The sequence below is a fragment of the Netta rufina genome (genome assembly GCF_964035555.1).
Source record: "Netta rufina genome assembly, chromosome: 5".
Classification (NCBI taxonomy): Eukaryota; Metazoa; Chordata; class Aves; order Anseriformes; family Anatidae; genus Netta; species Netta rufina.
Window position 1 is genome coordinate 45,752,982 of NC_140128.1, and position 130,489 is coordinate 45,883,470.

Below are 130,489 nucleotides of genomic sequence, written 5' to 3' on the forward strand. Positions count from 1 at the left end.
CAGGACTGACAGGATTCTCATCTTGGAGCTTCATGGATGGATCAACTTAAAAATATTTAAAAAGGCTTGTCAGCACCCAGCATTATTTGCTAGCTCCCCGCGGAGCCTGGGAGCCTCTCCTGGACCCCGCTGGGTCTTCACACCACCCGTATGCAGTAATCACAGATCAGTGCCAGCCTCTCTCATTGGGAGTTCAGGGAAAAGATGAACTTTTACTAAGTATTGAAATTTCTTGTATGTTTACAGAGCTGCTAAGCTTTATGGAAGGTATTTATTAAGCAAACAGGGAGGCTTTCTCTAGGCAAGAAGCATGTTCATTCTGTCCTTCCTGTGCCATTCCCTCTGGCGACTGAGGGGGAGAGAGGGTGCACAAGTATGACTGCGAGTCCCCTGCTTTTGAAGTGGAGTAGGGTGTTGGGAGAACCCCTAGGATCAGAGTCTGGGGGAAGCTGTGCGTCCCTTGTCCACCTCCCTGTTGCACAACGTGTTACGAAGCTGGACCAAGTCATTAGCAAAACTGCCTGAGCACTGCTGTGCAGAGCCTCGGTGCACAGAGGAGCCTGCTAGAGCTATCTAAGCAGTGAATTTCTGATGGTGGAAGCGTGAAAGAAACTACCTATCTAGAAAGTTAAACATACTGTGACCTGGTGAAATCCTTTAACTGACAAAACACCTTCATATCAAAGCTCAGCGGAGTTACCAGTCAGTCTCACTGGAGCTCTGTCCTCCCTCAGTGGAAGAGAAAATCCTCTCTTAACATCCCTATAATGCTAGGGGTGTTACTTCCCCCTATTCAGCTGTGGTGTTTCCATTGTGGGAGGATGCTGTGCTTCCCAGGAGCTTGGTTCATGACAACTCCCTGGGCTCCCGGTATCCCTCAGCCTCTGGCTGCGTTTGCTGAGTGGCCTCTGGAAGCCCCAGTGGTGGATCAGGGCTTTGCTGGCCTGGGTGCCACACAAACCAGGCACAAATGGTATCAAATACCATCACATCAGAACAGGAGCCCTTTAGAGCCAGTGTGCATTGATGTAAATGACTTCAGGTGCACAGAAACGAACTGGACTTTGTCCAAGTGCTGATCTCCCACTCCATTTAATGTGGGATACTGTATCCCCTGCTCCTTAGAAATTACAGGGCCTCTAGAACTGCAGGGACTTTGTTAAACGGGCAGTAAAATATCGTCCCTGTGCTTTGGGTTCCAAAGGGGACCTCTTCTATACAGTCTTGAATTGGAGGGAAGAAGTCCCTCTGAATTCAATGTAATTTGTAAAAGAAAAAAACATTTCATTCTGAGCAGCAAGAAGTTACTTTTTGTTTTGTAGGTCCTTCAGAACAGAGCAGTGTTTCCCTTGCTGAGAGGTTGTATAGTTCAAGAGCTCACACAGAGCAGCTGTGTAAGTGCCATCAGGTCATCCACTATTGCAGACAACAGGGTAAGGCTGAACTGCTGCAGGTAGCCTTAAAGCATTAAAAAGGTGGTGTCCAGGAATACGTACAATGAACTGGGTAGTTTTGAGGGGAAAGGGAGCTAAAGCATGGGGAGACTGAGGCTAGCAGGCTAGCTCAGCTCCCAGTGCAGACTGCTGACATGCACGTACAGCGCGGAAACGGATTCAATCTTCTGCCTTTAATTTTTGGCAGAAGGTGGGGAGTAATAACACTTAGCACTTCGGCAGAGCATTATATCTGCAAAGCACTTTACAAACATTGATGAAAGAATCATCTCTGTCCCTGGCAGTGAGGTATTAGGAGAAGTCTCTCTGAGACTAGGTGGAACTACTGGTGCCCTACCCGAGGATGGTGGGGAGATGACTCAAGGTGAGGAAGGTGGATAACCTCCCTCTTAAGAAAAAGTTGTTTCAATAGCGACCCATTGCGATGGGTCGCAATATTGCACTAGAAAGTCACTTCTGACCTGGGTACCTCCCTTATGTCCTGGAAAACACAATCATTGTGTGAATGTTTCCTTCTCTGTGCCATTGGAACTGCATCCTGGGGGAATGGGGTGACCTTGTCCCGACCAGCTGTAGTAGGAAACAGCTTGGCATGCTGGATTTTTCTGTTTTGTGCTCTCTGATTATTAGGCTTCTTTTGAAAAGCCTGGAAATGCCTAATGCTTGTGACCTGGCCTTGCCATATACCAAGGCAGTAAAGGTACAAGAGAGACATCAAAGTTAAAGTTCTAGTTGCTTTGCATTGGGGGTGATTCCTGTTTTCCATTACTCTATTGACAAACAGATCTGTTTCCAGTCCTCACAAAAAAAAACCTTGCTAGGTAGTTCCATGTTCTTTGCATTATTTCTGCTTTAAATGACTGAGTGTCTTCATTCTTATCCCTCCGATGCTGTAGGATTGTTTGGACAGGCTCCTATTCCATCCTGACAAAGTATATCTGGAAAGGTACAAATGCCTGCTAAACCTGTAGCTACCTCCTTCATTCTTACTGCATACTTCTGCTTGCTTTCTCTGCCCTCCCTCCACTCTGATGTGTAGCTCTCTTTGGAAACAAGAAGCTTCTTCAGATTTCTTGATCTCTCAGCTTCTGGTTCCTGCTCTTAAGCTTTGTGCCTTTTAATGTTTGTATGCTTCCCTGATATTTCGGTGGGATGTTCCACCCCGTGAGGAGGCAGTGCTGGAAGAGCAGCTTGTAGTGCCTGACATGCTGAACCTCAGTAAAACAGACAATAGTTCACCCATTTCGATAGCACATCCTTAAATCCCCTGAGGTTTATTGGCAGAGGAGTGGAGCTAAGACCACCAGGTTCCTGGAAAGCAGAGAGTGGGTTTTGTGCACCTTAAAATCAAAGCATAGTAAGTGAAACAATATATACCAATGCAGCTTTGCCAAAGAGCCTCGCACAATCTTTCTGCCATCCCCTGGTGCAGCAGATTTCAGCTGTCTGCATAAGAATAGGACTTGGCATGTTTGCTCCTGATCTTCTCAGCAGACAGTAGTGGAATGTGATCTCAAGGCCTTGAAACACTCTGGGGCAACAGGGAGGGCTGTTAGCTAGGTGTCTGTCTGAACTCTGTCCAACAACTTAGAGAACAGCCTCTGACCCTGCCCCGAATTTGCTCACAGGTTATGAAGGGTTTGGTACTGCTGTCTGGTTTTCATGTCTACAGGCTGCCCTCCAACCCTTTTGGGTGTGTCCAATGTGGAAGAAAATTTCTGATAATATTCTAGGAAGCTTTGATAACCAAGCCCTTAGCATGTAATGCTGGCTGGCTGCATTTTTTGGAGGCTCTTCTGCATCAACAATAATTGCTTTTATTATTGTTTTAATTGCAGTGGTGCCAACATAGGCAGGATTCTGCTGTGTTAATATGCACAAGCGCTAAACAAAAGGACAGCCCTTCCCCGAAACCTAGCATTATCCCCTCTCCTTCTCTGTGGAGCTTCCCTCTCCATTTGGTACGAGCATTTTCTCCTGAAGCTGTCTCTCTAACCTTTCCTCTTCTCCGTTCCTGTTACCGAACCAGGAGCTACCTTACCTGTCGTTGTGGTTACACCATCTCGGGATGATGGTGTCAGTGGTGTCTTAGTCCACATCCTTGGCAGCACTACTTAAAAAGCTATCCCCAATGATCTCGTGATGACCCAAAACACGGGGGAATGGGATTCCAGATGCTGTGTGTCTTCCCAGGATTCCTGATGCACTTGAGAAAGCTGCTGCCTTCTGTGGCAGATGAGGCTATGTAGGAAGCTCAAAGCATTCTCAACACCAAGAGGGTTGTTAGATGCAGATGTGGTATCTCCAGCTTTGCTTACCTTGTTTCCGGTCACTCTTTTCAGTGTTTGTTCATAATTTCTGCAATTTTAAGAACTTTATTCAAATTAAACTGCAGTTGTATGACACGCATTGCTCTCTGCCGTGGACTGAGCTGCCAAAGCTAGTTGTGAGCACAGGTATTCAAACCCAAAGGTTCCCATTTATGTGCTTTTATGGTCTTGTTAGGTAAATTGCAATAGCAGCAGCAGATCCCAAGCAGCAGTAGGATTTAAGTGGGAAGTAGTTGCTGCTGCCAGTGAACAAGGGCACATGAGAAAGGAGAAGCACCAAGTGTGTTTGGTGCACATGCTCCTTGGAGCTTTTCCTGCTGCAGGAGTCCTTTGTTACTCTGTACGTGGTCTCCATCAGAGGAAAGAGAACAGGGCTGATGTGTATGAAGCCCGGCAAAATGAATGAACATAACATTATTTTTTAGGTATTTTTTTAGGTACTTTTTAAGGTACTCCTTGTTAAGGTTGCCCTCTGCTCAGTTTCGGTGTTTGTAATCTGGGCCTAATTAGGAGGGTTTTTAAAATCTTCCCTTAAATATCTTGGATGATTTTGTTTTGTTTTTCAGGGGTCTTTTTGATTTGTTGCTGCTCTGGATTCAGTCGTCTCAGTCTTAATGTTCTCTGGAGCTTCTCCATGGTTTTGATTAATACTGCTTCCCAGTTTTAAATTCATTTTAATCCTTGCTGCACCCTGTTTTCAGACTGAGTGATCAGATCTCTACATGCTTGAGAGCATCCTGTTGAGTTGTAAAAATGTCCCCTTGTAATATATTCTTCATGCACTTAACTGATACTAATTGTTGCTGAAACGCATGTGTTGCTGTATTTAGAACGTTGCTTTCATAGCTATGTCCTTGCAAGGAAGACAGGGAAGAGGAGCTTCAGTCTCAGCCGGCCCCAAATGCACGTTTTGTCCTTTCATCATATTGGCACCCTGATACTTGCTGCTTTCCTAGGATACTTGTCAGGTCTGGTAGCAAAACTGGATGCGTGTTATCCTGCCTATGCAAACAGTGCCTGGGCTCTTCTACGGATCTTACAGTCTGAAGAAATGGATTTCTAAGTGTAGTGAAATTTGTGGGGGTGTCTTTTATCTACTGAGCTACAAGCTCCTGCTTGTTTCTGCTGGATGCCACTTGCACATGCAAGTACTGCGTATACTTGTCAGTGCTGACCACATCCAGCTCTCACGAGGCCTGGGACACTGGAGGGCATTCTAGCCTACCCTGTTGCATTTCCACACTCAGCAGAAGCACTTCTGTGTTGACTGAGAACCCAGGGACTGGCTAGCCTGGAGCTCTACTTGGTGCCGTGTTCACGCTGTGCTTATGCATACCCACTGCTGGAATATTCTCTTCCCTCAGCAGTAAGAGGACATTGTGGCTGCAGCAGCTGTTCTTGCTTTGCAGCAAGGGTAGCAGTAGTATTTGATCTCCTTTTTTTTTTTTTTTTTTTTTTTTTTGGGGATGACCTTCTGCAGGCAGTAGTTGCAGCCATGTTAAGCCACACAGGCTGGTAATTTGCCAATGAAGTGGTTTACATTGAAATACTTGAAAAGTTTTCAAAGACCTTTAGAAAGTCTCCAAATGTAATGCAAATACTGGCAGACATTTAAAATAGCCTCTGGTCCTCAACAAACCTAGCAGCTTTGCTTTTTGCTTAATAGCTCTTTAGCTTTCCTCCCTTCTGTAGCATTACACTTCTTTCTGCTCGGACAATTGAAGTCTGAGATGCCTTTTGCTGACAATCCTTCTATGCTGTCACTTGTTTGTTATCCCTTCTCCTGTTTAAACTTACCCCACCAAAGCTGGATTTTTGCTGAGCTGTTTTTTAATTATGCTGCTGCCAACAGACTCTCAGAACTCCTCTTCACTTTAGGAAGTCTAAAGACAATCTCTGCAATCCTCTTTCTCATTGGAAAAGCATAGGGTGAGTAAATATTTATTGTCTGAATGCTTCCTTGGTAGTTCTGTAGCAGCAGAAGTAATGAGTTACAGAAATACCAGGAAGTGAAAGGAAAATGGTAGAATAATTAACACACTGAACCTGAAAGCTCAGTGTAAAAACAAAGATTTCACAGGGATATGTTTTTTAGCAGGTAAAACATCAGCTTCTTCCCTGTCTGCAGTGTACAGGTGCCTCCTTACCTGCCTGACGAAAGGGAGGGTTGGAAATTCAGCGGTTGTTTTGCACACACTGCTCTGATGCTCTGAATTGAAGGAGTATGCACCTCTGAAGCACTGGGAAAGCATTATCTGAATCAGGCTTGTTGCACATCTTTCTCAGGGCCCGTTCAGTACTGAACTGCAGAACTGGATTTAGGGAAGAACTGCATCTCTTGTGCCAAAGCTCCCCCTCATGGTGCTCCTGCGTGGAGGAGGCTATGCTGTGTGTCACAGGCAGAGCGCATCCTGCTGGGAGGCAAGCACTGCTCTTTCTCTGCAGGTGCGGGAAGAGGGAGTGAAGGCAACAGTGAGATGTGACAGGTTGGATGGCAGGGGTCAGCCTGAGCTTGGCTTGCTTCAGAGTTTTATGTTCCAGTTCAGAGCAGGGCCTTCACTGCCAGCGTGGGTGGGGATTAGGTGTGTGAGCCCCAAACCAAAACTCTTCTAATTCATAAACTGTTGGTAGAACTGAGAAGTGTTTTAGGAGGGAAATCTTTCATTGTATGACAGTTCCCTGCTGTGTGGAGGGCAGTATGCTCTGTGGAGCAGCAAGGCTGTTGGCTTTCGTGTGTGGCAGGAGCACTGCAGGCTGCCAAACTTCTGCTCTTCTTTCTTCACCATCTCCCAACTGTACCTGCATCCAGCACTTCCCTAAGAGCTGTTATGCTCTGCGCATAGCATGAGAGGATGCTGCCAGCCTAAACTTTGGCTGCTAAAGGCCTTGCATGCTGGAAATACAAAGCAATCGATGAGCAGTTTCTAGTTTTGTCACAGTGACTTGCAGTCCTAAAAAGCACCAGGAAACACACACAGCTGTCCGGAAGCACTTTGCTCTCTCCATTGTTGCTGGTTTCTTTTCTGCTTATTTTCCTGAATTCATGCCTGTTGTGCCTTTGTTTTCCATTGGCTTGAGGTGCAGCCTCCTGCTTGGGATCAGACAGCTACCTTCCTCTCCCACTTTGTGGTGTTTCTTCTCTGGCTGTACGAAAGGAGATGTGGTGTGGCCAGGGACTGGTTCAGAGTCGTCCTTGCTACAGGTCCCCCTCTTTCTGCCTCAGCTAGGACTTGTCGGATTTCCTCACTGTCCCCTGCTCGCTCAGGTCATCTCCAAGTGCCAGCAGCAAAGCCTGACCTGAGGCAGGATGCCTCCTCCTACCCGCACCGCAGTTACCCTGCAGTGGTAGGCAGGGAGGACTTCCCAGCATTTCTTACCTGTGGCGTATGTGACCTCAGCCAGTGTTCAACAGGTCTGTTCGTGAGTAAAACTTCCTCTCAGGTCTAATTCAGGAGTAAAACTCCTCTACTCAAGATCTGACTACTTTTTTTTTTTTGATTTTTTTTTTTTTTCAAGGACTTATGCTGAAAGGGACCTAACATGTTCTGAACTGTCCACTGCAGTTTTGATTTTACTGACGTTTCCAGACTGGTTCTGGAACAGCCATCTTCCACAGGTAATCTCTATTTTGAAGGATTGGGCATTCTTGCAGCTGTCCCTGCTGTGTTTGAGGCCTGACCTCACCACGTCACCCTGCGCTTTGTTTTTCACTTACTGAACCTTCCTATCCACCCTGCGTATCTGTCTGATGAGGGAACCTTCATCTGGCTACTTATTTCTGCAAGAACATTAAACACAGCAGCACAGAAACAAGCATTAACATTTTTTTTTCGTTTTAAATTGGGATTCCACTGCCCTGCTTTCCATCTGGTGCTTTGTGCAGTTCTGATGGCTCAGAGTTGGAGGTACCTGGTGCGTGTTGGCAGTACCAGGCCGAGGGAGCAGCCCAAGGCAGCACGTGCATCACGCAGTGCTCAGACTGCCTGGGCAGCATTTGCCTGTGCCGTCTGTCCTGCCGTGATGCGTAGCTTCAGGCGGCTTGTCTGCGCAAAGCAATCACAATGTGGTGTGCTTGCTAGGCCACTACCAGGCACCTTTTTTAGGGTCTTATCTCCGTTATCAGCATGTCCACAGTGCTCACTGTCTGGTGGCCCAGCGGCATCAGCTGCGGCTGCTGAGGCTACACAGCTTCCCAGCTTTCCCTCCACAAACACTGCAGTTGATGGCAGAGGTGATGTCCAGGGAATAGTCTCAAGCTCCTTCTTTTCTTTGTGATAAACTTAATTACTAATGTCAACAGGGATTATATCTGCATGCTTGGGACAGCAGGAGAGGAGCGCTCTGCCCTTTAAGACCCTTTCCTTTAGCTCAGTTATCTGCTGCCATGTCCTGCTGTGACAGCCACTAGTTTTGCCTCTCCTCCTTTATGGCTGTGAACGAGCAGAGACACCAAGGCCTGAGGAGCTGTGGGAAGCTGTTTTCCCTTCTCTTTTTGTGCTCTTTAGTGCCAGCCGTGCTGGGTGGAGCCCAGCTGCACAGCCTCTGTGTGACAGGAGCTGTCTGCTGGTGGGGCGCTCCACGCAGCAGTGGCACACAGCAACTCCCTTGCCTCCCGCTCCTCTCTCTCAGCAGACACCAATGCCTCTATGGAAAAAGCCCTTCTGCCTGCTGTCACCTATCTCACGTCATGTGCTGGGGCAGCTCAGACTCTAGGGTAGCTGTGAATTTAACTCTTTGACCCCAATTGCCTCTTTATAGGTAAAGCCTTTTGTGTTTATGGGTGAAGCAGCCCTTCTAGGGAGCTCTGACTGCCTCTTGCAGGACCCGGAGCACTTGCATATGCAATCAGGGGGAAAACAGCACAGGATCTTGTGTCCCCATGCTCAACCGACAGGGCACTGCCTGTCCCAGGAATGCTGCCCTTCAGATCCCTGCTCCGAGCTGCCCCAGCATGAAGACTACAAGGAAACTAAAGCACTCTTCATGTGCCATTCTCATGTGACTTTTTGTACCTATGTATGAAAGATCTAAACTAATATTGCTGTAAAGAAAGATACAGATTAATATAGCATATTATATAAAGATATATGTATATAAACTTTTCTGTATATTGTATGGCACTGTGTATAAAATGGATGTAGAAGCATGACTGGTGTATGTGACTGTTCCCAAGCCTGACCTGGAGAATGATAGTTGTGATTTGCCTGGGGTCATGTCCCAAAGGATTGTGCGTGAGTTTGAGAGTTGGAAAAACCCACACTGTGCTCTCTCATTGCAGTGGGTCAAGGCCTAAGGTGTTGGTGCATCACTACAGCTGTCTGGAAGGCTCTAGGGAACAATTCAGGTGCCAAAGGGGGCTGTTTGTCTCCTTGCTGGCTCTGTTTCTTCTGGATCTCAGTCTTTGATGGAATGGGGGAAGCATCTCTGTTCCTTGACACTTATGTTAGAATCACAGAATCGTTAAGGTTGGAAACGACCTCCAAGATCATCGGGTCCAACCATCCACCCACCACCACTATTGCCCAATAAACCACTTTCTGAAGTACCACATTCCGACCTCTCCTTCAACAGCTGCAAGGATTATGACTCCCCAACTTCCCTGGACAACCTGTTCCAAGGTCTAACCACTCTGAGAAGTTTTTCCTAATATCCAACCCGAACCTCCCCTGACACAGCTTGAGGCCATTCCCTTTTGTCCTATAAGCGAAAGCCTTTCGTCCTAGAGAGCCCTGCCTTTCTGTGCTGCAGTCACTAGCTCTGGCATGGCCCTTTGCAGCCAAGGGTGGAAACAGCAGGAGACTCAGCTCTAGCAACTTCTCTTCTGCTTGATGCTTTTAGCTATCAAGTACTGAAATTCAACATGCCATACGCAAAGACATTAGTGTGAACAAAGGCAGTTGAGTAAGGGCGATTGTTTGGAAAGGTATGGGAAAGTGGCAGGGAGAGTGCAAGCAAGAATAGCGTAGGGAAATTGGCAAGGTGCTGGAATTTTTCTGCAAAGAAGGTGAGTTCAAACTGGGGAGCAAGTTTCACAGAAGTGCCCTGCATTAAGTGCCCTGCAGGGCAAGGGACACATCTTTGTGTAGGTTTGTAAGGCCTGGTGCTGTTTCCCGATGAATAATGCCACAGTTCTATATCTTCTAGAAAGGGAAAAGCAAAACTGGGACTATGATGTTAGAGGGAGAAGGAGAAATATGGGAAGTTGGTGGAACAGGTTCAGCAGAGGAACGGGAGCTTTCTGGCCAACCATTAGAAATACAGGCAGGAAAAGGAATGCCTGGAAGAAAATAATCCTATTAATGGCTGCATGGAATAGTTTCAGTGGTTGTTCCTGAAGAGACTAAGTACTATCAGGGAATTAAGAGCTCAAAGGTGGCTGAACTACTGAGTTCCTATAAAAATGCCTGTAAAAAGTGATGGTATGTGTAAGTGCTTGCTGATGCTTCGCTTTTTTTTTTTTTTTTTTTTTTTTTCCTTTTTTTTTTTCCCCTGCCCATAACTGTATCAGGTAGTCTCATAAAAAGATATTACTTCTATAAACACTTCCTCTCATGAGAAAAGAAAGACATTAAACTCTGCATACTACTCGTGTATAAACATGGAATAATCCATGCTTAGGAGCGCCCGCTTTAATACACTTACTGAGGGAAAGTGTGTGAATGTGTACCCAGCAGGCGCTGTGGATGTTGCTCTAAAACCTGTTTTGCTATAAAAAGCCTTGGTTATTGGATATAGCGAGGGATGTAGCTGCTATTTCCCAGATGACTCTCTGGCTTTTTGGTATGTTGGTGGCTGTTGGAGAAATTTACAGCTTATTGAGGAATGTTTTCCAACCAGCAGCCCATAAAGCATCCAGAGTTACACCAGAAAACAATTTTTCTGACAATTTGTAAACCAGACTGATGCATTCCCAAGGAAGAAAAGAAAATGGGTGTCAACTAATGGAAAATATGTAAATTAAAGCTGTAATCTAATTTTTAAATGACTCCTAAATGGCAACCACAGTAACAACACTTCACAAGCTGGTTCATTGTCTTTTTTTCAAGTGCTAGGTTGTCCTTCAGTTAGAAAAGAGGAAAAAGAAAAGGTTAAGAAACAGAGATTTGGAGGTGATTGTGCAGAAGGTATGCTTTAAAAATTCAAGGTGTGAAAGGTTATTTAGTCTGTACTGTTTCAAAAGAGGTAATGGTCTGGTCAGTTGTATTACATAAAGCCTTACTTGACCAAGCGATCTTTCTTGGGAGGAATGTTAAGGGAAATAAAAAGAACCTCTGGAAGGATTTATAGCTAGGTGGTGTGTCTAGCTAACTTAGTTCTTTCAATTAATAGTACAGTAGAGAACACAGGGATGCTGCTTGCCATTGCAGGGTGATTTCTGCTTGTTTTATGAGGCCAGATTAGTACAAAGCGAGCAGGAGTCAGGTCAGCCTGCCCCGCTGTAAGGAGAAGCTTGGAAAATTAGAAATGGAAGAGGAGTGGGTGGTGGTGTGTCATGTCAGGCCACGACAGCAGCGCTGGGCATGCAGAGGGGTGAGACTCACAGAGTGAAGGGCTGCGTTGCCTGCATGTATTGCTCTGAAACCAAGCACCTCCGAATACCCATGCTTTTCTCTAGCAATAGCTACTTGAATTTCCCTGCCTTCTCAGCGATCTCTTGTTATGCTGCTGTTACTTCCAGTAACCAAGCTTCCTTGAAAGGCAAGCCTAGCATCTGAGTTCATTTGTTCCTACAAAAGTCAGCACAGGGGCTCAGCCAAGCTTGGATTTGATTGTCTGGAGATGCAGAAGCTGGCGTACGATGCTTCCCTGCCTGCAGTTGGTGTGCCCGCTCCGTGGTGCCCCGCGTCGCTCAGCTGAGCTGCAGCAGAGGGTGCTGTGCCCGTGCTGACTGCTGCCTGCCTTGGGCACCTGCCCTCTGTAGGGGTTCCTAAAATGCTGCCTTCTGCCTGCTCCCACTGCTTGCTGTGCTGCTGCTGAGTGCAGGCCTGGGGATAACAGACCTCAGCAGTACCGTGAACTGGCACGAACTCCATGGGGAAAGCCCCAGAAAGGAGTGCAGCAGGAGCTCCTTTCCCACCTTCCCAAGGAGTTTTCAAGTTTCTCATGCTCCCCTCTCTGCCCTGGTTGTTCTGAATCCCAGCAGTGCTCGTGCGAGCCCCCGTGCTCCTGGCAGCAGCTGGGGTGCCAGGGTGCAGAGGTCTCCCAGAATGGGTGTCCCTCGCTGGTGACCTTCCTTTATCCTTTTTCTAAATCAATGGTGGTGTTCTCTCCATCTTGGGAACAAACCTCTGGCAGTTAATGAATAACCAGCGAGCGATTTATCAGCGCCGTTCTCTTGCCAAGAGGAGATAACAGAGCGAGCCTGCAGCAGTCAGCTTCCGCCTCCAGCAGTGTGGGAGCTACCTTGGGTGTGTACGGGGCGTTGGGGAAGGGTGAGGTTGCATCCTCTGCTGTCTCACCCCGGCCATTGGCCGATCACGGAGGAGGTTTGCAGCCTCTGCACAAGGACTCAGCAAAAAGAGGCTCCTTTGAGGAAGAATCCACGGGATGGACCTCCTTGGGCTGGCCGAGCTCCACCTGCCTGCGTTGGTCCACTTGGTGGTGGTTGTGTGCCCAGGTGGCCAAGATGCTTGTACGTGGACGAGTGTGTGCTCTTGCACCAGCCCCGCTGATCAGTACTGATCTCTGGGGGCTTCACTGGAGGACATGTTCCTCGGCTTTGATAGTTTGTCACTTCTGCCAAGGCCTCTGAGCCCACCGCTGGGATGTTTCTGTTCCGTGCAGTCCTTTGCCGATGGAGCCAAACCGGTCGCCCTCTGTGGCTGCATGTTGATTTGAGACACCTTGCCCCAGACGTACAGGGAGTACCCCTGCTCATCTTTTCCCTTTCTTTTTTTTAAAGACAAATCAGAGCTCTTGGGAATGGAGGCTCTTCCCTGAGCATTTTTGCATCCTTCGAGCTGAGGCAGCGGCTCCCAGCAAGGCCCGCTGGAGTTCCAGTTTGCCTAGAAACTGGCAGGAGTTGCAAGTGAGAGGCAGCCCGAGCAAGCAGTGTTTTGTTTAGGTGGCCGCACAACTTCCATTATGAAATGCCTTCGTTCTGCACAGCTGGCAGGGGGCTCCCAGAATAACCACGCTCCCTGACAAGGGGAAGAATTGCAGCAGTGTTTGAGGCGAGGAGACGCTATAACACAAAGATGAAAGCTGCTGGGCAGCCTAGAGAGAGAGAAAGAGACAGCCAGACCCACAGAGAAGAAGAGATGCGTTTTGGGGGCTGGGGGAAGAATTCAGTGTACCTTGATTTCATAGGATTGCCTGCTGGCTGCCTCAGAGGAGCCCACAGAAAAGGATGCTTGCTGTGTGAGGCTGGAGGGTAAGGAGAAAGGGTCTTGAAGGTGGCAATATTGCATGCAGCAATTGCAGGGGAAGCAGGCGATCAGGCCCAGTCAGCATGGCTTTATGAAAGGCAGGTCATGCCTGACGAACCTGATCTCCTTCTATGACAGAGTGACACGCTGGGTGGATGAGGGAAAGGCTGTGGATGTGGTCTACCTTGACTTCAGCAAGGCTTTTGACACCGTCTCCCACAGCATTCTCCTCAAGAAACTGGCTGCTCTTGGCTTGGACTGGCGCACGCTTCACTGGGTTAGAAACTGGCTGGATAGCCGGGCCCAAAGAGTCGTGGTGAATGGAGCCAAGTCCAGTTGGAGGCCAGTCACTAGTGGCGTCCCCCAGGGCTCGGTGCTGGGGCCGGTCCTCTTTAATATCTTCATTGATGATCTGGACGAGGGCATCGAGTGCACCCTCAGTAAGTTCGCAGATGACACCAAGTTAGGTGCGTGTGTCGATCTGCTCGAGGGTAGGAAAACTCTGCAGGAGGATCTGGATAGGCTGCACCGATGGGCTGAGGTCAACTGCATGAAGTTCAACAAGGCCAAGTGCCGGGTCCTGCACCTGGGGCGCAATAACCCCAAGCAGAGCTACAGGCTGGGAGAGGAATGGTTGGAGAGCTGCCAGGCAGAGAAGGACCTGGGAGTGATGGTGGATAGTCGGCTGAATATGAGCCAGCAGTGTGCTCAGGTGGCCAAGAAGGCCAACGGCATCCTGGCTTGTATCAGGAACAGTGTGACCAGCAGGGCGAGGGAGGTGATCGTCCCCCTGTACTCAGCTCTGGTGAGGCTGCACCTCGAGTACTGTGTTCAGTTTTGGGCCCCTCGCTACAAGAAGGACATCGAGGTGCTTGAGCGGGTGCAGAGAAGGGCGACGAAGCTGGTGAGGGGCCTGGAGAACAAGTCCTACGAGGAGCGGCTGAGGGAGCTGGGCTTGTTCAGCCTGGAGAAGAGGAGGCTCAGGGGTGACCTTATCGCTCTCTATAGGTACCTCAAGGGAGGCTGTAGCGAGGTGGGGGTTGGCCTGTTCTCCCACGTGCCTGGTGACAGGACGAGGGGGAATGGGCTTAAGTTGAGCCAGGGGAGTTTTAGGTTAGATGTTAGGAAGAACTTCTTCACTGAAAGGGTTGTTAGACACTGGAACAGGCTGCCCAGGGAAGTGGTGGAGTCACCATCCCTGGAAGTCTTCAAAAGACGTTTAGATGTAGAGCTTAGGGATATGGTTTAGTGGAGGGCTGTTAGCGTTAGGTTGGAGGTTGGACTCGATGACCTTGAGGTCTCTTCCAACCTAGAAATTCTGTGTGATTCTGTGTGAATATTTGTGTAAGTGCAAAACCGAGGAAAGAAATCAACTGACTGGACTTGTGGCGCGATCCCTGGTTCTTCAGTTGGCCTATTTAGACTTGCCGAATCCAGTTACGTCAGCAACGTTCAAGGGAGAATGGGTTTGAAATGTCAGGGAGCACGGAGAGCTGGCTGTTCCCACCTTGCCTTCGTTCAGCGTCGCCTTGTGTGCAAGCAGGGTGAGCTCTGCTGAGCTGGGAAGTGCTGGAGGTGTGGCAAGGGGTGTCTGGCAATAGAGGGAGAGCAGAGAGGAGTGGGTTTGCTTCTGCAGGCAGCAGGCTGCTCCCGGCATGCTGGCAGAGCAATTTAGGATGTACCTTACACATCCGTGATAACCGTATCGGCGGCGTTGGAGCTAACAAGGCCAATGACCCTCGAGCGAATGACACTCTCCTTTGTACTGCGCTGGTGTTACCTCTCGCTGCTCTATTTGCATCTCCCTCTGCCTTTCTGTGTCCTCAGGCAAAGCCCAATTACAGGAACAGGAGGAAGGTGTCCGAGTTCAACAAAAGGAAGTTTTGATAGAGCATGGTAGCAGGAAGCAGAGCAGCGTTAAGGCTCTCGTCCTTTCCCCTGTGGCCCCAGCTCAGCAGAAATGTCACACGTGTGCTCCCCGCATTTGTCTCCCTTCTGAGCCATCCAGACCGCAGTGCCTGCTGCCTGAGGCCATCGAGTGAGGTAAGAATGGGAGAGAACAGCAGGCACCTGAAATGCCCTGTAATCCTGCCAGCTAGTTCGCACCCTGTGCTGTGCATCCTCTGCTTGATACCACTGCTCTTACGTATGCCAGCAGCAGCATCTTGCTGGCCACTACCACAGTGTAGGTCAAAACCTGACCCTCCATCCCACCTGCCTTCTGCTGTTGAGACACAAAATAATCCCCTTCTCAGCTGTGCTCATCCAAGAGACTGCACACCAGCCTTTGGCTGCAAGCCTCAAGCTGCTCATCCTGTCTCAGTGAGGTTTCCAAATACTTTTTCCTCTATCCCAACATCCTTCCTCTCTGCATCCCACTACACTAAGTTACCTTAAGGGATTTCAGCCTCAAACGCTGGCTAAGGGTGTTATTATTTTCCTGGTTCCAACTGAAAACTGATGGGGATTGATTCCAACCCCCCATTGATTCCTATCGGCACTTCGTCCTTACGTACGTGTCAGGAGAGAGAGCACTTCAGGAGCACTGGTAAGGTTGGAAGGCATTACATAGGATAGCAGCAGGGATTTGTGAAACAAGAAAGTAGGTGCTTTCTCTGGCGCACTAGGAAGTTGGGACTTCTGGACTCTTCAGAGTTCTAAATTCATTCTTTCTGCCCTGATAAATTAAGAAATGCTGGAAATATTAGATTGTTGTGATTCTAAAGCAAGCTAAAGTTTACAGCTTTAAAATCTGTAATCATCTTTGGCGGTTTCTTTTGTTGGATCAAAAATGGAAGCTGCCGATAGCTGTGCAGTGGTAGTACAGAGGAGCAGCGTGCAGCTGATGTGGCTGACGGCATCCCAGAGGAGCAGCACGCTGTACAGAATGCAGGTCTGGATCCTGCACCCACAGAGTCTTTCCTAAGCACTGTCACTGCCTTGCGGCCCTTGAAATCCAGCTGTGGGCTTTGTAAATTCCTTAATCAGGTCAGTCAATCTGATGAGCTCTTCCCAAGCTCATGTGAGGGTTTCCCAAAGTGCCCCAAACCAGTTAGAGAGCTGGTGAGGTCTGCGAGCTCCCCAGCCCTGCCTGCCAGCACCGTCCTGCAAACTTAAGCATTGTAAAACAACCGAGCACACGGGTGCACAAGGCCAGTGCTACGTGAGAAGGAGCCTCGTCACCAGCTTGCTGGCTCCCCTCATTGCCTGCATTCCCGTGGCGTTACTAATCGAAGCTGTAGTCTTGGCTTGGAGGTTCTGGATCACCGTGTGATCGCACTGACTTCGCTGGCTGGCTCAAAGAAGCATTGTCACAGCAGATAAGAGCACCAGCTCTTCCCCAGGGAAGTCAGGTGGGGTCAAGGAGAGAAGTTTCCCCGTCCCTCGGTGCAGCCAGATAACCATGGGAAAGACAAGTCCTGCACAGCCCCTGGGGCTGAGCTGACTCCAAGCCCCAAGCAGATGTTAACCGGGCAGAGTTCAGGGGAGGCTGCATGGACCATCCCCGCATGAAGCCCTTACGCAGCAGCTCCCTTCTCACCCGAACACTATACAGGTGCTAATACTGGCAATAACATTGCCTGCTTTCTACAGCCCTTCTTCGCAGGCTTCAAGGGTGACAGTAGATTGGCCATATTATTGTTTCTCTGCTTTTTAAGCCCGGTGTGTAGTACCTTATATATATATATTTTTTTTTAACCATGTGCAGTGTGACTGAATCCAAGTCCTGGCTGACATATCCTAAAGGAAGCATCCCAAAACTGTGTAGCTAAGGAGGCCACCTGAACGCAATTCACAGGGTCCATGGGGAAGTGTCAGTATGTCCTATTTAGTGCATGTAAAATGTTTACAGTTTGCCCTAGTCGTGTCTCCAGTAAATGCTGGTGAGGCAGACCAGCACAGGCTGGAGTCAGGGCAGGCACAGCAGCAAGCACAGGGCAGTTTTGTAAGCCCACTTCCCAAGAGGACACAAAGGAACAAGGCGTGAAGACTGCTGGTGTACGACCGCTTCGACACGGGCACGCCCCGCTGCCCCTGATTTTTTTCTGTGGTGAAATTGAGCACCGTCACTTCTTGTAACCCGAGTGGGCCCTAAACCACCTTTGAAACTGATATATCATGAAGGTGCTAAACCCAGGGGTGTGCATGTGCCGAATACGTAACACAGGAACCATTGGTGTGAGACACCGACTATTCCAGCACCTCCAGCATCTCCTTTGGTGTCTGACGGCACAGCTGCGTCAGGGCAACCCCACGTCTGGTGCCCAAGCACCCTGCTCCACTGAACCTCACCTCAGCTGGGCTGCTGGTTCTGGCTCCTGGGGGCATGTGCCTGCTAACCTGGCCCCCAAGACAGGGGCTGAGGGAAGGTAAAAAGAGACCCAAAAGACTTAGGGCTGTGTCTGAGAAGCTTGCTGGGGTGCTGGGGTGCGAGGCAGGGCGGGGGGCACTGCTGAATTATTTTTTTTGTTTTCAATTGGACTTTGAAATTTAGCGCTGGAGGGAGCAACAGCCACACCTTCCATGAGTAATATCCCTCCACCCCCTCCTTGGCTCGCGCTCCCGACCAACCACATGGCATAGAGAGAGCAGTGTTTACAGAGAGCGTGACCCGGAGGAAATGAGGAAGGGAGTGTGTGTGTGTATCCGAGGGGGAGAGACGGGGAAACGGGAGGACACGGGCTGAACGGGAGGGAGAGTGGCAGAGGGGAGGCAGCGGGAAGGAAAGCAAACAGCCCCCTGTGATGGGGGCTGGATTTCTATCCCCTGATGCTGCTTAGTGTGCAACAACAGTAGATCAAATACCTTGAAGTGGTTCTGGGTTCAAAACTCTCCAGTATTTCTTGGGGGTTGCACAAGTACGACCCTGACATGCCAGGGTCGGAGCTCATTGCAGCGAGGGACCAGGTGCACTGTCCCAATTCCAGAAGGGATGAGCCTGAGTGCGTGCCTTGGTGCCACCAGGAGCGCGTGCCCAAACTGTCTTTTCTGTTTAATTTAGTCTAGGAATGAGACAGCAGCACTCCTTGGGACAGAGATCCAAACAGGCAAGAAAAAAATGAAGGTGAGAAGGGCGGACAGCCGATACCTTGAGTGGTCCAGGCACAGCAAAGACGGGTGCACCAGCCCTGGGGGGGAGTTTGGTCCAAGGGACCAGGCACTGGCTTGGGATCAGGAACCGTGGCTTGTGTTTCACGGGCTGCCAGCTGGGACTTCTGCCTTCCCCGTGAGAAGTGGGAGTAACAGTTATTAATCACCGACGCCTCTTACTACTGAGATAATGAAGTGTGTGATACGGCAGTAATGGCACCACACAGGTAAAACCACGTTGAGTCTGGGATACCCCGGCTGTGCGCGGTGCGCAAATACCTGGCGAGCTTCGTGCTGTTGCCCAAAGACACCGAGTTATTTCAGAAATTATTTCTGGGCCATCGGCCTGCTTGTTCTTATGATAACTCCGTGCTGTGGACAAATGAGCCAAGCATTTGTTTATCCTGCTCCCCCCGTAGGTACACGGGGTGTTTGTTGAGAGGCAAACTCGTGGCTGGTAGCTGCTCTGCTGCGTCCCAGTCGCTAGCGGGATGCTCTCAGAGGGCTCTCCCAGCTCGGCAGTGAGCTGGGAGAGAGCACAATGGTGTCTGGCTGCTCTGCCATGCCCCAGCTTGCGGTGTGGCTGCTGAGGGAAAGCAAAGAGGTCACCGAGTTCTGCCTGAAGCCGGTCAACGCACGGGAATTCACTCCTTGGGGTGGGGAATCCCAGACAGGGAACGGCGCAGGTGATCCAGCGGGATACGGATCCGAGGCGGATCGGTCTGAGGGTCATTCGCCTTTCAAGTCTTTGGATCATCTTTGGACTCAACTTTAGGGTCTAATGCCATATCTGGCAGGGACTTGATCTTCTGCCAGCTCAGGCTGTTTACAGGTTCCCTTGCTGGCTTTGGCAGCCACCAGTGAAGCGACCTAGAATAGCCTTGGCCTTCCCCTGTTGTTTTATTGTGCCTGAGCAGCTGAAGCTCCGGCTCCCTCCTGCCACTCCTGTAAATTATTACAGGAGAGAGGTCCGGGTGATGCTCGGGAACTCACGGGGACATGGCAGAGATGCATGCAAGACATGAGGGATCCTAAAGGGCCTCCTTGGCATACCCTTATTTACGGCAAGGAGTATCTTACTCTGCGTGTACCTACTTCTTGTGTGCGTAGGAGACTGGAGGCAATTTCCCAGACATCTGGGCAAGCTCAGGGGCTGGAGAGCAACCCAGTCACTAGTTAGCCCTGGCTGCATTTGGTGGGGTCCTTCATCAGATCCAGGAGCATTTAATTCTGGGGTCTAATACCTGGTAGGGCCCAGCGCCTGACCTGGCCCTGAGCAGCTGTGGGTCTGGCTGGGCTGGCCCTCGGGCTCCATGGCGAGAATAAACTTCGACACAGAAAATGTTTTGCTTCCTTCCCACGCAGCTTGTGCCCGAAGCTGGGGGGATGTGAGTGCGTGTGCCCAGGAACAAGGGCCGTGGGGTAACAGAGAATAACAATTGTCTTAATGGAAAGAGGGAGAGAGAAGAAAAAAGGGCTGTTGAGCTCTTTCTTTCCATCCCTGAAATAATAGACCTATTACTCTCCCCAAACCTCAGCCCCCCTCCCCTCCCCAGAGAAGAATTGGTCACTGCACAGCTGTGGGAGCGAGAAAAATATATTTATATATGTAAGAGAATCTGCCCTTCTGAATTGGGTTGTGGGGACGGACAAAACCTCATTGTGCGCTTTATCTGCCCCGGAGAGAATGGTCCCACAGTCTGCGCCTGGCAGGGGCCCGGCGTTTGGTTAACTGCGCTCGGACAACTGTGACTTCATTTACGCCCCGCGCCCCGACTCCGCTCGCCGGCCGCCCCCCGACCGCTCCGGGGCCGCCCCCCCCCGGCTGCGCTGCCCGTCGGGGCCGCCAGGGGGGCTCCGGGCGGCGGAGGCGGAGCGGGACCGGGGCCGGGACCGGGACCGGGGCCGGAGGAGAGGGGAGGCGGAGCGCGGAGCCGCAGCCCCGAGCCCGAGCCCGAGCCCGGGCCGGCGGCTCCGGGAGCCCTGCGGAGCGCTGCGGAGCGGCCCCGGGGGATGCCCCGCGGCGGACAGTAGCCCGGCCGCCCGGTGCATGGCACAGCTATGGAGGTGGTGGACGAGACGGAGGCTTTGCAGCGCTTCTTTGAAGGTAAGCGGAGCCCCGGGGTGGTGGGTCCCGGCCGGGCTCGCATCCTCCGGGCCCCGCGGAGCCGCCCCCGGGCTGGCAGCGCCGCGCTCTCCGCCCGCCGCCCCGCGGGGACCGAACCCGTGCCTCGGGGCCGGGCTCCTGGCAGCCACTTCGGCGCAGGGGGTCGAGGCTCCTGCTCCCCCCCTCGGCTCGCCTCGGGGCCGAGTTTCTGCCCCCCCGTGTTCCCCGGGACGGGGTCCCCATTGAGAGTTTCAGCGGGGACGTCGCCCGTCTTCGGCGCCCGTCGGGGGGCTGGCAGGGGACCCTGCACCATCCCGCAGCCGGTGTCTGCAGGGCTATGCCGTCCGCCCGCAGCTCGGACCCCATCACAGAGCGCAGCCTCCTTCACCAGAGTGCGAACTGGAGGCAGCTCAGTCCAAAGCCCGGGGTGGAAAAGTGATTGCAAAGAGAATTTGTCAAGCAGGGGTGAGACGCGGTTGCTCGCTGTGCCGCTGGGACCCTCATGCCCTTTCTTGTCCCTCCCTTGGCTCAGCGCAGCTTCTCCCTGGGCCGGTTTTGTTGGCACATTCCTCTCTTCCTGGTTGACCCTCGTTGCTTCTCTTCCCCGCTCGCTATCTTTGTTTCTCTCCCTTCAGTGCTGTGCCCCACACCGTGTGCCCCTTGTTCTCTGGTGGGCCCGTTCCCAGGCGGACGTTTCGGTTGTGTGGGCCGTGGGCCCGTCGAGGGGCAACAACACACCCGTCCCAGCGAGGCTTCGTTGCGTCAACGGGTCCCGGTGCTGGTGGCAGCACGGCCTGGGGCTTGGCCTGTAGCTGGCAGAGAGCTGTCTGTGTGCACGGGTCAGGTCTGGAGTGTGGGAGCCCCCCCAGGGGTCCTTGTGCTGTGCTTTGGCTGCAGGGGCACTGGGCAGCGTGCTGCCCGCTGCACTCGCTCTGCACCATCAGGGTGGGAGCACCACAGCCCCTCCGTTCCTCTGGCTGGCGGGAGGACTGGAACTGTGGAGGGAGAGGAAGGTGTGCCACGAGCAGAGGATGCTCTCCGGAGAGGCTGGGACCGAGCGGAGGCTCGAGCTGCTCAGAGCATCTCCTCAGAGGCCCAAGCATCCCCTCTTTGTTCCAGCCGTGGTTCTGGGTTCCTGGGAGCGACAGGATTAGTGAGGACGGAAGCCTCGCCACACGGGTTCTTATCATGTGCTCCCTGCCTGTTTTCTCCTCAGCCTTCAGGGGGCTTGTTTTGTTTTGGGGTTTCCACTGGGACCGAGCTCCTAACCCTGCCCACCCACCTGCTGTCCTCAGCACACCGTGTGCCTCCCCAGCACCCCACGCTGCCCTCGCTCAGCACCCAACATTATCTACAGGCATTAAGCTTCAGCCGTTTGCCTCTTGTTTTTGCTTGAAAAAGTGGAATCTCTCTCTCACTCTCTCCCAGAGCATCTTTTCTTAGGCTGGAGGGTTTCTTTCTTTTTCTGTCCATCTGACTTTCTTTCCGGGTGCTGTAGGTGACCCTGCTTGAGCAGGAAGGTTGGACGAGATGGCCTCAGGAGGTCCCTGCCAGCCTCAACTATCCTGGGACTCTTCTTCTCTTTATCTTTCCTTCTTTCTCTTTGTTATATTTGTCTTTCTCTCTTTTATTTCCTCCCTCTTTCTGTCGTTCTAGTTCTCTTTCTTTCTCCTTCTTGAACCAAAAACATCTTGTCTATGTAAAAACAGAGCGAGGAAAACCAGGGCTGAAAGAGATGTCTCCATCTTTGCTATTCGCTTACTTGTGTGTCTTCCTTTGAAGAACTTCTCTGAGCTTAGCTTTTTCGCAGAGCCCAGTGTGGCTCTTTGCTTCCTTTCGTCCCTTTGGTGTTGCTGTTTAAGAGTGGCTGTTAGGACACGGTGCTTGAGAGCGAGAAGGGAAACAGGGAGAAGGTCTGAGCATGAAGGGTTGCTGCTTGGTTGATGCAGCGAGGTGAAGGAGCGAGACTCTTCCCTCTTGTGCACGCTTCCAGTAGCAGTGCTCTGAAGGAGTCAGCGGCCAAACCGACCCTGTTATTTGGAAGTGTAGGGCAGCACCTGAAATGGCCAGTCCTGCAGCGCAGAGTTGGATTTGCCCTGGAATCTCAGTGTGTGGAAGGATTAATGGTTCCTAGATGTGTAATATAATGATGAACAAAGGACCTATTAGAGTTTATTAATTTATAGGGCTAAATTCGTTAGTGGAACTGGCTTCCTCAGTACCCTATAACTTCTTCAAAGGTGTGTGCTGTTCCCCTTCCTGCAGGGAACACGTGTTCAAACTGCAGTTTTCTTTTATAGCAAAATCTTTTTTCTTCTCACAGATCATCTTCTCTCAAGTGGAGATTTCAAACTAAAGGCTCATCTTCCTGTACACTGAAAACCCTGAAATAATTAGGGAATTCCCTTTCATTTGTCTGAAGCTGGTTTGCACAATACCTGAGTCGGCTGCAGGCAACCGCACCATATTTAAGAGTAATCCTTTAGTGCTTGAGCAGCGCTCGGTATTTCAAAGTGTCAGACAAGGATTAACTGGTCTCTCGCAGACTTTTGGGGAGTGGGGGCTGTGCTCGCCCGAGGTGTGGCAGAGAGCTGGTGTCTGCTGAGGGCAAATCCTGGTGTGTGGCTGCGGCGACGGTGCCGTGGCTCCTGGCTGCAGAGTGGGGCTTGTCTTGGGGAGCAAACACACCCAAGATCCGGGGTCCTGGCTCTGGTCTTCTCACCATCAAGGGATGGGCCCTGATTTTCATAAAGCAGGCTCTGGGCGTCTGCTGGGGCAGGGTATTGTTATTTCCCTGGGGTGTAGTTGTCTGCTCTTTGACAGCGAGATCTGAGACTGCACAAGGATGGAGAAGCAGAAGAATGATGTGAACCGTCTAGGACTTTGCTCTGATGTTGGGAAAGGACTAGGAGAAAGGTGAGGAGAGCTGCGGGCAGGCGGCTGGGAGAGCTTTAAGGAGAGAGTGTGGGATGCTGGGGGTTCTGGCACGGAGGTAAAGGAGCTCAGTTTGGTCTTTCCATAGTATTGGGAGTGTTTATCCAGAGCGCTTGTATTTTGTATCAAAGGAAAAGTAGGGAGTTGAAAGTGTCTGACCCTTGGCTGGCATCCTGCGAGAAACCTTACCTTCCTCCCTGCCTACCACTCGCGTAAGGGAAACAGTTACGACAGAGCTCAGCTATTCGGGATCCCTCTCTCTCTCGGCTAATTTATGAGATAAGAGGTTGTTAAAGAATGTATATCGGGAAAGATGTGCAGAGCTGGGCTTGGGGGGCAGGGGAGTGGGCGGTTTGGCAGATGGCTGCACGGGGATAGGGCAAGAGATGGAGAAGGAGTAGCGAACGCAAAGAGTTTAGAGGATTTTGAGTTGAACTCCAGTTGGGAAAGACAGTAAAAAGGGCTGGATTTTCAGTGAGAGCCGTGAAATGCAGGAGATTTATCTCAGTCCTCACGATGTTTTGCTGTGCACCAGTGGCTGGAGCAGTCGGAAGCGGGATGGCTGCATGTCTGTGTGCCCCTGTGCACAGGGCGCTGTGCTCGCTGCTGGGGCAGTCGCTGGAGTCTCCCAGCTCAGGGGGAGCAGGCGAGCACCGGGCGGTTTATCAGTGAGGCAGCAAGTGTGTTTGTATTAGTGAATGTTTTCACCCGTAGGAGTGCTTGCATATGTGTGTTAATGGTATTGGTTCCTTTCTTGGTGATTTTTATTGTGTGTTACGGAGCACTTTCCACGTGTGCGTAGGAAATGCTGCCCTGCAGGAGGAGGTCAGGGCCATCGCCCCGTCTTCCCTGGGTGCAGAGAGAGGAAATGAGGGGGCTGAGGCAGAGAGCTGAATCCAGGACTTGTGGGTTCGCACCCTGTCCGCCGTGCTGCGTCATGAGGGCTGTGTCTGCGTGCTGCTTGGGTGTGCTGCACGCCCGCACGGGGATCTGCTGATGGGCAGGAACCAGCAGAGGACTCCACCAGTGAAGCTTTCGCCAATGTGAAACTGCAAAGCAGTGAGCCCGAGGGACAAGGAATCGTTCTTTCTTCTTCAGAGCTGGCCAAAATGCTGGGGAAGGCAGCCCTGAGCTGGAGGGGCTCTTGCTGCCGGCAGTGCTGGTGACCCCCGCTGTGAGTTACAGCTCACCGGGGACTGCTGAGCACATGGCAATCTTGTTTCTGCCGTGGGACAAACCTTGGAGGAGTGCACAAAAGAGTTGTAGAGAAAGAAGGGGCTGCTTTGGAGGCTTCCTGGCTATTTAGGAGTGCAGAGAGGAGACTGGTGGTCTCCTGTGGCTGAGAAGAGTGGTGGCAGAAGGGACAGAAGCCGGCCATGGGCCAGGACAGCTGTCCCCATGTGCATTTGTTGACACCAGGTCTTGACGTAGTGATGTAACTACAGAGGATCAGAGTGGTTCCTTTAAGTTACAGAGTGGAATGGCTTTTTGTGAGCTGGGTTTCATGTTCACTGTTCAGCCTCTGCCTGTCCAGCTGCTGTCTGCCCTTGCGTCCCTGAGCACATCCAGGAGCTCTGGTGCTGCGCTGGAGCGAGGCTGACCCACAGTGCTTGTGCAGAGCTCTTTGGCCTTACAGGAGTGAGGGGAAGCACTGGTGAAAGGCTGTGGAGAATCACAGGCTCCATGTGAAGAGCATGGTGTGATCTTTGCTGTGCATTGCTCCAGGTGCTCCGTTCAGAGACCCGGTCCTCGGGAGGGTTGGCCGGGGAAGTGGTGGCTTTGCAGTGTGACCATCTCCCTGGGGCCGGGCTGGCGCAGCGGGGAAGGTAAGAGGCTTTGTGCGCAGCGCTTTGCTGAGCAGAGTTAGCCCGTGACAGAGTGGTCCTGGGGAACCTGGTACAGCACAAACACATGACCATCCCTCCTGGTAATCCCCTCGCAGGCCCAAATCCCAGAGTGCAGCAGCAGCAGCAGCCTCCCAGCCTCCTCCCTGGCCCTCCCACTCTTCCCTGGGGGAATAGAAAAACCAGCAGGCAGCAGCCCTGGGACCTGGACAAGCTGAGCTAGGCAGCATAATGACAGAGGGGGAGAGCAGGGACACGGCGGGAGCTTGACATCTGCTCTCACCATGCTCAGGATGCGCTGGATCCGGGCAGGTAACTGCACAGATCCCTCCTTACCTTCCACAACTCAGCTTTCTTTCCTCTCTGCCCTCTCCATCTCTTTTTCCAGCGTGATTTATTTGCTGGACCTCCCATCTCTGCCCTCCATCTCCAACTCCCCTGCCTGACCAGCCTGGTGTCTGCATCCGCTCAGCACATATCCTGAACGAGGGCAGGTAACGCGAGGCTGCTGGGGAGCACGGCTCCATCCCAGGCCCTAGGCGCAGGAGAGAGGAAGAGAGGAGAGAAAAGCGTTCTCCTGAGCCCTCTGCAGCTCTGGGAGGCGTTCCTGGGCAGAGGGAGCTGCTACCTCCGTCCTGGCAGGGCCAGCAGCAGGAGGTCCTGAGAGCCTTCAGCCAAAGCACTTGTCCTCGTCTGCTTCTCGGGGCAAGGGTGGTGCCTCCAGAGCAGCCTTGTGAGTGTGCTGGCACTTCCCTGGGGGCATCTCTCTCTCCTCAGCTTCCCCAAAGCTCCTGGGGGAAAAGGATGGGGGATATCCAGATGGAGCGAGGCCAGGGAGCTGCTGGTAGGAGGGCGGGTCCCCGAGGATGTCTGATAAGGGGTGGGTTGTGATTCAGACAGCGACGTGCGCCCACGCCCGCGGAGGCTCAGTGGGGTCGGCGAGAGGTACTTTGCCCGTGCTCTGGTTAATGTGTCCTCCGCAGGCCGGCGTCCTGCGAGCCGTGGCTGGACAGGGACCAGGCAGGGCCTGGGACGAGAGGAGGTGGCAGCGAGAGGGGGGCATCGGGGAAGATGAAGGGAAGTGTGTGGAGGTGTGAGCGGGCTGGTGGAAACGGGCGTGCTGGTGACTCAGAGCTGACCTGGGCTGCTCCCGGGCTGGGATTGCACAAGGGCTGCTGAGGGAAGGAGATGGCCGACAGGAGGGGGAGGACTGGGGGTCTGGTAGGACTGAGGGAAAAGTGCCAGTGCCATGGAGCACAGATGTGATCTGTGCTTTCCTTGGTGCTGCCCTTTCGTAGAGGTGTCTGCAGGGGGACTGTTTCTCTGCTGGGATGTCAGTGAGCTGGGCACAGACTTGAGTGCAAGAAGGCAGCAGTGGAAGAGAGTGGTTCAGGTCTTTTGGAGAGCAGATGTGGATGTGGAAGCTCTCACGTGGCTTTGGGGGGCACAAGGGTTAGGACTACTGATGTGAGTAGGATCTAAGCATTTAACCTCCTGCCCAGGAGTTTAAAGCTAGCTTCCCCCTAAGGTACAAAGCAGGAGCTGGTGCTTGAGAATCATTCACTGAGCTCAACCTGGGATGTGTGCTGGCATCTGTCCTGTGGTATCTCACAGAGAGGCCCAAGGGACTGTAGAGTCTGGAGGAGGAAAGCTTTCATGCACAACCAGCACCACCAACTTCTCCAAAAGCCCACCCATTGCCCATCCATGTTTTTTGGTGTCCGGACCCCATGAGGAGCAGGGGCACCAGCTGCTTTGGCTTCTTCACTGGAATCAAGGCTGCTTGCAAGGTAAGGGAAGAAAAGCAGATGTTGTGACCTGCGAACATTCACTTGGAAGTATAGAGCATCTCAGCAGCTTCCTGATGAACTCTGGGGGCTGAGGAGAGATGGTGAAAGCCTCTGTGGAGCCCTGGAGCCTCCTCTTTGGTGTCCAGTGACCAGTGACCCGCCAGCTGCACAGAGCTGTAGGCAAGGCAGGGTTTCTCTCTGCCCTCTCACTTTTCTGCTAGAGCAAAGCGTTTGCTGGGGCTGGCTGTCTGGGGCCGGACTCATCCCAGTTGCTGTGTTGCTGGCTGCAAGGACCCTGGGATGGAGCATCCACCAGGTTAGTGCTGCAGAGAGCTGGGCACTGCCCAGACGTACATCCCTACCCGAGTGGTTGTGGCTTCTTTTTATTTTCTGCTTCCACGCCACTTTCTACCCTGCTGTCACTCTCTACCCATGGTCATTTGGTGAGAAATAAAACCAGAAGAAGCCTGTTGAAGATGGAAGTGAGATGGGACCGTGCTGCCCTTGTCCTGCTCTGCTCTGCGGCCTTGTGGCTGGGGTGAGACCGAAACACTCCTTGGAGCTGGGAGCTGTGCCAGCATGGTGCAAGGCTGTGTGACCTACGGACCCCTGGCCCACAGCAGTGCTGTTGGAGTCTGCCTGTCCTCGGTGCCACCCTCACAGGGTCCCAGGCCATGGCTTGGTGTCCCCACGGTGCACCTCTGCCTGGGATTTCCCTGCTCGGGGTGGTGTTGCTGTGGCAGAGCTCACTGGGTAACCCCTTTGCCTCTCTCCAGTGGTGTTGCTGGTAGGGGCTTGGACTTTGCACCCTCCGATAAGCTAAATGTGTCTGAGGAATGATTAACTAGCATGTGCGTTGCCAGAGGACAGGGGAGCAGCTGTGACTGGAGACACAAACAGGAAGGGGCTCGTGGCTCTTGGGCCCAAGCTGGTGCTTGCCATTGCCTCTCCTGTGCGCCCGCTCAGGGGGCAGCATCCTGCAGGAGAGAGATCCTGCACCGTGATACCTTGGGCTTTTCCAGAGCTCGGTGTGGACAGAGAGACGAGCCTGTCGGACCAGCAGGGGAGGTGCAGAGCCCAGGGGAGGAGACCCTTGTATGTGGGGAGAAGGGGTGCTCCTAGATGTAGGGGGTGGGTTGCTTTGGACGCTGTGCTTGGCTACCTGTTGGCTCCCACATCGGGTCTCATGGATACAACCTCTTGCTCCTCCTGACTGGCATGCTTTAAACCCTTCCACATCCAGCACGCCTTCCTTCTAGCATGCCCCAGGGCACGTTCAAGGCATGTTTGAATGAAAGGCTTCCTTCCTGAGGGAAAGTGCAACGTGATACTCAGGGTCTGCGCTTATCTCCCTGAACTTTGTTTTGATGCCGGTACGGAAAATGGCGAAAGGGAGGTCTAGGAGCAGGGCTGCGGGGCTGGAGAGAGGGGCAAAGCAGAGAGAGACACCAGACCTGCTGGGGAATGAGAGCAAACACTCGGTGGCTTTGCTGGGGAGGAGGGCTGGTTGGAAGGGCCAAGACCGGAGTTTTAAATAGCCTTGGTGTTGGGATTTGAGGGCAGAGGCTAGGGGGAACCAGGGGGATGAGGTCCTGGCGTGGTGCCGCACAGCTGTGATCATAACCCATGACGTGTCCAGGGCTAGGGCTGGTGTGCAGGGCTGCAGGCGGGGGTGGGAGCCATTCCCTCTGGTGCTGCATCATTGCTTCTCTCTCACACCCCAGTTGCTGTGATGGGCTTAGTGGAAGAAGAGCTGCCATCAGTCTGCGGTGGTTAAGGTTTTCCTAACCTCTCTAGACTGCATAAACTTTTCCTTTTTCCCCCACTCTTCCCTTTCTCCATCTCTCATCCCTTTTGCTCTATCAAATCCTCTTTTTTTCTGCTGCTCTCATTATTCATTTGCAGTGTATTGAAGGAGATGTACTGAATTATGCCCTAAGTAGTCACAAACCGCATCACTGGGAAGAGCAAAACAAGCGGGGCTGTGATTGCAAACCAGTGCATAGTGTGAATAGAGACTGAGCAGGCTAGCTGAAGCAGAGTGGGAAGGGACCAGAAGTGAGTAAGGAGCTGATAGGCACATGCAGTGCCAACAGCCATGGTCTAGCCTTTGATGTCTCTGATTTTTATAAAAGGGTGATGAAAGCAGTTTTTTCTGGGACTGAATTTTTCTTCTGTAGGCTCCTTCTCACCCTAACATTGCAGTGGTGTATTGCCTCGTGAGACTTGGAGTGCCAAACAGATCTGATTTCCTTCTCCAAAGAGAAGATGATAGTACTTGATGCGGAGGAGATGATGCAGAAGGTGTGGGGTGGGCATGGGACAGGATCTGGGGAAGACACAGGCAGTTTCCCAAAGAGTTGGAAGCCTAGGTCCTATAAGCTGTCTGTCTGTCTGTCTGCTTTAATGACAAGGACTGTAGAGCGTGCAGAGCCGCTCTTGCTTGCAGCCTTGAGGAGTGAATGTTGCATAAAGAGAGCATAAAACTTAATTTGGAACATGCAGATTCACTTGGTTTGTATGCCTGACAATACTTATTAATAAACAGCTTTCATTTATAACTTTTACTCCGTTGGGCGGATTACAGCTAACTGCTGGAAATCCAGATAAACAGGAAACCAAACAATTTATCAGTGAGCTTGATCTCGGCTTATCTCTTCTGTTATGACAAGCAATGGTTATGGACATTGATTCAATAAAGCACTAAAAAGCGCGCTTTGACTTTATTGGAAATGAAACACCTGCTTAAAGTAAAGCAAAAGCCTAAGAAGGGCATTATAAGGGCCATCAAGCCATTTCACAGTCGGCTGCCTGCTGACAATATGATCCATGCTCAGCTCAGTGTAAGAGCAGAAACAGTCCTGTCCCAGACGAGATCCCATCCGAATCGAAACCTGAGGTCAGTGGGGAGTTCTGGGTGGGCAGGAGGAGGGCACCCGTCCATCTCCCCTGTTTTAGTTCAACCCTCGTGAGGGGTTGTTGGGATGGACAGCTGGATGGTGAGGAGTTTTCACATGCAGCGTAGTGGAAAACAGAGAGGGGAAAGAGGGGTGATAAACGATGTTTCACAACTAATTTCATTGTTGGCATTGCGGGAGCTGAAGGAACACCAGATAGAGCAATGCGGGACCTGCAGACAGGGCTTCTCGTCCCGGAATGAAATGTTCAGCTGCTGGAGGTTTTGCAGGGGCATGAGAGGGGAAACTGGTCAAAAGTCAATGCAGTCTAACAGGATGCTCTTCTGGAACATCAGGGCAGGGACCTTTTCTGCTCCTCTGCTTTCAGACACAGACACTATGTCCCTGTTACACTCAGGAGGTGTCTGTGGTTGAAACAGATCGTGGATGATCACTGATAGATGTTAGTACTGAAATTTACAGCTTTTTAATGTGACTTTTCAGCACAGTTCTCTTAATTTAGCCAAGGCACAAATAAGTCAGTGATTGTACCACTGGGCTGTCCAGAACCTGCCGTGTTTCACCCAAGCCAAGTCTGGCTTTGAAAGAGATGAGAATGGTACCGGTGACGGTGGGCTGTGGTGGTTTGCAAGCCTGGTACCAGACACCACAAATGCTTGCCCCCCTTGGTGCAGAGCAGTGCCTCACCAGGCACTCACAGTGCTTTTCACTAGCAGAGGTCTGGCCCCTCATACACAGGCTGGCGTGCTTTCAGTTGGCTCTCTGAGGGGGAGTGGTAGTGAGGTTTTATTTAGCTTTTTATGTCAGCCCTCTTCTCTGCAGTTTGGGAAACTAAACCACACAGAGTGAGTGTTGAGAGCTAGATAGGAACGGGATGGAGAAAGTTGGTCAGATGTGTCCCTATTTTGTGTTTTGAGCTGGCAACGACCAGCCAATGAACAATTCACGGTAGCAAATGGGAAGGGGAATGAGCTTCAGGAACATAGGCTGCTCCCAGATGATGATCACTGAAGGAAACGTGTGGAACTCTCTCTTTTGGCAGGGATGAAACCCAACTTCTGTAGAATTTGTGTAGTGGCCAACCTGTTGTTTAAAGGGGTCAGGATGTTGTTTTTTGTCAATGCAGGAGAGCAGCGTTAAATCTCGTTTTGCTGTTCTGCAATGTCATGGGACTGTTAATAAATCCAGCAGCCTCGTGTCAGTGAGCCTCTGGGAAGTTTGAGGTGCTTGCCCTCACCACTGGCTGCACGGCAGCTCTTCAGGCTGGCAGCGAGAGGCAGGCTCTGCCCTCGAGTTGTGATGGTCCAGGTGGAAGATGAGCCTCGCTACCTACAGAGACAGCTGAAGACTGCCTGGGATAGTGACCTCTCGCCTCTGTTCTTAGCGCTACTTGCACCTCTTTCCTTGCGAATTTCATAAGGCCCAGGCAGTGGCAGCATCTTCTGATAGAATTACCTTCTGGTATTTCCTACTTCGGAAATACCCTTTCTTAAAATAATGATGCTTAACTGAGTTTCGGGCCAAAGAGGACTATCAGGTCTTCTAGCCTGACCCATGCAACAGCCTTGAGCAGCACAACCTCCAGATAAAGCAGTGGAGGAACAATGGGATGGTTGTGTTTGCTGCCAGTGAGAATTTACCCACGATATTGATCCGAGCCTTGCTGGGAGAACTGTGGGACTTCTCATCATGTGTGTTTGTGGGGTTGTGTTTTAGCTGTGAAAAAACAAATAAATAAAAACATAGGTGTAGCTGGGGGCTTTTACAGGAAAGCATACATTCAATTGGACTGTGCAAAATAGCCTTTGCCCGTGGCTCAGCCCTGGGAGTCTGCCTGGGCTGAGGACTTCCCTGGGGGACACTGAGTCAAAGAGACTTAGCACAGATCGTCAGAAATTCATTTGCAGTAACCTTTAAAAACCTGCATCAGTTTAGTCCTCTGTGAAGACTTGAGAGACCAGTGATCTTGGGAACTGCCTTCTCCCCTTGTGAGCAGAGATGTCATGGGATCCAATGCTCTATGAGCCAGTACAGTAAAAACAGCCTATGGAGATTGCTGTGCTTGCTCAGTGGGTGCAAACAGTCCAGGGAAAGAGACATCTCAGCTCTCCCCTCTGGTGCGGCAGCGGGTGTGCAGGAGCAGCGGTACCTTGGACAGCAGTTACTGTCCCCGCATGGCTCGTGACCCTCCTGCTGTGGCAAGCAGGATGGGGACAGATGACACAGATGACACAGGGGGCAGACGGATGGTCAGCCCCTCTGGGACGAAGGCATCCCACTTCCAATCTGCAGGTGCAGCGGGGTGGAAGGTCTCCGGGAAGTTCCCTGAGTGGCGTATTGTGCCAAATGTCCCATCTAATTCAGCTCTCGACCTAAGGCAAAAGCACTGACATACATGACTGGCAATGTGGTGTTGCTCTTTCCTAGTGTGTGAAGGGACTGCTAGGGGACACCCAGGGACCTGCAAAAGGGGTGTTTTGTTTAGTGACAGAGCCCAGCGCACAGTGAGCCCTCCAAGGAAGCACAGCGGGTCACTGGTGGGGTAGGGCCTGGCTGTGGGTTACACCCGTGCTGTTCCAAAGGTATATTGGGGTCTGTCACAAAAGAGAGTGGGGTAACAAAGCAAAGCGGCTGTGCTGCCGTGGGGCTGGGTGGGTGGCTGACTCTCATCGCTCATGCTCTTGACTCGGCTTCCCCCCCAGAACTGGTCATAGCCACCATTGCAGCCGTTCCAGCCTCTTCTGTCATCTTTCACTCGTAGCTCCTGCTGCTGTTCACAGTCAGCGAGGAGTTGTCCTGCAGCCCCTGGAGGGAGCTTAGCTCCGTGGTAGATTTTAGCACTTCTCTTGTGAGAAGCCTTTGGGCAAGGGATGAGCCCCACACGCTGTGCTGATGCTGGGCAGGGGGACAAAGTCAGTGCACTCTCTGCTCCCCTTCTGTGGACAGTTCGTGAGTTTGGGAGTTGCAGTAACATGTGCTTTGAATGAATTTAGCCAACAGGATTCCCTTGGCAGGACTGGCGAGCTACAGTGGGGATAAGGAAATAGGAAAATATTTTCCAGATTGTTCCTGTAGAGCGGAAAATCCTAAATCAACTTTTAATCACCTAGTTACCTCTGAAACCTTTACCCAGTGATGTGAGGAACCTGAAGGACAGTCGGTGAGCAGGCAATGGTGGTGGCCTTCTGTGCTGAGCAAGGTTGGTCTTGTCTCCTTGAGCTTCTTGTGTTTTTGCTGAGAGGCTTCCTGCTGCCTCTCTGCGGTGTGGGATTCAGGGCTCTGTCAGCCCTACAAGTAGGAGGGGCCTCCATGATACCTGAGAAGTCTAATTGCTGCTAGAACATCGCTTTGAGGGTGTTTTTTGACAGGTCCCAAGATGGTGACCAGTAATGTTAGGATTTGTCTGTACTGCAGTCGTGCACAAGGGCCTTGGGCCTGTTGCGGCTGCGCTCTGCAGGCATGGAGGAGCAGATGGGCCCCGGCTTGCAGGTTTCACCCCTCGTGGAGAGCTGCTCTTCCCTGCCAGGAACATCTCCTTTCGTGGCTGACACTGTCAAATCTCGCACGCCAGCTGCCATATCCTCTCTGTGAAGCTGCAACTCGCTCCCAGCAGAGTGCTTTCTCCAAATGTGAGCTCCTACATGTGAGGATCGAACCACCACCACTCGGCCTCCCAGCAACAAATAGGCCAGGCGGGGACCTGCTTTTGTAAAGCTTCTTATATGCATCCCTGGCAGCATTACTTCAACTTTTGCCAAAGCCTCTCCAATATTTCCATATCCTCCTCTGCACCGAGCGGGCTGTGGACTCCAGCAGTGGTGTGCAGAAAGCCAGGACCATTTCTCCTATGTCTGCCCGATGATGCTTGTGCGCAGAGAACTCTGCGGTCACCACCATAGATGCCATGTCATGTCAAGGACTCGTATGGCTGTGGTTAGTCCTAAATACTGGAGCCTTTCTATTAGAAATTTTTTATATGTGTTTCCCAGCCTGTACATGCTGCATTCAGGTGGTGATTCTGGACTCTCTGTAAGAATGAATATATATATTTTTTCCTTTTTGTTGCTATCCCACCAGTCAGTGTGTCACCAACAAACTTTGCCAGGCAGAGATCAAGAGTAAGAAATGCTGAATGGCTTTGGTGCTGGTACCAGTCCTGGGGGGCTCTGCCAGTAACTACACTGCTCTTTGATGTCTTGGTATAAGCAGCGGTATTTTAGCTCTGTCAGTGATACGGTGTTTGATCTCTCTTGTGTTCTCCCTGCCAGTTCCATGCAGGGGAAGTTGCTAATTAGGATGTCGTTTGGCATTAAGTGAAATGCACTGCAGAAATTCAAGACTGTAGACCCTCAGGGCAGGGACTTGAATGGACAGCCCTGGTCCCAGCAGCCCCAGAGCATGTTGTTACAGTCACCTCACTAACAGGTGTCTGCAGCAACCTCGAGATGCTGCTGGTACCACAAACACAGAGCGGAAGGACAAAAAGCATGTTTTGCAGGAAGGCTGGGCTTTTTGCACCGTTGCTGATGATGTCAGCCGAAGAGCTGTGGTTCTGCCCAGCTGAAGCTGTGTCCCTCGTTTTTTGGAAAGCAAAGCAAGGTGCACCTGGGGAAAAATAATTCCAGAGATACTGCCAGGGAGAGAGGCAGCCTGCCTTCCTGCTGCTGGTTGTGGCAGATGCTGGGGTGGCAATGGAAGGTGATAGTGAGAGGATTGCTGTGCACAGGCTGAAGACAGTCTCAGGAGACAGATAATGTCAGGTTGATGGCGGTCGGGACCGGAGGAGTTGGCCTGTGAGCAGTTGTGGCTAGAAGATAGTGAATGGCCCAGCTGTGAGATCCTTGTTCTATTTAGGCTCTGGCAGTGAATGGAGATAAGAAAGGGAGCATTCAGGTCAGCCTTCGAGGAGAGAAGCCAGACTTTTGAGTGTGGGCCTGCGGCATTGTCTCCCGAATGGAAGCGATGAAAGTCCAGACGCACGGCGCGGGGCAAGCTGGGAGCGAGTGACCTTGTGCTGGCCTGGACAGAAGGCTCTAAGAGTTTTGTTAATCTGTTGATCTAATGACTCACGCGATTCGTGTGATTTGCCTTCCCTCATAACTTGACTGTGTCACAGCACTGGCAGCAGGCTGCCTGGTTTGCTCAGGACCTGCTTTTCCCAGCAGGTGCTGCAACACGGGAGCTGCGCGTGAACTCTGCTCTCGTGGCAGGAGCTGGGTGAGCGGTGCTGGGCAGCAGCCGCTGTTGCTGCCACTTGACCTCCGTGCTGAGGACAGGAGGGAAGGCTCCCAGAGGTCTGCCCAGGTTGAGGTGCCAGGAGAGGGCTTTCGGCTTGGTTCCCAGGTCCCTGACCTTCCCTGTGCATCTCTTCTGCACTCATTACTTGAATATACACCTCTCACCCGCTGTCATCTGCCCCTTGCAGCCCAGGCCGTGCTGCTATGAGGTTTGTCTCGCAGTTCTGCTGCTTTGGGTACATCTCGCCCGCCTCTCAGTGCCAGAATTTGCCTCTACTTGTCTTTTGTGTGGACACTGCTCATTCTGTGTGTTGGGAGCCATTCTGCCTCCAGGCACACACGCAGCCAGTGCCTCCCAAAGGCTGACCTCCTTGTCCTCTAGTCCTTTTGAATATTCTGTGCTGCCCTCCCCACCCCATGTCCTCCAGCAGCATGCCAGGCACCTTCCTTCTCCTCACTTGTGCTGCTTCGGACAGCGTGCTGCTTTGAAGTGAGACCCAGAACACACAGAGAGCCTGCAGGGTGGATGGGATCCAAGCGGCACGTTCCGTATCTGATTTGTATTGTCTGGTAACTGTTTGCTAAATCCCTGGTGCGGGAGCTATGTTCCAGTGCAGGAGAAAGCTCACAGTTGGTCAGAAAATATAAACAGCAAGTAAAATAAAAATAAAATAAAATAAATAACAAAACAAAACAAAAACACAAAACAACATTCAGTCTGAAGCCTATATGGAAATAGCCGGTATGGCAATAATCTCTAATTTTATTTATTTATTTATTTATTTAAAATAACCATTTTAATTGAGCCTTTTTTATTATTGGCTAGAGAAGTTTAGTTTAGCTCTGGAAAAAGCAAAGTATGAAGGCGACTGAGCTAGTCCATGAATGCCTTGCTGAGAAGTAGCTTTCTTAGAGCAGAAGGTTCTTTAGTAGGTAAAGATATGGAGATAAATCATGCAAACTGAGACAAGGAAAAAAGGGTGCCGGTTTATTAGTGTCTCTCCTTCCTCAGGAGATGAATTGATCTGCTGAAGCTTAATTCAGGACTGCATCTGTCCAAAGGATGCGTCCAGTGCAGCGAGAAGTTCTGGGTTTGGTGGGGGACACTGAGTAAAATTCTGTGGACTTGGGGATATAAGTCTGTTTTGTCTTAAGATGAATGAAGTCAGAGGAATAGTGTTTACAGTGTCCTTCAGTCCATCCCTCCTTCAAGAGCACAAGAAGGGCACATCAGCTCCTGAACAGGTCCTGAACCGGACCCAACTGGCAGAGCAGGAAGATTCATGCTGGGCAACCCCACCACTGCTCTCTAGGGCAGCGTGCACCCGTGGCAGTACCTACAAACACCCCGTTTGTACTCTGTGGCTGCCAAGCAAGACTTGGGGTGCTGAAGCAGGATGCGTTGAATCTTCTTCTTTCCTCCTTGGGGAAAGAAATGACTGCCCTGAACCTGTCTACTTCTTTTGGTCATGCTGCTCTGCTCTTGGGACCTGGGAAGTGGTATTGGGTCTTGGGAGGTTTGTGCCACCGGTGAAGCAGAGGTGAATGAGGACTTCCTTCAGTGATGGTAGGGGAAACCAGCGATAAAAGAAGCTCTTGGTGCCCTTTGTGGTTTTTGCAGGAGTGTTTCTGGAGCAAATGCTATTGCCATATAGTGCCGAGAGCAAATACTGCACAGTTGCATGTCCCAGCAGTGTGAGAAGGAGGATCTCAATGACCCGATGCTCCTGTTTGTGAAAGATTGGTTGCACAAAAGCAGCAATGCCCTCCCCAATCCCTGGCAGAAGTCCCATCTGGATAAAGAGCTCTGCCTTCGTACACTCAGCCTCCTCTGGAGGCTGTCCAGGCCGGACAGGAGGGACCTTGTTGCCTCCCAGCTAGAAGGGAGGAACGAGACGCCTGATCTGGACATGGTGTTCCTGGCGATGCTTGGCTGCCTGTAGGTTTGTATTCTGTTGCTGTTTGATTGTTCAGCTTCACGCCCAAGGATTGTTTTGTGCTGGGGGGCTTCCATGGGAAGCAGCACAGCTCCAAGTCCCGAATCTCCTGTGCAGGTCTTCATAACAGGGCTGAAAGTGGGCCCCAGCGTGGCTTCTGGACCACTGAGTTTCCTCAAAGCCTTTCTAGGAGCCCGGCAGTGCCAGTGGCCCTGTAGCAAGGTCAGTGTCCAGGGCTGTGTCCCTGGGGCACTCTGCCTGGCACTAGTAGGGCAGTGACATTGCACAGGCACCTTCTGCCAGCCTTGTCAAGTCCCTTTGCCTCCCTGACGCTTTATTTCCTTTCCCAGTCACTGCTGACCATGGCCCGGGGCACTGGGTCATAATCTCTGCTTAATGTCAATATGTAACTGGCAATTCCTTTTTTTTTTGTCATGTATCAGCAATATGTTTGGATAATAATTCTCATTGAAGAGAGCTTACACTGACAGGGAAGAGAGCTGAGCCAGGCCTTCACGGACTTCACCCGACAGAAGCTCCTGTCCCCAAAATTTGATATCTATATATAGCCAGTGGCTGAGAAGAGCAGCACAGCTGTGGTTTCTGTGCCAGAGCAGAAGCTTTGGCTTAGAGGTCTCCTTTTTTCTGCCCTGTCCTTCACCTGAGGCTGGGCAAGCGGAGCTGTTGCAGCCCGACTGCGGGAGCCGTCAGTGCGCTCGGATGGAGTGGCCTTCTCTGGTCCTGCTGTCCTCCCTGCCAGCCCTCCAGCACCCTCAGCCTGGGGAGGGAGATAAAGGCGTTATCTTCTGCCTCTGGTTCTCCAAACAAACAGGGCAATGTGCCCCCCTGGACAGGCACCTTGGACCCGCCAAATGGCGACGCTTGTGTGGGTGCTGCTGTTTCTGCCATCTTAGCGCATGAATTGACAAGCAGGGCATTGACGGCAGCGGGGACACACACAAACGCTCCACTGTGTCCCCTCTCACACCTTCCCCTCCTCCTCCTCGGCCCCGATGCCCGGAGGACAATGGCTCTATCCAAGCCAAGGTTCACAGCTGGCAAGGGCGGAGGAGAGGCCAGGACCAGGGTGGGGAGCCGGAAGGAGAAGGGCCTCGGGTCCGGAGGGATAGCGGCTCTGAGAGGGAGCGGACAAGGAGAGATGGGAGCTGGGGAAATTTGGGAGGGCCTGGAAGAGGGAGAAGGTGCTGACAGGCGGAGAGGCCAGAAGGAAGGTGGGAGGAGGAAGAAGAGGGTCCAGGAGGGAGGATGGGGCTCACTCACCTCTTCTGTATGGAGCCACTTGCCTTTTACTGCAAGGCTCCTTGAGGGACATGCCCTTGCCCTGCTGTTGTGTAGAGTGGTTGCTTTCCTTTGACTCCTCTTCTGCCTTGGGATGTCTCGCCACACACCTTGTCTTCCCCAGAACCTGGGAGAGAGGATGTTATCTCTATCTGTATACCAATACAGGCTTCATATACTGGCTCATATCACCTCCCTACTAAGAGGTCAGGAGTAGCAACAGGTATGGGAGGAAGGGTTGCTGTGGGCCTGAGACAGGACACGTCAAACACTTAGGGACACTTCCTGGCTTATCTGAAGGCACTTTTATCAGATCTATTCTGTGCACACAAGCTAAGAAGATGTGGGCCTGTGTGAGAGCAGAGGGGGGATTTCCAGGTGATGTGGGGCTGCTGCTGCCTTGGCATTGGGCTGCAGCCCAGCGATGTTTTGGTTGCACTTTGTAATCTGGGAGGTTTGCTGCTGGCTCAGTGTTCACCCCAGTTGTTGCTCCAGGGTCTTTCTGGCCATTGTAGACCCTACAGCTCTTTCTATAGCACTTGGAATCCTGAGCCTTGGCTAAACCCCACCTCTGTGTCAGTGGGGATGAAGGAGCCGCCCCGTTGCTTCAGGAGGGCAGGTGATGTCCTTGGCAGTGGGCTGACAACATGATGTCCCTGGGAGGAGATGTGGGGTAGTGGCTGTACTTCTGCATCAGCTGAGGCAGTGCTGCCCTTTGTGGTGGGAAGGGGCACCCACTGGGTTTGTGCGTGCTGGAGAAGGGTGTCTTAATGCAGCTAGAGCCACTTGGTGATGGCATGTCAGGGTGAGTAACCAGCTGGTGCAGGTCAGCTCCATTGCTCTTGGATCAAGTGAAGGTCCCCAAAGTCATGGAGCTGCATGGGTTGGCACCACATAAACGTTTCCCCTAAAGGCAGCCTGTGCAGACCCCAGCAGGCTGTCCTGGAGGGGCTGAAGGGGAGCCATGTGTCAGGAGGGGCTCACCCCCGGGGGGAGACGTGCTGCAGGTCAGGGAGGGGACCCGGGGGGCCCTTCTGTGCTGTGGGCAGCAGAGGCTTCACTCCAGGGTGGTCCCGAAAGCGCTTTAGGGGAGACGGGGGAGAGGTCTGGCTTGGCGTCCCACTCGGGTTACAGGAGCCACTTCTGCCGGGAGTGACTGGTTATCGTTACAGTCAGGTAATAAAGAGCATTAATTAAGGAGGAATGCTGGGCCGGTATCTGGGGGGAGGCAGGGGCTGCGGGGTCGTGTTCCCTCCTGCCGAAGGGGATGTGTCCCCCCTCCGCACCCTCTGGGCAGCTCTGGGTTGGGAGCGTGGCAGGAGGGGGAGCTCATCCCGCTGTCCCTTCAGCAAGGCGCGCTCTGTCCCCATGGCTGGCTGTCCCCAGCTGGCTGCTGTGTCACCCAGGCCTCTGGGCAGGGACAGAAGGGACAGAACTCCGTCGTGGCCTCCTGTCCCTCGCTGCATCCCATCCCAGGGCAGCACAGGCACAGGGGGATGCCATTCCCTGAAAGAGCAGGACAGTGCTGGGCAGAGCCGGCTGGAAGGAGCAGATCTGAAGCCAAGTGCTGGCCCCACAGCTCCCCAGGCTTAGGCGGTGTTTGGTTAGCGAGCCGTGGCCCGGATTCCTCGTGCTCGCGGCCCGGCCGGCAGCCAATCCTCCAGGGCCGAAGGATAAACACGGGAGGAAGGCGAAGGGGGTGCAGAGCGGCGTGGGGCCCCGGGAATGTGCCGATGCGGCAGCCCAGCCTGCCGATTGCACAACCTGGGGGGGAACATGGTTGGGCCACGCGCCTCGCTGCGGCACTGACCGTCTGGGCATGGTGTGCCGCTGCTGAGTGATGCTGTGCTGAACCAGGCAATGCCTGGCTGCTGGGAGCAGTGCCCGGCAGCATTTGTCCTGCTCAGCCTGGTGTGCTCCTGAGGCTCGGCGCCTGTTCCAATATGTGCTGGAGACCACGGGTATTTGCCCCCATCCTGGCCATGGGGTCAGGGCTTGGCCTCCACAGCGCCTTGGGAGCTCCTTGTCCTGTCTGGAGTGAGTGCACAGCAGCACTACAGCCCTGACGTCTGCGGCACTTCAGGAGAAGTGTCTGGGGAAACAGGCAGACCATCGGCGCAGGCGTGGCAGAGGCTGTCGCAGGTACCTTTCCTGAGCCTTTCTGTTTTGGGAGCCAAACAGTGCTGAGATGGCGGCAGAGGGGTGGAAGCGTGCAGCAAACACTCACCAGCGTCTGTGGGTTTTCATTTGTCTTCATTGCAGTCCTCTTCTCACTGGCTTTCACAGCACTCAGGGCGGAGCAGAGTGCTTCATTTCTAATTCAAACCAGCACCCCTGCGGTGGGTCCCTGAAACTGAGAACAAAAATTCAGCCTCTGGTGCACGGCTACAGTGCCACGGGGAGGCCCTCGGCTTGGCACAACCTCTTCTCTTCCTCCTCATCGCTGGCATTCCCCCACCCTTCACTGATGTTCCCCAGCCCGTGAAAACAGTTGACCTCGTTGTCATCTCCAGGTTCCCACATCTGGTTCTCGTTAGCAGATCCCAGGATGAAGTTCCTCGGCTCTCTCCCTTCCTCCCACCCGCAGGTGACCCAGGCAGGATTATGGGCGATTAGAAGACAGGCAACAGAGCAAGAATAGGTGGGGGAGGGACTGTTATAAATAGAAATACCATAAACTTATCAGCCTATCACTCGAGGTAAATTCTGGTTTTAATCTCTCAGACCTGTAAATATGATGACTTGCAGGGGCCAGACACCTTTAACTCTTTCAGAGCCCCGAGGCCGCGTGCCCATCTCAGATGGGAAACGGGATGCAGCAGAGCACCTGAAAAGGGGACAGGGAGCACCCTGAGCCAAGAGGATGTCACCAGAAGAGACGAGCTGGCAGACTCACTCCATCCAAGCAGAGCAGTGGGGAGACAGCAGTGCAGGAAGCACCTCCGTTTGGATGTCGATCGTGTTTGGAGGTTTGGGGAAGGCAGAGAAAACCAGTCCAAACATTGGGATTCCTGACATTCTCACACGTACAGGGGCCTCTGCTCGCCCAGTGCTGCTCACAAGGAGGGTGCTGCGGGTTTAATATCTTGTTTTTCGGGCAGAGTTTACCTTTGGGGTCTCCTCCTTCCTTTTGTGAGGAAGGGGTGGAAATGCGGGGGTCAAGAGGAAGGCAGGACAAAGGGATCTGGCAGATTTGGGAGTTTGTTTGCAGCACGGACTGAAGGAGGGCTGAAATGGAAGGTTTTGCTGTAAGAGTTTGATCTGATGAGCCTCTCCGTGTCTGTACAGGGAGGTCAGCATGTTAGCAGGGGGGTTGTACAGCGTGGCTGAATTACTTGGCCCTGGTGCCCTCCTTCCCCACGATGCTCATCATGTGCAGAGCACGCTAATAAGCTGCTCTGCAAGAAGGTGCTCTTTGGGCAGCTCTGCGGGGTACTGCAGCACCTCTCCAGGCTCACTGCTCCAGGTTGGAGGGCAGAATTTGTCCTGTTGAGCTTCAGGGACATCAGCACGTTACAGGTGACAAAAGCTGTAGTGAACATTTTGGAGCAGGTGCTGGTACAGAGGCAGGGCCGTAGGGCAGGAGGTGCTACGTGGGCATTGCTGCTGTTTTCCCATGGCAAGGAGGCGAATGCCGGCAGCACAGAAGCGCTTGGGGCTTCCGTGGGCTCCTCCATCTCTCTCCTGCTGGGAGAAGGGGATGCAGGAGTCCATCTCATGCAGGGCCGTGTGGGTGTTATGCTTCCCAGGGTCCCTGCTTCATGGCTTCCTACTCCCTCCTAATCCCCAGGTTGGAGGGGGAGGGATTGTTGTTAGTGTCATTAGGAGCTCGTGACTCTGTGGAGAAGTATTAGCTTTTAATTAATCACCTAAGCTGGCTTTTGGTTAGAGCCCGGCCTGCATGGAAGCTACGGGTGGTGGGATGTTCCTTGTGCGGGCACGCTGGCGAGACCCGCTGCCCCAGCATTCCTGCTTTGTTGTAGCTGGCGTGACTGCTTCCATCCGCAGGCCAAGGAAAGTCCTTTATTTTTCAGATTTTTTTCCCATCACACATCCGCAGCCAGCCCCCTGCCACGCTGTTATCACAGCGCCACAGCTGACGCACCTCTCGCGTCAGGTTGCTTATCACACCCTTTGCCTGGGTCTCAGCTGAGCGCTCCTGAAGGTGACTTCTAAGAGGAGGTAGCAGAAAAATATCAGAGCCCAGCAGCTCTGCTGTCTCTTGAGGGCTTCCCATCCTTTCTGGACAGGTCCCAGGTTCCTCTTCCACCATGGAGAAGCTGCTGGAGTTTGTAGGTGTGAGGGGATCCTGTTAGGGTGAGACGTCTTGAGATCTTTTTATGGACAGGCTCAGTAGCTTGTGAAAAGGCAGCAAAATCGGTCAAGTGCCTTTTTTGCTTCTTTGAACCTGGGCCCCCACCCTGGGCCTTGAGATGAAGATGGGCCTTCCAATAACTTTTGAGGTGGATGTTTGCCAAATGCATCGTGATTTATAGCTTGGTGTCTGACCAAGGGTGAGGTGGCAAAGAGGGGCAGTGCTCACCCCTGGCAGAAAGTTTTGGCCAGCGATGATGCTCACAGGGGGGAGGCTGAGGGGTGGTTTTTGCACAAGAGGTACCTTAGTGGAGCCATAGGTGGCGAAGAATCAGGAGCAGGGTATAGCGAAGATCCTGGGGCTTGAGTGAGGGACACAAGCACCCGTGGTGCTGGCCCTTAATGAGCCCTTCCAGCCAAGCACAACTGGAAGGAGGACAACTGCATGGTCGCTACCACATCCCTGCCACTTCAGGAGTTGAGAGAGCATGGCTGTCATGAAGGAGCATCTGTGGCTCTACGAGGGAGGTGCTGGTGCAGCTCAGGACCTCACAGGCTCTGCCTGCCTTGTTCTCGTCCCACTGCAGTGCCAGCCCAGCACTAGCATTACATGTCTGTGCTCTGGATGTGTCCCTTTGTAATGAGGATTCACACAGGAGAGTGTCACCTCCTTGTCCCCAGGATCTGCCATGGAGGCGCACGGTGCACAAAGTGTTAGGTGTCCTGCAAGGGAACGGATGCCCGGGATTGTCCCCCCTCGGCAGGGTTACTAAAGGAGAGATCCCCCGTCCGCACACACACCCTGTCCGTTTGGCAGAATTCCTGGCTGGATTTATTTCTGCCGATTTGCTTGTCTTGGTATGAAAGGGATTTGCAGAGGGGAGTGCTGCAATTGGCCGGGTGCGGGCTGAAACCCCCCGTTTTCGGTTTTGCGGTTCAATGGCTGACCTTTCCCCACTACCTCGCCTGCGGGAGGTGGGGGCCGTGAGCAGGTCTCCTCCTGGGCCGGGGACACTGTGTTTGGACATGAAGTGTTTGGGCCTCTCGGGAAGGGCCCGTCTTCGTTATCGGAGCTGGGGGCGGCAGGGGGGGCCGGGCCTTCTCTTCCACTTTCTTGGCAGTGTCTTTGGCACCGAGGGCTGGCACCGACCCCAGAGGGCTGCAGACTCCCACTTCAGAGAGACAGATAAAGAAAGCACTTTCTGTCAACAAAACCCGGCCCAGCTTCCCCAGAGCAGGAGAGGGGAGGAGGAGCCCTCCAGGAGAAAGGAGAGGGAAGTCCACCGCTTGCCCCCGCAGGAGAGAGGAGAGGGAGGAGGGCTCCTGCGGCATCCAGAGCCGCTCCAGAGCCATCATGGCAGTGGTGGAGAAATTCCAGTGCGTTCTGCAGTGCAGAGGCAAGAGTCCAAAGGGAAGGACTCCAGCTTTCCCAAAGCACCACTGAGCCCTGCTTTAGGGCCCTGGCCTCTGCACGGATCGCTCTGTGCTGTGGCCCCTCCATCAGCCATTAACTGCAGCCCCAGCTAGGCTGGTGCCCTTGCAGCTTTGCTGACAAAGCTGCTGTGCGCTGCATCAGGGCCAAGTCAGTGGTGGTTGGGCAAGAACTGGCTCTCGTGCTCCATGGAGCTCAGGCCTGGCTCCATGACCTCTCTTCTCCCACGTGTCCTGAACCCAGCCCCTACAAAGCCCGCTTGACCCACGGCTGGACCATGCCCTGCAGGTTGCTGCAGACGAGCCCCACCTGTGTGTCCAACGTCCCGGGCTGTGTCACCACCCTGACTTGTCCCACACACACTGTTCCTGCCTGGTTTTACAGTGGGGTGCAGATGGGTATGGACAGATGGTCCTTTTCAAAACAAAGGATCTTCTCAGATTGGTTTCTTGACTCAGCAAAGGTTTTTGGTGGTGTTTCTGACCTGCACGGAGAGGGCCTTTGCCTTTCATACCCTTCTCATGGCTCTTGCTTCTGCCTCCTCTCCCCTTGCAGGCCATGACATTAATGGAGCTCTGGAGCCATCTAACATCGACACTAGCATCCTGGAAGAGTACATCAGCAAGGAGGACTCACCAGATATGTAAGTGCTTCCCTTGCTCCACAACAGAAACAGTATTCACTGATGTTTTCTGTGGAGAGGTGTTGAGCAATTTCCAGTCCTGCAATGTGAGAAATAATCTGGAAATCACTGTGTGCCCTAGCTGTATTTCTGTCCCTCCTAGAGTCCTCCTTCATAGCTCTTTATTCCCTTATTTATTTCTAGTTCTTCCTCCTATCTCTTCCCTGCTTCTTGCCTTTGAATTTCTTGTCTCTTAGCCACTGTCTTCTGTCTCTTCTCTTCTCCCTCCTTGAAGGCACTGCAGAAGACTTTTTCTGAATTCGAGCAATGTGAAAGCAAGCAGTAGCAGCTTGGTGTGAAAGATTAAATCCCCAGCACAGCATGAGTGTAGAGAAGGGAAGGGTCTCCCTGTGTGAACTGGCAAATGGGGGGGAAGACAGACCTGGGCAGCAGCCAGTGGGGTCTGGGCCATAGGTCATATGTTGGGAGCAGGGTCTTGGGCTGACGCGACAAAGCAGCTTTCTTGTGCTGGTCCATAAGGTGCAGCACAGATCCTACTGTCTCCCGGTGCCTTCAAAAGCTCTGAGGTTGGTTTCCTTGGCACTTCTGGCCTTTACAGCCCCATGGGTGGATTTTGTGCCATTGGGGTTGCATCAGTCCCATTGACCTGGGTGACCAACCTGTACGCTCTTGCTCGTGCCACCACAATGCTGGCTGTTTCACTCATCTTCTGGGTGTCCCAGATCACCCAAATGGCTCTGTCCCCACTGCTGAAGGGCTGGGTAGCGGGTGGAAGATACCATCTGCCTGTCCTGCTGCTGAGGTTGTCCCCTTCTCTCTCTCAGCTGTTTCCCTGACATCCCTGCTTCAGCTGGCTATGCGCACCCCCAGCCCTCCAGCTCAGCTGCCATCAGCGCACCTCTTCCCAGCTCCGTCGCCAGTGCTGGGCATGTCACCAACCCCGCTCCCAGCGGTTCCCTCCACCTTCCTCCCCCGGGCGGCCAGATCCCGATCCGTCATGGTCCTCTTCTGGCCAACCCTTGCGGACCCAGCTACGGTGCTCACCTCAACTGCAATAACAACAATGGCATGGTGGTGCCCAAGGGCTACCTTGGTGGCCACTGCCTAAACAACGTGGTCCCTCCAATCAAATCGGAGCCCAAGGCCTCCTACGCACCTGGGTAAGTGGGGCTGGGGTGGCAGAACGAGGGCACGTGGTGGGACTGGTGTTCCTCCAGGCTGGTGGTGCTTGGAGGCCTGAGGTAGCTTTTCCCACAGTGCCTGAACTGCTGACCACGTCAGTCTGTTTTAAGCCCTTGCTTCACAGAGAGAGGCTTTTTCACAAGCGTATGTCCTGAAGTTTCCTGAAAGGTTGTTCAGTTTGGGTCTTGTCTGTCTGCATGGATTTAGGGAGGATCAGTGACATCCCACACTTCTGCAGGTAGACGGATGACTAGGTTGTCCATGCTCTACATCTGCAAGCACGTGATGGGAGAATCATAGAATATTTGAGTTGGAAAGTTGGAAGGGATCCACAAAGATCATTGAGTCCGACTTCTGAGTCTCCAAAGGACTACCCCCCCAAAAAAAAATAATAAATCAGAATGTTGTGGTAAATGTTGTGGTATCGTCCAGTTTAAGAAGGAAGAGATGCAGAATACATTTGAACAAAATAAAACTCAGTTTCCAGGATGTGCCCATGACTATCCCAGGGGAAAGTGTTAACTAAGTTGGGCAGAAAGATGCATTTCTCTTGGCCTGATGTTTTAGAGACTCCACTCAAGAGGAGAGAGTGTCTGAGCTGGATTTATATTCCTTCGCAACAAGCTGTGGATGGTGAAGGGGAAGAGGATAACAGTTTTAGTAGTGCTGATGGACTCAACTGGAGAACAAGTCCTTGGAGGAGGAAGGATGCGGTTCCTGTTCCATGTGACGGCCTTGCCGAGAGCATGACGAAGTGGCAGCTGCCATCTGCAGTGATCACCTCGGTGGAGAGCACTTCGGTGTGGTGTGCCAGGAGAGTATGGCAGTGGCATCTGGGCTAGGAGCTGGCATGGTGGGAGGGGGACCTCTCTAAGGCTGCCGTCCTTTCCGTGAAGTTTTGCTACCTGGAGATCCGCACAGAAGACTATGTCTTGTGTCTTCTTCCTCCTCATCCCTCTGGTCCATGCTGCTCCCTCCCAGCCACGGGGGAGTGAAACAAGAAGGTGATCTGAAACTGGGCAGATGGAAATCAAAGTGTGCCGTAACATATCCATCAGCAGGAGGCCTCACCAGTTGGTGGTGGTTGTACCTCAAGGAACAGTGTCGTGGTCCAACCCGTCCCCGTGGCACAGGAGGTGGGTGGCCATGCTGTGCTCTCTGCATAACCAGTCTCTGCCTTCTCCAGTGGAGCCTGTGGATGTAAGGGACGAAGAAGCAAGGATGGGCCCAGGACTGCTCATCTCTACAAGCCCTTGTCTGGCTTTTCTCCCTCTGCTGTGTGCCCTCTAGTGTTGCCAGCCAGTACGGCGTGGTGATTCCTGGGTTCGGAAGCCACCAGCTCACTGAACGAATGATTCAGCTCTAATGTAGCTCCACTGGGATGACTTTGGCCCTTTGCATGAACGTGAAAAGATCTTCCAGAATGTGACAATCTAAACAGATCTGCACGTAGTTTATTCCAGTTGCTGTATACCCAGAAGGCTGCATGTGGCTGAGTGGGAACTATACCCAAAGGTACGACGGGATGCCTTTGTCATATCCCTTTCTTCTGCATACATCTAGCATTCTCCAGGATGTGAGAATACATGAGCAAGATCATAGCACTCCTCCATTCATAAACCAGGCCAGATTACCTGTCTGCTGGCTACGTGTCATCTTGACTTGTACCAGGACAACAAACTCCTCATGGAGACATCAGAAACTGCTGTGGGGGAAAGAAGAACTCTGTAATCATTTAGGGCTGTCGCTGGGGCATTTGCTGGGGACAGATGCAGCTTTGTTTCTGGTGGATCATGTGGCTATGTGAGTGGGCTCCACCGGGACCTGGTGATCATCGCATGTAGTGGAAGTGGGGTTCATAGCAAATCCTTACTATTGGAGATGGTTTGGGTGTAGATGAACTGGTTCAGCGTTGATGGCAGCATTTCTTCAGCATCACAGAATGACTCATTCTGCTGTACTAAGCTTTTCCCAGAGAAGATGTTTCAGTGTTGAGTACCAACAAACTCCATCCATAGGCTGGCTGTGCCTGCACAACCTGCCTGCGTGAGTTTGGTAGTGCCCATTTTTCTGTTCCAACTCCTTTTCCAGTGTCTACTGTTCCCTGAATTGTCCCTCACCCTTTTGTTGTTGTCGAAAACAAGGCTTGCTGAGACACAAATCCTGATAAACTCACAGGAAATATCATAGGACATTGTGGACAGCTTGGACAGGGCCTGAAAATAAGGCTGATGCATGCTCCAGACCAAGCATAGGAGGGGAATGGAAAGGTGCCACTAAATGGAGGTGGAGCATGAGGGAACTGTGTTGAAGGCTCTTTGTCGGGGTTACCCCAGCCCATTCCTCTCCAACAACTGCTGCACACCACCTGGTCACGGAGAACCCATTTACTGGGTCGTGGACTCCTCTGGTGCAGGAAGATGCTGGTGGGTGTTCTGGTTCACAGCTGTTGTGGGTGCCCTCAGGAGCAGCGGGGTCTGGTTTCAGAATGGTGTGTGCATGGTGCACTGTAGTTTTCTCCCCTGCAGCCCTAAGCATCTTCCTTGCTTTTTGGACAGCTTTTGTCCAAGAAGCACTGGTTTGTCTGGGACTATTTTGCTGCCACCAAGCTGATGGTGTAAGATGGGGGAATGGAAAAGGATCTCCACGTAGAATCTGCTTGTGATGAGAAGTGTGGTGTTGGGAGATAGGGAGGAAAGCAGCCATTCCTATCTTAGAAGGAACAGGCTTTGCCAGAGAGCTGGGTTGCTGAAACATGGTGGGGCTTGTCACGGCTGGATGTCACCCAGGATGCAGAGGGTACGAGTGGGCAGACAAGACACCTCCCTGCCAAGACGTTCTCTGCCATGACATCTTTTTGCCACAGGCCTTCACAGAGGCAGAGCATATTGCATGGGCTTTCTCTACAGTGTAGACAACGACTGCTCCAGCCACCAGAGCTGCCATCTCCCTGCTTATCCCTGCTGCAGCTTTGGTTTGTGGTGACCATGGTTCAATCTAGCTGGTATCTCATTTTTTTCCATGCATTTGATTTGCAAAATACTGCCAAAGAAGAACTGGTGTCTGAGACGAACAAATTGATCGCTTGTGTACCAGCATAGTGCAAGATTTACCTTGGCCTGAAGATGTACGAGGCCAAGATGAAGAGATGAAGATTCTTCTGCAGGAGCATGCATGTTGAGGAGGGGCTAGGCAAAGGAGAAGGAAAAAATTGGTTCAAACTAATTTTGAAGGAGCTTTGGAGATGGCTGAAGGGCCCAGCTGCCTGGAGTGTGCTCTGGCTTCAGGTAAAATAAGGGAAGAAACAGAAGCTAAAAAGCTCCCTGCCATACACCTCTGCTGACACTGCACACAGTGGGTCTAGTCATCGGTCCTGCAGTCTCCAAGCCGTGGGTGTGCTGTAGAACGCTCCCACTTTTATTTGGTTGCATTTGGCAGTCAGGGCCAAATCCTGCTCCTGATGCCAGTGGAGTAGAGCCAGGGTGATACAGCCGGCAGCTGTGGTGGCGCTCAGGTGCGTACAGGTCGTATGGCAGAATCCAGCCCACAGGCTTCCCAGCTTTTGCTTTCACGCATCAGGTCCCAGCTCCCCCAGAGCCACCCATTGACCCGTGGTGAAGCACAGGGTCTTTCTCTGGGGAATATTTCCGTTTGACTTCTTTCAACTGGACAGGAGCTGCTGAGCAGAGGGGCAGTCTCGTAGGCACACCAACATAATGTCTGTCCCTGTGGCCAAGGTCCTGGGCAGCACTGCGGAGATCTGGGCAGTGGTGACAGCGATGGCAGTCCCCAGCTTGCCCGCTGGCCATGCTTGGGGTGATGGGGATCCACTCTGGGATTTCCAACCAAAGCCTGGAGGGTGCCGTGATCAAACTGGTCCTATCGGTTGTGCTGGAAGCTGGTTTAAAATGACCTTCCCTTTTCTTTCCCGATCGCTCTGCAGCACTTTACCTGACTCTCCCCCGGACTCTGGATCAGAAGCCTACTCCCCTCAGCAGGTGAATGGTAAGTGCTTCCAAGAGAGAGGCGGGGGGAAAAGTTTAATAATCAAAACCCCAAACCCAACATCCTCCCCCTTCTTGTTCTGTGAAAGTGGTTGGCTCTGAAATCTTTATCAGACGGGAGAAAACAGGCGGCTGCAATACGTGGGGATATTATCAGTTAGTAAATATCCCTAGACTTTCGCCTATTGTTCGCCTGCTAGTCTTTGCAAGGGGGGAGAGCGAGCAAGAGAGGGAACAGGAGAGAAGGCGAGGTGTGAATCCATTTACGTGGGGAGAGATCGGCAGTGTGGCTTGTCCCCAGGAGGGTGGGATGTGGAGCCTGCGAGCCTCCTTGTCCTGCCCTCTGCGTTGGGTGAGCAAAAGGCAAGGAGTGCGAGCGCGTCCCTGAAATGGAGCCTGGCTCGGGGAGACCGAAATGAACCCGCCGTTCAGCAGTAAGTTCCTTCCCAGCCCTTCCCTTCCCTCCAGTGGGGCCAGCTGATCCTGGGGGTCTTCTGCTGCCCCTGCAAAGGGCAAGGGAGAGCTAGTTCCCAGCCGGCCAGGCACAGCCAGGGGCACTGCCAGGCCCTCCCGGCTCCCCTCAGGGAAGCCACCGAGCGTTATTCAGTCCCTGTGGTGACCTTCACGGCTCTATGGTGGCAGAAACTCCTTGGTGAGGAGGGAAGGTTGCTTCTGGTCTCCCTTCCCCCTCATCAGCAGCACCCTCTTCCCCAGGCTCCAGCCCAGTCCCTACCAGGAACAGCGCCTGCTCTTTTTTTTTCTCGATGGAAGAGGTCAAGAGTTCTGTTTATCTTGCTAAAAAAAAAATCCCTGGAATTCCTCCTGGCCCTTCCTTAAATATAACAAAGAGGCCGGGTTGCTCACCACAGGGAGAGCTGCTTTGACGTACTGGCGGAGCGGCAGCACCTCTGCTTGGGGAGGAGAGGAGGCTGCGGAGAGCACCCGAGCTAGGAGCATGTGTCCTGCCTTCAGCAGACACATCAGCCCCAGTCCCCTCCTTGGGTTGGAAGCCTGTGGAAATTGTGATGTGCTGTGGAGATGGCGAAGATGCGGTGTCCAGAGTGTCTGCCATGAGGGCATGTTCTCGCACACGCGTGTGTGGGTTGTCCCTTGAAAGCTGCCAGCTGCCAGTGCCAAGGCTGCCCATGCCACAGGGACAGGACAGTCACTAAGGAAGCCCTGAAGCAGCTGTCTGTCTGCAGGGGCTCGGTCTGCGTGTTGTTGGGAGGCTCCTAGAAGCTTCATCCATCGGCTGAGCGGTGCCAAAGCTGCCTGGTGGCCGTGTCATTGAGCCGTGCTAGTCTTTGCCCCAGGTGACGCTGCTGGAAGCCGAGTGCTGGTCAGGAAGGCAGGAGCAGAGCTGGGTAAGGGGGATGGCATGCACGGTGCCTGCTGTGCCCAGCTGAAAAGCAGAGCGATGCTCTGGGATCTCATTGAGCAGCAGAAAGCCTTTGAGGAGCAGAACAGGCAGCAGCAGCCCTCCTCCCAGCAGCCTTCGGTAGGAGGGTTCTGGGCAAATACACCTTTCCTTCCCAGACCTCGCAGCAGGAGGAGTTTTCTGATCTCTGGTCAAGAGTTTTGGCCGCATTAGTCAGCCACTGGCTGGTGGTTGAGTGACCAAAGTCCACCCAGCTCAGTGTCCGGCTCTAGGCTGGCTGGTGGCACCTGCTTAGGGGAGCAGCCTAGCAAAGACCAAGCAGACGTCTTCCCTGCTATCCCCTCCGTGTGCCAGTGGCCTGTAACAGCCTTGGCTGGTCCCTGCATGTGTTTTCTCCCTCGTGCAATGTGCTGGTGCTTAGTTTACATGTCTGAGTGTCCATAGCAGGGTGTAGAGAAGCTTCGTCTGGTGTTTGGAAGTCACTGTCCCTTCCCACCCCGGGGCCAAGCGCCTCGTTTCCGCAGGGACCTTGGCACCCTGCAGGGACACCTGAACATGCCCGATGTAGAGACATCCCCAGGCTGTGAAAACAGAGCAGCTTTGTCCTGTTGTAGAGGTCAGTGGAAGATAGTTTTGTGGAGCTGGGGAACAGGCCACCCGTTTCCCCAGGCGGGGGCCCAGCAGAGGGCTCCTGTTCTCCGTCAGTGGCTCAACTGCGCATTTTGGGGCTGCTGGGGCCTTTCTGTCCCAGCTTCTTTCAGGTGGAGTGCTTCAGCCAGACATCGGCACCTGGCTTGCTCATAGCTTTCAGCCAAAGCTGTCTCCATGTGCTGTGTTGGTGCGGATTTGGTGGGCTGGGCTCTGGGGAGGTCCCTGGAGGGCAGTCTGAGCTTAGCTGCTCTTTTTGCTGTCACTTCAGGGCCCTGTTGTTGATCTCCTTAGCAAGTGCAGGCTTTTGGAGCAGATCTAAGATCTGTTTCAATGTTAGGATGGAAGGGAAGGACTGTTCTGAAGGCAATGTCATACAAACGCACCTGGGCTCAGAGAACACAGAAGTCATTACCTGCTCTGAGATGAGCTTGTTCAGGTTTGCCAGTGCACCAGCTTTCTTACCAATGTGTTTGGTTTTCTTTAGTACAATTATGAGCACTGTTTCCTTTGGTCAATTTCTAGGCATTCTGTAGACAAGTTGAGTGATACTCAATCATCCATCTTTACTTTACACACTTTAATTTTTGCTCTTAGATCCCAAAAGGGTTTTGGTTTTAGTTAAAGCCCTGTGCTGCACACTGGCATTGCTGGGCATTGACGTTATGGATAAGCAGCTGCAGAGAGATGAATTTGCGTGCCCCTCTGGACACCAAGCAATTATTCTGATGATATAGTCAAATCAACCCTAATCATGGCATCGCTTTAGTGTCCAGCGTCTCATTGAGGAGGAGGAAGATAGGATCACATTTGAATGCCTTTTTTTGTTTATTTAAATTTAGAGATCAAAGTCTCGTTCTGTTTTAAATTAAAAATATAAAAAATAAAAAACAAGCAAGTGCTGCCCCCATAGAAATCCTCATCAGTGATGCTGATGAGCTGGAGGTGTTCAGTTGTCCCTGCTCTTCTCTAGTTGTTCCCTTGTCTGCTTCAGCTCTCGGAGAAGAGCACAGTGAGTGTCCTTAGTAGCGTGTAGTAGCACTCTAACACATCAACAAGGCTTTTTGGCTGCCCCTGGCCCAAGCAGGGTATGGACATCCCTGGGACATCTCTGTGCAGGGACTACGGAGGGGTTGGTCCAGGCACCCCTGGTTTCTGGGCAGCCCAGCTGACTTTGTGCAAGGGCTGTGCCCTCAGGGCAGCCCCGGGCACTGTTGGCCTTTGGCACATGAACATGTTGCTGGGCACGTTCTTTGGGCCGCTCCTAGAATCAGTAAAATTAGGCGAAGTCCAGGTGCTTTCTCTGTAGCTCTGTGTTTCCAGGCACAGGCTTTGGGGCTGAGCCTTTACCTCCCACTGCACTTTCATGGCCCATGCAGTTCCTTGGTGCTGCAGGAATATTGTGCCTGGTGGATGTTCTGCTTGAAGGGATGTACAAAGCTAACACAAAAGCTGCCTGGGAGTTTCTAAAGACATGCTTTCCCTACAGAACAGCCATGCAAGTAACCTAGGTTTAGGAAATATCAGGAATGTTTGTGAAAATCTTCCCTGGTATCCCTCAGCCTGAGAACCTATTTCTCCTTTGAGTTTTGGTTGTTTGAGCTTCAAGATGCTGGGCCTTGCTTCCTTTGTGCTTCCAGTTTCACCTCCTCGCAGAAGATGGACAGTGCAGGACACCGGGTTTGGTGGGGCTGTGTGTGCCCCCTTCAGCTGGCCAGCCACTGCCCTGCTGCATCCTTGCACTGCAGATAGCACTTGGCTACATGCTCGCCTGGGTTGACACACGAGGTTGACACCGAGCCTGTGCTGTGGGCATGAGAAGGGAAGCCATGCTCCAGTTCTCGTGCTGGGTATCCCTGAAGGTGCCTGGGATGCCAGGAGCACTGCGGGGCCTGAGAGGAGAAGTCAGAGCAGGGCAAGGTGGCTGTTGCAAGCAGACGGTGGCTGCGGGGATGCAGCCGTGCTGAGGCTGGGCAGAAGAGCTAGGGAGGTACAGGTTTGTGAAGGTAGCCAAGGTTGGGATGGTTTTGAGGGGAGAGGAGTGTTCAGTAAGAATTTTGGATGGGTGGGTTTGGAGCAGAGGCTGGCCATGGGCTGGAAGCACAGTGGTGGCCCCGCCTGCTGCTCTAACAGGCGTGCCTCTTTCTCTCTCTCTCTCTCTTTCGAGACCCTCACCTCCTTCGGACCATGACCCCCGAGAACATGTGCCACATGACTCCCCCGTCTCGCCTGGAGCACCCCCCTCCACCGCCACCTCCGCCGCCACCGCCCCCCCACCTGCAGGGCCCCCCGCCACCTCCTCCCCACCCGCACCAGCCCCAGCACAACCCTCACTTCCCCGGCCTGCAGCGGGACATGTACATGAAGGCCGAGCCCCTGATGCCGCCCTACGGCATCGGGCAGGGCATGGCACCGGCCGACCTGCACCATGCCCAGCAGTCGCAGATGCTGCACCAGCTACTCCAGCAGCACGGAGCAGAGTAAGGCCTCGGGGCACTGGGCTGTGTGGTCTTGGGGTGATTTGGGGACCTGGCGGGATGGGGGGCAATGGGAGATGGATCTTGTGGGGTGCATGAGTAAGATTGCTGGGTTTAACCACAAGTTAACCAGCGTGTCCTGGTTCTCTGGGAATGGGCTGGGGAGGTGTTGAGGTAGAGATGACCCAGAATGTGGGGCAGGGATTGCAGTGCATAGCTTGGAGCTGGGTGGTGGGGAGAGGCAAGAGAAAAGCCAAGGTGTAACTCAAGGCACAGGGCTTGGCCGTCACTGGGTGGGTGGGCAGAGCCTGGTGGCAGAAGGAGGTGAGGGTGCTGAAAGAGCCCATGGCTCCAGGCACAGAAGTTCTTGTTTTGTTTTTTTTGTGTGAGATGGCAGCTTTTTCCTTTCCTGCTCAGCTTTTGCTCTCCCGTTGGTCTCACAGCCTCCCGGTGCACCCTGCCAAGAAGAGGAAACACTCGGAGTCGCCCCCCAACACCCTCAATGCACAAATGCTCAATGGGCTGATAAAGCAGGAGCCAGGTATGGGGTCCGTGCCGCTCAACCCTGACAGAGTCCAAACACCTCCCTGGCACCAGCCGGGACCGCTCTCACCAGGTATGTGGTTTTCAGCCCCCCAGTCCCTTAATATCCCCAGCACGTCCCTCCAGGCCCAGACCTTGCACTGTGCCCTGGCCATCAGGAGGCTGGCAGCACAGGTGATGCAAATCGCTTCCTTGTGCTCTAACCCGAGTGGATGCTGTGTTGGGGTGACTGAAACACGTATTTCCCCCTTGCTGCAGGCCTGATTCAGGACAATGACAGTTTAAATGGTTCCTACCTGGATCCCAACTACCAGTCTATAAAGTGGCAGCCACATCAGCAAAACAAATGGGCAACTCTCTATGATGCCAACTACAAAGAACTGTGAGTAGTTCACCCAAAGTCAGATTCCCCTTTCATTTATCGGTGTCAAGGGACTGAGGTTGGGAGGATCCACTCACAAAGTTCACCTTGGGCTTCCCCTTGTCTTTTATCACTTTCTGATCTCTGCTTGCCTGCACTGTGGTGGAGATACTCTCTCTGTGGTGCCTTTGCCATTGGGAAAGTCACTTCTCTGCACTTCTGCAGGGATGGTGGAGGATCAAGATATGGGGCTGGTTCTGTAGGAGCCAGCAGAAAGCAGTTCAGCAGACCTTGGGTTTTCATGGGGGGTTGTTTTGGCAAATCAAGCCTTGCCTGAGCATGGTTTGGATCCACAGCACACTTTTCCCCTTCCCAGGCTTACAAAATGTCCTGGATTTTAAAATGTGTGTTAGAATTTACAGGACAATAGATAGCATGAAAGACTGGAGGTAATCCAGAGCCACTTCAGCACAGCTTGAGAGCAGCACAGAAAGGAGCTTGAGGAGGAGTGGGAGTAGTTGGTGGGCAGAGGAGAAGAGGAGAGAAAGAAAGGAAAAGAGAAGGGTTTGAGGGAAGCTTTGAGGGAAGGCAGAGGGCCAGAGAGGCTGGGGAGCGGACGGAGAGGAAAGCCTGGGGTGGCCGAGGCAGATGGGGGAGCAGAGAGAGGCTGGGCGGGAAGTGGGGGTCAGGAGCTGGCAGGAGAGGCTGGGGCAGAGGAGGGTGGGGGCAGCACATGGATGAGCCTTATAGGAAAGAGTGCTCAGGAGGAAACCGCTGTGGATCCTCCCTGCATTCCTCAGAGGTGACAGAGAGCTGGCAAGCAGCAGGCTGGGTTCCAGGAACTGAGCAAACGCCCCCATTTCCCCTCCTCCTCTTTCTGGACAGCCAGGGGCTGGTAGGGTCCTCTCAGGGGACATGGAGGAGGGGGTGCTCTGTTGTTTGTGATACCAAATTACCCAAGACTATGAGCATAGCTTGCCCAGACAGTGCTCAGGGTGGGAACTGAGGATACCTGGCGAGAGCAGTCGTGGAGGCAGGGCAGGGTCTGTGATGTGCAGGGAGGCTGCAGCTGCAAGCCCCAGAGCTCCTGCTCACAGATCTCAGTCTGCCCTCGTCTTCATACTGCCTTTAATTCAGACCTCTGCTGCTAACATGGTGTGCTGGGGGTTGTTGCCCTGCAAAGCAGTGGCCATTAGTTGGTTACTTCTTTGGTGACATCCTGTCATTTGCAAAGTCTCTGGTTGTGGTTGTTTTCGCAAGCACAGCAGGAGACGGGTAACGTGGGGAGGTGATCGCGTCCGTTTTACTAAACTGTTTCCATCAAAGAAACATCTCCCACCTTCAGGTAGAATATCAACACCCCAATTAACCTATTCCTATGGGGGAAGGAGAAAAAGGGAGATGAATAACGTGATAATTTGTAATTTCTACACTGAGATGCAAGGCTGCCTTCTTCACCAACAGCAGAGTGCTCTTTGCTACCCACTAGACTTTGCTCCTCTTCCCTCCCTGGTAATTTTCTCCACTGCTTTCTGCATTGTGACTGTGTTCACTGTGTAGTTTAGGCAAGTTCATGCACTTTCTGCCTGTACAGTAGTTTTAAATCCATGATGGAGCCTGGTATCCTCTTTCCCAATGTATTTGGTGGTTTGCTGAAGTGGGCAACTCCTCTGCAGAGCTTGTCTTCAGCTTTCAGTGTTTCCTTCATGGTGTAAAATCTTGTCTTTAGGGTGCCATGGCCTGGCACCTGCCCAAGTGCTGAACTTTTCCCATCATGTGTTGCACTGATGTGAGGGCTACTTCTAGGAACTCATGAGTAGCTCCAAAGTCCAGTCCTGCAGCCCTGCCCCTGCTCTCCACCTTCACTTTGCTTTTCTGCAGGTTGTGGGACAAGAGAAGCTGGCCACGTCTAGCTGACCATGTACGTGTGTGCTGTAGCCCCCATACGAGGCTCCTGCTTTCTGCACAGGGCAGTGTTTATAGCTGGCCCCCACCACCTCGAACTCTGCCTGGACACATCTTCTCTATCTCATGGTTTTCAGCCAGGGCCTGGCCATCCCTGGGCAGTTACAGTGCTGAGGTTTTCCCACCTGACAAAGCCACCTTTGGCTTCTGCTGCTGTTTTGCTTCTCACAGGCTGTTTTTGTGCCAGTACTGCCTCTAACTGTAAGTCTCAGTGTCTTTACCCCATGTCAAAGGGGTTCTGAGAAGGGAGATCAAGAGAGGTGATCTCCCCTTCTCTGACTTGGGCAATGCTTGGTCACAACCTGTTGGTCCCTGAAGTGGCCTCTCCTCCACTGTCAGTCTCAGCACGGTTTTTGCTGTGTGGCGGAAGCATGAATGCACCTTTTATAGTCAGCAGGGTCCAAAGAGCTCCACGCATTGTGGAGCAGACCTCTCGCATGGCCTCACTTTTCTCTTTGACATAATGAGTCCCCCTTTTCCTTCCATCTCACTGTTTACCTGTGCTGGGTAAACGGTCTCTCATCTGAAACGCGTCACAGCTCTTTCAGCTTGTCACAGACGGTTTGCAGATGTTACGGTTCCTGTTCCAGAGATTTGCCACGCACCCCGGTATTGTACAGACACAATGGCAGATGCAGACTACACAGTATTTACTGCTGGGCACAGAGAAGTCGCTGGATTGCTGCAAACCACAGCTTTTAACTCCCACAACCCCAGCTCTGCACTACTGTGTTCTTTGGATCTCTGCTTGGGGTCACTTGCTAATACCTGCTTTTAGGATTTAGGGTGAAAGCCAGAACAAACCTACTTCTGCAGCATTTAGGTCATCATCCAGTTGTGTAATGGATAAATTCCTTTGAAATGACTTCATGTAGATTTTAGGAACTCACATGCAGTTTGGTGTGGAGCTGGATTTGACCCAAATAAAAAGTTAAGGTCAAGGATTGATCGATTACATTTTTTTGTTGTGCACTACCTCAGTGGGCTCCTGCTCTTTTCTGGTGGCTTAGCAGTCAGGGAGCTCTAGGAGAGGCAGTGCATGGTGAGCTTACATCTGTTTTGAAGTGGACAGTCACTTAGACAGTTCTCTTGGTACAGCACTGCACCAAAATAGATCTGTGAGGAACTGCAAAAGCTCAGCTTTCCCTTCTTTCTTCTATAAGAGTTTTTTTTTGGTCAACCAACTCATGTTTTAGCAGGTAGGAGTCTCCTTCTTCTTTTCTACCTTTTGGGTATACTCAGCAAATGAGCAGGCATCTGTGTCTCTTTGAGATCCATGAATATTTCAATGATTTAATTCCCTCTGAGATCATTAAGCAAAGACCAGCCATTCCTGGTCTGTTTTCTGCTGGAAGCTGTCCTGCAGTTTGTACGTGCTGTTATAGTTTCCTGTCCCTAGAGGGAACATATTCCTCCCCCCGTGATCCAGGTGCCCACAACCTATTCACAGCCCCAGGAATTTGAATCATCTGAATCATCTGATATTCCCTGCTCTTGCTCTTAAGAAAAGAGACCAGAAAGGCACGTTAAGGAGAGAGACTGAGCACAAGCCCATAGGAAGCTGTTCAGGTTCTTAGCCTGGCATGGCTTTCACCAGTCAAGAGCTTGCCAGTGTTTCAGCAGTGACTGTTGCACACAAAGAGCAGCTCTGAGCTCTGGCATGTGCAGGAGATTGACTTCTCAAAAGCAGTCACTGTAATCCACCCTGACATAAGGGAGAAGAACTTGCACCCAGCCTCCATGAGGGCGAATTTCTCTGGTTCATAGTGTTTGATCTTCCTCCTGTTCTGCCTCAGAGAAAGCCAGTCCAGCACTTACTGCTGCCTGGAAGAGAATCTGCTCCTGCATCTAAGCACAACACTTTCTGTTGAGTTAGTGCAGTAATTGCTTTGTCAGTACTCAAGTATGTTTCTGAACCTATACAGAATAGAATGTTTGTGGATTTACGTACAATGTTCCATGCTAAGTGTAATCTTACAGGGCAAATAATACAGCTAAATGATTTTCAATGCTGCTTCTCTTGCGCTCACAAAATTGGGTCCCTTAGCAGGTCCCCCTGCCAACAGCAGGACAGAAGTGTCTCGAAGTCTGTTATGTTTGGAAGTTGATCAGCTGAGAAGGAGATTTTTCCAGATTTGAGATATAGACGAGACTGTCTTTCTGCTGTGAACATCTTGCTGTGAGATGCTGAAACCTGGTGGGATCTGGGAGTTTCTTGGAGATCCAGCAGTCTGTCTGTGTCAACCAATGGTACCACCTTCTCTGTACTGCTTTTCTGGGGAGGAACTCGAGCTGCTGGGCTCTTGCGAGCCTTCTGTCAGGACTTTGCACGTACATTCACCGTGCCCACCAGCTGTCTGATCTGGCAACGTCGCCTGGGAACAGATAAAAGTTACGTGGTCCCAAACTCTTTGGCTAAGGATGAGTAACACGTGCACGTTGCGCACAGTTCACAGCAACCTCCTTGCCATGCAGTGTGCTCTGCATACACAAGGAGCTGCATCCAGCGCTTAGCTGCACAGGCTCACCTGTGAATCTACTGACAGCCACTTGCCTCCCCCTTCCACTTGTTTGTCATTTCATATATGTGGATGCCACTCTGGCCTTTCTTTCCAGTTCCTTGCACAGAGGCTTCCTGAAGAACTGATGGCACTGCTGTTAGTGTTGGCTGGTGATGGGACATGAGGAGACCTTTTCTCCTTACTCATGCTGCTCTTGGTGAAGTCACTAGTAAGCAATGCTGAAAGATTTTTGTTCCTCAGAAGTTTACTGCTATGTTTTGTAATGATCAGTAGCCCCATGAGAGTCTGTTCCAGCTCTTATCAGCACCATTCAGGCTCATTGAACAGCTCTTTTTTCTTATGCAGTGAGTGGACGTTGTCACATCAGATCATATTTGCGTTCTCTTGCTTATAAATATGTTGAAAAATTCATCTCTGTTCAGTTGTTTTCCTGGAGAAAGCTGCAGGGTAGGGGCCTTTCGACTATTTCTCTTTTTTTTTTTTTTTTTTTTTTTTGCTGTTCTGTGCTATACCTTGGGGCCAGGCTCCTTCTCAGCCGTTGTCTGAGCTTGATGACATGGGAACACTACAGGGGGAATTGGAACTAATCCTGCCTTTCCTGGGTAGCATTTCTGCCTTCTGACACCCACGTAGCACAAATGAATATTGTTTTGTTAATGGCAACAGATGCCCATCCCCAGGCAGGGGGTGCAGCAGCCCTCTCTGCTGGGAGAAGAGCAAAGGGGAGCCAGGCTCACCTGGGGGGCACGTGTGTCATTTCAGTATACAGTCCTCCTAGAAGCAGGCTAGGTTAAGGAAGCAAAGGAGAGGACAAAGGGAAGAAAGGAAGGAAGGGTTGCAGCATGGATTTAAGTGGAAGTGTCTGGAAATCTGTGTCTTGGCGTGGTGGGCTGATGTCTCAGGCTTTGGTTATGTGGGCTGAGGAATCTGTGTTGGTTGAAGGAGACGAAGGTTTCTGGATTAGTTTTATTGATAGTATGTTTCTCCTTGGCCTTTTGCACTGGTCTTGTGGTTTCAGACTCGCTGAACCTTCAAAAGGGTTAGCTAGTTTCCAGCAGCGGTGCCGAAGAGGCCTGGAACCAGGCAGTTCACTAATTTACTCCTGGAAGCAGGAGTAATTCATCTCCCTGACAGTGTGCTCTGATAAATGCCAGCAGGCTCCCTCCTCCCTCTCCCCATTTGTTTACAGTTTGAGGTAAGGCAGCTGGGGAAGGGTAGTGCAGCGCTCAACAGAAACCTCTCCACACCGAGGCCACTGCCTCTGTGCTCTGGGAACTGGGCTGGTGCTGTTCCCTTCCCATCAGGCAAACCGGTGCTCTCCATGCCCACAGGCTTTCAGAAGCCTCATTTGGAAGAACTGTGCCTACAAACAGCACTGAGCTTATCCTTGCTGCAGATCCTGCAGGAGACAGAGAGCAATGTGACAGAGTCCCATCCAGCTGGACGTGTTTTAGGTTGAGTGACAAAAGTGTCTTGGGCTAAGTCCAGCCTGGGAAATACCTTGGTAATGGATCACTGAGTCTCACCTCCTCATGGTGTGTCTCAGGGACCATCCATGGGTGCTGAGCCCTGGCCACGCCAGCGTGGCCGTGGCCCTATCAGTCTGATACAGACTGGCTGAGAGGGCACAGTGGTGCTGCTCGACTGTGGGTTCCTGTCCTCCGTCCTGGTGCTTGTGCCTTGGAAGAGAAACAAAGCAGAGACTGTGTGAAATTAGTGAGTGGTTGAATTAGGGGGGACTCCAGACATCATGTCTTAAGTGTGGCTGAGATACTGGGGAACCTGTAAAAGGAGAGAGATGGAGGAGATTTTTTCTTCCAGAAGGGGAATGGCTGATGGACTGAGAACATCCCTCTGACAATCTCGTTCTCTGGCATGGATCTAAATACAGGTCCCGTTCTGTCAGAGACATGATTTTTCTTTGCAATTCCTTTCCCTTAGTGTTGTGTGTTCACATAGTGGATGAGGGCACTCCCTGCTCCTCCAAGTGTGGATGCCAGACATGGTCCATGGGGAGTTTGTAACCTCTCACCCTCAATTGGCACAGGGAGAGAGCTCTGAAACCTCCCCTCCTCTGATCCTGGCCTCCTGAGTCCTGTGGTAATCTGCTTTTGTCAGTGGGGACCTTCTGGCTAAAATAATCCATTTGACCCCAGACCTTTTATTCCTGACGCTTTGCCCTCTGGTCCTTGAGGTCTCTCTGGGAAAAGCCAGCCTTGCTCTGGCTGCCCTCAAGCCGTTGACTGGTGTTGTCCCTAATCCCAGGAATGGCCCCGAGCCGTTAACTGATGTCTTCCCTAATCCCAGGAACAACTCCTGGCCTGGGGCCGTTCCCACTGTGCTCACGGCAGCCACCCACTGAAGAACATCTCTCAGGAGGGACTTGCTGCCAGCTTGGCTCCTGAGGACAGGGTCTGGGGCAAAAGAAAAGCTGCATGGCAGTGGAGACATGGCTTTGCTGCTTCCAGGAGGGATTTGCAATCCGGTAGATACCCCAGCCCGTGCACCATTTGCAGTGAGGTGCACTCTGAAAGCAGGGACCCCACCCTGGAGGTTGGCACCGGTCACGGCCATCGGGACAGCTCAGTCCTTTGGGAGCTCGAGGAAAGGGGGGCTCTGAGAATGGGCCTGTGGAGGGGCCACGTGTTTCTGGAGACAGGGGGAGCCTGTCTTCCTGTTTTCGGCATGTGTTTAGCAGCCATCAGTTTGAGTGACATTAACCAGAGCATGTTTTGGAAGCATCTGTGGTTTAGAAGTTCGGCCAGTCCTTCCCATTCCTCTGCTTTCTGTTACAAGCCACTGAGGCAAGTGGTTAATACCCTCTGCAATGGGCATGCAGGGGTGGCTCAGGGGCAGGGAGCTCTTGGTGGAAGCAGCTGGGAAAAGGGCTCCAGCACCCATGGGCGAGCACAGAGGGTGCCAGGGCCAGCCCAAGCGAGACGAATAGATGAAGAACTCGGGGTTGTGGCCAGGAGGAGGGCGACCGCAAAGGGGAATTCCTTTCATGCTTCTAGGCTAAGGTAGCGCTCTGCTCCCACCGTCTGGTTTGTGTTCAGGGACGGCACGGGCAGCCGCGGTCCCTCGGGTGTGAGCAATGACTGCTTGCTCACAGGCATCCACGACAGCCTGGAAAGTCCCCCCAGATTTCACCTGGCAGTAACTGTGCGAGGGCTCTTGTCCCAGAGGAAAAGAGGTGGCAGCCCGTGGGTGTGTGGGGAGTGAGAGTGGCCCTTGCATGTCTCTGCTTCCTGGAGTCCTCTGCGGTCTGCCCCATCCATCACTGTCAGTCTGTACGCCTCCCCAGTGTCCATCTGTCTGTACTGAGACCTAGAGGTGGAAGTCAGAGGTAGTTTGTTTTCATGGAAGAGTACTCAGTAATTTTTAAGATTTATGTCAGACTAGGCTGAGCTACCTTTCACCTCCTGAATACTTTTGTAGGTACAAAAAAAAAGGCAAAAAGATGGGATTCTGGTGTTCTGCTAGAAATTGTTGATGGGGAAGCAAGCCGAGAGGCATCTCCTCCAGGCGGGCAGCACATCCCGGGGGCCCACCAGCCCAGGTTGGGGCTCTCGGATGGTGAGAGAAAGGGGACTTGCTGCAAAGGCCACATAGTTCCCTCGTTCCCATGGTCACCAGCCTGTTAGGGAGATGCAGATTAAACCTCCCCAGCTGGTGCCTGTTGGCCGGGCAGCCAGGGCCCCCTCTTCCTCCTCTGGATGTGCTGGTGGGAGCTGGAAGCTGCTGGCAGCAGCCGGGGCAGGTGTCAGCGGTGTCGGCAGGAGTCTGGCGTGCAGGCAGCACTTCTCTTATTCTTCTCTTATACTTCTTCTCTTATACTTTTCTCTTTTATTGTGTTAGTACTGTAGTTTAGCATATAGAGGGATGTTCACCCCAGCAACCTCATCAAATCCTAATCACAGGAACCACATTTCTTTCCGGTTGAAGACTCAAGCTTTGTTCAAGCATTGCTTGCAGCTCTAAGGGGATGATAGGGACCTTCTCCAGCCTCTTATCCTGCATGGCAGGACAGATTTCTGTGCAGGGCTTGGGCAAGGTGTTGGGTTCATGTCTGAACCAGGGAATCCTGGAGCAGTGTTGGTGCAGGGCAAGAAGGACTGCCTGCACGACCAGTGCAGCATGTGCTGGTGCTCTGCAGCTACGTGATGCTGTCTCCTTTGCCCCAACTTCTTACACCCTCCTTCTCCTTTGTGCTTGCTGTGCCTCAGGATTATTTTGTGGGTGTACATGTGAGGAGAGGTGGCCTCCTCAGTCTGCTGAGGTGGGACCATTCATGACACGGTCACTGTTTGTCTGTGGTGGCATGTGGAAGTGAGCCCAGGGGCCTTCCCAGACGGGGTGGTTTGCTTGGGACATGTACCTTGCCTTACAGACCCCTTGTTGCCTCTGTTTCTGTGTGCATGGCTCATCCTGCCCCCCACAAATGTAAGCCTCTTGTGGTGTGCTCAGTGCTCTGGTCTAACATCTGCTGCCTTTTCCACAGCCCTATGCTCACGTACCGTGTCGATGCTGACAAGGGGTTCAACTTCTCAGTGGGTGATGACGCCTTTGTGTGCCAGAAGAAGAATCACTTCCAGGTCACGGTCTACATTGGCATGCTTGGAGATCCCAAGTATGTGAAGACCCCTGAGGGGCTGAAACCCTTAGAGTGCTTCTACCTGAAGCTGCACGGAGTGAAGGCAAGCAGGAGCTAAGGGCCAGGAGCAAATCCAGCAGGGAGAAGGGGAGCTTGGCAAACAGCTGGGATCAGACGACATCGTGTCTTTCATGTGCTAAGTCGTAAGGGTGATTGTAGGAGAGTGCTGAAGGCCAGAACAAGGCAGACTTTGAAATATGAGTCCTAAGACAGACTCAATTACACCCAGGGCTGCCTCTCATTCACCTTTGGCTCCAGAGGTTTGCAGGCACTTTGGGAAGGTCCATTCACCCTCAACCTCCTCCCTGCCAAGGGAGGCACCCGTGCTTGGACAAGAATGGCACCCAAGCTCGGTGTTGCACCTTAGTTGTGCTGAGTTGCAGGAGGGGCTGGGCAGACAGCTGGCATGTGCGGAGGCTGGGGAAGAGGCGGTGGGAAGGGGAAGGGCTCTTTGTCACGTACCCAAACATTTCTTTCCAGCTAGAGGCCTTGAACCAGTCAATCAACATAGAGCAGTCGCAGTCTGACCGCAGCAAACGGCCCTTCAACCCTGTCACGTGAGTATTGCCCAGGCTGCATTCATGTCGGGGAACTGCTGCTGGGGAATAAGCATTAGCAGGAGAGGGTGGGGAAGGGAGCTGAGCTAGAGGCCTCAGGGACTGTATTGTGGGTAGCACACCCTCCAGTTTTATCCTCTTTTGCCCACAGCAAAGTTTTCTTTTCTTTACATTCCCCGCTCCACTCTGTGCCCAGTTCATAGACCTACCTTTGTGGAGCAGCCCAGGAGATGGCCATTCCCTAAGGAGCCACCTCTCCAGCAGTATCCTCACTCTCTCCTGTGTTTCCCCTTCCCCAGGGTCAACCTGCCTCCAGAACAGGTCACCAAGGTCACTGTGGGGCGGCTGCACTTTAGTGAGACCACGGCCAACAACATGCGGAAGAAAGGCAAACCCAACCCAGACCAGAGGTGAGGAGCAGAGACACCTTCAAGTTGTTCTGAGTTCTCAAGGCCTCTGGATGTCCCAGTCCCCAGCCTTGGGGGGGTGGCAGGTCCATCACTGGCCCTCCTTGTCTGTGTGGAGGAAAAGAGATGTCTGCTGTGGCCACAGGAATGGTTGTCCCTGTTCTATGAGGGGTTGCGGACAGGGGAGAGGGGATGTGCTGAGCCCACTGTGACAGCCTGGTGACTCAGCCTTGGGGCAGACTCAGCAGTTCCCAGTGCAGGACGTCACCCTGACCTCTCTCCCCTCTTGGCAGGTATTTCATGCTCGTGGTAGCCCTGCAAGCGCACGCACAGAACCAGAACTACACGCTTGCAGCTCACATTTCTGAGCGCATCATCGTCCGAGTAAGTCCTCCCTCCTCCCTCAGCCTCTGTGGGTGCCTCCAGCCCTTCACTGGGTGACCTGGGCAATTCTCTTTCTGGTTTTCCCCACTCAGCCCTCGAATACCTTCTCCAAACTGTCACTGCCTTGCTTGTAGCTATTCCTGTCTGTGCCTGGGTTCTCACTCCAGCCTTTCCACATCTGTTTGGTGAGAGCAGCTTCAGGGCATGCAAGAACCTGGTGCAGGACAGGGAAGGTGTCCTCTTGTCCCAGCCCTGCCCTAGTGCCAGAGCTGTTGGGAGTGAGGGAACAGTTGTTAGGACTTCGTAGCAGGGACAAGACCTCCTGGTGCAGGAAGACTGGGTGCCTTCTCAGGGCTGCATGTTTTGCACACGCTAAGGTGGCAGTGCTCAAATGGGAATTCAGAGGAGCAGGAAGAGAGAGACACCATCCCCAGACCCTCCCAGGGCTCTGTTAGGAGAGCAGCCAGCTCTGTGGCCTGAAGGCAGGGGGTAAAACACACATAGAGGGGCATTGGGGTCTTCAGACAAGGGCATGATGAGTTAGTTACATAGCCTCCAGGGTGCCCAGAACTTCACAGAATTGCAGGCAGCCTGGACTACCCCATCCCAACCTGTGAGTGGGTTACAAAACTGTGGCAGCAGGCCAGAACCCCAGGATTTGGGGCTCAGGAGCCATATCAATTATGGTCTCCAGCTGTCCTGCATGGTTCTGGTTGGAACTGTTGGAAGAGCTTTGAAAGCTGAGATAACAGACAGCTCAAGAAGGCAAGGACTTTCCTTTAGAGAGAGGAGCAGAGTGGACATAAATTTGGTTCTGCTGGAAGAGGCTTAGACAGGACAAGCAGATGAATGCCAAGATTGCAAGGGCAGGCTGGGATCTGTTCCCAGAGCTGGCAATGGATCCCTGCCCCTGCCACTTTCCATTGTACTGCTGCAAAGCTCTGTCTCACACCTCCATGGCCTTGCTTGTTCTCTTCTGCCTCTGCTGTGACTGTCTGCTCAAATGCCTGCTGTCCCTCCTGCGGGGCTGGTGCTGTCACAGCTTGGCCTTGAGATATTCCTTGGGCCATCATGTGGTGAGCTGCGGGGTGGAGAGGGCATCCCTGCCAAGATCCTGTGCCTTGAACTCTTCATCCCAAAGTTCCCCTCTGGCTTCTCAGGCCACCTGGATCAACATGCCCCAGTTTCAGCTGAGACCTTCCCTATTCCTGGCTCCCTTCTGCAGAGGCATGACAGCTGTGCTGTCACAGTGCTTCTGCTTATCCCCAACTTTGTTTCCCAGCTGTTTCACACACACACTAAGGGGGACAGTGTGCTTGGAGCTCTCTGATGTCCACCAGTTCCCTGTGGCCTTCCCTTCAAACCAGTTCCTCTGCAAGGTGCATAGTGGGACAGGACTGTGGGGCTCTCCCGCTGACACCCCTCTGGCCATGTCTCAGAATGCCTCTGCCCAGCAGCACTGCAGCATTCTTCTTGGTTTACTTACTGTTGTTTCCCAGTTCCCAATTTCCTGTCTCTCTACAGGCCTCCAACCCTGGCCAGTTTGAGAGCGACAGTGACGTGCTCTGGCAGCGGGCACAGCTCCCTGATACTGTTTTCCACCATGGCCGGGTTGGCATCAACACAGATCGCCCCGATGAAGCCCTCGTGGTCCATGGCAATGTGAAGGTCATGGGTTCACTGATGCACCCGTCAGACGTCCGAGTGAAGGAGGACATCCAGGAGGTAAGAGCCAGGCTAGGTTTGGCTGACCAGGGATCTGAAAAGGCACTGCAGAAAGCGTAGGTGTTCTTGTGAGCTTGTTTCAGCAGATGATTTTGACAAAGTCATAGGAAGCCTGAGCTCTTATTGACTGGTGAGGAATGATGTTAGCACTCTGTCTTTCTCTGTGTGTCCCAAACACAACCTGTCCGTTATGTCTTAAAGAATATTGGCACTTCTACTGCTAACCAGAACTAGCACATGCAAAACGGACAAACCTGAAAACAAGTGAATACCTCAGGCAGCACACTGGGGCTTGCCAGAGCCTGAGTGAGAGGCTCAGCTCTGCTCTGAAGTCCTCTCAGCTGGATGTCCCTGTACAGGAAAGCTTGGTGCAGTTGTGTCTCATATTTATGAAAACTGCCTCTGCCCTGTGCCTGGTTGTGCAATGGGGCTCGGTTTCCTCCTGGCTTCTCTGCCCAAGGAACATATCCAATGATGAGAACTGGAGATTAATCCCAGTGCAAATGCTCTTTGTCCCCGTGGCTGGTCTGAGTAGGGTTCAGGGCTGTTTCATGGAGTACCTCTTGCCTTTGGGACCTGTCATAAAAGCATTAACACGAACTGTAGTGGGTTTTGCTGCCTGGGGTCAGAGTCATGGGATCTTAAGAAGCAACACCCCACTTAGGAGTTGCACATGTCTGTTTTGTGCCAGGTGGACACCACAGAGCAGCTAAAGAGGATCTCCCGTATGCGACTAGTACACTACAACTACAAGCCCGAGTTTGCAGCCACAGTGGGCATTGACAACACCTCTGAGACAGGTACGGGCCTTGTGTCACCCTGCTGTGTTTTCCTGCTTACATCTGCGGCAGCAGACCTTATATTCTACGACCTACAGTAGAATTTTGTTCATGGGGCAGCCCCACCAGGCACAGGGCTGGAGTGGGGGGGCTCTCACTAACTGAAGCATAGGCATCTAATAAAGCTCTTTGTTTAGTGAGCTGGAGAGAAAGTGGCATTTCCCACAGGCATTTCCCATGTACCCAGCCTTGCCTGAACAGCCTCTTCTTCCACAGCTGAGACTCAGTGGTCTGTGGGATGCCCAGGTGATGGGGCCTCTTTAGGAGCTCTGCTCAGCCCTGCCCAGACTGGGGTGAAGGGGAAGACAGCCTTTGTTTTATCCCCAGCTTGGAGGGTTCCTGCCAACAACCGCACGGGCAAGAGAAAGATTTGTGGCAGGAGTGCTGTCCAGATCCCTGTGACCCACTGTATCATTTCCACGCAGGTGTCATTGCACAGGAGGTAAAGGAGATCCTTCCTGAAGCTGTGAAGGACACTGGGGACCTGGTCTTTTCCAATGGAAAGACCCTCGAGAACTTCCTGGTGGTAAACAAGGTCAGTGGCAGCCCAAAGGGACAGGAAGGGTGGGGAAGCTGGGGAGGTTGTTGAATCTGGGTCAAGGGAGTTGCGGAGCTGGAAGTGGAAGAAGGAAATAATGGTGCCCGGGAAATCTTTCTAAGCCAATACCACTTGTACAAGTTTCAGACCTGGCTGATCTTTCAGATGTCAGGAGCAGACCTGGGTGGACAGCAGACATCTGCAGGGAGGAACTAGCCTGATGTTGGTGAAAGTTGGCAGCATCTCCCTCGGGAAGGACTCCTTGTTGGCAGCCGCCTGTAGGGAGGCTCTTAGTCATAATCTCTCCTTTCTAGATAAGATAAGGTGGTTATGTCAAGATAACCGGGAGCACCTGGCTACTTGACCTCACCATAACCTGTGGCAGCCTGTTTGCTGCTCTGGGCATTGAGGAGACAGCCTCCTATAGCACACATCCCTGACGTTCTCCCAGAGCTGCCAGTTTTCTCCTGCATCAGTCCATCCTCAGTGCCCAGAGGATGAATGGCCAGGACTGAGCTTAGTGCCATGTTTTTTCTTTGTGGAAGCCTAGATCCCTGCAGTTACATCACTAGCGAGCAGTAGCCAGGACCATGGGCTTTTCCACAGTGTCCAAAACCCTCTGAGCTCAGTGCTGTATCAGCATGCCAGTGAGGTGCTGCCTCGCCTCAGGGAGCTTTGCACGGGGATATGGAGTAGCAGATCCTGAGGGTGGATAGGAGGCATGGGTGATGCCACAGTGCCAGCAGCAGTATGTGGGATGTAGCTGTGCTTGTGCTGGAGGGATGTGCTTGTGCTGGAAAGCCTTGCCTTTACCAGAGGGGCTGCAAGGGGAAGGCTGCTCTCCAGAAGCTTCTGAATTTGGGCTCTCCATTGATCTGAATCAACTGGATGTTGGATAATGATGCAAAATAGCTCCAACAGCTTGCACCGCAAGCAGGAGACAGACTTGGAGGGCTGGGAAGTGGCAGAGAAAGGGCAAGTGGGGAGAATTCCTCACTTAATTTAACCAAGGGCTCCTGATGAAGATGAGTACTTTGTGTCTGTCCTTTGTGACTGAGGACTCCTTGGAGTAACACCAGCAGAGGACACAGTTCTCAGGGATCCTGAACTAACACTTATTGTTTGGGTTGGGTTTTAGCAGAACTCTTGTTCTCGCAACCAGGGGCTGTGTGCCTTACTGGGTGGGTCTCGTTTCCACTCCCCCAGTGCTGGGGGGGTGTTATTTAGGCTTTCCCGTGAAACAGGGCACAGGAGAGCAGTCAGAGTGGATGGATCCATAGTGGGGAGAAGGAGTGCCTCCATGTGCCCAGCCACTCAGACTTCTGACCTGTTCCCTGGCAGGAGCGTATATTTATGGAGAACGTGGGAGCTGTGAAGGAGCTGTGCAAACTGACAGACAACCTGGAGACTCGCATCGATGAGCTAGAGAGATGGAGTCACAAGCTGGCCAAGCTCAAACGGCTCGACAGCATGAAATCAACTGTGAGCTCTGGGACATTCAGGTATGAGGGCAAGGGAGCCAAAACGGATCTCTTCTTTGAGCCCAGGCAGCCCTGAATGGCAGCCCATTTGGGGAAAGAGTTGATGGGAAGGAGGGATGGGGCATTGGCAAGTTATTTGGTCTGCAGTAGATTCAGAGAGCTCATGGATGTGGCATACACATACCAAAATCCTGCTCTCAGACTAGCCCCCCAAAAAACACTATAAAATCATCACCATGTTTTTCCAGAGTTAGTGACTGGCGTTCTCAGAGCAAAGAGTTTCTTGCGTTTCCAAAATTGTTATACTGACCTATGTCAGCTTATGAAGGTTTGGGGCAGAATTCAGGCTTTCTGAGCCAATGCACCAGCACCCCCCTCCACCCCAGAGCAGGCTGAGTGACAAGGGTTTGTGCCTGTCATGTCACAAAGAGATTTCTTCCCTGGCAGAGAATCACGGTTTTGCCTGAGAACCACTCGAGGTGCAGTGGCAGGGCCTGTCCCTGCACAGCTCAGCTCGATTCCTCCTTTCTCCTTGCAGCCAAGCAGGAAGCCAGTTCAGCCGTGCAGGAAGCATGCCCCACAAAAAGAGGCCCCACAAAGTAGCCAGCAAGGTAAGGGACTGCTCCCAGCCGAGTGTTGCTGTGCAGGGGAAGGTGGTCTGCTTGGGATCAGTCTTCTGCATGGTTCTCCAGTGTTTTCCTGCACATGCTGCAGAGGGAGAGACCCGGACTGCTCCCATTTCCTCATCTCTCTTTCCTTTTCGTCCATGCCTAATGAAGGCATTATCTGGCTTCTGCTCTGAGGGGTTTCAGGGCTTGCAGGGGAACAGGAGGAAAGTTTGGAATGTGATGGGTGGGATCCGTGTTCAGAAGCAGAGAGGACCAGAGCGATAAAGAGTCCTGAGCTGATATTGCGCTTTCTGTCTTGTAGTCACCATCAGTTGTCCCGGAGCAGGCCTGCATCAGTCAGCGCTTCCTGCAAGGCACCATCATTGCCCTGGTCATCATCATGGCCTTCAGGTGAGACCATATACCCAGGATGCTGCTTCACCATCTCTCTCCAGCTCTTTGGCTTGGTCTAGGCTGGGCCAATCAAACAGGCAGTGCTGGAAACACAGTTTGCTTCATTTCCAAGGAGTGGTCTCATGCCTGTCCTCAGCTTGTACCTCTCTCTGTCTTTTCAGTGTGGTGTCCATGTCCACACTCTATGTGCTGAGCTTGCGCAGTGAGGAGGACCTTGTGGACATCGATGGGTAGGTACCTCTGGGCTCTGTGGGAAGGATGTGGTGCCTGGGGCAGTCTGAGGCAGAAAGAGCAGCCACCATGGGGTTACTGACCACAGTTCCAGTGAGCCATGCTGTAAAGCCAGCCAAATGTGTCCATGTATCCAAGCCTTACATTGTTTGCAGCAAGAAGTGAGAACAGAGAAGAAAAAAAAAATGTCCTGATGTTTGTCTGGTCACATACTCATGGCCTGTCTGAATGTTATTTGGTTGCCTCTTCTGATGGATTAAAACAGCACAGTCCCACTGCCTCTGGTGGGGCTGGACCAGGCAAGGGCATAAGGCAAGGGTACAGACTGCAAGCAGTGTCCTTAATGTGCAGAGAGTATCGAGGGAATGGCCCCAGCACAGTGTGCACACGGTTAGCCTGGAGTGGGCATTCAGTTTCAGCACACTTCACTCCTTTGGGAGCTCACGATACCAGATAATGAGTCTCTTTTTCTCTCTCTTTTCCCTGTCCTCTCCCTCTTGTTGTGGTTACATCTCCCATCCAACCCATTTTCTTTCTACTTTCACTTTAATTTTCCCTTTCTTGTCTTCCATTTCCATTATCTTCCATGCCCTCTTTCATTCCCCCCTGCCCTTCCTCACTTCTACCAACCCTCCTTTTCTTCCCTTCTCCCTTCACTGCCCTGTAGCTCTTTTGCTGTGCCCACTGCCTGTCTCCTGGCCCTCTTTCGGCACAGGGGTCCCGGGGTCCCGGTCGCTCTATGCCCACGGTACGTTACTCTTTCATTCTACTGTTATTTAATTGTTGCATCCTTTCTCTCAGTTCCTCTTTTTCTTCCATCCACACCACAGAAGACAAAGAATCTTAGGCAAAACATGAAGGCAAAGAAAGGGATACAAATACAGCTCAGCAGCTGGAGCTCCAGGGGGAAGGACTATAGACCCTGTCAGGCAATATAAAAGGGAAATTAGGATTAGTGGATTGAAGAGGCAGTGAATCAAAGGCTAAATAAAGAAGTTACATACTGCAGGTAGAGCAGGAGCGGGCAGTATGAAAGACGTGAAGGGAGTATTTAAAAAGGATGGAAACTGAAGAATTAGCCCAAAAAATGTTCCTACCCTCTCTTCATATATGAGTAGTTTTATTATGAAGGGTCACTCTCAATTATAGGACAGCTTAGTGTGCAAAAGAAGGACATAAAAAAAAAACAACAACAACAACAAAAAAAAACACAACACAACTTAATTGTTTCTTTATATGAGCCATTACTACTGGGAATGCTTGGGAAGATACTGACTCAGTTCTCCTGGTGTCTGACTCACTAACAGGCAAGTTACTGAAGTGTCCAACTGGTTTATAAACTCCACTCCTATATTTTGCCACTGCAGGAAAAGCAATATCTTCAGAAAAATAAATAGAAAGCGTGTTTGAGAGGTATGGCCTTAAATATCTTACTGCAACACCAGGAAAGCTGGCTGAGCTACAAATTAGGAACAGACACGTAAAGCATCTTTGTTGATGTGATCTGCAGGGCTGCAGCAACATACTTCACTTTAAAGGAAAACAGGTCTTATTTGTCTATCAGCACCCTTTGAACAAAGTGCTGCATAAAGAGCAGTGGAAGGCGTGTTAATTTGTTCTTTTTAGAACTACACAGCAGTGTTTCACAAGAAGCTATTAAAAAAGTAGTTGCTCATGGGATGCAAGATAAAACCAGGCATGGAAAGTGTTGACAAAGGAAATGGAGGACCTTGAGTGATAGAGGTAGATCTTCAGCTGGGATGAAGGTTGGCTCCAGAGGCTGGTGTCCACATGTCCTCCAGGAGACCACTATTGTGTCTCCTTTAACTGAAAAAAGAAGTATATGTAATAAGGTAAGTCTTGCAGGTGACAGTGGTATTTGGGTTTCTCTAAATGAACAAAGGCTCCATTTATCTTTGATAAACCTTGATCGGTGCTAAGGGGACAGGCAGGACAAGCAAAATGTGGGACAGAGAAAACTGAACTGAGGAGGGACTGGAGAGGTGAAATCTTTAATTTTTGTTAGGAACTGAGTAGGAATCTCTGCCTGGTGGGCAGCTGCAGTCTGTGAAGGCAAGAGGCTGTGTTTATCCCATCTCTCCACAGGCAGTAGCTGGTGCCTAGACAAAATGAAAAGGGGAGAAAAACAGCACCAGGCAGTGGTTACTCACTTCTCACATTTGCCCCACCACCCACATGAGGTGCCTGTGGCTTCCTCAGCTTCAGTGAAATGCCTGAAATTGAGTAGGACAAATCTAGGTGGGATTGTGTGTATTTCTAAACAAACAAACAAACAAACAAAAAAAAAAACAAACACAAGGTGAGGAACCATCTCAAATCTTGAGACCCAGGCATGTAAATCCACCCCAGAGATCACTATTAGAAAGTACATTCACTGAGTAGTCTTTTCCACAGTGAGCACCAAGGGAGCATTGCTCATGTCCTCTGAACCAGATTAGGCTTGTCCGTGCCATGGGACAGCCACACCATCTTTTGTGACATTTCCTAGCTCTCCTAGCTGTCTTTGTGGCTTGTGTGCCTCTCTCCTGCCTTGCTTTCCTTTCCCAGAGCACTCCAGTCTACTGCTGGAGTCCAGTCTACTACCACTGCACTCTGTGCCTGCTCTTGCTCTGTGTACCTGGTCCCATCGACCCACTCACTGCTACAGCTGCTTCTCCCTTCCCGTACAAGTGACACCGTGGTTCCCTGCAGTGGAGGTTTTCACTCGTGTTTTCCTACATTTCAGGGCAAGCCAGAACTTTGATAAAACGCAGATGGTGCGATCCACAGCTGCGTCAGGCGGAGCCAGTAGCAAGACCCCCCCACAGCATGGTAGGTCACAGCATGGCAGGGGGCACAGCAGACACACAGGGGTTGTGGTGCTGGGTGATGGTCACAGCTGTAGCTCCTTGCCATGGGTTCACTGGCATGGAGCTGTCTGCATGCTGGGAGGTCCTGGGGCTGTGGTTTTATGGACAGGGTGCTGATGGCATGTGATGCTCCTTCCCTTGGCTTATTCCAAGTGTCTCTCCTCTTTGCCCTGCAGTCACAGCAAATGTGCCTGACTTGCTCAGCAGTTCCCCCGGTCACAGTGTGCTAGCGTGCTTCAACCCACCTTGTTTCTCCATGTGCTGCTCTGCTTCTCCCACCAACGTCTCCTCCATCGCCCTCTCTGAGACCAGCCCTACTCATGCCACTAACAGGACAGGTAAGTACCAGCCCAGCAGGAAGTGCTGGGACAACTCTCTGCTGTCCGTCCCACCACTGTGTCACCTCAGATCCCTCACCTGGTTTCTCACCTACCTCTTCACCTTATGAAAATGACACGCAGCCTCTGCAAGGTGCCCAGTTTCCCCCACACTCACTGCCTGGAGGGGCTGAGACCTGCTCCAGCATGCAGCCAGGGGGCAAAGCAGGACTGCCAGGCTGCTCAGCCTTTGCTGCCTGTGTGGTGTGGTTTTGTACATCCCTGATCATGCTGTCAGGGTAAGTGGGGACTGGAAGGTCTCTGGAGCTTGGCCAGGAGAGGCTATGCCAGGCCTGTGTTTGCTTTGAGCAGGGTTTGGGCAGGCCAGGAGCTGCGCTGCCTCTTGGCTGCACAAGCAGGGCTTTTGCAAGCTCTTACTCCATCACCATTGCAGGAGCAACAGCACCTCAGGCAGTCAGAGCAGAGCTGTAACAGCCCTGGAGTCATGCCTTAAATACTGCCCTGTGCAAGGGCAGTGCAGTGCCCGTTCTTTGTTCCCACAGCCTGTCACAGCTTCCCTGTGCTGCGAGGATTTTGCACCATTCCATCCAGGCACGCAGGCTGTTACACACGGGGGTGTAATGCCAGAGGAGACGCTGGGACAGGACAAGCCCAGAGCTGACAGCCCTTCTCTCTGCACTGGCCTTGGAGGCAGGAATGCTGCCAGCCTCTGCCTCTCAGCGCAACCTCTCTCCCTTTCCTTCGCAGATCAAAGTCAGACCTCACTCCTGCCAGTGACAAATATCAAAGCCAAATCCAGGGGCGTCACCGGAAAAGCGACCTCCTACACCAAGTGGCCAAAGACGCCTGACAGGTCTCAGAGCTTCGGCAGCCCCAATGCCAGCCCCTCCTCCCCCTTCACCCACCTCCAGGGCAAATCCAAGTACATCTCCAACCTCTCGCTCTCCCGCAGCAACTCCCCGCTGGGGCAGGCCCGGCAGCAGCGCAGCATCAAGCAGCCGGTGAGCGAGTGGCCCCGCACGGAGGATCCCAGCACGGATGGTAGGTGGGCCCTCTCCTCTTCCATCCCCACAGCAGCACTGCACCCCCGGGCAGCCTCTTGGGATATCCTCCGTTGTCTGGGTCCCTCACTGTGTCCCTGGGCTGTGGCTTGTTCATCCTCAGCTCTTCCAGTGCAGCCGGGTTCAATCTCCACCTCTGCGCTTCCTCCCCCTGCTGCCCTACGCTTTCTGGTCGTGTTAGTCCCTTGGTTCCCTTCTGAGGCTGCCATTACGGCAACTGCCTTCATAGCCCCACCACTCAGCCTTTTCCAAATTAGAGGAAGAAACACACAGGTTCAGTCATGTTGGTAGCAGAGGGAAAGGAGTTTGCTGACCAGCCACTGGCAGAGCCTAAGGCAGCCCTGCTTGTGGCTCTCCATGGCTGGACGTGGTGTTAGCGCAGTGTTGCAGCAGGGTGACCCTTCTCTCTGATGGCATGGGGATGCAGAAAGACAGTCTCAGTGCCCGGCGTCCCTTCCAGCCCTCCTCACCCAGGCTGCCCCAGCTGCCATCCCTTTGCCGTTCCTACATTGCCCGTCTCCCACCTGCAGGGCCAAGCCCAGTGCTGCACTCCATCCGGATCCTGGAGATCGACATGGCCATCCAGTCCCAGTACTGCACAGCCAGCAACGCATGCAGGTGAGCAAGGCTGGGATAGCTGCTGGCATGTTGGTAGCATCGTGGGGAGCTCCAGAAGCAGGTGGGCAGCTCCTGGAGCTTTGGGCCTTTTCCTACCATCACCCAGAGGCAGCCCTTGCCGCTCCTTGGACAGAGGAGCTGGGGCTTGGGGTCCAGCCCTGCTCCTTCACCTGCAGTGCAGGAAGACTGCATTTGATGATGAGTTCTCCCTTGGGAACTAGCCTGGGAAGCCTTCCCTTCTGAAGTCCCAACCCAACAGAGACTTTGGGTCCTGTCCCAACCATCTCTCAGCCAGCTGCAATGCTGCGGTCAGGTCTAATGCACTTTCTGTCTCCCTGTAGGACTGGGAACTTCACCTACCGCATCCCTGTCAGCCAGCTCACAGCAGTGAACACCAACCTGACCCTGGAGATGAAGTGAGTGGGCAGGGCTGCTTTCTTCAGTGTTTCTGTACCCTCGAAGTCAGCAGGATACTGTGCCATGTCACTGTGGTGTCTGTTGCCCAGCCTTGTAAGAGACAGCAGAGGCTGGTGCCTTCCAGGGTCTCACCACATCTTGTCTCCCCAGCTCCTCCTCCACGTTGACCATCTCCCTTTGTGATGTTGTCTCCAGCGACCCCTGCCAGGATGCCGTGAGCACAGACAGCTCCACCAATGCCACGGACACGCAGGTAGGGAGGGTTGGGCTCACAGAATCCACATTTGTGAAGCGTCACCCCCAACACAACACAGATACCTCCAGAAAGGACTACAGCAGTCTGGCCAGGGCAGCACAAGAGTTGCTGAAGGGACTTTGTGCTCTGATAGCTGTACTCTGCACTGCCTGCTGTAAATGTACCTCAGACATCCCTGCACCAGCTGGTCATGTAGTGCTCAGTTCTTCTGATGCCTGTGGAGCTGGATAAAATGTCTAAGTACCTCCTTGCCCCACTCTCAATCCAGCTCTATTGCTGATCTTGGAGGTGGTGCTTCTGCTCCAGAGACAGCTGTAGGGTCACTCGACAGAGGGGGGTTGTGCATTTCCTTGCTAGTCTGCCCTAGGAGGACGTCCCGGGATGCTCAGCCCGGGTCTCATCTCCCCCCTTCTGTTTTCTTCCCCAGGAAGCATCGCACCGTTGGCCTCTCGTGATGATGTCTTTCAGGGAGTTCACCTACCACTTCAGAGTAGCACAGCCTGTGAGTACCAGCAGCTGCTTTGCCTTTCCTCTTGTCCAGGGCTAAGTGGAAGGAGAGCGATGGGAATGTGGCACCATCATGGCACAGGTTTCGTGCCCACATTGTGTGGGGAGCCTTCCACAGCCCTCTCCAGCACGGCTGTTCCCTTCCAAGCCACGCAGGTAGTAGAGGGATGTAATTCAGGGCGGGGAGGGGGGGGAACAAGTGCCTACCCACACATGGGGAAGGGCAGTGCGACAGAGCCAGCTGCTCACACACAGGCCTAGAACAGATTTTGATCTTTGTCTGTGCCAGCACAAAGTTCAGGCACAATCCCCCCCCCCCCTTGGAGCATGCATCTTGCCTCTGTCTGTAAGCTCTTTTTCTTGCTTTCTCACGTAGGGCCGAGCCAACTGCAGCACTACTCCCGAACAGATGGGACACCTTTTCACTGACTATTATTTCCAGTTTTACTGGCTCTGTGAGTGAGTCCTGGCAGCACCAGTGCCCTCTGGTTGGAGAGAGGAGGGGGACTGGTGACACTGGGGAGACTCCCGTACACCCTCCTCCAATAGCCCCCAGCCCCACCTTACCCCCATCACCTGCTTCAGGCGTGGAGCTGGTTTGGCTGTGGCTGGCGATGCAGACACTGAAGCACAGCACACACAGAACATAGGACCTAAGCCACAGAAACACAACCAGCCCTGCAGTGTCTCCTGGATTCACCCAGCACCACCTCCCGCCACCCCACACGCCCCAGACACCTCTCCATCCCTTATGGGGGACGCTTGTGTCTCCCGTCGCTTCTCCTGCCCCCTGTGACACTGGATTTGAAAGCATTACACTGGACTGAATGTGGACAGATCTGCCACGTCCCGCAGCACGGATGGGAGCTCCATCCTGTACTGGCCCAGTGGTCCCAGATGTGCCACATCAGCTCTCTGCAACACTGGAATTGCTCAACACTGGAGCCCTTTCCAAGAGGGAAACGCTGGAGTTTCACCTGGAAAGGAAGGCTGTGCCTGGACGTACTGGAAGTCGTACACTGGAGTTGCTGTTCCTTCTAGTTTGGCCCAGGGCCATCCCCTGCAGCCCCCCTCCACAGACCCCTGGAGACCCCAGGACCCCTGAACAGACCATTCTCTGCGGACAGCAAGAGAAGGTGCAGCTTCCACGTTTGCCCTCCCTGTCCCCCTCTCCTCGCTGTGCTCCGTCACCGTATCCAGGTCTGGATGGATAAACCTAAGAACCCCACTGAAGATGCTGCTGAGGCTGTGCCCAGGCCAAACCACGCGTGGGGATGCTTGCCATCAACCCATGGGAGAAAAATTAACCCCAAGCCACCTGTGTTAAGTGTCGTGGGAACCCGTTTCCTTCATTTGCCAGCAGCGCGTGGCCTCTTGCAGTGCATGTGGAGCTGCCCAGTGGTCTCTTGAGTCAATGCAGCCGCTCCACCCAGACGTGCTGAGAATGACCACTGGCAACACCCAGCTCACCCTGCAGAGCCAGGCTGGGTCACTGGGGCTGCATGGCCTGGTCTCACTGCACCACCAGGCTAACAGATCTCTGCCAGGCACTGGCAAAAAGAGGCTGATTTTCTCCCACAAAGGAGGAGACAACAGCAGTGACTGTGGGTCCTCGCTGTCACCGTTCTCAGAAAGCAGTGATGTTGAGTGTACTTTGGGTATTTTTACTGTTACAAGTTCTTAACTTGCTAAACTACTGAATTTTATTTTTTTTTTTAAGCCGTATAAAAATGGGTCTCTTAATTCTGTCCCTGTTGAGCTACGTCGTGTCTCACATAGGAAACCAAAGGGGGCCACTGCTGAGCTCCACAGTAAAGCTTGACTGCTACAGCTGTGCCGGGACATGTCAGAGTGACCAGCGCTCACGCGTCCTGCCCCAGCCCCTCTCGCTGAAGAAGGAGCCCTCTGCACTCCTGGAGGCTGAGCCACCATACAGCTGTGACTCGTTTTTCCAAGGAAGCAGCAGCCACTGCTGTGGAAGGGCAGTGAGGGGGAAACACCACTCTCCAGTCCTGAAGGAAACTCTAAAGCTGGCTTCAGAGAAGAGCAACCTTGCCCCTTGCGGCCCCGTCGCTGGACACAGGCGGCTCAAACCAAACTGGTTTTGGGAAAGTGCATCAGGCTCCGGCTGCTGCATTTTGTTCCTGTCAGTGGAGATGGATGCAGCAGTCCCTCTGCCACCACCAGCTGGCTCGGCTGTGCCGGAGAAAGAAGCTGCAAAGACGTTTTAGCCGATAGATGGTTCCTACGTGCACCTCGTGGGACCCTACCCTGCCTTCCCTCCCCAGCCTGGGGAGCAGCTTTATCTCCTGTCACCTGCTTCAGAGCTCCCTTCTGAGTTTCTCCCAGCAGAGCAGCCGTAGCCTTGCGCTTCCTTGCAGCATCACTGGGGGTTTGTGTCCCTGCCTCCAGAGGACCTGGCCCCTTCCTTTGTTTGAAGGGCAGATTCGAGGTCAGGTCTTCATTCCCGTGCCGTGCCTGTGGGCAGCAAACAGCGACCTACATCGGCGATGCGCTCCAGTTACTAAAACGCACTGAAACCTGGGCAGCCAGGAAACGGAGGGTGAGCAGGGAATGCCAGGCAGCCAAGTGGGAATGAAGCTCACGGAGGCCTTCTGCCCCGCTCTGGGGAGCCTGGAGAGAGAGCAAGAGGTCCAAAGGCGTGGGGGTGCCTACGCACACACAGGTCAGTCAGCTCCATGTCCAGGCTGTTCTGCTGCCTGCAGCTGGTAGGGAAACCCTCCAGCAAAGCGCTCTGGAGAGGATGCTCGCTGCTCTTCTCTCCACCTGCCCAAGGCGTTCTTGCCCAGCCTTAACCTGTGAAGTTGCTTTCTTGGCAGCTTTTACTCTCCAGTTGGCAATCAGTGGCCCAGCCTGGCAAGTCCTTACTGAGGTGAGCGATGCCCTGTGCTCCTCGAGGGCTGCTCAGCTGAGGGGTGGCCTTCTCAGACCCTTCTCAGCCACTGTTTTGCCTTACTGCCAAACTGGTCTCGATGCCCGTGCCCTTTTTCAGCCCCCGCAGGGGCAACAGGCAGTGCCGTGAGGGCCAGAGCTGAAAGTGCTGCCTGCAATCCCCACCACCGCCCCCCTCACTGATGGTCATGGCTGAGGGCAGCTGAGAGCCGGGTCTGCTTCTCCCCTGCCACAGGGGAAGCTGCTCCGAGGGGGGAGGAAGCAATCAATCACTGGAAACGCCAGCAGCAGTGGCCCAGGGGGAGATGGAGCCTCTCAGGTGTCCCCGCAATGCTTAGCCATGGGGTTTATGAGGGCCCCGGCAAACCAAGTGCCTAAGGGCTACGGGAACATCTCTAGTGCCTTTTTCTGCTAACAGGACTGTACAAGGGAACGGTGGTTTCCCATGCGTGTGCTGAATGCTGCGTGCCTCAAAACCAGCGGCCAGTTAGCTCAATAAATGAGGGGAGGCAATAGCTAACGTGCAAAGGGTGGTCTGAGCCCCCATACAGCTGTTTTACAGCAGAAAACCACACGGGCTGACAGCGATCCACAGCATCAGAGTTTCAGAATGCCATCTTAGGCATCTTATGTTGCTGAAAACCGTATCTTTTGTCTTAAAGTACACCACAAATCATACACCAGCTCCACGGGCAGCTGCACAGCAGTATGACAGCAAGGCAGGAACGAGCTCAGAGGGGGGGGTTGTAGTGATGAAAGGGTCATGGGATTGCTTCTAAGCCCCCAGAAACAGCTGTTTGCACAGGCTGCCCCTCGAGGTTCCCGCCCTGCCCACCAGTAACTACAGCTGTGTTCCCCATCCCCAATCAGTAACAAGAGAGTTAACAATCAGGCCTTTCCCTGCATGAGACGGAGGGAGCTCTGAGCCGATGTCTCCAGCCTCACAGCCTGGGGAAAACCCTCTCTTCAGCTGGAAACAAGATGCTTCATCTCTCTAGACATTCTTGGCAGGAAGGAAGACGAGCGTGGATACGAGGCCACTTGCCAAAGTTTGGCTCTTTCGGAGTTTGTTTCAAAAGCAAATTCACAAACATTCTGTCCTACTGTTAGAGCTTAAAGCCTGTAAATAGAGACTATGCCACCACTGCAAGAATTAAGGAAAAAAAAAAAAAAAGTAAAGCACTAATTTGTTTGGTTTAAATGTTGCTGTCACAGCTTTAATCACTGTATATTGCCAGCAAGTTTGTAGAATTGCCTTCTTAGCAGGTATTATTGATTATCGGTTTTTATTTGTGGGAAACAAGCGTGGTTTCCCTCCTTTCTTTCTGATTTATATTTATATTTTGCCGAATTTGAGTGCTGAGTCTCCGGATCCCCCACTTTTTTGTTTGGCTTATTTAGACTTTGTTTTATGCTCAAGGTAAATACGCCCATATAAATAAATATATAAATACTGCTTTGTATCCAAGGATGGCTCCTGGCTGCGTTCCTCCCTTGCTACGAAAAAACAGCCTTTTGGGTCAGTAGCTATAAGCTGCTTGTCACAAGACCGAGGAACCCCAGTGCCACCTGCTCAGCGTGAGCTTCCAGACGTGCACAGGTTGGGGTCAGGATAACTGCAGGCTGTGGCTGCTCACTGCTACGCAGCACACACGCTTTTGACCAGATTTAAGTTCTGGCTCATGCCTCAAAGGTCAGGTCCAGACCCAAAAGCATCTGAGAGCACTCGCAGAGGGAAAGCTCCTCTACCAAATAGGAAAGTTTGACACCAGGGATGTGTCACACACCACCAGCTGCAGTTTCACAGCAGTAACTCTGCAGCTCAATTCCAATTGTGTGTTCAATAGCCTAGAAGGAAATACAAACTGTGCTCGATTCCTTACAAAACAGCTGCTCCAGCTGCTGAAATCAGCCAAGGAGACGGCTGCTGGAATTGCAGGTGCAACACAGGGACCATCCCAAAGCTCATGGATTTTGTGCAGAAATCAAGGCTGTTTCAAAAAGCCCGGTGAAAAGAAAAGCCAGGTGAAAGACAAACCGCAAGTCCAAAGGCAGGTGCATCACGAAGCCAGCTTTATTCAGGTTTGGTTTGTTGTGCTGGCAGCAGTCACCTGACAGGAGCACAGTCCATGCCTGACACAGGCTTCCTTGTAGAAATGTAAAAGAAATATAAAAAGAGCTTCTGCAGGGCCTCCCACCTAGAACCAAAGGAGAGAGGAAGGAGGTGAGACAGCTTTACCCAGAGCAGCCCTGGACGCTGCTGCAGCCGCTCCAACTGCAGCCTGCCAGGGCTGTGTGAGCACAGAGAAAGCCCTACAGCGTGGGGCAGATCCCCCACCAGGTTCTGCTGGGTCAGAAACACTCCTTGAGCAGAGGAGCGCTCACAGCGAGCGCACTGCCTCAAATTGAACACCGGTTCTGCCCTGGAGGGCACGGGACCCCTCTCCACCCAAATCAGCCAGCAGCTGCGTTGCAGCTCAGCGCTGGCAGAAGCGCAGCTGATGGAGGAAGAGCAGCAGCAGAGGAGTGTGCTGCGAGGCCGCTGCGCTGCTTAAACCCCAGGGCTGCCCTGCAGAGGCTAGGATCAGAGCATGGCCATTTATATCCCCTAAATCTGCCCCCGAAGGAATCTGGGTTTGGTACAGAGCAGCTCCCCTGGGGGCAGCTCTTCGGGCACCCCCTGCACGCAGGCACCAGGCACACACAGCACGAAGGTCTCTCTCGGGCAGCTTACAGCCGTCGGGGGGGCGCCGGGCAGCCTCAGACGTAGATACCGACCCACAGCAGCAGGAACAGGACGCCGAAACCCATGAAGAGCGAGGCCACCAGCGAGATCAGCAGCTCCTTGTAGATGTCCCGCGTGTACTTGGTGGAGGTCACCTCGTAGCTGCCGGCGACGGGGGTTAAGGCGACAACGGGGGCACAGCGAAGCGACACCACCCCCACCCCCACCCCAGCCCGTCCCGGTGGCGGTGTCCCCGCAGGATACACGAAGAACCATGCGGTGAAGAACATGCCGATGGCCAGCAGCACCACGGTGAGGTGCGGGAACACGGCCGGGTTCACCGGGCTGGTGTACCGGCTCATCGCCTCCAGCTCCTGCGGGGGCACGGCGGCGGGCAGCGGCGGCTCCGGGGATCCCCGGCCCCCGGGCCCTGTCCCCGCGTCCCCTCCTCAGCCCCCGATCCACGGTTCCCGGTCCCGGCCTAGGCCCCGCTCTCCTCCCCGGCCCCATTCCCGGTTCCCAGCCCCCGGTCCCGGTTCCCTTCAGTCAGATCCCGGTTCCCGTTCGTTCCCGGTGCCGCTCCCACCATTGCCGCTCCAGCTCCCGGGCCCGTCCCGTCCGCTCCCGACACGTCGCCCCGGCTCCCGCCGCCGCCCGCCCCTCGTCGGAAGCGGAAGCGGAAACGGAAGCGGAGCGTGCTGGGACGGGGGGCGGGGCGCGGCGGGAGGGAGCCGCTGCTCATTGGCTCCGGCGGGCCGCGCGGCTGAGCGCGGGAGCGGCGGCACCGGGAGGGTAATGGCGGCGGGGGGAGCGGGGCTGGGGGCTGGGAACGGGACCGGGACCAGGACCAGGGCTGGGACCAGGGAATGGGAACGGGGCCGGGGCAAGGGGCTGGTACCGGGATTGGAAATGGGGACAGGGACCTGGGAGCAGGGACCGGGACCAGGATTGGGAACAGGAATGGGACCGGGGACTGGAAGCGGGACCGGGAGCTAGGACCGGGAATGGGAACAGGACCAGGACCAGGGAACGGGAACGGGACTGGGGCCAGGGGCTGGTACCGGGATTGGGAACGGGGACCGGGAACAGGAATGGGACCGGGACCGGGGACCGGGATATGGGAACAGGGACTGGGAACAGGACCAGGACCAGGGGCTGGAACCGGGATTGGGGCTGGGAACCGGGACCTGGGAACAGGGCTGGGGGCTGGGACCAGGACTAGGGACCGGGAGTGGGACCAGTGCCAGGTACCGGGAGCAGAGATCAGGGCCAGGGCTGGAACTGGGACCGGGACCAGTGCTGGGGTCTGCGGCCCGCAGGGCACAGACTCCCGATGCTGTGGGGGGCCGTCCCCATCCCCCTGTTCCTTCCGAGCCCCCACGGGCGCTGAGCGCAGCCCCTGTGCCCCGCAGGATGGGAATCCACGGCCTGGCCAAGCTGATCGCCGACGTGGCGCCCGGCGCCATCCACGAGAACGACATCAAGGCGTACTTCGGGCGCAAGGTGGCCATCGACGCCTCCATGAGCATCTACCAGTTCCTGATCGCCGTGCGGCAGGGCGCCGAGGTGCTGCAGAACGAGGAGGGCGAGACCACCAGCCACCTGATGGGCATGTTCTACCGCACCATCCGCATGGTGGAGAACGGCATCAAGCCCGTGTACGTCTTCGACGGCAAGCCGCCCCAGCTGAAGTCGGGGGAGCTGGCCAAGAGGACCGAGCGCCGGGCCGAGGCCGAGAAGCACCTGCAGGAGGCCCAGCAGGCCGGAGAGGAGACCAACATCGAGAAGTTCAGCAAGAGGCTGGTCAAGGTGACCCAGCAGCACACCGACGAGTGCAAGAAGCTGCTGATGCTGATGGGCATCCCCTACGTGGAGGCGCCGGGGGAGGCGGAAGCCAGCTGTGCCACCTTGGTGAAGGCGGGGAAGGTCTACGCGGCCGCCACGGAAGATATGGATTGCCTGACCTTCGGCAGTCCCGTGCTGATGCGGCATCTTACTGCCAGTGAGGCTAAGAAGCTGCCCATCCAGGAGTTCCACCTGAACCGTATCCTGCAGGACCTCGATCTCACCTGGGAACAGTTTGTGGATCTGTGCATCCTCCTGGGCTGCGACTACTGCGAGAGCATCCGCGGCATCGGCCCCAAGCGGGCCGTTGAGCTCATCAGGCAGCACAAAACCATTGAGGCGATCGTTCAGCACATAGACACCAAGAAGTACCCTCTGCCCGAGAACTGGTTGCACAAAGAGGCCCAGAAGCTCTTCCTAGAGCCGGACGTGGTCAACCCCGACGACGTTGAGCTGAAGTGGACGGAGCCGAACGAAGAGCAGCTCGTCCAGTTCATGTGCGTGGAGAAGCAGTTCAACGAGGAGCGCGTCCGCAACGGCGTCAAAAGGCTGAGCAAAAGCCGTCAGGGCAGCACGCAGGGCCGGCTGGATGACTTCTTCAAGGTGACGGGCTCCATCACATCAGCCAAGCGCAAGGAGCCCGAGTCCAAGGGGTCGGCGAAGAAGAAAGCCAAGACCAACAATGCCGCAGCCAAGTTCAAAAAGGGGAAATAACCAGACTCGAACCCCAGCTGTTAGTTTTTATGCTCCACTGGGAATTTTTGGCTAATAACAACCAGTTGTCTTTCTGTCCTGTGTGTCACTGCTTGGTAGGTTGCTGTCAAAGTCCTTCCGACAAGGCTAGGCTAGTGAAAGATGCGAGTGCTTCAGCAGCGGTAGTAAGACGCGGGGCTGGGGGGCAAAGAGGGCTGAGATCTGCAGCTGGGGGGAGCTGGAAGGGGTGGAAAGGTGGCGGGTGAGGAACAAGGGGGCTGCGTTCAGCAGTTCAGCTGCAGCCTCTGTCGCTTGGAGGCTTTTCACATTGAGGCCTCAGGGATGGGAGGTGACACCCAACCACAAATCCCCTTTTGATTTAAGAGGTAAAAAGCTGAGCACCTACAGAGTGAACCAGGTACAGGTATTGGAGGAGAGATTTCTCCCTGACACGGCTCATCTAAAAAGAGGTAAGGTGCAAGCAGCAAAGGCAGAAAATGGGGAGACATGAACGGAAGGCAAGGTGGAATTGGGAGGAGACTTGAAATAATGAGGTAAGCTTCTCCCTTTAGTGAGGACCTCAGGTACTGGATTCCTCCTTCCCGTACTGTCGTCATTTTTCTTTTTTTTAAAAAAAAAAATCTGTATCATGGATTCCAAAGCCCTGCCCTGCTCTTAATGCATAAGCTGACCTGACAAGCTGACCTGAAACTGCAGCTCTCCAACCCTGAATCTCCCTGCTAGGCTCAATTTTATGTTTAATAAGAAAAATGTCAATAAACCTAAAATGGAAACCTCCTCAGCCCCTTGATTTCTTAACACATCCTTCCACATTGTGCACACAGAGACACAGATCCCAGACTAAGGAGAAAAAAGACAATGCCTTTTTTTTTTTTAATTTTGTTCTGTATTTTGCATAACCTTTTACTTGTCAAAACGATGTGTGTTTTTTTTAATTTCCAGAATAAAATTTATATGCAAATACATTTACTAAATTCTCTGGACTGATAGCTTAAACCTTGTTGCTGAAGGTTGCACTGGTAAAGTAAAATCTCATTTTTCATGAGGAAACTCGTTAATGAAAATAGGCAACAAATCAAGCTGAGGCCTGAATACAGGAAATCCATGTTTTAATCCAGGTGTTAACAGTGACTTGAAAGAGTTGTTGACAACAGATCTGTGGGTCACCTCTTTACAAACTTATACAACAAGAAACCAGGCTTGTTTCAGAGGGGGCTTCTATTAACATTGTTAAAATAACCCTGATTTTTAAGCCTCCTCCACCACTCAGTAGGGAAATTGATCTGAAGCTTCAGGTGCTCCAAGTGCTCTGGCTATGTACAGTGCTCAAAGCTAATGTTACACCTAAAAGCTGCCAAATAGTCACTGCTTGGGCTGGAAAGGCCTTCTTACTCACGTGCTCTTTGGTGTGTTCAAAACCACAGAGTCTGGGGGATTTGACAAAGGTTCCAGTGCCAATCTCCTTGGCTGTGGGCACTGCTGCATCTTAAATCACGAGGAAGATCTCATAGTGAAGGGAACAAATGTAACGGCTGCCCAAAAATGAAGAAACTAACAGAAAGCAAAAACAAACCCACACCTGTTAGCAATTACAAATCTGTTCTCATTTGCTTGTCTAAATGTTAGGAACCTGATCTGCAGTCACAGATGGGACGCATCCTCTGATGTATTTTCAGGGCAGAATGTGTTTCTCCTTCACTGCCTGCAGAAGCAGCTTGGAGAGCTAGATCAGACTCTTGATTGAATTATAAGGAGCTTGGGTATCTGTGTCCCTGATAGGTGCCTTCAGGCAGGCACCCAGAAGTAGTCGCTTTCATTTTGAGCAGACTTCCACTTCTCTAGGAGCCATCTTCCTAACACGGGAATTGGGGAGCATGCCTGCCCAACCTTGGCATCCCATCAAGCTTTGTCATATAGCTTCTTTCCCTCCGTGGCTTTGCCAAAATAAAGGTTCCTTCCCCCAACCCATCTCACCCCATCCACACCAGCGCTGAACAAACAAACGTTAATGAGCACTTTCCACATGGTTAGCCAGGGGAGACCAGATCCAAGTCCATGCTTACCCAGATTCGAAGAGAATTAGAAACGAGAGTTTCTAATGATCCCCTTTGTGGTTGGCGTGAAACTTTGCTGAGCTGCGATTTACTTTGGGGATTTTATCAATGAGAGCCAGAGGAGTAAATGCATCCCGCAGCTGCCCCCCCTGCACAAGCCCTTGGGGACGCTGCATAACCCGCCCTGGTCAAAAGGCTGCTGTGGCCATTCTGCCTCGCTTCTCAGCGGCACATCTGCAAACTTCCCTCCACGTCTAACATCAGAATATTTCTAAGAATGGAGAAAAATGGATCCTGTTTCTTCTTTCTACCTTAGGACAACATACACGTTTGGTGTGCAAATTGCAGAAACACGTTTGGATGCCAGGTAAGAGCGCAGTGTTACGCAGGGAAAGCAGGACTGTAGGCACACGCTTCAAATCCAGTGTAGGGTTAAATCACACAGCATTCAAGCTTGTAAGATTATTGATACAGAGCAAAAGCTTAGCAAAATATACCTGGACTCTACATTTTCTGTACATCAAATTCTAGTGACTAGGTGTTACCTGGAGGCTTCCTATGTAGGTGTCACCATCTGATTGGGACAAAATCTCAGAGAAAACATTTGAAGAGCTACTCTCCTGCCCTGAACACATGAAATGAATAGAGCAGACAGAGGGAAGACAAGGGTAGGAGCATGTTATGGAGCCACACACAGGAGCCGTGCAGCCTGGGAGACCTGCACAGGTCTCAGCCTGTGAGGAATCAGCACAACTTTTGGTTCTGGGGGAGTTTTGGCCATGGGGATTTTTCTCTAAGCAGAATAAAACTGCAGCAGTGCCTGGAGCAACTCCCGATGGAATATTGATCATTGCTTGGGAAAGAGAGAACTTGGTCCCAGCACTAGGGTGGGGTGGATTTTCTATGTGGTAAGGATGTCCAGGTGCACTCAGGAAAACGGTCATTTAGTGGAAGGGAAAAGCAGCTGCAGCCAAAACCTAGAAATATCCTAGCAGCTATCTGTGGTTGTTGGCAACTCATGAAGGGATCTGTAAACTGAGAACAGTGTCTGCTATGGAACGGTAAGTAGGACTCTGGCTGCATATGGGAAAAGTGGGATGTGGCAATAGATCTCAAATTTGGGTTCCCTGGTGGGAACCACTACAACGCAGGTGATTAAGTAACACATTCACTGATGCCTGGTGCATGAGCAGAACCACCAGGCATTGCCCCCTGCATCCTGCCATGCTTCAGGGCAATGTGCTGTAGAGAGAACAGCAGCACACTCGAGTTGGGTAGGTGCTAATCGTGCCTTTAATAAGGGAGAGCAAGGGTCTTTGAAAACTATGAGACAGCTGAGCATTAGGGAGCGGCCTCCGTATTGCAGAGAAGCAGAAGGAGGGGAACGAGGGTGCTGAGCCACACATAGGAGGTTTTCCTGATGTGGTGGCACAAGTTTGCTTCAAGGAGCTTCTGAATTAGGGCCCCTCTTTCCTTGCTGTTCATCTCAAGTACCACCCACCTGCCTGCCTTCTGGGTCATCTCATTCCACTACCTTTTTCTTTTTCCCTACGTTTCCCTACACAAAGTTTTCCACTGCAGTTTATCACAATCATCTTATTGATAATTAACATGAGAACAGCTTTTTATACCAGGAACCAGGCTTCCAGGCATAGGAAGGATTCCTGAAATCTGCTGTGCTCTACTAGAAAGAGTGAGTAATGGGGACGGGAGGGTCTTGATTAGAAAAATACCACGTGCACAGTGTTTTGTGGTTTGAAAAGTGAAGGCACCAATTTTCTTTCTATTGTATGGAGCCTTCTAATACATGATTAATTTTTTGTTGTTGTTCCTCACCGCCTGGATTTCCATGGATACAACTAACAGATTTCTACTAAATATGTATTGTGTACAAGTCACGTCTTTGTCCTGCAATGCTGAAGCCCAGCCTGAAGATGCCCATCTTGGGAGGAGAAAAAACATGTAAATACTAATTGAGCTGGAGCAGACACACATTAAGTGTAACAAAACCCCATTTCTCTGAATTCCCACACTGGCTGGGGGACGTTCCCTTCTCTCAGTGGTTAGGGAGAAGTTACACCATCCTGCGACTTCATGACCCTGGCATGCTGAGCCTTCTTGTGTGGAAAGGCAGCACATTTGTAAAGTCCTCACAAATCCACCACAGCGTCTCCAAATGCTTTTTCGAATCATGCATTACTGGCTTTTTTTTTTTTCTGAAAAGGAAAACTCATTTTTAAATTCAGCCTCATGACTAAAGAGGACAAAACGCAGCTTCTGAAGGGCTTCGTGTGAGTTGCTCTGCCCGTGGGGGCTTGCTGGGAACCTAACCAGAGTTAGCTGGTGCCTTGACTATCAAAGCTTTGTACTTTTAATGGGCAGTCAACATAAGGTACCTGCTGATAGCAGCATCATATGCAAGCCATGCCATTGCTCTTACGTACTTCCCAGTTTTTCCTCCTTCCAACAGGTACGCTACTCTGATACGTGGTGATATGGCTGAAGGCAATAGCTCCGTGGTGACCCAGTTCATCCTCCTAGGACTGACAAGTGAGCCCGAGCTGCAGACTCCTCTCTTCATAGTCTTCTCAGTGATTTATCTCATCACCCTGATGGGCAATCTTGGGCTCATCACTCTGATCACGACAACCCCCCAGCTGCACACTCCCATGTACTTCTTCCTCTGCAATTTGTCTGTTGTTGATCTTTGCTACTCCTCTGTCTTTTGTCCCAGGCTGCTTATTGTCTTCCTGGTTGAAAATAAAACCATTTCTTACTCTGCCTGCTTCACCCAGCATTTCTTTTTTCTTGTGTTCGTGACCACAGAGGTGTTCTTGCTGGCTGTAATGGCATACGACCGCTACGTAGCTATTTGCAACCCCCTGCTCTACGCTGTTTCCATGCCCAAGAGAGTCTGTGTGCAGCTGGTGGCTGGGTCGTACCTGGGGGGGATTTTGAACTCCCTAACCCAAACGTGCTGCTTGTTGCCCTTGCCGTTCTGTGGGCCCAATGTCATCAACCATTACTTCTGTGACACCAACCCTCTGCTGAAACTCACCTGTGCTGATGACCACCTCAATGAGCTTTTGCTTGTAACCTTCAATGGGACCATTTCCATGTCCGTGCTCTTCATCATCCTCATCTCATACGCATACATCCTCGTCTGCATCCTGAGGATCAGCTCTGCCAGAGGCAGGCACAAAGCCTTCTCCACCTGCGCCTCCCACCTGCTGACCGTCACCTTGTTCTACGTGCCCGCTGGACTCAGCCACATGCAGCCGGCCTCCAAATACTCGCTGCAAATGGAGAAAGTCACCGCAGTGTTTTACACCATAGTTGTCCCTATGCTTAACCCCATGATTTACAGCTTGAGGAACAAAGAGGTCAAGGATGTGCTCAGAAGAGCCACGGCAAAAAACATTTTTGCGAGCTGCCCACTGACCAAGTTGACCCCAATCAGCTGATGTAAAAGGAAAGAGGCAAGAGGTTTGTGTTGGCTCTCCAGGGTAGTAAGGAGTCACATACTTGTAGAGAAACAGATGCAGCAAATTTTAACCCTGCTTTAAATTTTGCAGAGACTCCGTGTTACCCAACATCCTGCCTTCACAGGTCTCATAAGCATTTCCTTGTCATCTCTTGCTTTATTCAGAAATTAGGTAATATCAGAGAAGGTGGTACAAATAAGCTCAAAAGGATTCTCCCTTTTAGCCTTAGTTTCATAAGAAATTGCACTAATTCAAGTAGTGATTCCCTCCAGGAGCAAGCTCAAGAACTGGAGGGCTTTGTGGAGGTATTACCAAAAAAAGCCTCATTTCTGCAAACTACAAGAAAATAATCTCATTTTCTTCCAGGAGGATGTGCCGTGGAAAGTAAGGAAAGAGAAAGGGAGCAGAGACACTGAGTGAGCAGGTGATGAGGGCAGTAAGTCTACATGTTGTGATCTGGTGTATTTATCAAGATGCTAAATAGTTGAGTGACCATGATTTATTTTGATGGCCATGGGGATCATGACCTAAGCTTAACAACTGCATTGGTTATTACAATATCCTAACTATTTTATTTTATTTTATTTTATTTTATTTTATTTTATTTTATTTTATTTTATTTTATTTTATTTTATTTTATTTTATTTTATTTTATTTTAATTTTTTCTCAGCTGTAAAGGTCTGCATTGTGGATGAATAACATAGAATAAAATAAAATCTGCCCAGAGCATCCAGCTTAGCAGGGCTCACTTCACAAGAGGCAACACCAGGAAAACAAACCAACATTCTTTGTAAACCCTTTCACAAAAGTTTGTGTTACTCTCAGCTTGGACACTAGATGGTCTTGCCCAACCTGAGGAGCAGTTCATGTGTTTTGCTATTGGGAGCCATCAAGTTGTTCCAGGGGAGGTTTAGGTCAGGAAGAATTTAGTCACTGAGAGGGCGGTTGGGCATTGGGACGGGCTGCCTGGGGAGGTGGTGGAGTCCCCATCCCCGGAGGTAGTGAAGAGACATGTGGACGTCTGGCTGAAGGTGGATGCCCCAGGTGGGAACAATGACCGTGGCTGCCCTTTCTGATGCCCCAGCAAGATAGGAACCGTTTTTTTTTTTCCCACCCAGCACCCTAAACAGGTCCAGCACTGCGCTTCACCTCCTCTGACGTGTTCCTCTGCACCATGGGTGGAAGGATGGAGTAGAAAGGAGCGCCGAGCTCCTCTGCTGTGTGTGACAGTTCTCGCCCCACTATCCTGAGTCACCCCAAATAAGCATTTCAGCAGCCCCTCTCTCTGTCTTGTGGGGATTTGCCCAAATGCCTCTGTTTTTCATACAAGCTCCACCACAAGGTTTGTTTAAAAGCTCTATAGTGGTTTTAACTGGTTGCCATTTCATTCATTCATTCGTTCTTCATTATGACTCTTTTAGGAAAAACAAACAAACAAAAAAACAACAACAACGTAGTTTACAAAGATGTTTATTTAAATAAGTCACTATTTATTGACTTCAGCATTTATACAAGCAACAATGGTTGTACACATTCTTCCATAAATTGTATAGTTCATTGAACATATAGGGCATGTCTTGATTAAACATTAAAAAAATCTTTCTGCCTACTGTTCTCTCTAGAACACCTTTCACCTCAGTCATGCTGCACCCTGCAGAAGAGACGTAATTCTGTCAGGTGTTGTTCAGTGATTGCCACACAAAGAATTTGAGACTCTAATTATCCAAAAAGAAAAGATAAGTAGATGTAAAAACAAAACAAAACAAACAAAAACACATCCCAAGAAGATCTATGTGAAGATTTTGATTGGGATGTGCTTCTGGCAATGTTCTAATTAATCTACGTGTGCCCATGGCAAGTTGTTAGTACAGATACAAGTCCCCTGAGCTAATGCCATGGCTTTGTGGTTTCTGATGTTTCTTCTTTACAGCAGGGAAAATGACCTATACACAAAACATCAGGGTACCATGTTGTTTTTGCTGCACAAGCGCTGACAATTATTCTGACGGACTATTGAAGGCTCATGCCATGATTAAAATGCATCGTGATTGTTTGAAGTGGATGATTTGCTGTGTGGTACTCTGTACCTGTTATTGCTGTGTGATCTCCCTGTCTGTAAGCTCAACAATAACGCCAGCTGATGACCGTTCCTTCATTACCGCCAAAGTGCTGCAGAGCTCCCAATGCGGCTTCAAAGTCAGTGCACATGTGGGAACAGCCTTTGGCCCCACAGCCTCCTCAGAGCCCCCTTCACCTCCCTGTTCCTCAGGCTGTAGACCAGGGGGTTGAGCAAGGGGGTCACTGCAGTGTAGAAGACAGAAACCAGTTTCTCTTCGCCCTGTGGTCTGGCTTTGCTGGGCAGCATGTAGGTGACCAGCCCTGGCACGTAGAAGATGGTGATGGCAGCCAGGTGGGAGGTGCAGGTGGAGAACAACTTCATCCGCGTCCCTGCAGAAGGCATCCGCAGGACTGTGTAGAGGATGCAGGTGTAGGATGCCAGGATCACCAGGATGGAGCCCAAGATGTTGAGCTCAGCACTGCAGACCTGCAGGATGTGGTTGGGGCGGGTGCTGGAGCAGGAGAGGTGCAGGAGGGCAGGCAGCTCGCAGAAGAAGTGGTCGATGCTCCTCGCCCGGCAGAAAGCCAACCTCCCCGCCATCACCGTGTGTACTAGCGAGGTTAGGAAGCCTGTAGCATACACCAGCATGGTCATCGTGTAGCAACGTGCCCGGGACATGAGGGCGGTGTAGTGCAGTGGCTGGCACACGGCTGCATACCGGTCGTAAGCCATCACCCCCAGGAGAAAGCACTCGCAGATGACGAGCATGAGGAAAACATGCATCTGGGCAAAGCAGCCCACAAAAGAGATGTTGCTTGTCCCAAACAGGAAGGTCTCCAGGGCTTTGGGGATGACAGCAGAGGAAAGGCAGAAGTCCATGAAGGACAAGTGCGTCAGGAAGAAATACATGGGTGCGTACAGCTGAGGGTCAGTGTTAATCAGCAGCATCAGCAGCAGGTTCCCCATCACCAATAGTGCATACAATGATAAGAAAATAATGAACATGGGCATTTGTAGCTCTGGAACACCAGAGAATCCCAAGAGGATGAAGCCAGACAAAGCTGTGAAGTTTTCACCATCCATATTTTTATTAAGTTATGGTGAAGATGTATAGAAATAAAACGAATCAGTGAAATAAAGCTCCAATATTATTATTCCAAAATATTGTGGAAGAATCACAGCTTCACCCATACAGTAAATGCAATAGAAAGTAGTATAATTTTTAGAAAATTATAAGGTGACTCTGTCGTTAGCCAAAATTCCAAGTCAAACAAGCGAAGGCTATAATCACACAGGTATTAAAAGCAAATAAATACTGCTGTGATTTATATAGCATACATGTATACTAAGGAGCCATAAAGTTTATTCAAGTGTAACAAATCAAAGTCAAATAAATATATTCCAAGATGTGTAAAAGAGAGAAGCTAGGAATTCCCACTACTGCTTTCTGGAAATTTTAAGGATTTTTCTCTCATCTTTTTTTTACCCCCAGACAGAATCATTGTTCTTCTATAGCATCACCAGTTGGTGTACAGCCTTTTCATTTTGACACAAAGTATTGCACTTGCAACTGGTATTTTATTTATTTATTTATTTATTTAATTTGTCTGTTTTTGAAGAAAAATCCCTGTCAGTGCTAGGTAGGGGGAACAGCAGAGGCGTTGTCTCTGGCACAGCTTTGCTGAGCTTGCAGCAAGCTTTCTACAACCAACTCAAACATCCACCTATTAAAAAATGGTCTTAAAATAAATATATAAGCCAAAATTCAGAAGTTGCAGCTAGCTGTTACCTGGATATTTCCATTTCCCATGTCCAGTCACTCAGTAGGTGGAAGATCTGCCTACAGATGTCTACACCTCAGCTAGCCATCTAAAATGTTTCTGGATCAGTTTTAGGTGGGATCAGGAGCATGTTCTTTGAGCATATTTCCTGGTCACTCATTTTATTCTACTGAACTAAGATCTTCTAGGACAACACAGGCTGGAAATGTAGACATAGCCTCCATTTGTTGTCAACAGAAATAAGCGTGCTTTTAAGGGCACAAATCATCCAGTTTCATCAAAGGAATTAGATTGATGGTGACCTCTAGATGTACAATCCCATCCCAAAGAGATCATCTGTTACAACCACCTCCCGCATGAGCCCCCAGCCCTGGAGCAAAGCAGACCTTACTTAACCTGCTTCAAAGTTCAGAATATTCAAGATGTTAAAGACCTTGCCGACACAGATGAAGCTCCTTCTGAGCATGAGCACACACTGCAGGGCTTCATGGAGCAGAAGGTTTTTTTCTGAATTTTCTTCTCATCCCAACGGAAATGTGTGACAATGGCTGCTGGTCAGCCATATAAACAGAAATACCAATTTAGGCTGTTTTTCTTTCTTTTTGCTTATTTGTTTTGGTCTGTTTTGATTAGGCTTGCTACTTGACCACTGGAAAACAAAACAATTATAAAATCTACAAGGTATAAACAAAAGTACCCCCAAAGTCCTCTATTATCTACCCCCCTTTCTCAGTTGTACATCCCTGTGCTCACTTGTTCCAGAATCTTTTCTCTTTACTCTCTTTGAAGGTTGGACTTGACGATCTTGTACATCTTTTCCAACACAGATGATTCTACTCTTGCCTCCAGCTCTTTCCTGAAGTGTGGTAAGACAAAGAAAATGAAGCTACAGATGGCCTAGTGCTGAAAAGCTGTTCTGGAGCTTATTTCATTCCGAAGTTGCCACTAAGGGGCTTTTGCCAGTCTGTCTTTACAACAGAGTAGTTCTTACCCTTTTCCTAAGGAAAGAGATCAAGTCTGTCCAGCAGCATCTTCAAAACAGGCTCTGATCTGTGTCACCAAAGCCATGGCATGAAAGCTGTAGAGTCCAGCTCTTTCAGTAGGGATGTACAGGCGAGATGCAAATATTTTTTTATGCAAGTGTCTGCACATAATTATTTTTCTGAGCCTTATATAAGCATGGTTATAAGGCAGATGTATGTGTGTTTATAAGGGAGATGTCATTTGCTGACCTTTGGGACTTGCTCCCTGAGTAATGCCAAGTCTGAAGCATAGGAGAGCAGGGATGCACTGTAATTAGTATTATTTTCAATATTGGACTGAACCAGGGCTTGGAAAAATAGTTTGAAATGTTTTCAAATTTAGTTGTTTATAAGTAAGTTGTCATATTGAGAAACAATGAAGACTCATGTGATCTGAAATCTATTTGTTAATGCGAGCTTTCATATTAATGTGCTCGCACTTGAGACATAAAACTCTCAGTAATACATGATACATGTAAGCAAACAGCTATATATATTTTTTTATTTGGTTATTTCCTCAAACTTTGAGTGGAGGTTTCCCAGAGGCTGTGTTTGGTCCTTCGGCTCATGACTCAAACACATATCGGGCTGCCTCTCCATCGTCATAAACATCCCAACACTCAAGCATCAAGCAGAAGGCATCAGTGGGGTCTGGACATGTATCCCATCAGTCCGAGGCACTCATCTCCCAACAAAATGCTCAGATTTCTCCCTGAACCTAAACTGCCGGTGCACCAGAAAGTGCTGAGAAGTATTTGTGACGTGTTAAGTGGTAAATAATAGTTCTGTCAGACAGAGCGTAGCAATTTCAAAAGTGCTCCCACACAGTATGAAGATGAAAGCTGGATCTCACATCTCATCCCGTTTAGTACCCAAATGGTCACTGAAATGACTTCATCTGACCAAACGTGGGTATAGAATCCAGTCCCATGTATATGTGTTACTTAAGGGGGCTACATACATTTGGGAGTTTGTGGTCTGCTGGATGGGTAGCAGGTAGGAGAATTAACCCTTTTTTACACTACTGGAAAGAAACGCTCTTTTCTCTCCAAAAAGGAGGCTGGGAGAGACCCAGCACACACAAGATGCAAAGGAGCAGAACTCTGAGAAAAACTGATGGAGCATCATATGGAAAATGTAGATAAAATGGCTTACATGTTCATCTAAATACCTTCTATATTATTCTTCTAAACACATTTTTTGATGCCAGGTCAGCAGCAACCTGAATTATTTCAGGTCAAGCCTGAATTATTTTTTGGTACCTTCCTGCATTAACTTGGTTGTAGCAGAGAGCCAAAATCTGAACCATCCCTTCAGGAGGCCAACCTGTCCACTGACTGTCAGGAAAGCCTAAGCAGGCTCTGCTTGGAAAGGTTAATGCTCCAAGGCAGAAAACATGAGACAGATAGGAAAAGACTGGAAGACAATCCCAGGGCAGTTTGCTTTTTATTTATCCCCAGATATCACAAACTTTTGCTGCAGAACCCTTTTATAAGCAACAGGGAAAACTGGTTGCTGATCTAACGTTGCACTGAAGGTTGCTGAAAACAAACCTAACAGAGCATTTGCTGCATGAATTGCTGGACTGTTGACACAGAGAGCCATCTCAGCTGATATATTTCCATACATGTCAGTGGTGACCACATGGCACGCTCTTTCTTTGCTCAAAAGCATTTTGCACAGCTGCTTTGAAGATGTATCAAAATTAGCTCAGACGTCCTACATTTACTCTAATAAAGTCTGAGTGATGATGTTCCTGAAAGCTTCTGCTGTATGAAGAGACGTTATAAAACAGCACAAATATTAGATTATAATTTTGTACCAGACACCTAGAAAATACAGAAGAAATGGCAGACAGAAGAGAAACCAAACTGTGTGAAGATGGGGAAGCGAGATGGAGAAACATGTAGGTGGTTTTAAATGTGTGGGGTTTTTTGTTTTGTTTTGTTTTGTTTGTTTGTTTGTTTTTATGTCAATTTGTTTTTCTTCTGGAAGGCACCAGACTGTCAGTTCTGGCAATGTACCAGAACTGGGTAGAAAAAAGTTTCCCATCTCTTTTTTCTTTAATTTGTTTTGTCCCCATTCAATACTAGGCTAAAAACCAAGAATGAAATAGGAAAAGCAATGTGAATCAGGGAAAAAATAGCCTGCAGTTGAAGTTAGGGAAACAAAGCAAAACAATACCAGACTTCAATGATTATTTCAAACAAAAACCACTGTCACAGCATTATTTCAAGTGATCTAAATTCATGGTCTCAAGCCAACTGCTGGAAAATTCAGTTAACAGCCTCATATTGCCAGGAAATTTGTCAGTCATTAACGGAAGACATGAGCAAGCAGACATGGACCAATTTGATGTCAACAGCAGCAAGGTGTGGGACAAAGCCAGCGCCTGTGTCCTTCCTTTGGCTCTCTGAAGCATGAAATGAAGTTGGTTATTATTTTTGTTAATAGCTAAATAATTGCTGCTGGAAGGTGTGTAATTGGAAATAATATTGAAGCCTCCCTAGCTCTCTCATTTCAGCTGGCCCTGATGAGACCTCTGATGGGCAGCAAGGAGAGCAATCTACCTTGTGCTTTCCTGATGGCTTTCTTCATTTCTGCATTTCTCAGGCTGTAGATCAGAGGGTTCAGCATGGGGACTACAACCGCATACAGCACAGAGACCACTTTGTCATGATCCAAGGTGGCTGTGGAGCTGGGGCGCAGGTACATGAAGAGGGAGCTGCCGTAGTACAAAGTGACGGAGATCAAGTGAGAGGCACAGGTGGAGAAAGCTCTGTGCCGCCCGGCTGCGGAGCGGATCTGCAGGACTGCGGACAGGACAAGCCAGTAGGAGACCAGGATGAAGACCGTGGTGCTTAGCACATTGAAGCCCACCACAGCAGAAACCACCATCCCGCTGAGCCAGGCATCAGAGCAGGAGAGGGCTAGCAGTGGGGGGCCATCACAGAAGAAGTGGTTGATCCTCCTGGAATGGCAGAATGGGAGATGGAATATGGAAACCGTGTGGATGGCTGAGCTGAGCACTCCAGCCAGGTAGGCACCCACCAACATCCCGATGCAGAGCTGCCGGGACATGACCACAGGGTACAGCAGCGGGTTGCAAATCGCCATGTAGCGGTCATAAGCCATGGCAGCCAGCACATAGCACTCAGCAGTGGCACAGGTGGCAAAGGAGAAGAGTTGAGCAGCACATCTCATGAAGGAGATGGCCTTCCTCTTCACCAAAAAGTTCAGCAAGGCCTGAGGGATGATGGTGGAAGAGTAGCAGGCATCCAGGAGAGATAAGTGGCTAAGGAAGAAGTACATGGGTGTGTGCAGGCAAGAATCAATTCTTATTAATGTGATCACCCCCAGATTTCCCACTAGGCTGACCACATAGATGGCAAGGAATAAGACAAAGCATATCACCTGCAGGTCTTCTTGGCTTGTTAAGCCCAGGAGAAAGAACTCAGGTGCAAATGTAGAATTATCTTCAACCATACTGAGTATACAATCAGTGTACCTGCAGTACATCTTTCAAATGGCAATGTTTAATAGGCCCAAGTCTGTCAACAATGTTGAATATTAATTCTTGTCTACCAGCCACAAAACTTTAAGTCAATATAAATCTTTGAGCGATTTCTAGAATGGCTCAAGTTCCCAAGGCCAGTCTTCTGTACAGTGATAGATGAATACACATGCTCACCAGCAAAAAGGTGAGTATTTCTGGCCTCCATTTTGCAAAAGATCAGACCAGTGATAGTGGTGGTTTCTTCAGGAACTTCAAACTTCAGCTTTACAGTTTGGGTACCTTTCTGCAGGAGCCCAAGTTTCAAATACAATTGGTAACCATGCTGTAAGGACATCTGCATAAGGGCATGTTGCACAGTCATACACACTGTAAAAACATCAGCAGCAGAAGAGGCAGATAGAGACAATAAAAAAATGTGAGATATTGCACTAAAATGGAGTCTCACAGTCCTACTACTTAAGCTTATAAACTCCCTCAGAAGAGTCCTAGGAGAAGACGTCCAGTTCCTTGTGGCTTTGCAGTGGTCCACCCTTTGAGCTCCCCGTACAGACTTACTGCAGGCGACAGAAATTTGGAAGTTTTTGGAAGAGTAACTAGTGAATTCTTCTCTAAAAGACAGTGATGAAATGCAGTCATTGGCTAGGTACAAAGACAGACAGCTCCTTAGCCAAGGCACCTCCTGGATGGGACCTCCTGGAGCCACTTCACCTCATCAAATGACGGAGCTGCTGGAGACATTGTGGTGCAGCTCATGGCCTGGACCCTACTGCTGGCCCACAGTTTGCGCAAAAGCGCCAGGGAAATGGATTTAATTGTTGTACAAATATGTACAGCTTCACATAACCAAAGAAAAGGAGAAAGTAAAAGTAACAGGTCAGCATATAACAAACCATGCATGCAACATCCACCAGCTGGCTATATTGGTTCAGACCTGTCATACATAGATCACACTTACATCAAGTGTGCAGTTTAAGCATCATTTCTGCCTAAATACATCTAACTTAAAGCATACTGTGTGCTTAAATGTGGTCATATCTACCCTGTCTTTTCTGACAAGGACAGGAACACCCCTCCATCCAGCATCAGAGCTGGATGGGTGCTCCACGGCCAACATGAGCACACCTGTGAATTCAGGCAGCAGATCTTCCAGGAAGATTGCATCTGGGTGAAAGCACTGGAAAATGCAACCTTTCCCAACATAACATGTCCTCATATAAGGTGGGACAGTAATAGGAGCCAGGGCTTGTCTTGCTGGGCTTTGTTTTGGACTTGATGCTGAAACCAGAGTTAAAAGATAAATTCAGACTCCCTGCTCACTAGAGAGAAAGCTGCAGCTCCTAAAACGACACTCTGCAATGGATGGAATAAAAAAACATTGATTTTTTTTCCTGGATAACATTAATCATCACTTGACAGCGTTACACCAGAGAGCAGAGAGAGAGTGCATCTTATCTGGAACCTGACAAGCAGATCCACACTTAGAATGATCTTATGACACTTTGCTCAGGGGAGAGGTTCCGCTCCGGAGCCAGACACCTAATATCAGATGTCCTGCAAGCAATGTGTCTGGCCTCACATTATTATTAATGGAGATTAGAGACACTTTCCCCACTGCCAGAGGGGAAGCAGTGCCTCTGAGACCCCTGCGAGGAACCAGGAGACAGGCTGCAGCTAATGAAAACAGAGCTGCAGGGGCCAGGGCTGGACCTACCCTGGAGGCAGCATCCAGACACAGAGATGGGGACACCGGGAGGAATGACCCAAGCTGCACAATTAAGCAGGGGCACGGGCTTCATCTCAGAACGGGCAGCTGAAGCTCCCTGTCAGGAATCACACCTCTCCGCTTCTTGAAGACATTGACCGGAACGGAGATAAATTAAACTAAAACCCATACCTTCCTGCCTCAGGTCCTACGCTGTTCGTGCTGACAGCCAGTAGTTCAATATTCTGCTAACTAGCTGCCAGCAAAAGCACAAATATTCTTGGTTTTCCTCATGGGAAAAGGACCTGCATTTACGCCACCTGCTCAGACTTGATAAGATCTTGCATTTCTTGGGCAAACCAGTGCAAGACCATTCAGTGAGACACTCTCTGACTCACCGAGCAGCCCATCATTAGTTTTTCCAGCACTTCAACCACAAAGGTATAGACACAAGACCCTGGCTGCAGAGCAATGCCTTGCAGAGCAGTCTGCAATGTGTTGTCCTGCTTAGGTAGCCATTCATCCGCTCTCAGTGTGAATGCTATCCTCAAAACCTTGGTATGGGAACATGCCTAAAATATAGACCTAAAACGTTCCACTGTTGTTTTAGAAGTCCTATAGTCCAAATTATCTAAAAGTACAGAAAAGACTCATTAGTAAGAGATTTCAAATTACACAAGTGTTCCTTGTGCTCATACCTCCAGCACCCCTCTGGTCTCTGATGGCGACTGTCCTTGCTGTCCTCAAGCAGAGGACCGTTGTTGTACTCCCAGCTGCTCTCTGTTCATGCTGGAGAGGTGCACAGCATCAACAGAGCCAGGCAGTCACACAAGCAGCCTAACCCATTTAATTTAGCGTCCAAATGCACTGAGGAGACCTGCTCACCTGGGATTATTTGGGTAGAGATGTATGTGAATTCTGTAAACTACAATAATAATAATAATAAAAAAATCAAGTTGTTCACATACATGAGACCTGTTCTGATCTCTCTCTTTTTTTTTTTTTTTTTTTCCCATTTGTTTTTATTATAAAATCTGGAATCGTTTTGTCAGGAATAAAGACAGACTGCATGGATCCTAAGAATGTTCTATACTGCAGGAAATGATGATCCATGCAGAAGAGAACTAGTTAAATATCAGGAATTATTGCTTTAAATAATGCATGGTGTAACCCAAGGTTAAAAATAATACATAGGGCAGGGTGAATTCAGTCTGAATTTCTGAATTTTATCTAACCTGAGGCCTCACTCAAGAATTGCCTTTTTTTTTTTTTAAAAAAAAATATATTATTATTATTGTTGTTGTTGTTATTATTATTATTTTAAAAACAAAACAAAACAAAACAAAACAAAAACAACAACAACAACAAAAAAACACTAAAACTAAAAACCTCATTTCAGCAGTAAAGTTTCCCTCTCTCCCTGTTCTGTGATGGGTCACCAGCTCTGGAGGCAACACAAGGGCCCTATTTTACTTACTTGCTGTTTCTCTGTTCTTCTGCTCAAGGCCAAGCCTCTCAGTTACCCAAGGCTTAATAGGACAAAAAAAAAAAAAAAAAAAAAAAAAAAGTTTTCAGCTAACAGAAGGGGGAGTAGATATTTCCAACAGTGCCCAATAGATGGTGACGACGTACAAGAAATGCTGATCAGTACTTTACTAGCCAATAATTTAGCATTTCCACCCTGCAGCACTCCCTTTTAATACCTGAACCAGACTGCTATGGTCATTGTGTGTCTCTGGGAGCTGACAGCACAACACTTACAGAAGCAGTAAGTCATATACATGCACACAGGAATGGATTTTATTCAGTGGCAGATGAAATGCAGAGTTTGGGAAGGAAAGGCACGTTCAAGTAACAACATTTTTTTTTGCAGTGTATTTGTACAAGCCCACCGTGTTGCCTTGCCAGCAGCAATGAGGTGTCAAAAATAATTGTTCAAGGTTTCAGGTGCTGACCAAGGTCAAATCACTGTGTGGGTTATGTTTCACTGGTAGATGTGTTTGGGAGAAGATTTTTCCTCAGTTGACGGTAGAACTCACACCAAGTTAAAGAGTCCTCATCCAGTAGGAGCCCCGGCCATCTCCTCAGACAACTCCCTGAGTGTCCTCCAGAGACCTTTGTGGGGACACCCATTACTTTGAACTGAGGAAGTGCTGGAGGAATGTAGAAAAGTTTTTTGGGGTGGGGAAAAAATAGTTGTGGCAAACCCACCCGGGGAATGGTAGCATTTCATAGCATCCACAGCAGTTTCTAGCTAAAATGGTGAAAGGTGGGAGCTGTAATTTGTGGCAGGAATTGCTTCTTGTGTAAGAAGTACATACTTTGTTATTTTTATTATTTTTTATTATTATCCTCCCCTTTTTTTTCTCCCCCCCCCCCCTTTTTTAAACTCCTTTCCCCCATTGCCTCATGGTGAAGTGAAAGATTACAGGATGCAGCCGCTACTGAAAATATTTTCTTTGTACCTAACAAGACACTGTGGGCATAAATTAGTAAGCCAATTAGAGCTTTGTTTCAAGCCTTTGAAAGGCAGAAATTGTGAGGGAAGAGAAAAAAAAAAAAAAAAAAAAAAAAAAAAAAAAAAAGGAAAAATGCATATGGCTACCCAAAAAAAGTCAAAAGACCAATTTAACTCTGCAAAATTCCAGTAACTTAGCAGCCTTGTTTCAGACAGACCTATTTAAAAAAAAAAAATCATATTTCATATTCAGTTGGCTTACTCACCTTATACAGTTATCCCCTCTCACCTCACCCCCAACACTTAAACCTCATAATTTACCCATTCAGATTTTGTTCCCATCTTTCCCAGGAAGAGTTTTTGAAGGAACCACCTCCCCAGCCAGATCCTGGGTCCAGTCCTGGGGGGATGTCCTGCCTTCATGAACCCTTCTGGATAACATAAATGTTTTTAATTTCTTACCAAGAAAATGTCAGCCCACGTTAGCCCTAAGGAGCAGAAATGCTGATCCCAAATCAAGGCATGCTGCTAAACTCTGCAGGATCAGGAAATGTTCTGTGACATTATTTGGCATTTCTATTTTGGTATAGGCATTTTTCTGATAAACCCAACAACAGCACATCCCACACCCCTTCATTTACCAAGCAGGGGGCTATAGCTTGGTATTATAGCTAATTTCAGCTAGAGATTGACAAGGAAATCAGTAACAAATGTGTATGTGGACACAAAGGAATATAATAAATATGTTGTATAATATGGAATTGCTGCATTTTTATGGATACACACACATGTGAATGCATATAACTTGGCACTCATAGGACTGGAGGCCTCCCACATGTCCTTTCTGATCAAAAGAATCCCATCTCCTGCTCAAATCAGGGCTGACCTTACACTAAATGATTGCACATGGCCTCATTCAGACATGTTTGGAACACCTGCATGGACAGAGGCTCCACAGCCTGAATCAAAGCTCCACAGCCAGGTGGCCTGAGTCCTGGTCTATGACACTGTGTGCATTTGTGGATTTTCAACGTCTTCGCCGGCTCCTGTGTCATTAACTCTGCTCAGACCCCAACAGTGATTCTTTCTGCTCTTCTCCTCAGTGCATCCTTCACCACCTGGTTCCTCAGGCTGTAGATGAGTGGGTTCAGCATTGGGATCACCACTGTGTAGAAGACGGAGACCATCTTATCTGTGTTCAGGGAGTAACTAGAGCTGGGGCGCAAGTACATGAAAATTGTCGTCCCATATAACAGGGTCACAGCTGTCAGGTGGGACACACAGGTGGAGAAGGCTTTTTGCCTACCTTCAGCTGAACGGATCCTCAGGATGGCACAGAAGATGAAGATGTATGAGACCAGGATGATGGAGATGGTGCTGAGCTCGATGACACCAGCTAAGGAGAAGAGGATCATCTCGTTGATGTAGGTGTTGGCACAGGACAGAGCCAGGAGGGGAGGAACATCACAGAAGAAGTGATTGATGACATTGGAGCTGCAGAAGGGCAGCCTGATGATGAAGGTCATCTGTATGATGGCATTCAGGATGCCCCCAATGTAGGACCCCACCACCAGCTGCACACACAGCCTCCGAGTCATAACGGAGGAATAGAGCAGTGGGTTACAGATGGCCACGTACCGGTCATATGCCATGACAGCCAGCAGGAAGCACTCAGTGGTCACAAAAACAATGTAAAAGAAGGTTTGGCTTGTGCAGCCAGCAAAGGAAATGGTCCTCCTCTCCGATAGGAAGTTCACCAGAGTCCTGGGGGCAATCACAGAAGAGAAGCAGATGTCCACCACTGAGAGGCTGCCAAGGAAGAAGTACATGGATGTGTGGAGCCGGGGGTCACCTCGGATGATGATGATTATCCCCATGTTGCCCAAAAGGGTGATGATGTATATGAGCAAAAACACCACAAAGAGGGCTGCCTTCATCTCTGGTTGGTCAGTCAGGCCCTCAAGAATGAACTCTGCCACCGAGGTGTGATTCTCCTCTGCCATTCAGGGCCTCGTGTCTACCAAGAGAGAGGGCACAAAGACACAGGACAGTGAAAAGGATGCCTTTTTACATTATTTTAAAGCTGAAATTGGATAAGTTGACAATTTACACCATGTGCAACTAGGATACCCAGACCATTCATTTCTAGGGAGCTAGGATACTATGGACCACACATGAGCCATGAGAAGTCAGCCAGCTGGCCTGAGCTTGTCTTCTACAGGCCAAGGGAAGGGGGGGGGCTTCTTCTGAAGAAAAGGCATCCCAGCTTTCCTAAATGCCCACACCAGCCTGCAGCAAATCACAGTTGAAGGCATCTCACCTCCCAGACTGTGGGCAGACCTTAGGTCAGGTTCATCTCTAACTCACGATCTCATTTTGGTACCTGCAGTTTGATGAGATTGATGGATGAAGCATCAGATAGAGATTCGGATGACACAGACTAAGTTACCAGCTCTGCCCTTGCTCTCTAGCAATTAAGCCTTTCTCCTTATTTGTTTCCTTCCTTCCCCCTCCCCAGTTTCAAACAGATCAGAAGGAGCCCTGAACAGGATGGCTGTGTCTTCAGCAGCATCTTCTGGCTACAACTGTAACAGTTCGGAGTAAAATTAAAAATACCATAGCTTTTCTTTCTTGGTTTTGGAAGAGACACTGCAGAAAAGACAAAGTTTTTGGCAGTGCAGGTTGCATGAGCCTGCAAGAAAGAAATGAGAAGTTTAATATTAGTCTCAGAAACCTTGGGGAGAGGAAGCCAGGGAGACCATGAGTGCAATTTGAATCTGAAGCCATTGTCTTGAACTGGAATGAGCATCAAACATTTCATTAATATAACTTAGAGAATATACAATTAAGTGCTAAACATCAAAATCTACCTTGATTGCCCTGTGACACTGAGAGCAAATGCATTACTCTGGGTGTTAAGGTCCCATGTATAAAGAATTTATGCAGATTTAATATATAATAAGTCAGTCTATCAATAAATGCTTATGGAGTTGAGCAGACCAGAGCCCATTGCATCCCTGCTCATCACTTGCTCTTGCCATGAGGCACCATTAACCAGTACAATACATTGATGACATTCATCATGCCTTGCATTTTCAGAAATGGGCTAGGAGATGAAACCTGATTTGCAGAAATGATTCAAGTGTCAGGAGAGAGAGCTGCAAGTGTTTATGAATATGAACCAGCTGTAACGTACTGACCAAGACCAGGCAGAAATAGGATCTGTGATGCCCTGAAATATAAAGTAACACCTGGTGCCTTCCCCAGTGTGCTTAGGCAGCAGCATCTGACTGAATTGCTACTCATTTCCAGGTGAGAACAGGGAATGGCTCACAGTTCTGGCAGAAGAGAGGAAAACAGCCAAAGGAAAAAAGGAAAAAAAAAGAGCCAGTGTGAGAATTCACTGTTTTAAGAGGCAATCTGTAAAGAAAATCCTTCACAGAGGAATCTTGGCTGTGGCACAGCACAGCATCCTGTTGGTGAGGATGTTCATGAGGACTTCCCTCATCCCATTTTCCATAGGCAAAATGCATCTCCCTCCAGCAGCTCCTGCCTCTCCCCTTGGCCAGAGGGGAGACCACAGAGTTGTGCTGATCCAGGCTCACTCAGCTCCCATTGACTGAATTTAGGCACATAATCAGGCTGCTCACCTTAGAGAAAGGGTAAAATACAGGTTTCAGTCCCTGATAACATGAAGATTTAGAATAGAACAATGAAGATCAAAGTCTTACCCCATCAGGTGAGCATCAGGATCAGAAGACTCATTGCAGAGCCCTTCTCCATCAGCTAAACATGCACACTTTGTCTCAGGCTTGGTGGATGGGTTAATTCCTCCTTGAGAATGTTTTCCTCTCTTCTCACAGGCTCCTTAAGGATACCATAAGCACCATGACTTTTGATCCCTGCACACTTTTGAATTCATATACTGGTGTGCATCCCAAGTGCATCCCAACAGAAATATTTCACCTTTACCAACACAGAGGAGAAAACCTTTATCTGGTGTAAATCAGAGCAGCCTCCCCAAAGGTAGTATAGCTGCAGAGGTTTATAACAGAGGACAGTCCCAACAGAGCTCACCCTGACCATTCAGGGAACGGTCACCTTGACCTGTGGATGGAGGCCACTTTCCCTTCCACTTTGGATGGAACTACAGACTCAGGAAACATGCACGGTGAATCTCGGGGATTAAAACTTGAAGCCATCTTCACAGTTTCCAGGTAAACAAGAACATTTCTCCTGAGGTTTCAAGAGCCGCATGCATATTTCCTTCAGGTGAAGTTCCTCACTTACATCAATGTGTTGCATTTATACAGGTGTCTGCAAGTCTCTGTGGACAACAGACACCCCTCTTCAGGGAGGGGGTGTTTGTCCTTGTCTTGGCTACAGTTCAGGTTTCTAAGAGAAGCAAGTCTTGGTTGTATACTGCTGGCTCCTTACTGAGAGTCCATGAGTCATAACAGCTTGAACTACTAACAAAGGCTTAACTATGCATGCAGGATGATGCAAAATCCTATGCTAATTCCTGGACTACAGCAACATTGTTGTCACAAATATCAAGAACCTGTGACAACAATTCGTAACCTCAAGAGACAGAACAGCTAGAGATCCCAACGAGTACGAGTTACTCTTCACAATCCCCTCTGAAAACCAAGGGCAAGACAGGAAGGTAGATCCAAAGGGCAATTTACTCCAAGCATCTCAAACACCTCTTGTAAGCAGCTTATGCTGCAGTAATCGGTGTTGGCTGAATGCCTGTGCAGATGGCTAGGATCACGGAGATGATGGCTGGCCCAAGCCTCCAGACAATGAATGAGCCTGAACCACTTCCGGACTACTGACAATTAAGAACGGGGAGGGCTATATTAGACCCACCTGTCAGAACATGACTGGGGATGGCAGTCCTCTAAACCTTTTTTCTATGTTTCAGATATTCCCAGGAGCATCACAGTGGCCTGTTTTTTCCTCCCTTTTAACAGAGATCAGGGTCATTCTATTGCTCCAACTCTAGTAAAAGACCAGAACAATCTCTGTATATTTTGGAAGGAGATGGTATTAGTACAGTACTTTCTGCAAACAAATTTTGATTAGCAGAATATGGATAGCACATTCACAGCAATTTCAGTGTAACTCACCTCAGCTCAACATACTCAAGTATCATCCTCTCTCAGTGCCTGAAATATATTAATGAGATCGTAATTCATAACATGAAGTCCACTGTAGGTATTTTTCCTTTTTAGTAATGGGACCTGAGATCGGGACCCGAGATTTTGGCAGAAATGGAAAGGTGGAATTCCAATTAAAAAAAATATATATATATATCACACATTAAAATAGTATATAAAGTGAAAGGCAGCAATATTGGCTTATCAAAGTGATATGACCCATGGGCTGGATGGATTACTGCAACTCTGATTCAAGCATCTTGAAAAGAAATGTCAGAGAGATGTTATATTTTCTGTAGGGAGAAAGCTATGCCTTTATGCATGTTTAATTTGTTTAATTTAACAAGGATCTTGCTCTTTCATTCCTGCTATGGAGAAAGATTAAGGTCAGATGCAATATTTATCTACTAAACTCAAATTTGGCCAATTAAATCTCATGTGAAGGTAACAGATAACTGTTTGGAAAAAAAAAAATAACTAAGAAAAAAAAAGTATTAATTTCATTACAACTAGTGCACCATGGCTTTATTGTATATCCTCAGTTTGAATATATATATACTGAAAAATTCCATTAAATAGCACATTTAGAAACTGTCACTGTCCAATATTTAATGTTCTGTATTAAATTCATTTGAGGTATTTACTTGCTATAGAAAGCATTATGAAGATTAAAGTGCAGCAGAGTAATTTTTAAAATACATCCTTGAATGGGTCATTATGGAAGATTCCCAGGGAAATTCCAATTTCTGTTTCCAGCAGCTTTAACGAAACATTCCATATTCAAAGTTCCTTTGCCTGCTCCCATCTGGAGTAAGGATTGCCTGGTAATAAACTGAAACCATTACACTGAAGTTGGTGGCTTAGTCCGAAGGAAAGGGTCATAAAGAAAGGGCCCATAGCACTCACTTCTTGGCAGAAGCAGAGATAACCCAGGCATCCTCCCAGCACACCAGCCCCATGACAAGTCTGTCAGGGAACACTTGCTCTGACTTAACCAGCTGATTTCAGCAGCTGAGAAAAAGTTTGTTCCAGGATTGAGGTTTACTTGAAATTGTTACGTTCCGTGTCATGGCTGGAATAGGTACAGGACTTGACCAGGATTTAATCCACCATGCTAATAAACAATACCCAAACACAAAGAGCAGCTCTACCATGATGACCTTAGTCTACCAGGTCAAAGATGACTGAGAAGTAAAGTAAACTGTCTGAGTTTCCAGCAGAAAACTCAGAAATGTTTTGTTTTTAGAAGGCTGAGCCTTGTCACTGTATTTCCCTTCAAAATATAGGTGACTTGGGGTTGCCTAATGAATGGCAGATCCATGAGGATACCTAGCACATGCTAGCCTCCAAACATTCAGTAGCAATCTGAACATTTTAGCACATTCTCCTCACAAATCTGCCCCTGGCAGTTCTTCAAGGGTGCATTGTATCTCTGCTGTTAAAAAATAAACTATCTAGAGGCACAGGTACAAGTTAATCCCACATTGGTAGGGCCAGACACAATACAAGATGCCCAATGATATACAGAAAATTGTCACAGCTTCCTTCTGACAACCCCAAAGCCCAGACCAGACCACTTGGTAAGACTCCAATTACAAATGCAACATAAAAAATACACCTGTACAAGGCAGCTTCTGAGAAACTCAGCAGCATTTTGGGTGTCACAGCTGAAGAGAAACAGAGATCCAGTACAAAGGGGGTTGCAGTTGGGAATCGAGCCAGATTTAAGCGCCAATGCCAAGGTTATCCACCACCTTGACAACAGATAAGCAGGAAAACCCCAAAGAGGGTAGCTTGGAGGCCAGGGTAATTCATGAAACCCTTGAACATAAATTCTGTGACTAGTCTGGTTTCCCAAAGCCATAGGTGTGGAAAAACACACTGCAAGATGGCAGCTTCCATGAGATCAGTCATCCTAAGCACATTGACTTCATCCCTTGCTTAATTATGTGTGGTTTTAATCCCATGGTCTGTAGATAATGAAGCTCTCTAACAAAACACTGCTGGACACCCTGGCAGGCTGCTCCGTTGGTCCACAAGCACCCAGTGATGCAGGCACCCACGTCTCCTGGCCTCAAGCACTTTCAACCATGCTTTAAATAGAACTTCTGCCACACACTGGTTCCAAAGAGAAAAAGTGATAAAACAAGCTTTTCCTCTGACATCACCCTAGTCTTCTCCATGCACATTGTTTCTGTCTGTCTGCGGTTTTCACCACATTAAGGGAACAGAAGCCCATATTCATTAACATTTGCTCTGATAACATTCCAGTGGGAGAGGTATCAGCAACCACTCTGCTTTCCCTGTTGACAATGTCCCAAAGACATATTATCCCAGGTAGCTCAGAATTGGAATTTGCTGCTTATGACATTTTATTCTAAATGCTAAAAAACAAAACCATTAGTTTTGTTTGGTTGGTTGGCTGGTTTGGTTGGGTTTAGTTTAGTTTATTAGTTGTTGTTGTTGTTTTTAGGTGACTACTAACAAAGTTAGTTACTACTTTGGGAAATTAACTACATTCTACATTTTAGTGACTGCTCACATCTCGTGAGAACAGCTACATGAACAGAAGGAGGTAAATATTTTCTGCAAGACTGTATCTTGCAGCTTAGCTGGTGACTTGCTAAAAAATGTGTTTTTCTTTATTTATATCAGAAGCTAACATTTTAAGCAAACAGTAACTTCTTAAATACTTTCAAACAACTAGTTAATATGCTAAATTAAGGGTAGAGAGTAAAGCATTGTTTCTTTCATTCAGAAAAGAATTGTGACATAGCTATGTGTTTCTTAGGTGTGGAAGTTTGAGGGAAATTTAAAAATAGTTCCTATTTCTCAATGAGAAAACCAGAGTCAGCCCTCATACCAGGCTAGAGTATACTTCAATAGCCAATTTCTTTATTTCCTAATCCAGTCTTCCACTTGACCATGAAGACTTTTACTGCCCTGTATTCCTGCTCTCCACTAATTTCACCAATATCCCCCAAACAGTACCTTAGATTCCACATCTTCTGTTTTTTTATAAAATAATCAGACTTCGTCAGTCTTAACTACTTCTGTGTCCACCTCTGTTATTAGTTACTCTGAGGTCTTTCAAAAGATATTGCCAGAATCTACACCTTTTTACTTCTGAGGAAAATTAGAACAGCAATGATACAGAAAATATGACAATATCCTATTAAATTCATCTGAAAGTGTGTGTGTGTCCATTTCAAACAGGATGAAATAATAAGAACGTTCCAAAAAAGGATTGTCTCTGGGTAGAGAGACACATACTAAAGATTACTTCTGAACAAGTGTGTTTGTCCCAGTGTACATCATAACAGTTGGCAAGGATTTTTTCAAAGAGAAATGGCATTTCTTGCTGTTGTCAATTACTGCTACATTTCTTTGACATTGCCTGTAACCTGATCTTTCTTACCTGCCTGAACAACTACTTCACACAATCATTGACTTTAAAATATTATTTTTTTCCACCTTCTAGCTTGCTTTATAAATCAGAGATTCAGAGAAGCAAATTTATTCCTAGTCTTTTTCTCTCTTAATTTTACTTGATGTTAGACGTCCACACATGAATGTTCCTCCCAGAGGCTATTGTCTTCACTGTTTATTGCTTTCAGGCTTAGATGGCTGGTATAAGCTGCCAACAGCCTCATTGGGCGCATCACAACAGGCCAATCTCTTTTACTTTTTCTATACTTCAGATATAATTGCAAGCTTCCCTTGGTGATTCTGAGAAAGATAGAGGTATGGAACTATTACTTCCTTAACCTTTGAGATGGGCTGTCATCTGGGAGCAAGGATACACTGAGATCAAGAACCGTTGTAATATCATCAAGAAACAGCAGCTTCTTAGCACCTTGTAATTATGGAAACACACAAGTTGGAAAGATTGACCAAAGTTCTCAAACTACACCCAAGAGCAACAGGGAATGATTGGAAATATATGTTTGTGTGCAGTATATGTGATAGATCATTACGGATACCTACCAGATCTGAACATCTACAGTGCAAATGAACCTAACACAGAGACTACGATGATCAACATCTTCATTGATTTAGAGAAGTATGATTTCTACTTTCCTCTTTACACATTTCTGCCTGTGTTAACACTTAAGGTTATGTATTAACACTGCATAATTTTGAACTTAACTAGGCATGACTGGCTGTCACGATATTTAGAGTATTTACAATGCAATTTCACACTGGAAAATGATTGCCATATTAAGGCTTTGGAAAAATGCATGTGATAGTCAGAAAGAAAATTAATCTTTGAAAGTCATAGGGATCTCTGAACCAAATTTTAAGACAAGACGTTGCCAACTTATTGAAGACAATAGCAAACCCACTCTTGCTGGCACAGTGGACCATCCAGGGTCAATGGAGGGAATTCAGCAGCTCCAGAGAAGGGAGTCAGTTGTGCTTTATTCATCCCTGGGAGCACAGCAACAGCCTGTGGAAAATCTGAAATTAATCTATTTCCATTTTGTAGAGGCAAGGTCAGACTGAAACCCTTGCATGGTCTGCTGGCATCTCAGAAGCACAGTCAACAGGTCATCACTGCAACTGTGTCAGAATCACAGAATCGCAGAATGGCCAAGGTTGGAAGGGATCTCTGGAGATCATCTAGTCCACCCTTCTCTGCCAAGCAGGATCACCTAGAGCACATTGCACAGGATGGCACCCAGATGGGTTTTGAATATCTCCAGAGAAGGAGACTCCACAGCCTCTCTGGGCAAGCTGTCCCAGAGCGCTGCCACCATCCCAGTAAAGAAGTGTCCCCTCATATTGAGCCAGAATCTCCTGTGCTTCAGTTTGTGCCTGTTGCCTCTCTTTCTGTTGCTGGGCACAGCTGAAAAGAGACTGGCTCCATCCTCTTGACACCCTCCCCTCAGATATTTATATACATTAATGCGGTCTCTCCTCAATCTTCTCTTTTCCAAGCTAAGCAGGCCCAGTTCTTTCACCCTGTCCTCATATGACAGGTGCTCCAGTCCTCCTTTTTTTTTTTTTTTTTCTTCCCTGGTAAATCGGGCCGTGAGGAACCCTGGGGGCTTAATCCCATGGTAGTACAAGGGGCTGTATTTACTGCTCCCTCACCCAGGAGCTCAGCTGCTGGAGTCTGAGAAGGAGCGCCTCTTGCTTCACATCAGGCAAGTTACGACCACAGCTTCTCTGCCAGTTAATGGAGGTTTTGCCAACCCATGATATTCTCTGCTGCATTTGAGATAAATCCTTCTCTTTGTCCACCTGGTAGCTGCGAAAGCACAGGAGGAGCTGTAGCACTGTGACAAAGCAGAGCTCTGCCTGTGTTTAGGCATTTGTCTTGCTTATGTTCTTTTCCGCCTTTTTTTGGGCTCTTTCAGAAGTCAGCTGTACCAAAGTAGGTTGTCTTTACAGAAAGTGGGAACAGTGGTTTATAAAAGTTGTTTTTATTTTACTTAGGCAATTAAAGTAAGATGAATCAATTTATGCGGGTGTTAAACAAGGTGGAGTCTTATTTTGTTATAAAGAAATGTGACATTTCCAATTGTCAGCAGAATAGGAATATAGTCGCTTACAAATCAGCTTTTGGAATCGGTATGTTTTAAAATTTACTCAGTTTTTGAAGTAAGTATCTTAACCTCATGCTCTTTTTTTTTTTTTTTTTTTAAGGATGCTTTGATGTGCTGGACCCCAAAATGACATAAATCATGAATTTACCAATGTGACTTTTATTCACTGTAAATTATGTATAATAATTTGATAAATGTAATTTTAAGACCACAATAATAATTAAAAGCTAAAGGAAAATGTCTGAACATCATTACGTTATGTAATCTGTGATTTCACTGGTACCGTGACTTTTTCTTGCTCTAGGTTTATGTGTAAGTCTACAAGGCTGCTCTGAGGTGTCTTTTGAAATGAAATCACAACCACCAAAACAGAATCAATTGGAAGCTCTAAAAATGCATGACGACATAAGGCTTGCTCTTCAAAGCTGAATTGTATTTTCCATTTTGAGTTTTGCTGACTTACAAATTTCCTGGAATCTCTTGTAAAAACTACTATGCCTTCTGCAGACTTTTTTTTCCATCATGGGAGAGTTCCCTTCCAACTCATCTATAAACACAAGCTGTGGGAACTCAAAATTTCTGTCAAACTGAAGTTGAATAAATATCTGATTGTTGTCTTAAATACAAAAATACAAGTGTTAGAAACAAACAGACAAACAAAACATAATTTTAAGTATCCACACATAGGTTAAAAAACAAAATAAACTCATCATCTGTCTCACTCCAACTCACTCCATATTAATTTTTAATCACTTCAAAACAAACAAACAAACAAACAAAAAACATACACAATCTGGATTTGGACAATGCAGCAGAATATACAAAGATGTAGTAGTTAAACTGATGACTGATTACAGTAAAATATTACCCAGCACTGAAACACTGTACTTTTATTGTTTTTTGTTTGTTTGTTTGTTTGTTTGTTGTTTTTTATCATTTTGACATTTCTCTTCCTTTTGCCTCAGCAGGTAACACCTGGTCATGGTAGGAAATCACACGCTGACTAAATTTGTCCTCTTGGGAATTACAGACAGCCAGTTTGCTCAGGTGCCTCTCTTTGGGTTGTTTCTGCTGATTTACGTTTTCACTTTGGTGGGGAACATTGGGATTATGGTCTTGGTTTGGGCTGTTCCCAGCCTTCACACTCCCATGTACTTCTTCCTCACCCATTTTTCATTTACTGACATCTGCTATTCCACAGTCATCTCCCCCAAAATGTTAGTAGACCTGTTATCAGAGAACAAAACAATTTCTTTCGCTGGCTGTGTGATGCAGTTCCATGGCTTTGCATTCTTTGCAACTGCTGAGTGTCACCTCCTTGCTGTCATGGCCTACGACCGCTACGTTGCCATCCGCAACCCACTGCTCCACATGGTGGTCATCTCCAGGTGCATTTGCCAGCAGTTGGTGGCAGCTTCCTACGTTGTTGCCTTTCTCAGCGCCATTGTGTACACAGTATGCACGTTTGGGGGCTCCTTTTGTGGACCCAACCAGATTGACCACTTCTTCTGTGATGCCAGCCCCGTGCTAAAGCTCGTGTGCTCTGACACCCACAGCAGTGAGATAGTCATCTCCATCACTGTTGCCATAAACGCGGTGGGCACAGGCATGGTCATTTTGCTCTCCTACATCTGTATCCTCCACACTGTCCTGAGGATGAACTCAGCAGGAAGCAGGTCCAGAGCCTTCAACACATGTGCCTCCCATTTGATGGCCATTTCCCTGTTTTATGGGACGATTTTCTTCATGTACCTCCAACCCGCATCCAGCCATGGCAGCCTAGACAAGGTAGTCTCTGTGTTCTACACCTTAGTTACGCCCATGCTCAACCCACTCATCTACAGCCTGAGGAACAAGGAGGTGAAGGACGCTCTTGTCAAGAGCAGGAGAAAGGTGTTAAGCCACTGGTAATATTAAGAAGGTAAACCAGTTGTGAAAAGGAATAGTTTATCTCATGTTTGAAAGCCCATGTTGCATTAAAGAAATGTATTTTTCCCTAGGCCTCACAACTTTATGTAGGTTCTTCCATAGTTTCTGCACAAAAGTGAATTGCAGGGTTTAGCCCTGAGAAATAGACCTCATAATCACATCTTCCTTTGAAGGAAACCAGGAGGAGGGGGAGCCTCAAGCTTTATTTCACTTGCAGTCACCAACCTATAGGAAGAAATCACTCAGAATCTCACAGGAAATATGAACCATAGTTCTATTGATTTATATTTTTTTATAATGATAAATACATATTTTTCTTGTGAAATTATTGATCTTATCCCTAAACTCCAATAAAACCCCTCACTGTTACCTGTGAATTATTTATTAAAGCTGAGCTGGAGGAGTGAAGTGGGCAGTTTGGAAACGTAAGTGTATTTAGAGTTTGCTTTCTGAAAATGTAAGGTAAAATATTTAAAATGAAAGCGTGCATTTCTTTCTGACTTAACAAGTAAGAAATCCAGTGGAAATCAGGATCTCAAGCTATAACTTGGAATATAGAAGGGAATCCCTCCACAGGCTGACACACTTCAACATGCATTTTCACTTAAATGGATGAAATATAGACAATATGACTAGAAATGGCAATGAACTGTTCTGGGAGGGCCAGCATCAAGGATGAGTTCTGCACAGCGACAGCACCAAGGGGGAGCTGTCATTCACCATCAGTGCATCCATCAGTACCTCCAAGTACTCACCATCAGTACATCCAAGTGCCATAGCAGGTCGCTAACCATTTCTTCGTGGATAGTGAGGGCCACATCCTGCTATCCATCCCTTTCCGCCAGCTCAGGGTACTGGGTATCCAGAGAACAACCGGTATTGCCGCTAAAGACTGAGGCAAAGAAGGCATTAAGCACCTCCGCCTTTTCCTCATCTTTTGTAACAAGGTTTCTCCCCGCATCCAGTAAAGGATGGAGATTCTCCTTAGTCCTCCATTTTGCATTGATATATTTGTAAAAAGATTTTTTGTTGTCTTTAGCGGCAGTAGCCAGGTTGAGCTCCAGATGAGCTTTGGCCTTTCTAATTTTGTCCCTGCACAACCTTGTAACATCCTTATAGTCCTTCTCAGTGGCCCACCCTTTTTTCCAAAGATTATAAACCTTCTTTTTTCTCCTAAGCTCAGGCTGCAACCCTCTGTTGAGCCAGGCCGGTCTTCTTCCACGCCGGCTCGTCTTTGGGCACATGGGGACAGACCGCTCCTGCGCCATTAATATTTCCTTCCTGCAGAGCACCCAGCCTTCCTGGACTCCTCTGCCCTTCAGAACCACCTCCCAAGGGACTCTACCAACCAGTGTCCTGAGCAGCTCAAAGTCAGCCCTCCGGAAGTCCAATACAGCGGTTTTACTGGTCCCCTTCCTGGCTTCTCCAAGAATAGAGGACTCCACCATTTCGTGGTCACTCTGCCCAAGACAGCTTCTGACCACCACATCTCCCACCAGTCCTTCTCTGTTTGTGAAGAGAAGGTCTAGCGGGGCACCACCCCTGGTAGGCTCACTAACCAGCTGCGTCAGGAAGCTTCTTCCACAGAAACCTCCTAGACTGCTTTCTCTGGGCTGTGTTGTGCTTCCAGGATATGTCAGGGAAGTTGAAGTCCCCCACAAGAACAAGCGCTGACAATTTTGCAACTTCTGTCAGCTGCCTGTAGAACTCCTCATCAGTCTCCTCATCCTGGTTTGGCGGTCTATAACAGACCCCGACCAGGACGCTAGCCTTGTTGGCCTTCCCGCTGATCCTAACCCAAAGGGACTCAACCTTGTCATTCCCAGCCTCGAGTTCCACAACATCGAAAGATTCTCTAATATAGAGAGCCAAACCACCACCCCTTCTGTGCTGCCTGTCCCTTCTGAAGAGCTTATAGCCAGTCATTGCAGCACTCCAGTCATGAGACTGGTCCTACCACGTCTCCGTGACGGCAACCAAGTCGTAGCCTGCCTGCTGCACGATGGCTTCCAGCTCCTCCTGTTTGTTACCCATGCTGCGTGCATTGGTGTAGATGCACTTCAGCTGGGTCATTGCCTTATCCCCCAGCCTTGCCATTGTTCCCCCTGGCACAGCTCCAACAAGCCTTGAGCGAACGGAGGGCTGTGCGAACGGCTGTGTGGTGCTTAGCGGCCGGCTAGGGGAAACCATGACGACAGCAATTAGTCATGTAACCAAATTGAAGCCAAAACTTTCAGCCCGGTCCTTGACCTGAACAGGGAGTGAGGATCCGGATCCTGGCATTTATACGTGATAGTTTATATGCAGCCAAAGTAAATACTGCAGTCGGAGGTCATGGTGCTAGATTTTGAAAAGTCCGGCATAAAGAAGAGATCTCAGAAAAGCAAATTTAAGCAACATTAATGTCAAGCAAAGTCTTTCTGATTGCTATATTCTTTATCTGTCGTGACTAGACAGATGAAAATCTATGACGGCAATTTTGCCTTTTAGGTCATTTTCTTTTTTCTTTTATTTAAGTTTATTGATCTTATTTTAACAGGCTCTATACTAATTTTCCTCACAAAATGACTAGCAGAAATATGAGCCTTACATGTGTTTTGTAGTTAATTCATTAGGTCAACTCTAACCACTGAGCCCCTTGTCAGGTTATTTCTATTAGCGATAAGGAGCAATTGAACCTTAAACATTGAAACCTAGGTTGATGAGCCTATTCCACAAGGTCTCATGACTCCACACTTGTGAAGTGAAATCTGCCAGGTGGGGATCATTTGACCTTTGCTATAAAGGAAGCATGAGGAGGTATGGGAAGACTTGCCACTCCAGGGGAGTATGAGGTTCAGGTTACTTAGGGTGCTTTTCTAATGTCCTGGTGAAATGTTCTCAGTGTTCCCAAGTAGGCTGCTTTTTCATCGTGTTTTCTACAGTCTCTGTGAAATAGTTTTGGACACTCTATGAGCTAGTAACATTGCTGGTGACTACTCAGGATGGGAAAACCCTGGTGGTGCTACTTTCCCGTGAACTTGTTTGGCAGTGAGTCAAATTCAGAAGCTGGCAGGTAAGTGCTCCTGGGTTAAAAATTTGATTTGGGTTGGGGAGCTTGAGGATTTCTTTCACCGTGCCTGGTCCCCAGTCCTGGTCCCCATGCAGGGTGCAACATGACTACTGAAGACAAAGAAAAGGCTGAGGTTCTTAACACCTTCTTTGCATCTGTCTTTACTAGCCAGACCACTTCTCCTTGGAGAACTCAGCCTCCTGACCTGGAAATCTGAGACAAGGAAGAGAAGAAACCCCCGACAGTTCAGGCAGAAACAGTTAGAGACCTGCTGCTCCATCTGGATTGTCAGATGTCCATGTGGCCAGATGGGATCCACCTGAGGGTGCTGAGGGAAGTGGCAGATGTGTTTGCTGGGCTGCTTTCCACTATCTATCAGCAGTCATGATCATCCAGAGAGGTCCCAGATGACTGGAGACTTGCTAATGTGGCATCCATCCATAGGAAGGGTTGTAAGGAGGACCTGGGGAACTACAGGCCTGTCAGCCTGACCTCAGTGCAAGGAAAGGTGATGGAACAGGTCAACTTAAATGCAATCATGCAACATAGTGGGACAATCAGGGGATCAGGCCCAGTAAAAATGGCTTCATGAAAGGCAAGTCCTGCCTGACACACCTCATCTCCGTCTACAGCCAGGTAACCCACCTGGTGTATGAGGGAAAGCCTGTAGACACAGTCTACCTAGACTTTCAGCAAGGCCTTTGACACGGTGTCCCATAGTGTTCTCCTGGGGAAGCTGGCAGCCCATGGCTTGGACAGGTACACGCTTTGCTGGGTTAAAAACTGGCTGGACAGCCAGGCCCAGAGAGTGGTGGTGAACAGAGTGAAATCCAGCTGGCGACCATTCACTAATGACGTTCTCCAGGGGTCGGTGTTGGGGCCCAACCTCTTTAATATCTTATGTATGTGTGATTTGGAGTGTCTTTCAGAATGAATATTTATTTTGAATCAGGACTTTGCAGTTCTATCCGTTTCTGAGAATCAGTTGAGCTGGATTTTGTCCTCTGAGACAAGCAGCCAGGAAATGCAGGCACACTATTTAATTGTGTCCCTTCCCTCACATTTTCTTGGTTGCATAAAAACTGACACAAGCTTTATATGAGTTCTTGGCAGTGTTAGATTAAAAGTTACACCATATGATCCTAGAGGTCTTTTCCAACCTAAATGATTCTATGATTTTGTAGACCCCCTAAAGGGCGAATGGGGCAGATAAGAAGTGTAGCATTGAGGTAACACAGTGGATATTTTAAGTAGACACAGTATTTGTGGCAAAGAAAAAAAAAAAAAAAGAAAGAAAAGGTCATAAAATGGGATTTAAGCTAAAAACTAGGGAATGCTGATGGATGTGGAGGAAGATTTTGACTGGGCTATCAAGGAGCATGGGGCTATTGTCCAATGTACATCTGAAAAGGCCATGAAAAAAATAAGTGCAATAAAATATGGAAGGTAAATCAGACTGTCCATAATATCTGACTACTGGCACAAGCCAGTAGCAGAAGAAAAGCAAGACTTTGCAACTCACAGAATTATGGACTGGCCGAGGTAGGAAGACGCCTCTGGAGGTCATCTGGTCCTATCCCCTGCTCAAGCAGGGACACCCAGAGCAGGTTGCCCAGGATCGTTTCCTGGTGGTTTCTGGAGGCTCTGAGGGGGAGCCTGCACAACCTCTCTGGACAACAGATTCCTTGCAAATATTTGAAGCCAAATCTGACATTCTCAAGTATAAGGCAGGGAAACAAAAAGTCTTGGCATCAAGTGAAGTTATGGAGTCCTCTATCACAAAACCAGTAGATCAATATTGTGCCAGAGCTACTTCCACATGACAAACTCCTTCAGGGCATTCCTCACGTCCCTATTCCTGAGGCTGTAGATCAGAGGGTTCAGCATGGGCACCACCAGAGAGTAAAACACAGCAAAGATCTTGTCAGTGTTCAGGACATTGCTGGAGCTTGGTCGGAAGTTCAGGGCGAGGATAGACCCATGGAAGATGGTGACTCCGGCCAGGTGAGAGGTGCAGGTGGAAAAGGCTTTGTGCCGGCCCTTAGGGGAGCTGATCTTTGAGATGGCAGAGAGGATGAAGGCATAGGAGACCAGGACGGCCAGGATGGTCACCATCTCAACCAGTCCTGCAAGACCAAATATCAAGCACCTGTTGATGTGGGTGTCAGAGCAGGACAGTGCTAGAACAGGCATGATACCACAGTAGAAATGATTGACCTCAGCTGGCTGGCAGAAAGACAGGCTGAAGGTGAAGTCCGTGTGCACCAGAGAGTGCAGCAGCCCAAGGATGTACGAGCCGGCCACCAGCAGGATGCAGACGCGTCGAGACATGATGGCTGTGTAAAGCAGAGGGTTGCAGATGGCCACGTAGCGGTCATATGCCATGGCGGCCAGCAGGAAGCACTCGGTGGTCCCAAAACCTATGAAAAAAAACATCTGGGCAGCGCAGCCAGCCAGGGAGATGGTTTTCTTCTCCGTCAGAAAGTTCACTAAGGTTCTTGGTGCCACCACTGTTGAGTAGCAAGCATCCAGGAGAGACAAACTGTTGAGGAAAAAGTACATGGGCGTCTGAAGTTGGCCACTGCTCCTGATCAGCACAACCATCCCCAGGTTCCCTGCCAATGTGGTGGCATAAATGAGGAGGAACAGCATGAAGAGAGGTGCCTGCAGCCTGGGGTTGTCCGTGAGTCCCACAAGAGTCAGCTCTGTAACTTGCCCGGTTTGATTCTCCTCAGCCATTTCCACCAGAAGCACTGTGAGTTATGTCCACAAAGCTACAATGAAAATTATAAATTAAAGGGCAGACTCAGCACCTAAAAAGACCTACACTGGCTATTGCTCCTATTATAAAAGATTTGTTTGATTTTCAATCAACGTGCATCAAAAAGCAACTTGACAAAACAATGGAAATTTATTTCAGTATCAGTTACTCTGCCAAGTGTTCAATTTTTTTTATTCATTCATTTGCATATATATATCATCTATTGTATGCTCATATGTAATACGATCAGTATGATGATATGGATCACACTTCAGTGCAACAAGGGACGGGAAAGGGAGGGAAGGGAAGGGAAAAGTGGGGGCATTTCCTAACAGCAGCAGCCTGGAGATCTGCATGCAAGGTGAGGCTGCTTTTGACAGTGAATCATGGCACAGAAAGGGGGAAAACACAGCTGAAAAGGTGACCCAGGCGTCTGCAGTGGCTTAACATCACCAGTGAACGTGAGAGTAAGTGCAGCAGATTTACTGCTTCTTTTTAATGCCTCCAACTTTCAGAATGCCTTTTTGGTGGAGTGTTCTTAAAGATTCTTTTGCTTGCATTGTTGCACAGAGGGAAGATGAAAATCATCCTCAGTCTTCCATAACTATTCAATTTTTTATTATTTTGGGGTTAAGCTATTCTGGAGTATAAGAAAGTGGAGCTGTGCCATCATTTGAGAGAAAATAAATTCTTAAAAAAAAGGTGGCACAACAAATATTCACATTTATAACTTCCTTCTCTATACTTTTTAATTTTAAAGATCATACTCAGGAGTTTTAAATACAAGAAAATTTCTGTTTAAATTCATGCTTACATTAAATGTATTAAATATACCAATGCTTCCTGACTCTTTTTCTCAGAAATCAATGGGAAACACAGAACTACACTCCAGGAGCAGCCACTATTACATAAACATATTTAAAGCAAAATGAGAAAAGAGTCGGTTTTAAAGAAAACTTGGGGGGTAAGCCTGCCCACATCAGCTTCGTATAGTCTAGGATCATGGAAATCACCATGCTGCTTATAGAGTTTCTGTCCCTGCAACCAGATGTTGTTAGTGAAATGAGTACAGCTTTCCCATACTGATGCAGGTAAATCAGTGTAAAATGGACATTAGTGAGCCTGTCTGGGACTTGAGGTGAAAAAATCAAATAAACTCTGTGCCCAGGTGCAAGAAGTGCATGGGATTTAGCTGCATGCCAGATAATGTGCCCAGTTCCTGACAGAGGAACGGGTCAAAATGCTGCAGGAAATCCTACAGAAAGCCCAGATTACTCAGGGTGGAACTCCCCAGCATTGCAGAGAAAGACATGGTATAACTGGTAATTCACCCGGTAGCTGGCATCACAGCCTTCCAAAATTTCAGGTGCCCTGTGCTCCCCTTTTGCCACTATAGCTCTTACAAGAGAATCCCTCTTCTTGTTTTCTCTAATATGGATATGGCTGAGAACAACCAAACCCATCTCTACAGACCCAATTCTGAGCAAGGCAGTTGTTCTCTTTCCCCTTCTTCCTGCAGGGGATGCACACACCGTGGGCATCCTCTGCTCCTCGCCAGTGGGGACCTCACCTCTGCAGCGGGCAGCACTGGTGCACAGCAGGTGGCAAGGACGTATCTTTGTTCTGAGCAATCCACCTGAATTAATTGCTTTTTAATGCTCCTGTCACCAATCCTACCCTGCTGGGACTTCTAAGGTGCTTTGGTCGAGAAGTGGTTTTGAAGACTTCCTTTGGGAGTGGTGCAATTAGTTTTATATTCCTGTTTCCGTATCTACCATGTTTTCCATGTATATTTTTCATAAATGTTTATTTCATATACATTCATATTTTTTCTATATACATCTTTGTTTTACATATATACATATTTATATTCCCATTTCAATATATATTTCCTGCAGAGTTCATATATTTATGTACACACATGCTGATATAGATATATATATATATGCCAGGGAACAATGAAAAAGAAAACACATACTTTACAGTGAAGCAATGAATGAACAAACAAACCAGGATCAGTGAGTTCTGGCCAGCGCAAACCAATGCAAAGCTAATTATACTCCTTTTATTAAAGCAAAACCACAGGAAGAGAGGAGAAGAGATTCCTTTTCCCTGTTATGCCAAAATTTACCACAGTATGTGCAAGGCTGAGGCCAAAACTCATCTCCCTCAGCAGGTTGAAATGCTCTTTTGGGGGAGATTCCTTTTTTTTTTTTTTTTTTTTTCCTTTCCTGCAAGGAGTTAGAAGAGAGAAGAATAGGCAGTGCTACGTATTTGTTTGGCAGGTGTTGGAGCAGAGGAGGGCTAAAAGAGGAAGTCACTGCAGTGGAAATATTGGAAAATTTATCTTTGTGTTGCTGAAATCTATCTGGAGTGGCACCAAAAATTACACCTGAGAAAGTTAAATAATAACTAGGGGTTCAAGGAGGTATTGACTGAGTGGAAAATTTACTATAGCAAGAACATTGTTTTCATTTTAAGGTCATTTATTTAATTATTTATTTTTTATCCGAAGTTATTTTTTTCTTAACAATACGACAGAGAAATCTTCAGCACGTTGGTATCAGTCCCCATTCCGTAACATCTTGATTTGTTGTACCGAAAGTCCATTTTTTAATAGGCTGGAAAACACAGCCTTGTTGACTCGATAAATGGAGAACCAGTTGTTATTAACCCAACATATGACTAAGTAATTCACATTTGCACACCATCTGAGAAGTAGATGTAAGAACAGCCAAGGTAAGGCTGAAATCACCCCGGGGGTTGCAGGAAAATTACCACAAACACTCACTGCAAAAGTCAAGTGAAAAAGCCAAGCCACAAGCATTCACTTGAGAAACTCTAATGAAGAAGTATGTGATTGAGTTATTAAAAGATTATATGATGAGTCCTCCCTGTCCTGCAGTCCTTCAGGTCACTTCCATTTCCACCCAAACCTGTAGGCACAGAGCTTCACAGATACACTGAGGAGAACCCTTCATGGAAGGGTTTGTGACTGTCCTTGTGGCTTCTCCTCTCAATGTTAGCCATCTGGAAACCTGTGTCCAGTGTAAACCAGGCTTTCTCTGTACTCACTGAACAGAGAAATGGGACAAGCAGGATGAATCAAGCTCTGTGGCAGGATGGTTCACCGCTCACGGAGCATTGATGGTACGTAAAATTTAGTTTCACCTCACCTAACTTTGGCTATACAGAAGTTAGAGTCTGTTCTGTATCAGTTATTGGACTTCTTCTCCCTATTGCTGAGTGCAAGAAATTATATAGAAATTGCTCCTGGTTCACCTTCAATGAAGATTTCAATGCGGTTTGAGCCCCATTCAATAACTGCAATAAGGAAATGCTGCCCTGGTCACCCGCTTCCCTCACTCACAGCCTTCTCCCAGCCACTCTTCTCAGGGCAGCCTTCACCTCCCTGTTCCTCAGGCTGTAGACCAAGGGGTTCATCATGGGGGTCATGATGGTATAAAATAGTGTGGCCACTTTGTTCTCATCCAATGCATAGGTGGAGCTGGGGCGCAGGTACGTGAACAAAATTGCCCCATAAAACATTGTGACCACCGTCAGGTGGGAGGCACAGGTGGAGAAGGCTTTTCTCCGGCTCTGAGGAGAGTGGATCCTCAGAATGGCAGGGAGGATATAGATGTAAGAGACAAAGATAATGGTCAAGGTGCTGAGACAGTTTATGCTGACGAGAGCGAGGACAACCAGCTCATAGGTGTGGGTGTCGGAGCAGGAGAGAGCAAGGAGCGGAGCGATGTCGCAGAAGTAGTGATTGATGACATAGGTCCGGCAGAAGGAGGATGTAAAGATGAAAGTGGTATGCGTCACCGCATGCATGATGCTGATGGTGTAGGAAACAGCCACGAGCCAGCGGCACGTCGCTCTGCACATGATGGTGGGGTACAGGAGGGGCTTGCAGATAGCCACATACCGGTCGTAGGCCATCACAGCCAGCAAGAGGCACTCAGTGATCCCAAAAACAACGAAGAAACACAGCTGGGCTGCACACTCTGAGAAGCCAATTGTTTTGTCCTCCATCAGCATCTGTACCAGCATTCTGGGGAGGATGATGGAGGAGTAGCAGATGTCAACAAAAGCTAAATGGCCGAGGAAATAGTACATGGGGGTGTGAAGATGAAGGTCGGTCCTGATTAATGCAATCAGCCCAAAGTTCCCCAGGAGTGTCACTGTGTACATGGACAGGAAAACCAGGAAAAGGGGGACCTGCAGATCCGGGTGGGTGGTCAGCCCCAAGAGAATGAACTCATGCACGTCAGTGTGATTGACAGGTGTCATTCTCCAAAAAACATTCAGCCTTTGGGGTAAGGATAAAGCAACGGAAAATGCCAGGGTCAGGAGGGGAGCAGAGGATACCTGGCAGCTTCAGTCCTCTGATTTTGGGCAGCTCAGCAGGACCCTCAGCTTGCCCTGTGCTGCCAAGAGGAGGCAGAGTGCTTCCCTACTGGAGCATCATGCTGAGCTTCCAACTGCTCCTGGGAGAGCCAAAACTCTTCAAAACCATTTGAAAAGCAAACCTCAAGCTAAACACTGGGAATGCCAACCTGGGTTGAGTTCAGCATTTCATCTCCAACACGGCTTCATTATTTGTGTACTCCTGGTGACATTTAATTCAGGTGGAAAGTCGAGACTGTGGGCATTATTCAGCAATAACCTATTTTGGTTTTGGTTTAAATTGAGATACTTAATGCATTTTGATTTTCTTTAGTCAATATCAGGTGCCTTTCAAAAAGAATTAAAGGGGGAGGAAAAAACAATGTTTTTTTTTGTTTTTAAATAAAACAACATGGAACAATTCAACTTGCAGAAGTACCTTCCCTATTGATTTTCATTTCCCTTTGCAAAACAACGGGGAGCAAAAGCATGGGCATTTTATTTCTAAGTCTGATTTGAACACACAGTTTTCATTATACATGGTGTTGACAACTCCATAGGAAAGTAAGCTCATGGTGGCACGGTGGTGGCTGGGAACTTGGATGAATAGTCAAGGCCAAAAGATCAATCACATGAGGAGCTGAGCAGGGAAGGGAGAGGAAATTATAGTCTGCACTGAAAGCACTGGGGTCATCACCTGCTATTACAGTGGTACCTGCAGAAAGATGGAATGTCCATGTATCTCCGTTTTATATCATCTAAACTTAAAATCAGTCCTCTTCCCATGTTAGTTTCCTTCTGCCATGCCCAGTCTATTTGATATAAATCAGATATCTTAAACTTCTGGTCCTTTCTTTCACCCATCTCACTACGTTCAAGTTCATAAGACAAACAGAAAGGTGCTTATTGCAGCTCCACGATGCCCCTTAACATCCCGCTTGTTCAGAGCTGAAGACCTCACCTTGGGCATGACTTCTCCTACAGAGCTCAGATCTTCAGGTCCATGTAGTTCCTTCAGCAACTGGGATGACTTTGTTTGCTCCTCCAGAAGAAATGACCAAGGCCATAGTTCATCTCCAAACAGATGTTGGGAGTGCTTTTTAGTGATCATTCCTTAAGCACTGCACTGAGAATGATTGTTGAATGATTTTTTAGTGACCAAATAGTATTTATATCAATTTCTGTGACGTTGGAGGCATTTCACTCCATGGAGACTAGAAACTTGACAACAAGCAAAATCCTCTCGGAATACAAATTTCTTGATTTGCAGGTTCACTAATGAAGCCCACAAATAATTTGTTTTGAATATATGGATTTAAGCAGTTGTCCTCCCCCTTCTCCCATACAGAGGAAAGGGAGTGGATGAAAACCAAAACACTTATACATGATTCACCAAAAGAAAAAAAAAAAAAAAAAAAAAAAACTTTCTTCCATAGTCACACCTGTCTGTTATCTAACTTTCTCTGTATTCTTTTTTAGTGCCACTCTAGCTAGATTTTGGCAATGCAAACATATTTCTTCCAATCATTTCTACTGTGATGAACTCCCTGGGTCAGCACCCTTTTGCTCCAATACACACCTCAAACAAACATAGTTTCTTGCCTCTGCTGGCTTTGCTGTGATCGCTTCACCTCTGCTTGTCTACTACCTCAACATATTTTCTACTATCTTAGAGATCCAAGCAGCTGTCCATCTAAAAAAAAAAAATTAAATAATAAAAAATCCTGTCTGCATGATGGCATCTATTGCAGCATTTTCCAGCATGTGTCTATTGTGGTTTTGAAGGTAGGAAAAGTACCATCAGCCTGAAATATCATGGTCTGACAGATTGGGTCTGTATTACTGTTTTAATTCTCTCTCCTTATTCTGTTCATTAAATCTTAGTCACTCAGAAAATACGTAAAAACACGATCTGTGCTCAAATATACAGCAATACCAAAAATCCTGTAATGAATTTTAATATAAAAGAACGCAGAAAACAGCCTATAAATACACACACACACACACACAAAAAAAAAAAAAAAAAAAGCCAGTGAGAGTCTTCATGGCTTCTTTCCCAGAGAAACCTGCCAGAGCTTTTGGACTCCAGCTCCCCAAAATGAAGAAAGACATGGAGGCAAAATCTCAGTGCTGACAGGATGAGCACGGAATTGTTCAAAGGAACAAAAGAAAGAAATGGCAAGGTGTGAGATGAATCACTGAGTGGCATTAGCATGTGGTGCATATGCTGGTGCTAGTCACCACAAATGGTCCCCTCGATGTGCGTGGGGTTTCTTACCCCGCATCCCCTGCAGGACTCTGGGAAAGAATACCAAAGCCAGACTGGAAGCAGAAAGTGGTGGTTTATTTTTCTTTAAATCAACATTTTGTTTTGAGAAATGAAAATCTAATTATGGGGTGGTAGTGTGTTTTTTTTTTTCTCTTCCAGACTATCTACTGCTACCTCAGCATTTGTGCTTGACTCAGCATTGAGTCTGAGCATGATTTAGCTGAATGTTGTACAAACTTCTTCATCTGATCATTCTTCATCCTGTCACCGGATTCTCTAGGAAACAATCCATCTTGCTCCAAAATAAACACCCTAAATAGCTTATCTGAATACTTCCTGGAAGTTCACACTTCTCCCCATTGACTACTGAGTCCCCATTGACAGATGTTGTCTTGGAGGTGGCCATTGACCTATCAAGGGTGTGATGTTAGGTGAGAAGAGCTTGTCTGTGGTGTCAGACCCTCTGGGCTTTCCTGCAATCATCCCATCACTTAAAGTGACTTCTCTGAGAGTGTCATAGGGATGTCATGCAGACCAGAACAGCAGATGTTTCAAAAAGACCCATCTCTCATCTAATAGCAGGGACTTTGGGCCCTATTAAAACAAAAACATGTCTTTCAACTTCACTGAGATTCAGAATGTCCCCAGTACCAACATGAATTATCCTTTCACCCCAAGGCCATAGCTTATTTGTGCCCTTCGCCTTTTGTCCCACTCACAGAGACACACTTTCACTAAGAGAATGACAAGAAGAAACAGGCCAGTGGTGGAAGAGATCATTATTTAGGGAACTGCAGATGTTGCAGGTGGCTTTCTTTGTGCTGTTTCTTCTTGTCTATGTCACCTCCTTGGTGGGAACCTTAGCACGAACATGTTTATCAGGCTCAACTTGGAACCGTGCCTCTTCCTCTGCCACCTCTGTCTGCTAGATCTTGTCAGGTCCTTAGCGGTTGCTCCCAAAATGCTGGTGAATTGCTTTGCAGAAAGGAAAGCCACCTCTGTGCTGGGGTGTGCTGCACAGGTCTACTTTCGTGGGGTCTGCATGGTCATTGAGTGTTCCCTGCTGGCTGCAATGGCCTGTGACTGCTACATGGCCGTCTGCAACCCTTTGCTGTATGTGGTCACCATGTCATCCATCACTTGTGCAACTTTCCCCCACTCTGACACCATCTCTGTGCTCATCTTCACATCCTGTGCCTCCACCCTGGCCATCATCCTGAAATACACGCTCTGCTGAGCAGCAGCACAAAGCCTTCTCTACCTGTGCTGCCTGCCTCACTGCCTCACCCTCTACTATGGCTTCTTCTTCATTTATGCCTGGCCCAGCTCTGCCTATGTCCTGGGGATGGACAAGGTGGTCTTTGTGCTTTACACCATGGTGATGCCTATGCTGAACCCCTTCATATACACCCT

General features: G+C 49.8%; 9 protein-coding genes across 9 annotated transcripts; 4 read left to right on the forward strand and 5 right to left on the reverse strand.

Annotated features, from left to right (window-relative positions):
• Positions 1-20,304: 20,304 nt before the first annotated feature.
• On the forward strand, positions 20,305-78,146 carry MYRF (myelin regulatory factor; the record flags this gene model as incomplete). The annotated part of the gene is made up of 27 exons (XM_084288469.1): positions 20,305-20,350; positions 44,611-44,698; positions 45,523-45,858; positions 49,824-49,885; positions 54,078-54,390; positions 54,831-55,003; positions 55,189-55,312; positions 64,280-64,475; positions 64,913-64,989; positions 65,289-65,399; positions 65,690-65,780; positions 67,305-67,505; positions 68,197-68,305; positions 68,770-68,879; positions 70,224-70,384; positions 70,902-70,974; positions 71,294-71,382; positions 71,547-71,615; positions 74,363-74,448; positions 74,663-74,824; positions 75,572-75,677; positions 75,777-75,865; positions 76,416-76,503; positions 76,845-76,919; positions 77,071-77,173; positions 77,604-77,678; positions 78,060-78,146. 27 exons carry the CDS (start codon positions 20,305-20,307, stop codon positions 78,144-78,146), a joined length of 3,300 nt encoding a protein of 1,099 aa, XP_084144595.1.
• Positions 78,147-82,647: 4,501 nt separating this feature from the next.
• Positions 82,648-83,999, reverse strand: TMEM258 (transmembrane protein 258). The gene is made up of 4 exons (XM_084288514.1): positions 83,908-83,999; positions 83,586-83,695; positions 83,331-83,483; positions 82,648-82,794 (listed from the first exon to the last, which is right to left on the reverse strand). The coding sequence occupies exons 1-3, from the start codon at positions 83,908-83,910 to the stop codon at positions 83,357-83,359; spliced, it is 240 nt and encodes a 79-aa protein (XP_084144640.1). The 5' UTR covers positions 83,911-83,999; the 3' UTR covers positions 82,648-82,794; positions 83,331-83,356.
• A 39-nt stretch (positions 84,000-84,038) lies between these two features.
• On the forward strand, positions 84,039-86,657 carry FEN1 (flap structure-specific endonuclease 1). The gene is made up of 2 exons (XM_084288490.1): positions 84,039-84,113; positions 84,734-86,657. Exon 2 carries the CDS (start codon positions 84,735-84,737, stop codon positions 85,878-85,880), a length of 1,146 nt encoding a protein of 381 aa, XP_084144616.1. The 5' UTR covers positions 84,039-84,113; position 84,734; the 3' UTR covers positions 85,881-86,657.
• A 3,688-nt stretch (positions 86,658-90,345) lies between these two features.
• Positions 90,346-91,398, forward strand: LOC311210169 (olfactory receptor 5J3-like; the record flags this gene model as incomplete). Its single annotated transcript, XM_084287959.1, has 1 exon — positions 90,346-91,398. The coding sequence occupies exon 1, from the start codon at positions 90,430-90,432 to the stop codon at positions 91,396-91,398; it is 969 nt and encodes a 322-aa protein (XP_084144085.1). The 5' UTR covers positions 90,346-90,429.
• A 2,219-nt stretch (positions 91,399-93,617) lies between these two features.
• Positions 93,618-94,445, reverse strand: LOC311210170 (olfactory receptor 5AN6-like; the record flags this gene model as incomplete). Its single annotated transcript, XM_084287960.1, has 1 exon — positions 93,618-94,445. One exon carries the CDS (start codon positions 94,443-94,445, stop codon positions 93,618-93,620), a length of 828 nt encoding a protein of 275 aa, XP_084144086.1.
• Positions 94,446-98,802: 4,357 nt separating this feature from the next.
• On the reverse strand, positions 98,803-99,768 carry LOC311210171 (olfactory receptor 5AP2-like; the record flags this gene model as incomplete). Its single annotated transcript, XM_084287961.1, has 1 exon — positions 98,803-99,768. The coding sequence occupies one exon, from the start codon at positions 99,766-99,768 to the stop codon at positions 98,803-98,805; it is 966 nt and encodes a 321-aa protein (XP_084144087.1).
• Positions 99,769-105,023: 5,255 nt separating this feature from the next.
• Positions 105,024-105,962, reverse strand: LOC311210531 (olfactory receptor 5AR1-like; the record flags this gene model as incomplete). Its single annotated transcript, XM_084288497.1, has 1 exon — positions 105,024-105,962. One exon carries the CDS (start codon positions 105,960-105,962, stop codon positions 105,024-105,026), a length of 939 nt encoding a protein of 312 aa, XP_084144623.1.
• A 9,692-nt stretch (positions 105,963-115,654) lies between these two features.
• LOC311210172 (olfactory receptor 5AP2-like) lies at positions 115,655-116,584 on the forward strand (the record flags this gene model as incomplete). The annotated part of the gene is made up of 1 exon (XM_084287962.1): positions 115,655-116,584. The coding sequence occupies one exon, from the start codon at positions 115,655-115,657 to the stop codon at positions 116,582-116,584; it is 930 nt and encodes a 309-aa protein (XP_084144088.1).
• Positions 116,585-121,463: 4,879 nt separating this feature from the next.
• LOC311210173 (uncharacterized protein) lies at positions 121,464-126,711 on the reverse strand (the record flags this gene model as incomplete). Its single annotated transcript, XM_084287963.1, has 3 exons — positions 121,464-122,407; positions 125,207-125,256; positions 125,786-126,711. 3 exons carry the CDS (start codon positions 126,709-126,711, stop codon positions 121,464-121,466), a joined length of 1,920 nt encoding a protein of 639 aa, XP_084144089.1.
• Between the last annotated feature and the right edge of the window lie 3,778 nt (positions 126,712-130,489).

Excerpts from the sequence above, each read along its gene's own strand:
- TMEM258 (XM_084288514.1), bottom strand. Across the intron at positions 83,484-83,585 it reads TTCACCGCATGGTTCTTCGT|CTACGAGGTGACCTCCACCA; the intron begins GTATCCTGCGGG and ends CGTCGCCGGCAG.
- FEN1 (XM_084288490.1), top strand. The coding sequence starts at position 84,735 with ATGGGAATCCACGGCCTGGCCAAGCTGATCGCCGACGTGGCGCCCGGC.